We start from the raw sequence: 120,353 nt of genomic DNA on the forward strand, positions 1-120,353 counted from the left end.
TTCAGAACATTATGAAATTGACCTTAGTTTTGAGAGTAATTTATTTTTATTGCCAAATTGAAGTCTAGTGTAGGATAATAGGACTTGCATATAGTAGAGGAGTAATGAAGTTTGATCATGTGATGATTTGACCTGTCTCACATGGCATTCTGATAAGCAATCTGTGAAGTATTGAGTTGGCAAAACCACAGCTAGAAGATCTTCCAAGCATGTTGAGAACAAGATAAATTCATAACAATTGCAACTATTTGATAAAACACACCCAAAGAACAGAGTGCTGTTTAATATGGATGAATACCAAACACCACTATTGGGAATAATCAATTGCTACAATTAAAAAAAAACCCAATCTGCTAATTAGTAGGTTAATAGCAAAGAATTTGAGAATTATAAAGGTTCAGAGCTGAACATCATTTAAAAAACCCATGCAAATGGAGGAGAAAGGAAAGCCCATGCTTGGACGTACAGACAGGAGTGTTGTGTGTTAAGATTCATTCCTCTGTTTTTAGCATGAATCAGACTTTGGTGAGATTGCAGTTTCCAGCTTTCTTTAGGTAACACAGGTAAAGAAAAATGTAGACCAGCTGGGAGAAAAGCCAGAGAAGATTAGTAGGGATGATTTAGAGATATACAAAACATGACTGTTAGGGAGAGAACTAAAATTTTGGGATTATTTATTCTAGAGGAGAAAAAGGACATGATAAATCTTTCAATACATAAAATATTGCTGCAGAGCGGAAAAGGTTATTCATTCAGACTGGTACAAGAAGTTACGGGTTGTGCTAAGCAAGAGAGATTTAGGTAAGATTTTAGAAAAGTACTTCTGAAGACAAGAATATTCATGCACTGGAAAAAAAAAGTGTAGAGTATTGAGGGAGGTTAGACAAAACTCTCTCTTAAATTCTGGAAGTATATCTGATTATGTGTTGTCTGCTCTAACTTGAAATGATGTTTAGTAGCTATGGTATTATAATTTGGAAACTCACTAGAAATAGGATGCTATATGTAAGCAGAGAGACAAAAAAGCACGAAAAGAGAAGTTTCAGGAATATTTGTTTCATATGTAGCTCTATTAGTTGTTGGTGTAGCTTTGGTACTAAACACTCGTGATTAATTCACTGCTGTTAAAGGACTCTAGACTTTTGTTGGGTTGTGTTTGGCATTTGTACAATAGCATACTTTTTTCCCCTTGTTAGCATTGCAGCCTGTATTCTCCCTTCCTAATATTGCCTATATTTCTGTAGTGCAATAATAAGTGTGCAATAGTGCACAGTAATCTGTTCACTAGTTTGTGAATAAATAGCACTTCAGCCTCCAAACTCTCTTTTTAGGTGCATTCATACTGTTTATAAATATGTACTTTAGTTATTCAAGGTAGAAATCATTAGATAACTTGAGGCAGTGAATCTTTCTTTGTGTGAGATATCTTTGGATTTGCCCACTAACCAAGAGTTTAACATATTTTTCTTCTAAAACTATATTTCCACACAGGGTGTCGAGAAGCCAAATGTTGTCTGTCCATAGCTGTGTGATACTGTATTGGCTTACTCAAATGGCTCTGAATGTTTGTGGCTTTCTGAGGTCACAGGGGACCACTACTCCAAAAGCCACATTGTAGAAATAGCAAACACTTTGTCACTGTGGAAGTTCTTTACTTGCTTCTTCCCCTCCTGTCTGGAACCTGAACTAAATCTGTGGTCTGACAACTGAAAGACCAACTTATATTTGTGAAATATAGATCAGACCAAAGGATCAGAATGGCCAGAACAGGAAGAGCAACACTCCACTGTCTGCTGCCAGTCTCAGTAATGTTGCTGCTTTGACCACCAGTCTACAAGAAGTATTCTCAAAATGAAACAACGCAAAAGGTTGCTTACCCTGCTGTAGTTTTTATCATTTGGTAAAGACTCCCAGATCTCTGCATGTTTTTGGTGCTGTCAGAAAACTTAATTTAACAGAGAAAGAATGGCAGCTATTCCACAGGTCTGTAGGGTAAATAAACATTAATTTAGCATACTGAAAGCAGAACTATTACAGAATATTATGCAGTGGCCTGTGTACCATGGTTGCCTGGCTAAGATCCTTACACAGATACAGTACTTTTCCAGCTCCCTCCTCAGCCCTTGGGGTCTCCTATTTTGCTTCTGTTCCTCCAAATCGTAATTACACTTTCCTAATGAGTCTGATATACTGACATTGTTTGGGTGCCAACTGATTTTCACATGCTATTATGCTCTGGTGTATATGGTAGTGCTCGTCTGGTGTAGATTTTTTAATCTTAGCAATTTTCACAATGATTTTAGTCAGCATCAACAACAAGTTTCAGCCCCCAAAGAATTAGAGCTTGCCAGAAAAACTGTTACAAATTGACTAGAAGTAAAGTTGATGGATGAAAATTGTTTTCTAAGAATAGAGTTTGAGAAAAAACATGCTTGTTTTACTCTAATTGCCTTCAGAAACACTTGGTCCTGGTACTAATTACTTTGGCTTTGAAGACTGTATTGTCTTCACCTCAGTACTTTTAAAAAGCTTTTTATTGGAGTTCCTGTCATTATTCTCCTATCCCTGTTCTGAGACTGCAGCTGAGAATGTGCTGTCCTGTCGGCTTGTGAAGTCATATGTCTGTGTTACAAAGTCCCTTTTGAAAAATATATTTTTTGCCTTTTTAATATCCAGGTAGCTACTGAATTCACATCTATTTCTCACTTGTGCATTCATATTTCTGGTTAAGCTCAGGAATTCCAAAAATAATATCAGAGAGGAAAACTCAGAAGCTCATTGCTTTTGTGGCTTTTTTCACTGAGGCCAGTTTTAGCCCATGTTGCCAATGATCAGTCTGTACACTTTAGTTCTATATTGTATACTTAAGCTGTGTGTGCAACAAATGATGTTTTCTTAGCCTCTCCATACAGCCTATTAAACAGTGGTTGGAATACTTCCATCTGTAAAGCAAAACCTTTGGCATAAATAATATTGTCATTTGGATAGGCTAGACATACTTTTGCAAAGTGACCTTGTAAAAATATTGTCTGAGGTATGACTGAGCCTAAATTATATGACAGTGAGGTAGTATATTTTGGTCTCTCTGGTATATGAGGTCTCATCTTGTAGCAGTGAAACCACCTGAAATTAAACAAAAACCAGTAATGTGCATCAGATTTAGAAGCTGAAGAAAGCTGGGCTGAGTCTTTTGGGTTTTTTTTAATCTATTTGAAAACTTTTATGTAAATTCTTTGTTTGGCAAAGGCAAACATTGCTTACTGTGGTTTTCCTGTCTGATGATTTTTGTCTTTGTAAAATAAAATGATATGAAACACTGTGAGGAAAATCTTTTGACTACTGTATAAATTTAAGTAAATATGGAACAGTTGGGTCAGAATTATTTTTTGCTCTCCATTTACAGCTCTTTCAAATGCTTTTTTGTTGTCATTTGGGATAACTTGGTTGTTTGGGTGTCCTTGATGAAAATATCTTGCACAAGATGCATATTTCTGTTTCCCCTCAAGGGTCAATCATCCTAAAAACTGTCTTCCTAATCTGTAGGGCAGGGTTAGGTATTATATTTAATGGCCTCATTTACCAGCTCATGCCCCTGAATCGTTATCCAGATGTTCATACTTATTATACCATCCTGCCAAGTCTACTCGAACACTTAGGACCAACTCATGCCCTGACATTTGAAATAATTTATGTGTTTAATGTGTAAACTCTTTGGTTTGTATATTCTGTAAATGTAAGGGAGAGCATACTGTAGCTGTAATGGAAATATTTTTTAAAATAACTGACCACATACTGACAGTTATTTTCTGCTGTTCCAGTGAAATAACTTTTTAAATGTAAGGATGCAATACCTCATTATAGGTTAGACCATGCTTCCCAAGTCTGTAGAGAGTCTCTTTTCAAGCAGGTAAAGGAAGTAACCTTTGAATGCAATGTCGTATTTAAATCTGTTTGACTCAGAAGTTACTTCTGAAGAAGAACATATGTGATTTTGGAACCAAGTTTCAATAGTGGCTGCAAAAAAGTGATCTTCCAGACTGTGTTCAATATAAAGAGGTTCAGCTTTCAATGCTTCATTGCTGCCAAATAAAGCTGCCAAAACTAAAGGCTATCCTAGGGCCATTCTGTAACTGTGCCCTTTTACTACTACAAACAAATCACAAAGGGCAAATGTGCAGCTTAATAACCTTATGAATATTGGACTGGACATTCAAGTGTGTAATACCCACTGACGTACAAATATGACCATCACATCATGCTTTGTTCCAAAGCCAGTGCATTTCATAAAGTAGAAACAAGAACCATAGTAAAAGTGTATGAACCTGTTCATATCAGGACTTGTTTTATCTTCCATGGGATTTTCTAGGTTAAGAAGGGTAGATTTCCCACCTACCTTCCTTATAATGCCTTTTTTTAAATTTAGATTTGGTGAATTAGTCTTAAAAATGCAATTTTTTTCCTGATGTGTTGATGTTTAGGATTTTCTTTTCCCAGAAGGTGCTGTCCTGTTGTCTGTAGTCCCCTTTCATGTCTGTAAATTTAAAGATGTTAAGGCAGGGTCCTTGTGCTTTTTAAAAACAGTGCTTTAAGAGTAGAAGGTTATTAGTACCAACCAATTTGTGTTTTAAAAAAGACCTTGATTTTTTTTCCCAAAAATAGTAGCTTTCAGGCTTTTGTACTGCTTTGGAGCAGTACCAGACAACAATTGTAGGCTACAATCAGCAGATTCTCATTCTGTGGCCAGAGCGGGTACAATGCTATTTTGGTTTCAGGAATAATAATTTTAAAAAGAAAAGATATAGAGGAAGTGTTAAAAACATAAAAAAAAAGTTTGAGCATAAATTTCAAGCCTACTGTCTGAAACTTTGGCTTCATGTTTTTTGCATTTGTAGTATGTACAGAATCTACACAGGCACATAATAAAATAAAATGCAGCTTCAGCTCTTGTGTGTGACTTATCTGGTGGTTTACAGATTTTTCAGCTCAGCACTGGGAAGCCAGGAGACATAAAGAGAGCTGGAGAAGACAATGGGGCAGAGGCTAGCTATAAATGCAAAAACAAATGAAAGGTTGAGAAGAGGGAGGACATAAATTCTTTGTCTGGACCTTGGTAATAGAGGCTGACAGGGAAGGCATGATGATGAGGGAAGTGGTGATGAAGCCTGTGGAGGCAGAAACCAATTCTTATGTGTCTGTGTGAGATATGTAAGAAAGATGTGCCCAAGTGTGCAGTAGCTTTTTAAACACACTCTTCTAATCTATGACTTATAAATGAAACTTGCGCTGTGTGAGCAGGTTTTTAAAAAACCAAAAGAAGTGAAAAATCAAATGGAAAACCCCATCTGTGATGGATACTGAAGTGGAAGTGAAATCCTGCCAAGAAAAAGTATTGTGAAAATCAATTCAGAGGAATATTTTGTTGTGACAGCAGCTGAGGTGTACAGGGCTCTGACAGGCTGTGTGCCACCTACCCTTCAGAGAACCCCTCTGTGGGTGCAAGGTGTCAGTTTGCATGAGGAATTTGTGATTAGCAAGCTGGAATACGGCACATCTGCCGAGGATAACCAAAGAGAATCACTTTATGGCACTCGACTGGGAAGTAGCCAACTGCTGGTACTGGCTATACCAGTAGGGCAAGAATGTGCTACCAAGGGATCATCAGATGCATTCAAAAACTTTCCAGTTTACATTCTCTGTGCTGTATGTACGTCATCAGGAACTTTATAGCCACTATATGATCAGCTCATTCTATGTTACAGTGAAAAATGTAAGCAAATACCTACATCTTTTACTGAGAGCACACAGGTAAGAAGTCCCCTCTTCTTCTAACAGCCCAAATCTGTCATCATTTAAGTAATGACAGATGCACATGTCTCTGCCAGAATGAGGCAGAGTCTGGAGCTATCCTTTCTGTCTGAAGCTAGTTTTTATGTTGCCAAAACATAATTGTGTCTTTTGCAAACTTGATGTCCTCTAGACGAAAGCAGACAACATTGCTGTGTAGTTATTTTAACCATTATAGTTCAGACACTCTTCTACTGGGGAAAGAAGACAGTATGGGAAAAACCTCTTCCCAAACCTACTCATGCTGGAAGCCAGTAGCTAAGGGAAAGCTACATAATGTAGCATTGTAGATTACACCCCTAGCAGCCTAGGCATAGTGGCTATTTGACAGAAATAAACCAGGCTCTGTTGTACTTCAGGGTTTTTTCAGCTCCAAAGCAAAAAGAGCACATTGTGCTAGTTGTTGGCATCACTGACAGCATTTGAGGCAAGCCTTTATGCTCTTCTTGAGGATCTTGCTATTAGCAGATGTGGCCTAGAAGGATCTTATCTACTCAAAACCCAGTTGGTTTGGAAATGAAAATGTTGACTTTACCAACATAATGGTATCTGCAAGGTTGATAAAACCTTTTCCCCCACCCTTTCCTTCTTTTCAGCTATGAAAGTCACATTTCCTCTTGCAAAATGAAAGGCTCCATTAATGTTTATATTAAAAGAAAGGCAGGTATGACAGGAGGGACTGTCTCACAGAACATTTGCCAACACTGGCCCACTGTGTTGGTAGCAAAGCTGATGTATTGAAATTGCAGGTTAGCTGCCACTAAATACTGGTAGACCTTTGGTAGATCTACCCAAAATTCAGTCATAGCCTGGGCTTATATGATTTTTAGCTTGATGTAATGAGTATTCAAAAATGCAGGTGATGATGGTGGGGAAGTAGAGCATATCCAGCAATTTTAAACCCTGACTTGTCTACAGAAATTACTACATATAAGCACTGTGGTTTTCATCTTCAAGCTGGGCAATCTGTGCTCATAATTAGCATTTTTAGGAAGTAGAGCTTCACAAGCAGCTGTTAACTACTTTTTATTGGTAGTGCATAGACAAGTGTCTAGCTGTATGTTACAACTATGTGAATATTATGTTCATGCTTATACAGACAGGTGAGGTGGTGGTCATAAGGGTGGAACATGGGAGATGCTTAATAAAGATTTAAGGAAATATAATAATTCAAAAATCTGATTACCATAGAACTAATTCCTTCTTCACTGTTCCCTAAGTTTTCAGCCACTAACCTAGCTCAATATGACTCTTTCACAGAGAGGGAGACAACTGCCCACATTGTGTTTCCCACTTGATTTTCAGAATTGACAAATAAAAGGTGTAATTCTGAGCACACACATTTCACAGTCTTTAAAAAGAACACTGCAATGCTGTACCACTTAACATTTTGTGTAATTGCAGCAATGGCAGATGATCAATGAAATAGGTTTGAGTTAAAATGATTCTGCTACCCTGCCAGTATGGGAAACTGGCAGAATAACAGGTGATACTGCAAACTACTTGTTTCAGACAAGTATCATCATTTGAACTTCTTTCTGTGAGGTTCTTACTCCTTGGTGTTGACTTTACCTGACTTTTATGGAAATGTACTTCTTACATAAGCTTTTGTTAACTTTGCTCCAAATGTCTCCTAAATGAAATACAGAACTACTTTTGCTTCAGTGCAGTGAATAAAATTTAGATACCTTAGCCCATTTCTTGTCAACTTCATCAACTCTCAGTTGACTAGCTGTGATAATCTGACTTTCAATGCACACTTAACAAGAAAATGTCAACATTGTCAACATAGTTACTCTCCTGTTCTTGTCAGGTTACCAGTCCTGGGCAAGGTCCAGACTTTTCAAACCTCTTCCAAATGAGCAGGGTCCTAAGCCTCAAGTTAAGTTTCCTTTTTGGGCTTCTCTAGTGCTTAAAACTGGGAATCATCTAATACAGCTTACTCAGAGCTGATGCAGGTAGTTGGCAAAAATATTCAGCTAAGAAGGGTGTTAGTCAACTTGTCCATTTATTGACTCATGCATCCTACTTTAGCTCACAGGAAAAATACATAACTACAACATTTTTTTATTCCAGGGGCAGTAACTGTCCTGGAATTGATTCTCAAGGGTTTTTTTCACATCTACCCATCACTTTTCCCCATGTTCACCACCTTTTCCTCCTTCCCATCTCCACCAGAATGGGAGTTTGATATACTCATTTCCTGTAATGACTGATTTAAAATATTCTCCACAAACAAAGCAATGAATAGAGGAACAGCATGTGACATTAGATGTTCTTCACTTGGCCAGCAGCAGCCCGACAGAAATGACTTAATGATTAAAAACCTTTGACTCCCTAGTTTGTGAATGGCCATGTTAAGGAATGTAACCCCTCTTAACTTCTTTACACCATGGCACAGTATAATTCACTCAGCCTAAGAGGAGGATAATGACAGCTTTATACAGGATCTCACTTCACACCTCCAAGTTTTCTCCTTATCTCAAAGGTTGCACTATGCATTTAAGCAATAGTCTGTATTAATCTAACCTCTGATATTTGGGGCATATTAACCCACCAATGCAGGTTTATGTATCTCACACCTCAAACCCTATCAAGAAATTTGGCAGTGGCAGCTTGATAAGGACACCATACCTTACTGAACTTGTTCTAAAAACAACATCAGAAAAAAAAACTCTGGTGGCACTTTTTAATGACCTTGTTCACTCTTCTTTAGCTATTGGCTATTTGGATAATTCATGTTCCTGTGGCATCAGAATTGCTGTAAAGGAGCAATGAAAATTCCTGTTTATCTGTAAAAATATTAACATCCAGGGTTGTAAAATATGAGGAAAGTCTATAAATTGGAAGCTTGAGCTCAACTGAGTTCAATTTTAGATGACAGAATAATTGTTTAAAGCAGGGTTATGTTTTTAATGAGACTGACCATATTTCCTTTGTTTCTATACTGGACTAATTAACAAACTAATCTTCATTACTACTTTTCATTACTAATCTTCATTACTACTTTACAGTGAAAATTCTACCAAAGGGATCTTTCTGGTATTGCATCAAGTGGTTTAAGCAACCATTACAGCATATTCAGATTCTCTTTTTTTATTCATCTGGTATGGATAGTGAAATAACACATCTAAAATGTATTATCCCAGCTTCCCAAGATGGGATCTGTACTGGAATGTGTATTTCAAAAGAAGGAGACAATAGGCAGATTTTCAAATTAAACTTAGCTTGTTTCAAAAAAGCTGTGACCATTCTGAAAAGTATTGCATCATCTTAATTCTGTGTCAGAGTGGTTTAGGCAGGCAAAGGTTTACCTGTCTTTTAAAGAACAATGGAAATAATGAAAATTGCACTTCCATAAAATCTTAAAAGTCTGCAGATGGGGTTTCCATGTTCTAACCTGACCCTCACTTAGACAAATTCCCATTCATTATGTTGAAAACTTTTTGATTACCATATTTTGATTAAACAAAGATTTTGACTACTGTAATTAAAACACAGACAAAAGTCAAGTCAGTTGTTTTATTAAATACATCATTCTAAAAACCTTTAGAGAGGCTGGATAATGAATGCAGTGAGAGCACTTGACCGTACAACTTAAGAAACAAATGATAGCTCTGCTTCAAAACTGCACAACAGGTTCTTGAGAGATTCCTTTTCACACTTGTCCAGTGGTATTTTTAGGATCAGCTTACAAAAGAGCCAGTGCTTTATTGCAGTCACTTTCCAAGGCAGCTCTGGCTAACTTTACACTTCTTTTATCTCCTTTCCTTTTTTTCTCTCATTATCTTCTTGCTTTCTTCTCTTCTCCTCTTAGTTACGGGATTCCGTGGATCATAGATCTCAAAAGTATCTTCATCCTGCATGCTTGCATCTTTCACCTTTCTGCTTCTGTCTTCAAACTGAAGCACATGTGACATCCTACAAAAAACCAAACTCCAACTCAGTGAAAGAATGGAAGCTATAATTTGTAATTATGACATGCATGATTTATTTTTGGTCATAGCAAAAAAGAACTGACCTGGGTTTCTTTTGTTAGTGGGGTTTTTTTAAAATTTCTTAGAAGACCCTAATATTGTAAGGCGAAAATTTTGTAAAGACTCCTTTTGAAAAATACATCTAAATACAGATAGAGTTTTCTGTGGATTTTATTTCACATACTAAATTCTCTTTTCCTGTATTTTCCTATTTAGCATAACTTCCAAAATATATGGCAAATTTTTCCCAGCAACAGGGAGTGTTCCTCAAGTTTTCCTATTAGTCACTTTAGACACCTTTCACCAGGGTGGAGGGTTTTACAAAGGTGGGAAAGAGTTTACATGGAAAATGCTTGAAGTAGGTACACAGAAGATCAAAAAGGGAATGCTTCATGTCCTGCTGTTTCACATTAACTTGGTTCAGATCATGCTTTTTAATTCTCAATTTAATTTTAATTAAACAAATACCTTATTCAATTCAATGTTTTTCCTAGTGTTCATTAGAAGTTTCACCCCATTAGATATTTCCTAATTTCAGCAAATTTCCAGTAATCTGAAAACATCTCTGTTACATAATGGAAAAATGGCACACGTGAACCTCAGGAGGTTCAACAAGGCCAGGTACTAGATCTTACACCTGGGCAACTACTGATAACAACACATGGTGGAAGAGGAAGGGATTGAAGCAGCTCTGCCAAGAGGAACTTACACGTGCTGGTGGCTGAGAGGCTGGACATGCCCCAGCCATGGGCACTGGCAGCCCAGAGAGCCACACGTGTCCTGGGCTGCATCCAGAGCAGGGTGGGCAGCAGGGCAGGGAGGGGATTCTGCCCCTCTGCTCTGCTCTGCTGAGACCCCACCTGCAGGGCTGCATCAGCTCTGGGGGCACAGCACAGCAAGGACAGGGACCTGCTGGAGGGGACCTCCTGGCATGAGGAGGCCACGAAGATGATCCGAGGAATGGAGCAGCACTCCTGTGATGACAGGCTGAGAGTTGGTACTGTTCAGCCTGGAGAGGAGAAGGCTCTCAGGAGATCTTATTGCAGTACACAACAGGACTTACTAGGACTGATGGTGACAGACCCTTTAGCAGGGCCTGTAGTTACAGGACAAAGGGTAAAGGTTTTAAACCAAAAGAGCCCATATTAAGATGAGATCAGAAAGACATTTTTAAGACAAGGGTGGTGAAACACTAGAACAGGTTGCCCAGAGATGTGGTAAATTATTTTTTCAGGGCAAACTCATATATCTAGGCAAAACCCACATTTAACCTTTGGATTCTGTGTGATCAATTTTCAAAAATGTCTTTGACTTTGATAGGACAACTTAAGAACTATACTGATCTGATCAATTTCTATAGCCTGTCTTTGTCAACAGTCTTAGTGACAGAAAACCCAGGAAAATGAGCAAGTTTCAAAAGGAAAGTTTTGTGGCCAATGAAGCACTGCTTTACTGGTCTCTTGCAACATGTACAACATTCTGAACTAAACAGTTTTCAAAGAGCTTTAGTGCAAATCTCCATACATAAAGGGAGGGAGAACCAGCTCAGTTACTGCAGATGACAATATAGTACTATTAATGAAACCAGAAAAAAAATCAAAACTATAGACCATATGTGATGTGCTTGAATCCTTAGAAAATTCCTAAAAACAAACATTGAGAATTTTCATCACAACTGATTTTTGACATATGTGTTTCATAAATACTTTAAGAGTTGTTTCCAGTGTAAGAAACTTAGGTAGTTTATAACCCTGTCCACACTACTAACACCCAAACTTGTTTCTTTAGTCATCTCTACAGTTCAGAATAACATAATGTACCATCAAAGTGACTCATGGTTGCATATTTGTAGTTTAATTATAAAAACATTGTCTCACAGTGGAGGGACTGAAGTAATTTATTTTAGCTAACATGCTTTCTGCATTTGTCATATTCTTCTCAACTTATTAAAGATGAGTAGACATATCAAATCCCTCTGTCCTAGTATGAATAAAGTACAGGCCTAAGAGATGGAGTCATTCCTCCGTGCATGATTTTAAAGTGTGTTATGGGAGTGTAAGTAGAAGTGTAGTCACACTTAGTCCTTTCATCAACTCAGGTTTTCCAAGAATACTACAGCACAGGACATAACCTGCAGGATACAACTGACAGGAATTAAAATTAAATGTAACTCTAATTCTTAGATCAGGCCATACAGTGCCCCAAGTAGTTTGCAAATTACATGCAGCAGATTCAGACTAAGCAATATTTACTTCTCCCCAAGAGCTGAAAGAAGTCATAGTCTCTGACTCTTATGCGTAACTTTCCACTAAGACACTCCCAGCTGTGATTAAAAATAAGCCAATATTAAGAAACTTTTTGATATTCCCAGAATGAATTGTAGATGCAGCATCTCAGCGGTAAAGCAAAATAAACACAGACTGCAGTGGAGATTTTAAGAAATATTTTCCTTCTGTGGCCTTAAATTTATTTTTGCAAGTCACTCATCTTCCCAGGTAGACCTGTTCTGCACCTATATGAATGGTGAATCACAGTGAATACTTTTCTTCAAAAGCAATTAATTTTTTTTAAAGGAACATAGGAAGGATTTAATAATTATTTCTATATTAAGCATTTGAATTTAAATTAATCTTACTCAAGTTCCTCTAACTGAAGTGTGCCTTTGCATAATTTTCCAAGTGCAGAGTTAGGTCCACAAATACAAGTTTCATAAGACTTTTCCTTGTTCAGTTTATAACTCTCTTCCCTTCTGTATGCTCCTGGGTTCAGTGAGGAGCTCCCCAGTCATGTTTCTGCAGTCACTGTGCTGAAACAGTAACGTTATCTCTGTGTCTCTGGTCTTCAGGAACCCACTAACTTGTGCTTATCACTGATTGTTGACAACTCATTTTATATAAGAGAGATATTCAATTTTAAAGTCCACTTTTCTTCAAAATTTAAAGGATGAGAAGTAGTCAGTTCTAGCAAGCAAAACTCAAAACAAAACAAAACCTTGATTTTGCAGCTTAGTTTTTTGCTAAAAAGTTGTAAAATAAAATAGCTTGCCAAAACTGATTACTCTGTGTTTGAAGTACCTAGTTGTGCAAGTTGTTGTTCTTCCTAAATAGAAGACACAATCACAAGATTTCTGTTAAGATGCTCATCATCTTAACAAAAATGAATAAGGACTCTTTGCAAGGATTTATTGCTGAAGAAGTTGATTTTTACCCTGACCAGATGACAGCGTCCTACAAGTTGACCACAGTCCTATCCCATGTCATGGGGGGGGGGAAGCTTCCCTGCATTTCTTTCCTTTCATATTACTAAAGAACACTAAGTAGCTGGCTCTCTTCTGTAATCCAAAAATGGAATGTCTTGAAACTTTGGACTGAAATACACAAATTAATTTAAGACAGTTTCAGAAACAGCAAAGGATTTCAAAGGTACAATGATACTCCTGTGGCCTAGTGATATTCTCAGGTCAGTGAACAGATCAGGCTCTTTTGAACTACTCTAGTGAGACCGTACTTGTAAGAAAAGATATGATACACTGTAATCCCTCTGCTTTTGAGATGTGTGAGCCATGCACTGTATCTGAACCATATGCCAGCTGCTGACAGCTGGTAGTCATGTTAAGTGTAGCATAAAAAGAAGTCACATGGTCCAAAAGCTTTGGCCTTTCCAGAACTCCTTTTGGGAGAAACTGAAGTGGCAGTCAGTGAATTGAGTAATTTTGAATCTTGGCAAGAGTAAGGAAGCACTATGCTTTTGCTCTATGTATAAAGTTGAAACCTCCAGGTACACTCATGCATCAGTGATTTTTATACTAAGTGAAATTAAAGTGCAAAGCTGTATTGCCTAAGACCACACTTGTTTTTCAAACTGATATAGCTGTTGTTTGCTACCAGCTGCCTACTGCCCCCTTTGACTTTCCTTGCACAAATGGCCCTGCAGAGCAAACTTCCTGGTGCCTTGGTTCTTTTCATCAGGTTGCCTAAAATGAATGCAGAAGAATTAAGTATCTGTGTCAAGAAACTCAGTTGTATTGTATAGGCTGTCTAAAAAAATGGGACCAATATGAACCATAATTACTAGCAGTACCATTTGTTTCTGAGTTGAACATTGATTGCAAGTAACAGGCTTCCTATTTTCTCAATTTCACAACGCATCCCATATTTAAAACAAAAACAATGACACTACTCCTTTCTGTAAATTATATTCTACTTAATTCTAATTTTCCTTCAAGTACAGTAAATATTGAAGTGTAAGCAAAAAATCATTAATCTAGAAAATATTCTAGCACTTTTCTTCCACCATCCTCAAGATACCTAGGCAGTGGACAGAAAAGTAATTCAAGTGAACAGATGAGAAAACAGATGAGAATCCACAGATCAAAGCAAAGGAGATATCTCTCCCAAGGAAAAAAAAATTAGGCTTTTCTGGAAGAATGCACTCACTGGCAGTCTCTCTGCTCCCAGCAGAATAGTGGGTGGCACAGGAAGAAGAGATATTTGAGAAGGACCAAGAGCCAGTTAAGACTACAAAAAAAATTGAGGAAGGGAAAGACTAAAAGAAAGATAAGAATGAGAAACAAAAACAGAGAGAAAGAGACTTATCAAAATGTAAATCAAGTGAAGAAAATTTTCAAATGACAATTAAAAAGAAATATGAATTTTAAATCAAGGCAAGAGAACAAGAGTATGAACAAGGCAAAAAGAATATCAAAGCCATAAAACAAAGGGAATTTTGAACATCTAATCTTCCATTTTTAAAAAAATGTTTTGAATTGAGATGCTACAAGCAAAATAAGCCTCTTGGATCAGGCTGCTGTCATTATTCCTTGCAAAAGTGTGTCCAAGAGCTTTAAAAATAATTTTGTAAACACAATGCAGCAGAAGAGAGGGAGCATTTTTGTGTCTCTAATGAAATCTGCAACTATCACTAAGTGCTCTGTGTCATACAACTCTTGTAAGAAAATTTTGTAGCTTCTGTTTGCTTTATCTCAACATCCAGATTTGTTTTCCTTCCTGTGTAACATAACACATAATCTCTCTTTCCACGCAAAGTAGTTTGGTAATCCAAGTTTCTCTCCTTTATCATTAAAAGAAAATTAAAAGAAAAACTATTTTTTACCAAGTACTTGAAGTAGTTTTTAATTCTTACAGCAATGAGGGTTGATATCCTAAGTATCCTGATAGACCCAGTCTCAAAGATGGATTAATCTCTTTAATTATCACTGTTTCACACAGCCACTTCTGTTTCAAAAAAGATGCTTCAGAAAACAATTTCCTTAAGTATTGTTTGTCTCATTAACTCCTAATACTGGAGCTGTGCTAAATTACCTACAAAAGCTTGTATCCCTTTGTAGCACTTGGTATTTAAGCCTTACACTGCATCACACATTTCCACCACACCTAGTTTGCCAAACCGGATGTGATTTCACTTTAAGCAAGTTAATAATTAGAGAACCATAGATACTGAAGTTGGGAAGGATCTTTTGGATCAAAAAAGTTGACTGTTGATCCAGCACTGCCAAGCCCACTAAACCACGTCCTGAGGTGCCACATCTACATGCCTTTTAAATATCTCCAGGGATGGAGCCACTTCCCTGGGCAGCCTCTTCCTATGCCTGGCAACCTTTGTGGTAAAGAAAACTTTCCCCAATATCCAATCTAAACCTCCCCTGGCACAACTTAAGGCTCTTGCCCTATCACTTGTTAACTGGGAGAAGAGACTGTTTCACACAATGCTTTCTAGGAATAATTTCTGGTCCTAGGTTTCTGCTGTGATTGTTACCACTAAGAGATTTCACTCTTTCTTTTTTAAAGTACTTGTTTTCATCATTCCACATTCCTTGTTTCTTTTTCCTCATCTCCCTTCCTAATGATGGGATATCTTGTCCCTTTTTTTAATACTTTCATAACACCCTGTATTTTTCATGTTTATTGACTTGATGTTTAAAAAGAGAAATATAATTTGCTATTCAGATCTATCAAAATCCAAATAATTAGTTATTCCATGGAAGTTTTAAACACTAAAAAATGCCCAGAAGAGTAGTGAGAAAATAGTTATAAATACAGCTATGTGCCATATTGCAAAGGTTAAGTATTCATATAAAACACTTACTACTTTGTAAGTAGTTACTACTAATCTATGTTAGTGATTATGATACAGATTTTACACAGAAATTTAAAATTTTACTGTTGCTATAAACACCACCCCACCCTGCATCTCCTGAGGTTAACTGCAAGACCCAGAAGAGTCTATTGTAGTTTTCAATATTTTAGTTTTCAGCTGTTTGTGCTGATTTTGACTGGGGTAGAATTAGCTTTCCTCACAGTGGCTGATGTGGGGCTGTGCTTTGGATTTGTGCTGAACAGGGTCGATGATATGGTGATGTTTTTGTTATTGCTGAGCAGGGCACACACAGAGCCAAGGCCTTTTCTACTTCTGCTGCTGCCGTGGTGGTCTGGAGGGGACTGAGGGTGCCTGGGAGGCTGGGAGGAGACACAGCCAGGACAGCTGAGCAAAGGGATATTCCAGACCATATGGCATCAAGCTCAGTATATAAAATGGGGGGAAGAAGAAGGAAAGGGAGATGTTTAGAGTGATGGTGTTTGTCTTCCCTACTGTCATGAAGGATGGGGCCCTGCTGTACTGGAGATAGCTGAACACCTGCCTGACCATGGCAAGTAGGGAATTAATTCCTTGTTTCACTCTGCTTGTGTGTGGGGCTTTTGCTTTCCCTGTTAAACAGTGTGTATCTCAACCCACGAGTTTTCAGGTTTTACCCATCGACTCACCCTGCAGGTGGGGCAGTGAGTGAGCAGCTGCCTGGGGCTTGGCTGATGGCTGCGTTAAGCCATCACTACAATGGAGTGATTACTGCTGCTCTTGCACAAAGCAAAAATGTCCCTAGTGTTAAGCAAGTAAAAGACAAAAATATGCTTTAAAAACATGCTTTAAAAATATTATACAAAGTCAGGCCATACACTTCTGGTAACTTTAACTAGCCCTTTGAATTTGTATATTACAGTTACTGGAGGATTGAAAATTGGCTTAACCTCTTCAGAATAACCAGCAAGTTTTGGATCCTTTGTGTTGGTCTATAGCATAAAATGATGAGAACAGAACTTTTGCAGATATTTCTAATATAATACTTTCTGAGATAGTTTATTTAAACTGTAATATGCTTTGATTATCACAAAACAATCACTGCCAAAATTAGAAAAAGAAACTAATACTTTCACTAACCATGGGACCTCCAGTTTAAAAAGAACCCCTTTGTTGTTTGCAAAGCTAACAACAAAGTAACATAATCTTGGTGAAGACTAATATAGTATTGTATTCTTGGATTGCTCAAGATAGTACTAAAAATCTTTTTCTCTTGAAAGAACATTTAACTGTAAATAACCTTCTAAGAGAAGGAGAATCACCTTAACTATGAAAAAGCTCACCTTATTTGTAATAACTATGATGACTTATTTTTTCAAGCAATAAATATTTTTCTGAATAAAATTCAGTTATCCTATCTTGAGCTATCCTATGCTATCTTGATATTGCTTCTGTTCTATAACAATTCATATGTATAGTATATTTACACTACATCCTTGACCCCTTCACAAAAATGTTAAGTAGTTTGATGTGAGAAGATGGATGCTTTAAATAGACAACTGCTCCTGGTACAGTAGACTGGTATGGAAGACTAAAATGTAAATTCCAGACAGCACACCCGTAAAGAAAAGCTCTACATAGCATTTACTACAGGGATATGTGAGCCACAATGGTGGAACTCACCAGTGATCCATCCATTCTAGCATACTGTCTCTGGCAATAGCTTGTACAACATCTGATACTCGGAAGTCAGTCAGCAAATCACCACCCCAAGTTAACGCAAGCAGATAGGCATTATTTTATCAACACAGCACACAGCTGGAGCGAAAAGAAAGGAGAGGAGAATATTTCTAGCACAAAAATACTCAGATTTTCAAAACATTCGGATTTCTATGGGCACTCTCCCTTTTCATTTGCCCTTCCCTCTCTCATTCTGAATATATCAAAATCCTTACTTCTTAGATTTGTCATTTAATGCGATGAAGTTGGGGTGCTTGGAAAGGTGTGTAAATATACAGGAAGCTTAAGCCAGGCTAATAAAGATTTAGAAGATTATTTTTTCATTCTTCACTAGATTTTCTGGCAATAAAAAAGATCAGCTTTCCAGACAGTAAATCTAACACTAGATATCCCTTAACTGAAAAATGGATCATCTCTGAATTTAAGTCAAACAGTAGTCAATTCAGATGCCTGGTCCAAATAAACCCAGATACAGGGAGTTAGCAAAAAATAAACAAGCAAAAAGCCCCACTTTAAATGCTCTGACTTTCTCAGACATGCTGAACAGCTACAGGCAATCAATATACAATGTCAGCAGAAGAACAATTTGTTAATTTGAATTACTGACTGAAGCAGTGGGGTAGGGGATGGCATTTACAAATCAAGCAAGGTCTGACCATATTCTAGCAGTACAGGGGTAAAGGTGGAGACTAAACTGGAGGGAAAAAAGAAAGATTTACAGCAGAAGTGGTTTTTTTTTCTTCCTTTAAAGGTTAGTGGCAGTACTAAAACCCAAACAAACGCTTATTTTTTTGCCAAACAGAAAAGAAACCTCTCTTTCCAATGTGTTTCTAATACAGACCTCTGGCATTCATTTATCCTTTGTAACAATCAAGTAAGTATTTTGTCAACTTTTAAAAAATGTAGTTGAGTAAATCAATGGCGTTAGCAGGAGAGACCTAATATAGAGCCAGTTTTTCCAGACTAGTGAAGGAACGCTGGCTCAAGTCTGGATGGGAGGAGGGGAGCAAACATGGCTCTAATCCATCTTTGTGCCTCACTGGCATAAATTACAGCAGCACTTTTTCTGTCATTCCCCAAGCTAGCATCAGCATGTAAAACAGACTGCAGCTTAGTTTTCAGGGGTTTTCTGTGTTTGTCAGTTAAGCTTCTGCAACTGAAGCTGCAAAGCCTGGCGCTAATCTTGAGGAAGCTGTATTTCATAACCCTGAATTTGAAGTTTTGTAGGAAAAAAAATCTACATTTTATAAAGTGTATATTAAACAAGGTTTATAAAAGAAATATAACCAATATTTTAGGTGTCTGTCCTGAAGAACTTCACTCTGAAAATTTAAATAGTATATGCTGCAGTACATAGGAAATCCTGGAAATAAAATGAAACACATTATCAAATGTATATGGATTAAATACTGACAGTGTGCATTGTGATTTAGTTCTTATTAGAAATTAAGTCTTGTAATATAAAAACTGTCTGGCTAACTTCAGAATTTACTGATTCTAAAATTACTATTTCAATTAAAAAATACCCCAGTCCAAACCAATTCTAGCCTATACTCTACAAGAGACATTAAAAAATGATGCCTTGATACTGTTTTAAGACCCAAATCGCTCTGTTACAAAACCTTTTACTGTGAGACTACAAGGTAAGTAAAATATTGTCTGTTTCCACTCCTAATTGTCCCATATTTTTCATGAAAGCAATCATAAATCTTCTGAAAGGAAACTTCCATTTATTATGAACAAAAATGTTTCTTAAAGAAGATAGAGGGCACAATTGTTGATGGTGGATAGAGAATACCTTCATTTAATATACAGATTTATTTTCTGTTTGTTCTAGTGTAAAATGAAACTATCTCTACAAACTGGGTAAAAAATTGTACACTCAAATTGCAATTATTGTCCTGGCAAAAAGAACTCAGCATTAGCACCCAATGCTCCCACAATATTTAAGTGGCCCCACTGAGGTTTTCTGAAATTCAGAATTGGGAACAGATTACAGTATTTGATTTATATAAGCCAGGCTGTACTTTAAATGATTAGCACTGAACTTCTTTGAGTTTTTTGTCCACAGAACCAATAAATTAGTAAAACCAGACCTATTCCCTTCAATTTCTGCTAAAATCAGGAGATCTGATCTGCGTAAAGCATCTGATCTATGTGCAGATCAAGATATTTTATGACCAAGAAGAAGGTAGGTTTAAAAGCTTTCTACGACACATGAGATTTTAAACAGCGCCTTTTAAGTATGCACGCCATTACATCCATTTGAATTGGTTTTAATCCTCATTATCTTACATGAGGTTTTTTACAAATAACTTAGAGGACAACACTAGTAATTACACAATATGGACATGAAGCCATCCATTAAGCAAGACATGAAATACCTTTTTGTTTAAAATAGAAGACCTTGACTGTCACACAGTTTTCACAACAACCTTTTGTACAAATTGGAAGGTATTTTCAGGTATTGACTTTTTCATTTTGATTTAAAAAAAAGTCTATTTTCCCTATACCTCAAATTAACCAACAAAGACACAACAAAGGTAAGTAACCAGAAGAATTTTAGACTGAAAAACCATGTGAAAAACTACCACCTCATTCCAAATTCCCATTTTGCTCATTTTTACTTGTCCCACAGTATATCTGAAAACTGAATGGATTTATGTTATTTAAATAAAAAGAAAGACCAAGTTTCAGAGTCTAGACATACTTCCAAAAAAACTTAAGTGACTTATTTACATTTGTTGCTTAGTTACAACTGTGACAGCACTCCACAGGGAAGGAAAAAGCTGATTTCTTCTAAAGATTAAGAAGCTTTATGTTTCACATGTAACACCTTACATTCCACCCAGGAAACACTGCAGTGGTTCAGTTATGAAGCACTGGTATCACGTGCTATTAATTAAATGAACTATGTAGCATGCTGGCAGTCTCAGTCAAATTCTGAAAGGTTGCAGAGTGCATTCTGAGAGCAGATAAAGGCCAGTGATGAGATCTGAATCCTGAAGAAGAAATCCTAAACTTCGAGCCAGGTGCAGAGTGAAGGAAAAATTACTGGGCTTCACTGTAACACAAACTCTAAAATCAACTGGGGGTCTACTTGCAGCCCTGACTTGTGAACTGATGGGATTAATAACAGACCAAATCCTTCTACTGAGGATGATACAGATTTTGGCTGATTCCCTGGTGGCAGCAATTTTAATGCACTTCACATAATCATGTCCATCTGGTAAGGAATAACTTTCACATATTAATATTTCAGTTTCTACACTGAATATTGAAGGTCCAACAGAATGAATCTGGCATCTTCCATGACATCAAAACTGAAGAAGTAACAATTAAAACCGTATTTATCAGAACTCAGATTAACAGCATGGAAATAGTTTTCAAGCAGGAACAGAATATTGCCTCAATGCTCATATTTTGGAATCATAGAATGGTGTGGGTTGAAAGGGATCTTTAAAGGTCACCCAGTCCTACCCCACTGCCACTCCTATGGGCAACCTGCTCTAGTGACTCTACCCTCTGAGTAAAGAATTTCTTCCAAGCATCTAATTTGAATCTCTCAATTTAAAATCATCACCCCTCATCCTGTCCCTACCTGGCCAAGTAAAAAGTCACTCTCCCTCTTTCTTTTAATCACCCTTTAATTACTGAAATATCTACCACAATAAGGTCTCTCCAGAGCCTTCTCTTACCTATCCTGAACAACCCCAGCTTTCTCAGCCTTTTCTCAAAGGAGAGATATCATTTTTGCATTCCTTCTCTGGACCAGCTCATAAGAGTCCCTGTCCTTCCTGTGCTGTGCCCCCAGGGCTGATGCAGCCCTGCAGGTGGGGTCTCAGCAGAGCAGAGCAGAGGGGCAGAATCCCCTCCCTGCCCTGCTGCCCACCCTGCTCTGGATGCAGCCCAGGACACGTGTGGCTGTCTGGGCTGGCAGTGCCCATGGCTGGGGCATGTCCAGCCTCTCAGCCACCAGCACCCCCAAGCCCTTCTGGGCAGGGTTGTCCCCAGTCTCTGACCTTGTCTGGGATTGCCCTGGCCCAGGTGCATCACCTTGGTCTTGTTGAACTTTATGAGGTTCACAAGAACCTACTTCTCAAGGCTGTCCTGGTGCCTCTGGATGTTCATCCCATCTTTCTGCAGTGCCACCTGCACTGCTCAGCCTCCTGTCACTGCAGATGTACTGAGGGTGCACTCTGTCCCACTGCCTCTGTCACTGATGAAGATTCTGAAGAGCATCAGACCCAAGCAGTGAATGAATAGGGATGTGTTTTCAATCAATACAAAAAATTACCCATCATGATTTCCCAACCCATGTGTCTTCCAGGTATTATGAAGTTCTGTAAACTTGACTGGTTTTGTGTGCAATGTGTGGTATTTTAGTGGTATGGAGTGAGGATCATTTTGACTTTTCAGCTACTTGACACAGACAATTACATTTTAAGTTCAAGAATGTTGAGGAATACTAAAGTTGATTCCTGAACATTTTTGTGCATTTTTTCTGTGACAATGTATGGAGATCCTATATAGATATATGCTAAACTGACTTGGCAACCAGCTGAGTTTTCAAAAAGCAGTGTGGTGGCTTCATTACCACAGAAAATTCCACCAACTCAAAAGTTGTCACAGCACTAGATATACTTCAGTATTCCAGTAAATAGTGTAGTTTCAGGAAGCCTCCACTTGTTTTAAAAGATCAGAGGGAGAAGAGTTAAGTCCAGATTTTAGTTAAGGACATGACATGTATTTTTATAGCAGAGAATCTGTTCCTTCCACAAAAACCAATATTCCACACAGGAAAGTTAAGATATATTTCTCACATTTCACAAGCATGTAAGATTCCTAAAAATTCAGCTGGAGAGCCCTGTTTTTAGGAATAAACAGCCATAGTTTAATGTCAAAGTGAAAACCTTAATATGGTAATGGTTGGTTAGTTCATTTCCACTTATGACTATACTGGAGAAGAATATAATTACAAAACATATGTATAATGTGAAGTTTTGAATGTTTATTGGAGTATTCAGAATTCATGTGATTTTGGAAAAAAAGAGTAGCAGTTTGAAAAGTGGGATACAATTTAAAAAGAGCAATGGCTAAATTCCAATAAGAGTGATCAACAGTAGGAGAACAGGACAGAACTAAGTTAGGCAACCATTCAGTAAGAAAGGCTTAGAAAGGAATGAAAACCAGGTATTAAAAAAACAGCAACAAAAAAGTAATCCTTCCACTCAACACAGACAGACTTAGCTGAGTGCTGTATTTAGTCTCAGATTTCACATCTTGAAAGAAGCACTTGGAACTCTCAGAATTACTTGATGGAAGGGTGCTTTACAGTACCAAGTATCACTCTTATCCTATTTGAAAAGGAATATTTTGCACAGATTAAGTAAAACAATTTTTGAATGTACTTGACTGCATCAGAATTTTTTATCCCATTGCTGGATTCTTTCTATGAAAAATATTTTGTCACGTTCACAGGATCTCCATCATTAGTTTCATTATCTGCAATTGCTGTAACATCCTTCTGGAATGAAAGCTGTGTTTGACTACAATTGCAACTATTTGTTATTATCATCAGAACTCTGAAGTGTCACTACTACCTGAATGAGTATCACATGCATGCAACTATATGCGTTACAGTAAGTCCTACACAAGATGAGTAGCAGCAGAGTTCTGAATAAGTGTAGCCTGTGCAGCATTTTCTTACTCAAATTCAGGCCTATCAAGTAATCAAAGTGGCAAGTATCAAGCAGATTCCAGCTGGGTCTTCTGTTGTGACATATTTGGTTTTCATAATATTAGTCTCTAAGCAAGTGACACCTCATTGTCACCGTGATTCACCTCACCTACATTTTTGGGAAAAGTCTTCTTGGTTAAGACTCTAAGCCAAGAATGCAACTGAGTTCTGACAGATAATCTCTACCTACCTCTGCAGCACTTTATACAATGTTTAAGAAATAAGAATATAGTAATGCATCTGAGTCCTTCTTACTTGGATTGTAAGCAAATAATGAACCACTAGTGATCAAATAGTACTGAGAATATCTAACAAATCATTAAGAGAAAAGCACAAGCACTAGTTGTCAACATGAAGCCAGAAGGAAAATAATGGCTGGAAGAACTCAGATCAAGAATGCCTTTCTAAGGTACCCAGATGCTGTAAAATTGTGTCCACTTACTTACTGTCAGACATTTTTATTCTTTGATTCCTTCTTTGAGCAGATACCATGTTTATGATGGTATTTTTGAATTCTGTAAGGGGAATTGGATTTTGATTGCTGCAGACAAATACAAATAATCATTCTCACAGAGCAGTAGAGGTTGCAATAAAAGGTCTCATGCAAGATTCTGATATCCCACATTAAAATTTAGTCCTATGCATTTCTCTTCGGCACTCTTTACATTTCCTCAGATGTGTTCTTAGACAGTAAAGTCTGGTAATAATTATCAAACACCATACACACTGTTTACAATAGAGTCATATTTCTTCTTTTTTTATTGCATAAAAAGTAGAATGCTGCTGAAAAGTGCCCAAATGTCTGCTATGTGCCATGCCAATACAGCAGCTCAGCCAAATATGCAGAGAGAAGTTTGCCAAACAAAAGAAAACATAACAAATTGGTAATGGTTTCTATCTTGACAGAGAATGAAAATTATACCTCAATGTGTGGCCACTCATGGACACATAAAAATGTCTTAGAGGCAATCATTTTACTTCAGATAACATACCCTGACAGTAGAGCAAAGCATACTGGCAGGCTTTCCCTTCCCATAAAAACAGCAACCATGACCTACAAAATGGCCTGGAGGAAGCACGTTGTTTGTGTGTACCATACATGCACAAGCCATACACTAACTGTATTTCATAAAAATCAAATAAAGTGAAGTTACTGTCTTTTGAGAAGTAGATTCAAATTAAAAAAGAATTTTAAAATGTAAAGTCACTATAGTTATCTCAAATATTCCTATAAAACAAAGGTACTGAAAATGTAAACACTTAATCCAAGATATGCAATTTAACTTTCCCAGTGCTTTGCACAATAATTCATAGCTTTCAGAAGATTTCATTGCTTTGTTAATGTTGTCTACAGCCAACGTGTGCAACATACACTTCACAATTTACTTGGCCTCAAAGTAAATTATTTGAAAACAGAGTGCCTCATCTATCTGTAAAGTTAACATGAACACTTACTGCTGAGCTGCAAAATTAATGATATTAATTATTAATCTATTATGTAGTTTCATATTATTTTAAGTTTTAGTTAAATTTCTGAATGTAGTATTGTTTTCTGAACAAAAATAGAACTTCATAACATAATCATAAATTACAGCACTTCTTAATTCAGTAGGACTGATAGTGGATAGCATTGCTGGTGATTAGGTATCAGTAGTTACTCAGAAAGAAATAGGAAAGATATGTTTGAACTCTATAAAGGTATTTAAAAGAATGGTCAAATTACTGTGACAAGAAAATATTTGACATGAAGATCAAGTTCACAAAATGCTCATAAAAAGGCCAGATAAAAGAATCATATAGTGGACATGGGAGGTTTAGACCAGATATTTGGAAGTATTTCTTTACCAAGAGGGCAGTCAAACACTGGACCAGGCTTCCTAGAAAGGAGATCAATGCCCCCAGCCTGTCAGCGTTCAAGAGGCAACTGGACAATGCCCTTAACAACACAGCTTTTGGCCAGCCCTGAAGCTGTCAGGCAGCTGGACAGATGATGATTGTAGGTCCCTTCCAAATGAAATAATTGCTCTATAATTCTTGGAGGACATAAAAGCACTTTGGTAGCTCAGAAGGATCTCAAAATACCAGTGAAATCCAAGGATCTTGAAATTTATATTGTATGTCGTCTCTCATCCTCAAAGAGCCTGAGGTAGGAAAAGACGTAATGAAGGAAGAAAACACTGTTTGAAGAAGCAACAAAGTATTTTTAAATCATCTGATATACAGAAATGCCGGCTGTCTTAAAATATTTGCCAAGAACTTTGTTAAAGTTTCTATTTTATCGTAATTTTGCTGTAGCTCAAATGGCTTATGCACACAACTATGAAAAAAAAACTGTAGGCAGAGACAGCCTATTTTGTTGGACCAGCTGTAGTGTTTGCCTTATAAACGGAGATAGACAGACCCTTACAAAACTTTTTTGCTAGGATTTCTTTTCTTTTTTCCAGGTATTTTATGCATTTTTGCATTATGTCTACTTTTATGAGCATTTAACTGCATGCAGCCTAGAGCTTTAAGATCACACTTCAAATCATTGATTTTTATCCCTTTGAATACCTAAGGTGGGTAGTTTGTATCAAAGATGAATATGAGACAACAGGGTACAAACTGAGTCCTCAACTGGGAGACATTAAGGCAGTAACTTCTGCAGTGCTTTATCTACTTCAGTAATATCCCACTGCCTTAGGGTCACCCTACACTTCAGATGAGTCAGACTATCTCAATCTCATCCATCATTTACAAACACTTACCACGCTCAACACACAGTTTTAGAAAGATTTAAAACTAGAGAATGCTAAATGTCATCAGCTCTCATGACATATTTTTCAGAGTGCTAAACCAGTACCTTTTAGCTGACTCCTAATGGAGCAGCTGCCTTCACATTCAGTGTTTTCTGCTACTCAAATTTATGCAGACCAGTGTCACTATGTTACAGCAGGACTTGTATTGGTAAAAACAGAACCCCAAAGGAAAAAAACTCACCATCCTTCGTCATTATCTCCGTCAGGTTCAGACAGCTCATTTTCAGGAGTTTCTTCAATTGCCTGGGTTAACTTTGTTTTAAATCGGTCTAACAAGGCCAGTGTCTGAAATTAAACACATGGTTTTAGAGAAATTGTATATTTCTACACACCAACAGGCATATACAACATTTTTATTATTTTGAGGAGAAGTACAATGAGAGTGATGTTTCCTATGAATTTGGAAGAAACACTTTAGAGAGGCAAGTGAGAGAGCAAGAGGTGATGGCGGGTGCGAGAGCGGGACTGCAAGGAAAGCACTGATGAGTGAGTGGGCAGGCAATGCTGAGGCAACAAGAGAAGCAGGGAGGTGCCTGTCAGGCGTGAAAAAATACTTCTCTCACCATCTAGTGAAATGAAAAGGAATATTTAAGGAACAAATACTTGTAGCTACCTAGAGAATAAAACAGCTGATTAAATAACACTGCCAACAATGAATTTTACTTTTTGGATATGCTACTGTCCTATTTTAAAGTAATCTACTGTATAAATTACAAACCATTCAGGCCTTGAAGACCCAGTTTAACTGATACTTATATACTTTCTGTTGATGATCTTTTAAATTATGTGTGGACATTGAAAAAACTCAATGTTTTTCTCTAAAAAAATGAACCAGCTTAAATAATTCTGCAGATACAGTTTCTTATGCTGTATATATAAAGCTCATACTCATTTCAGTCTGCTGTTTTATTCTCAAACGGACATTGCCTGATCTTTCAGGGACAATGAAGTCACCAAATCTCAGATGACACCTGAAGGTCATACCATAGTTCTTGTTTCTGATCATCTCAAATGGGAGTTTGATTATACAAGTCATATGTCTGAGCCTTGTGATGGTACGGGGGGGGCTCTTCAAAAAAAGGCAAAGAGCTTATGAATAATTTGCACAGCCCACAGCTTTTTTTTTTTTTTTTTTCTGATATTTGAGACATTCCTGAAAAGGAAAGCATCAGGGAGTAAGTGCCTAACTGAATTTATGTGGCAGGCTACATTTGATTTGTAGGTGATAGGTTGGCAACCTATGTTGTAAAACACCTCTGTATGGCTGTGTAGTTTTGTTTGGTCAAGTTTTTCAAATTTAAAAGAATAAAAACTAAACAAGAATAGAAAACAGAAATAGGAAATACCAGAAGTGTTCACTGGAATCAAATTTCCTTCTGGGAGCAATCTTAACTTGAGGAGTTTCCTGGCTTTTGAATTCTTTCAAAAACATATTTTTGCACTGCCAAGGGCAGATTTTGGAGGACTTTTTTTGCATTTACTTTCTTTATTTTTTTGTCTATTCTTCTGTTTAAGGTGAGAAAGTGGAAAGTTTTGAGGATATTTGGGCCTGCTAGAACTAGAATCATTCTAGTTCTATAGCTTTCCATACTATTGTAAACAAACACTGTACTTGCAACACCTGAGACAGCAAATCTTTGCTGAGGTCATCAGAAAGAAACAAACTTAAACTGACCCTTTTAATATGAAACTGTGACCAAAAAAAAAGCCACATTCCTTGTGTCTTGTCTAATTTTCTCTGGTGACAGCATTCCTGTGAATAGACCTGATGACAGGAATAATTTTGAAATATCTTAGTAGGCATGTTTTGCAATGAGTCACTAGATGCTATACTGTGCTTTGAATAACTTTATAATTTGACCCTGGCTGAATAGGAGGGCTATTATCTAGTATTTTAGAGAAAGATACCTTTTCTCCCTCTTCCTTAATTATTGCACTGAGGATGGAAAATGCTATTGTACTGTAGGATAAGTTACAACTGGGTGTGAGACAAGAAGAGGTTCTCCACAAGTGAAATGGATTACAAAGAACTTGATTAATTATTGTTGAATTGTTGCCAGCAGAGTTACATAAATAAAAATTAAGATCTCTTAGAATACATATCCCTATAATCTCATCTTGTTTTCCAGTGATGTCCAGGACAGGGCTGATATAAATTCATTAGACATGGTTTTAAGTCCCTTGATCTACACTGCCAACAGAGCTTTAGTACTCTTTGATTCAAAGATAATGGGATTTTGAATATACAAAGTTTCCATAAACTTTTTAGTTTAGGGCTATATCAGCTTGCTGCATATATAAAGGTTTGCCAAATGCTGCTTTGAACTTACTAAGCCTCAAGTTTCCAATCTCTTCTAGATTCAACACGTGAACAGGAACATCTTTGTAGCTGAACTGACATGCACTTACAAACCTTGTGTTTGATGTACAGCACAGATTTTATGTTGATGGTATCTCCATTTCATAGGCAGTTTCATATATTTAGCCATTTCAGACTTTCCTATTTTAGTAAAAACAAATGCCTTTATAAAGCAAACCTTACTTTGCTCATATTTGCTTACTAGAGCCTACAGACATGCTAACTGATTTTGAATAATAATTGTATTTAAAACAGCATCTGTTTTTACAGTGCTTATAAACCATTTCGTTCATTTCACAACAAGAAGTATTGATGAATTTAATATTTTTAAACTGTAATTTAAAATGTTAAAAACCAAATGCCAAATATGTAAACTTCTGTCCCAGTGTTATCTTATAGCAAGGAAAGCAAAAGGTGAAGAAATGAGAATTCTTAAAAATGTAATCAAGGACACCTCTTCATGACTAGCATTTCCTTTCAGAAGATTTTAGCAACTAAACTGGGAGCCCTTTCAAACACACAGTGAAAATTCATTTGCCTGTCTACCTGGGTAATAAAAATACCTATTTTTATAAATAATAACTCTCTTCTAATAGAAAATGAAATGACAGATTTTTAAACTCTGCTTTTATACAAATGAAGAGATAAACATATTAAAAAATGAACATAAGTAATTTTCTGGATTTTTGTTGCCCAGGCTATCATTACCTGATCTTCACGGGAAACTCCTTTCTTTGGCTGCTGCTTTCGCTTGTCTTCATATTTTCTCTTCTCTTGAAGGTATTCTTCAACAACACTGTTTGGAGCAGGTTCCTCCTCTGAATAAGGAAACATATTTGGTTAAACAAATTTAGGTTGGTTCTATGATTTAGTGTCTTTTTGGAGATAAAATACCAAGCAAAACACTCCCATAAAACATTTCAGTTGTACTGCTTTTTCAGCAGTAGAATGATTTGCTACTTGCTGAAATGAAAAACACAACACTGCACTGGGCAGAGAATGAGTCAAAAGATTTTTGTTTCAATTATATTTTACTATGGAGCCAGAGAAAGCAGGATAACAGACGTAAAACCACTGATGAAAACTGTTGAAATTCCTTTAACCAGATGACCTTAATTTCTGAAGATCTTGTAGCAGTTGAAATGCTATGTGTATTAATATTCTGTGACTATTTGTTCAAAAGTAAACAAATACAATTTATAAAAAATGTCATAGTTTTCCTCTTTTGTAGGCTGAAGTAGACACAAATCAAGTCCTTGATTTTGCAATACGGAAAAAACTCAGTAACATTTAAATTCTTAACAGAGTCCATGTTGTTAATAAGGAATAAGCTCTTTTTTATATAACTCTTCAGGAATAAAAGTATTTCTTATAAAGTGATATATGGATGAGTCAAGAGCTACTTTTATCTTTTTAACAGTGTCTGCACTGCAGAGGATGCACTGTCCCATTAAATTATTAATTAATAAATTATTCATTAGTAGTTTAATGGGACAAAATCTGAACTGGAAAATTGATCAATATCATACTTTCACCCTAATTTCTTCTTGAACAGCATTAAGACATTGTACATGCTGATTTAGTATACTTAAAATTTATGAACTCATATTTACAGAATTGCTATTCCTGGTAACAAACAGAAGATTAAACCTCCTGGAAGTTCATTGCAAATGATGAACATCTGCAAATGAAAACATTTTTGGAGAAAACTGTTTCAAGAAATTTCAGGATTTATGGCCTGGTGAACTGCAAATCTAAATGAATTTGTTGCTATCAGGTTGACTACCTGGAAACAACATAATATCTTCTTTTACTAACATTTAGCGCCTAAATAAATAAATTGAAGTAAAAATCCATCAGCTTCTGTATAAAAAACAACCTTTCAGGTGACATTGAGCTAACTGAGTGCTTTGAAGGGAAGCACATTTACCCCATGATGAATATAATTGCCCATCTATGATAAGCAAAAGAACTGAGAAGAGCGTTCTTGAGCATGTTTGAAAATGCCAGCCACAAACTGGCCACAAACATTTAGACCTTAAATCCACACATACATATTCTGAATTTAAAGGTGTGGTCCTTAGTCATATAGATCTTTTGACTAAAATTTAACTTAATGTAGTGCAGCTCAAATACAATTCTTATACAAAATGGGTGAAATTCCCCTGAAGCTGGGTGTTTGTGTGTTTTTATCACACTCCTATGTGTGCCACTTACTGTTAATACAAGTAATTTAAATTTCAGTTAAAGCCTTCTTTTGGTATTATTGTTTCTTGGGTCTTTGCCTGTCAGAGGCTTTCTAATCCTCAACTTCATGCTCTCTGCCTCCTAGGAAAGCCTTTTCATAACTCAGACAAAAGATAATCAGATCTACTTGAACTAACTTCAGAGTGACTCAACCAAAAGAGCTGTGCCCTTGTACACATCATAGTTTTCCAACTTTCATTAAAATTACTTCAAAATATGCTTGTATTTCTTCATTAAGTCCTACAACCTATCACACACCATTTAAAGCAAGCAACAAAACAGGAAGAACTTTCAAGAGCCTCTAAGCCAATCAGTTATTAATATTTTAAAACTTGAAAACTCCAATGATTATAAAACTACAGAGTGCTTTTTAACAGAAATTATATATTCAGCTTTTGATAAGCAGGAATTATTTGACAAACTTTGTGTCTGACTGGTAACTAGCAACCAAGGAAAAAAGTCCAGAAGAGAGCGACGTGGTAAGAAGAAACCTTTTTAAATGTAAGAGTAGATTGCTGTCTACTACTTCATATCTCCCAGTTTGCAACCTAGACTCCCTACAAGTGTTTTGCAGCTGAATTGAAAATAAGAGGAACAACAGCACTGTATGATGGACTTGACATTCATATCAAGCTTGACAAATTTACGTCCAGCTTGCTCATTCAGCAAAAATACAAGGATCGTGACTTTGATATTAATCTCCCTAATCTAAGAGGATTTATTTAGACAAAAATTAATGAAAAATGGCATGGATACACAAAAGTAAAAGAACAATTAAATTCAATTTAGGTACCACAAGGTGCAGAAGATAATTTAAGTTACAGGAATCTTGTTCCCTAGTGGGATCTCACCACAAAGTGTAAATAGCACGAATAAAATAATTTCTTCTTTAGTTTGAACAAGCTGTTGTACATATTTCCTCAGGAAGGAAGGTGAGGGAAAAAAAAAGAAAACAGATCATGTTCCTTATTGAAAATACATTTCATCCTACATTCAAAAGAATTTATAAGTAATTAGCTATTTATGTAAGCTAGCTTGTTACCACCAAGAAAGTCTTCATCTTACTGTCTCAAAATAATTTCTTTCAGACAGATTCTTCTATCCAGAAATTATGGCCAGTACATGCCAACATAATGATGTAATCTAACTTAAACTTTGGGTTTGGGACATGGTTTACAGTGATAGTCTGAAACTAAGAGGGAAACTCAAAAGTCTTTAAAGCAGAAAGGAAGATACTGATTAAAAAAAAAATGAAATACCTTATTTTGCTCACACTTAAAACAAGAACAGTTCAAATGATGTCCATTTTTAACTAACAAATGGAGGAAGTACAACAAAGGCAAAACTTGATCCAATGGCATTGAACTGAAGTGAGTGGATAGTTTAGGAATGATCAGTTCCTAATAAGAAGTGAAGCAGAAAAAAAGAAAGCTTGGTAATTTTAAGCTTAATTCCTAAAGCATCTGCTACATTTAACAGCATAACAAACACTCAACAAAAAATGTATCAGAAGTATTGCATTTTCAAAACAGCAATTTTATCCTCCACTAAATGAAACCAAGAAATATGAATCCTAATTCAGCTGCCTGTGGTAGATCAGAACAGCATGATCACTGCTTATGCTCACATTGGTATTGCTCGTGAAGACTGGGCTCCATTCCTAGCACTGCAGGTAGTGTAACTTTGCCATAACAAGTCCACCAATTGTGGCACAGATAGGGTACAATTTGACACAAATGCAGATCTGAGAGTATGTATGCAATTTTCCACAGTACAAACTCTATTAAGCAAACCACCTTGTAGTAATTACTGTTCTTGTACTTAGAATCTGTATGAAACTGTACAGATTTTATTTCCTTTTAAGAAAGAGAAAATGAAGCTGTGCATAAAACACTTGTTAGAAAATGAAGCAAACTTGATTTGGTGAAAGTATTACCAGAAACACACATGAAGGGTAGAAAAAAAATACATATTGTGACAGACAAAAACATCCTGATTCTGAAGATTTAATGTAACCATAAAAAACCAAGAGCCTATAGAATTGAAAAGGATCAATGGAAGACTTATGATTTTTCTTTGATGAGATACAGCCAGCATGAAGATATTTACACACACTTATGTATTTAACATTACAAAACATTCTGGATATGCTAAAGCATTCCCATTAACTATTGTAATGAAATTTTCATATGTAATCATGACTTTATGCAGAACTGAGGTAAGATAACAAGAAAAATGTACGAAGATGTGCATATAAAAATGCATCCCAGTTTATTTAGCAGGGTTTGTGTATATTTGAAATGTAATAGGCCCATAAATTTTCCTCAGTATCCAAAATGTACTCTTTAGCAACTCAGATGACACATTTCATATGATAAAATACCTGCTGGACAGAAATTCCAAAAAATGCATGGCATAGCTAGACTAAATACCAAAGGATCAAAAAATCCTCAAAAACTTTTTGTTTGAAGAGAAAGTAATTATGATTGAATGTTTTGGTGAATTAAAATAAGAGACCTAAAACACTTTCCTGTATTACTTCAGTATATTCCGCTTTCAGCTCATCAATATCCAGTTTATATTGCATTCTTTTGGAATTGTAAGGGTATGCTGTAGTCATTTAAAAATCTTACTGAGACTGAGATCTTAAAAAAAGAAGTTGTTTTTCCTCCAAACCAAATAAAATCCTCACAAATTATAAAAGAAATTCCAATATGCCATAATATTTCAGGAATTAAAATAGAATTCCTATCAGAAGTTACAAATACAGAACTTAGAGACACTTTGGATTATTAATAACCGAAACAAATAACTCACTTCTTCCAGAATTAGGAAAAAAAATTATTACAGCTTTAAATATTACGTATCTGAAACTTAAAATACAGTTCAGTGTAAAGTAGTGTAAAAATAAATATACCAGAAGAACAATATGAAATAATTTTATGCTTGAGAGAATTGGTAACATACTCTCCTGTATTTAGGACCAGCTCTACTTGTTTTCTACTTAGGTTTTCTTTGCCTCTTCAAGAACTGTTTAGTTAATGTCGCTATAGCTCTGGCCTGCCTAAGATTCTAAAGAGCCACTGTTTGCCAGAAGTTAGGTAAGAGTCAGGAAATATTTAGCAACTGTGAACAATTGAATAGATTTGCTTACAGAATGAGCTTCCATGGTTGGGCTGATTACTAGATTTTCAGTTTGCTACAGTGAACAAAGCAACAGTTCTAGAACAAAGTTACTAGTTCATCAGTGAACTCAAACACTAAAATCTTACAAGTAATTCCTAGAGGTTCAAAACACTTATCTGAAAGACCAGAGCAGATTTGCAAAACAGTGTGAACTACCAGTTTCTAGTAAATGCTTTCTGAACCTTGGCAGGCACACGGTCCTAGTCTAAAATACAGTTAATTTTCAAATGTTGGTGGATTTTGAGTACTTGCTCAAGATTATTACTAAAATCAAAGCTGGTATACAGCGAGGTTTTGGCCTCTTTTCTTCTGCAGACAGAGAGACAAACAGAAAAAAGTAGCAGGAAGGGGACTGCACAGGGATTCTGTGTATTAGGAGATTAAATGTAATAACAAATGTGAACAGTGGGAGAAAACAAAGTTTTGCAAAAATGACAGATGAATACTTTGATACAATGCAGCTCTACTGTATATACTGAAAAAAAACCCTCCAGACTTAATGCATTTATGCCGCAAAGTTCCCAAACCATCAAAATTCGGATTTTGTTATTTTCAAAATCCTGTTAAAGTCCCAGACTTCAAGAAAGTATCTTTCCATGTAAGAAAGGGTTTAATTCTTTGAGTGCCCCTGACATTATCCAGACTTTAAAATAAAACATAAATAAAACATAATGTTACACTGGAGCACTTGATTTTGAGAATTTTCTAAACATTTTAATAATTTGATTACCGTATCACAATAAAAAACAAACAGAAAATGCCTCAACACTAGATGCCTCAGTAGAACTCTTATCCTTGAATGTTGGTTTTCACATTAGTTTTAAGGTTTCCCTACTCAGACAGTATTTTATAGCATTTCTGTTTTCTCATGTATGACAATTAAATTTCATAGTCAACAGATTATTTGTCCATTTACAAAAATGTCCTAACAAGAAAAACTATAATATTACTTTCTAAATACTTCTACTGTTTAAAACCAACATATAATTAACTGGACAGATGCTGTTTGTCTGAAGCAGATTTCACTGAAGTACATTCCCAGGTTTACTCTACAGAACTTTGAAAATTCAAAAAGATCTTTTTTGAATATTTGACCAAGTTCTTCAAAATGTTGAACTAATTCAGCTCTCAAATGATAGTGTTTGATGTAATTTCTGGCATCACTACAACAAACGTCACATAAAAGAAAAACATCTTATCTAAAGTAAGGTCTTGACAGCAGTCTGGCATAGTCAACAATACTATTCACCAATTGGAAGACTGGTTATAATCAAACATGTACAGAGGGAATTATTTTTTTTCTCTGACCTCTTGAAACAATGTAAACACTTAAATTTTCACTCTCCAGTCCTTCTTAATTAATCTAATTTCCAAATAAAGAAAAATATTAGGTAAATATAATATGAACAATTTGAAGAAGTGATACTAAAAATGATGCCAATATTAATAAAGATCTGTGCAGTAAACTTGAAATAGATGTTTCATGCTGCTGACCCTTCCTTAGCATCCTCTCAGAACAAAACTCAATCTTGTCCAGTATGACCTAAGCCTTATTCTCACTGTTCTGTGATCTTCAGTGAAATTCTCCCACTATGGCTGCAAGTTCTGGCTGTGATGTAATGTTTATTAATCAAGCACAGAATCACACTAATGTGGTTACACAGCCTGTGAACTAACATTTCTTCCTAATGCAGCCAGCTTAAAGCATAGGCAGACGCAATGCAAGTGTCTGCACCATCTGCACAGGCACACCTGATACAGCGTTCCCGAATTCCCCAATAGGATAGGCAGAGAACAATGGAGAAATCGGCTGCTACCTAAACATCAACTTCCTGATAGAAGTACTTTTAAAACATGTATAATTTCTCATATGTAAACTAATGTAGAACAGGTAAACTATTGTATGTTTAGCAAACTGTCTTCCATGTTGATATCTCTACTGTACTGATGAAAATTCAGGCCAATAAATATAAAATGACTAAGTGCTTTTAACTTTGGGGCAAAATTTGGTACAACACTTCTGTCAGAGTTCATTATATTAAAGATAAAGTTTTTCTAAAGTCTATTCTGTTATTCCTCAGTTGTAAATTCTGTTTCACAATAATGGTATGCTTCATTCCTTTGACTTGAGATTTCACCCTTCTATCTCCCTCCCTACATAAATTACACATATCTTCAAGTACCTTCTAATAAATTTGTCCAAATAGTGTTCTGCTAGTTTTGTGTGGTCTTTTCCATTTTAATTGACTTGTTCATTATCCTTTTTGGTGGTACAATACTCGGAACTGAGTGCAATAGTACAACCACCCTTTCACAGGTACTGCACTTGTAGCAAAAACCACACAGTGACAACCACATCAGAGTGTAAATTCATGTTCAGTTCATTTTCTAGTACAAACCTGAAATCTTTCACTACATTTTCATTAATAATTTTATCCTTTACTGCTTGCCTCTCATTTAACATCCTTTTAATTTTGCCTTAAATTTTAGAACATGTTTATTTTAAAGATTTTTTAGTTAGGTACTCCACTGACTAGGTCAATAGGTTTTTTCCTGCCATCCATCTTTCTCAACTGGATGTACTGGTACAGACCCCTTCCTATCACAAAAAGGAAAGCCAAGATTATTCAAGATTATTTGTACCATTAGCTGTAACCTGCAGATTTTCAACTGATTTATGTCCTGCCTGCTATTTATTTCAAAGAAAATAGAAGCCTCCCCACCAACCCTGGTATATAAGCTCCCTTTGCTTGAATAGAAGGTATCCTTCCAAACTGTACCATAGTAGTAACTATCGTCCAAGTACTACTTTATTCTGTCACTGTAAAGGTGAATTTCATCAAATAACAAAGCCCACCGACTGGCACCAGAACAGGGAGAAGTTAAAGCAATAGTGTAAGAACTGCCATACATGGCACTATTCAAGATAATTTATCATATATGTTCAAAAGGACTACACTTTACCTTTGCTATAACCCTACTCACAGTTCTTTTTTTACAAGGCTAGTGACAGCACTCATTATTTTGCCAGTGAGAGCTTATATTCCAGTGATTACTAGAACATTTTCAGAGTCAGCAATTCTTAACATTTGGTGCCAGATTTCATATACAAATTCATGATAATGTTTTTTTTTACTTTGTCAAAATGCTGACCAAGCTCACCTGTTATTGAAGAGAGTGCAAAAATTTTTCTAAAAATTATGTTATATTTTATACCACTCTTGCAAATTGTGTGTTATCTGAATTTTGAAAAAAACTATTTTAATATTTTCTTTCATATTTCTATGGTATTGAGAACTGAACTAAGAATCCACTCTACAAGTGTGTCTTGCAACCCCACAGTGTTTAAAGACACTTATTTGTTTCTTCAGTTTGGCTAATTAAGGGTGTTTCATCCTCCTGGACTAAAATGTGAACTTTACATGCTATTATAAACATAGCAATTTATTCACGTTTAAAAAGAAACAGAATATAAAAATGGTCTGACAAAGAGGAGGGCAGTTGAAGATGCCATTTTATCAAGGAAAATAAATATGGTAGTAACTTTGTGAATTTGAGTTCTATCAGTATCTTATAACACATGAAATTTGAAGTCAGTAGCTTTGAGTTCAAAGTTAGCCATGTGCATTTAAGAACCTTTCCAAGTCAGAAAGTCAAAAAGACCCTGCAAGTCAAGAGGCCACAGTATGGATGTAACTAATGAACACTTAGAAGGAGAAATACTACATGATTTGAGAAAAAATGCTATCTATACAACTTCCTTACATACTGGCATCATTACATTACTACCATCCCTAAGGAAAGAAAAATATCTACATTTCAACAATATTCCACATTTATATACATTTATAAAACACAAAACCAAAAAAACCCTTTCAAACCAGAATGTTAACTGGAGATGTACACAAAACCTCTTACCTTCTTTCTCTTTAGGTCTTAAAGCTCTTTCTTCTTTTTTGTGCTTTGCTTCCAGCAGTTCTCGTTTCAGCTGTCGGGCTTCCTTCCGTAGCTCCTCACTGCAAAGAGAAACATTTATAGGAATATAATCTTCTAAGATATACAACTACTCAGAAGAAACAGAGTCAAAGTTAATGGGCAGTAGATTTTTGATACAAACAAAGGGAAAGTACGGACTCACTGATGCTAAGAACATGGCTTAAAAATCACTTAGGACCTCAGAAAGTCCATGTTTTCATTAGCAGTGATAACAAAAGAACATTAACAGACATCTTACGTTAAGACCCCACTAGAAATATGTTAAGGAAATGAATACTAGAACAAAAAATCCCTACTTGAATTTTAACATTCTATTTAGCCATGGGAAGCACATGAAATCTGAAACAGAGGTACTGCCAAATAAATATTGCATGTGTTATAAAATTTAGTTCGCTCAAGTAATAAATCCTGGTATTTTTCCTGGATTTTTTGGCTGGACAAGCAATGCAAGTTGCAAGCAAGTTGTTCAGTGACAAAGACATGAAATGTATATAAGCATATATTATTAGATATGAACATTAATTTCATTCTACAAATACCTACTGGGATAACACTAGAAAAAAGAAACTAAAATTTTCAAATCATTGTGCCAATATCAAATGAAATATTTTTCTTCATAGAATGACAATTTTTAAAGGACCTCTGAAGATCAGACAGTCCGGGTTCTTTGTTCCGTTGAGGGCCCAATACAGGAGGATGCTGAGAGCACTATCCAGTCAGGTTTTGAATACCCAAAAATGGAGACTTCAAAAAGTCTCTGGGCAACTACTTCTTAATCTCCCTCAATGCAAAAAAAGCTGTTCTGTAAATTGAATTTAAATTTTATTTCAGCTCATGCCAATTTGCAACCATCTAATGGTTACCTGTGCAAAAGAACTGATAATTAATTCAAATTATTGTGATGTTAGAATTTGTATTTTTCACTTTAAAATTTTTTATCTTTAAATTAGGTTCTTGATTTAAATTTCATCACAATCAATGAACTGCAGAAATTATTACAATGCAGGAATGTGACATGCAAGCATTTTCCCCCTGCACTTGTTTTATGCACCTTAATTTTCATCTGTACTACCACTACGGACGGACTACAACCTTTTCTAAGCAAAAGACTCGAAATTGTTGAGTGATGACTACTTTTGATTTTCACTGTCATTTGTATATATGCACAAATACAGAAAAGCACATGCAAAAAGCACTTGCAAAAAACACTAGCAAGGAAGACAGACTATCACTGTAAAGACAGACTATCACTGTATTCGGCCAACCACATCAGGAGGTCTTTATTTTCAAGAGCATGGCAGAAGCTGCAGTAAGCAAGATCAACAGCTTTTACAAAAAACTGCAGTTCTACTTTTCTACCTGTAAAGAAAATCATAGGGAAAAAAAGGGATAAAGAGAGATTTTTGATCCAAGTATCTCCATTGCTTTTCTATAAATTGAGGGTAAAACTGTAAAAAGCTGCATTAAAATACTATTACAGTATACTGCAACATTTTCTTATTGAAGTTGCACAGTAGGAACAACACACATCAATAAAAGGTTATATGTTTAAAATATTTAGAGTGACAGACAGTGACAGCAACACAGAGAGAGTGGGTTATAAATGGCACTTGGGAATGACAGAGTCTAGCTCATCAAAAGTTTTCTGTAAGCGGGACACACTCTTTCTCCTTGTTAGCTAAACACTACTGCAGCATGAACAACGAACTAGCTAGTGACTATTATTCAGCCCCCCATGTCCTCTTTTTCCCCAGCAGAAAGAGGTTTTTGTACTGAACACAGAAAGTCTAACTAAAATATTTATTCAAGACCTTTCTATGATCAGTACTAGGTCAATAAACAACTTTGATACTTGGCTCTTTACAGACTCCACACTAAGCATATTTTTTTATTTCTAGGTGACTTTGCCAAATCAGGTTGGTGAGAATTGCAATAATTTCATCTTTGATGCCTAGGTCTTTGCACGCAGTAAATTTGCATTCAGGTTTCATATAACATAGCTCTTACTTTGTAATCAATTATGTAAGTACCTGCTATCCCTGGAAGTTTCTCTTGCTATAAAAGCACACCTCTCTGCTCTGTCCTTGTCTCATTGCTCCCTTGATTCCACAGCTACAGCAGGCTCTCCCCTTCCTCTTGCTTCCTGCTTCTTCCTCTTTTTCCAAGTTTCTGCAGCCTGGAAACTTCTACTCTCTACATGCAGAAATAGTGCCAGAGCAGATGAAATCTTCCTCTGCAGAAGATTTAGGATCTAGTCAACTGGTTCGTAACACCAGAATTTTCAGATTCTACTCAGAACAATAAAATGATTTTATCTTCAAAATTTATAGTGATATTCCAATTGAATTTCTGGTTCAGCTGTGCCTTGGTTTGATAGGACTGTGAAGGGTGAACTGATAGGAACTCCATATGTTAAGAACTACGAGTACTTAGGTGAAATCTAGTTGCATCCTGAAGACACCATGTATGGCGATGGCATCAGCTTTCCTAGTAAACTATTCTGAATGCACAATCAAGAAACAAAAACTCTACATTGTTAATTATGGTCACCACTCTGGCATCTCTTTAGCAGATAAATTCATACTCTTTTTAAAGAGCTCTTTTTAAAAGAATGTTCTCCTAATATTCACTTTAATCACATCTGTCTAATCCAGAACTCTCAGCAGTATTTCCTTAGTCCTTCTCAAGATGCAATTCGGAATCAGATATACCGAGGGGTTTCAGCTTTCTTGCAACTCTCTGCTGGTGGTGCACTCTGTTCCTAACTCAAATAGCAGCATAAGGCCAACACTGCACCGAGCATTCATTTTCTACAATGACTCTCAATTCACCTCTTCTTGGTAATTGCTTTCCAAAATGTCATTCAGCTGTTGTACTGTCCTGCAGCTACAATCTGCATTTTTGATTTTCAGCTATAAAACATAGCATTTAGTTATATTACAAGGATATTTTTATTGTATTGTGCCAACTTAGGTATTAAATTCGAATTATTCGTAATATTCTGTTGACATGTACTCTATTAATTTCTCATGAGGATTTCTGAAAAATAAAAATAAGAATGTCACTGGCTTTCAAATAAATGATTGATACAAAACTACCTGTGCTATAAACATTGCAGAAGTTCAGTTATTTCTCTAAACCAACACTTTCTGAACTTGTATCATGCACTTTCCTGCCTCCAGTTATCTGCTACCTACAAAATCACACTAACTTGCATTAATTTTAACTTTGGTAATTTCTTTTTCTTCTGAAGAATTTACAAAACCATTCTCTTACACCTGGTTAGGAGAGAAGGAAGGCTAACTTTCCTTCATTTCTCTGTATCATACCTATCACGATGAAACAATAGTTCAGTTCTTTGAATTCTTCTAGCTTTCTAACTTTTATTAAAATTAACACTAATAAACCAGAAAGCATTATATTCTCACCAAAGTTCTTACACTTAAGTTAGCAAACCCTGTTATCTGAAAATGATTAATCTTAAAAGACAAGGGAGGAAATGTTTGAGAACAGCCCTACTGAGAAGGACTGGGAGGTGCTCATGGATGAGAACATGAATATGACCCATCAGTGTGCACTCTAAGCCCAGAAAGCCAGCTGTGTCCTGGGTTGCATCAAAGCAGTGTGGCCTCCAGAGACATGGAGGTTATTTTCTGCTGTTACCATCTTAATAACATATATTCCACGCTTCAACTTTCTAATATATATATATAGAGAGAGAGAAAATTTTTCTTTTGTCTTTTAGATCAAAATAATACTCAGTTAATAAGAAATAAAATCAGCTGGAAATTTAGCCAAATATTTTAGGTTAAATGGATAAAATTGTTTTTGAGTGCCATGTACTGAAGGTGTTTTTCTGAAAGTAATTAAGGGCCTTCTGAATTTACAAACTAAATTTATTCAAAACAGAGAGGTTCTGTATTTCACTTCACTTTGGCAAAAGAAAAGAGAACTGATGACAGAAATAAACAGTAATTGTGACTTTGGTGTAAGTGACCATATGACCATACTTGCTATGCACAAGTCCAAAACCATTCCTCCTTCTCTACATACAGATATAAGCCTCTCTGTACTTCTAGGCTTCTGCACGCAAGTATATAAACCACAGATGCCTGTATTTATTTAAGCATACCAAGTCTCTAAAAATAAAAAATATATTATATATAGACAAATAAGACCTAGAAAGGCATAGTATGTTATTCCACTGTGATTTAGGGAAAAAAAAAAGGCTGCATATATTTAAAACAAATTCAGCTATTTTCATCCGATGATGACAAATCTCAGAAGATGCTAAGATTCATTTGATGCTGTATTTCAATCACGAAGTGCTGGAAAACTTTGCATTCTATGCATTTCCAAATTTACCCCTACTCCAGTCTAAACTCTAAATTCCCTACAATTTGGAGTATTCACTCCTCCATCTCTAAACTCCATGTAAGACCTTAGAGAGGCTCAAACTCCTTGAGGTAACCCTAGAACACAGTCATTCACTGATGCTGGTACAACAAATATGAAACAAGACCACAGTCTTTCAAAACTGAAATATTTGGGTGGTGGCAAAACAATACAGATCACCTCACAGCTAGAGCATTTACTGAAATACATGTAAATTTATAATGGAGGAACTATTCAGAGACTAAACAACAGAAAAATCATGGCATCTTCATCACTGGGCCTGACATTTTTCTAGAATGCAAGTCACGGTTGAAACAAGAATTAATTCAGGGAAGTGCTGTAGTAATGATTAAATTATTATTTTTGATGGTAGAGTACGTTATTTTCCCTTTTTCTTTTTCAGTATTATAATTACATTGCTTATATTTTTTTAAGACAATTTCCGTCCATTTGCTTTTACTGTCTTCTCATTCAGTAACATCAAAAGAAAATTATTAACTGGTTATCCTTAGACAGTAATATTATTTAGGAAGTGTTGTTCCAAGTAATCATATCAGAACAAGAAGGGTTCAAGAAAACAACCTAAAATGCTCTTATTAATTTTAAAAGATATTCTAGAATGTTATAAATAATAAAAGTATGTACATAATTTTAATTTTTACATGAGTAGAATCCTGTAATATCTTAATAAAATAAAATTATGACTGAAGTACTTCAACATTGCTCATGTTAATTTCATAGCCGAAGAGATGGATTTTAATTCATTTTAGATAAACCAAATAAAAACCAAGCTATAGTACAATATTATCCTTTCATCATGTAAACTAATAGCCTGGAAGGAAGTCCTGGATTCAATCCCCTCCTATTACAGGCAGCCACATCTTTCCCCAAACATATTAATTCCATTAAAAGCACATTTTGTGTTCTCATTCTTGTATTTATCGATGATAATTTTCAGCACTCATGATTTATATGGAAAGGTTATTCTAGAACTGACAAGCAGGCACCTTAATAATACCAGAGACAATGAGAAAGAAAACAGAAATCTCTGTTCAGATAATAGTTTTGTTTTCTGCTAGGCGCTCTTGAAAAACTGCATGATATTCTGTTTGAGAGTTCCAATTCTAAGTTAAAACACAAACAGTATTTTCAAATAGAGAATCTCAATGATAAAACTAAACAATATAAAATGTCATATTTGCACAACTTTCAGAATGTGTGAAAGAATCAAGGTGAATGTTCTGCTCTACACTGTCAATTTTGAAGCCTTTTCTGATATTCCCCCTTCTGCTCCTTGGGGTATCTGTGAACATGCAATTCTTGGAATGGATAGCAAATTCCCCATTTGGCATGTACATCTAAGACTTTTATAGGGTTCAAGAATCTTATTTTTGTCTGGATTGCATTACTGTTCATCTCTGGTACTGCAAGAATTTTATAACTGTAAATATTAGAATAAAAAATATGGATTTGGAATATGCACTTTGTCTCTTTGCCAGCCTGGTTTTGCTGTAGAAGTCAGACATATATCTGTCTGTTTTCTGCAAATGGTGTATTGCAACTGTATCTCAAATAAGATGATGATATAAAAATGGTAGCAGACATATTCAGCAGTCTTAATGTTGGAAAACTATAGATGAAACATCTTAATACAGCTGCTGAGTCCTGTATGGCAACCTGTGTTAACAGTAAGGCTGACAGTTAATGTTGCATTTGACTTTAGCAGTAGCTGTTGCAGTTTGCAAGCAGTACTGCAATTCTGTGTTTTAGAAAGAAAATGTTAAAAACTTCTGCACTGAATTAATTTATGCATGAATCACCAGTATTTATATATTTTACCTAGGAAAGATTTCAATGATGAAATCTAAAAGGACTGGCATGTTTATTAAAGACTATATGGCCAACTGTTACTATCTTTTCACTACCATCAACCTGAGTGTAAATAGGTGCATCACATCACAACACTTCAGAAAACTGGCACTCTGTATTAATTATACATACTGAACTGTAAGCTATGTGGTATGTCAACAGTCCTAACACTGTGCAGTGAATTCTCACAACTGAAACTGATGAAGAATGTTACCACTTGACTCTACTGGGAGAAACTCAGCAAACAACAGGGCCCATAAGCTGAACATGCAGTACAAACCTGCACCAAAAAGATACCAAAGCAGAGGCACTATATTTTATTATGGTTACTAACAGATGTAGAAGGAAAAACCCCCACAGGTTTCAGGGCACACAAGCTCTTCTTCAGCTAGTTTATTTTTCTTCCACAGTTTGCTTAATAAAAGGTATTAGCTTTCACTATAAACTTTCTTTGCTTACATTGTTCAGTCACCAGTTACACTGTCAGAAAATGCAGATGTATGCATTAGGGTATGTATAGAAACATATATACCACATATCATATATTAAGGCTGATTTTATGCACTATCTGGACCTTCTATGTTCACAGCAGATCCTGGAACAGATAGGAGACTGGGTTTTCTCAGTTTAAGACAGAAACCTAACTTTGCTTACTGCAAGATAGTTAACAACTGTTAAACAAAACAAGAAAAAGTGGAGACCAACAGCATCTCTCATCCAGACCAATGCTATGTCTATCTGGATTGCAAATGCCTAGCTTAATGCTTGATAGAAATAAGTTTGCGCTTTGGTTTTTTTTTTCAATAACACACCTCATTGCAACCCAACAGACCTGCTGCAATTAGGTTTTCCTCTTACTCTGTCACTTCTGAATGATGGGCCGCAGGAGGAACTTTTGGTTTTGTTCCTTATTACGATTCTATAACTCTTAAATTTCACCCTATTTCTATCATTCAAGCTTTTGAGATCATATGATTTTGCATTTGTCTTATTAGCATTACCTTTCAGCTTTATAGTATTTACAAGCTTCTGATAACAAACTGTGGTGGGTTTTTTTTTTTAGTATTTAAAGTATTACTGAAAAACCTGGAAATAGAACTAGCCTTAAATTTGAAACAAAACAATCGCTTTCAACATAGTTTACATTCTCTTTTGACCAGCTTCTTGCTTATTTTGCAGTTCTTGTTCTTCTTCTGTATTTCCCTCTCTTTAGTTTTAACCATCTCCTCCAGATTAATCTCAAATAAATTTTATCATTAATATTTGGCCTAGAGAAAAGCCTACCATGGCTCAGGAAATACCTATAGGCTGGTCAATTTATAAGAATCTTTTTTAGTAAATCAATTCAACATGTTTTTTCTATTAGTCACTAATAAGAATCTTTAATATTCTTGTTTTCATATCTAGATCATTGTCTTATATTGTTCTACTATCTTAGGGAAGCAAACCAAATTTGTAACTCGATATGAAATCTTAGAAATGTGGTTTCACCAGAAAAGTCAAGCAGGTTCTAATAACTTAGAAAAGGTAATAAACCCTTTAGAAGTAGCAAGGGTGTACACAAAAAAAATCCCAAAAGTATTACTTGCAATGCAAAACTCACAAAAAAATGGACCAGAAAGATGAGCAATTAATTAGTGTGACTAGCAAGCAGTAAAATAATTTTTGGAAGAATTTTGTCTCTCTATGCCTAAAGTTAGAGCTGTCAGGATAGACTGTAAAAGGTTTTATGTTAGAAAGTGTACTGAAGGGGCAAAGATGAGTTTTAAAGAGGAAACAGCTGAAAGTTTAATGCTAAAATGATTGAATTAATTAAAACAAGAAAAGTAAAAGAAGCCAGAGGTCACCAGGTCACATAGGATTAAAGGGAAGAATAAAGTAAAATAAAATCACTGCTGATTGGATAAATGATTGATTTGTGTCAGCTTTCTCAAAAGAAGATTCTAGGAAGTAACTCTCCAAGAACTTGATCTGATTTGGACATAAAGATGAAACAAAAACAGAGAGAGAGAAGCATCAGAAGGGTAAATTTCAACCAACTTTAAGTGTGATAAAGTTCCAGAGTACATCCTCAGAAATGAACTCAGAAATTACTGTTTCACTAACTCACCTTAAAACCAATGTTGTACCAGATGAACAGATAGTAACAAGCACTGCATCTCTAGAACAAAAGGGATGACCAAGGACAGCACAGTGGACATCATGACAGCTTCTGTTTGAAGTAACTAATCAAGTACTTGACTTCACTCACGTAAAAATCAGCTTGAACAGTGAGTCTCTAAATTTTCTTGCTAATCCAGTAATTTCATTCAAACATACTGGTAGAGGTGTGGATGAATAAAGTCATGGACAATAAGATGAACAGCTTTATACATTCAAAATGCCTATACAATGTGCCTTTTAAAGAGAGAGAAAAGGATGAAAAGTGGATTGAAAATAGAGCACAGAGTGAAAAAAATTAGCTAGACTAAGACAAGAATAAGCAGTTATATTGTTTATTTCAGTTTAACTAAATTGATACTTCAGGTTAAATACTCTGAATAAATGGAGTGAAATACATTTATATAAGATCCAAAATCAGGAATTCAGCCAATTCCAGACAAAATATGATGATTTCTCATGGTTTTACCTCAGGAACATGGAAAACCAGGTTCTCACAAATTCTAATAAAATTATCTTATAAAACTGAAGAAGGTCCTGCAGAGTGAAGTCCTTCTACTCTTTACAAGGACTGTTACTCTAAAGTAACAGAAGAAGTTCATGAAAAAAGCATATGAACTTAACTAGTAACAGAACAACAAAGAACTCTACCAATCTGTTGTGGAAAACGGTAACAGAAAATGCACACTTATTAAGGAGAATAAACCAAAGATTATTATAGTGGCTCTACAACAGATAGCCAGTATTACTCCATTTGGAATACTATAAATGAAACAGAATATCCTAGGTGAAAATTGCCAATACATTAGTACAGGAAACTCCAGAAAAGATGACCAAGATTATTCCCATCATGAAAAATCACCCCTGACCTGAAGATGAAGAAAAAAGTAATTACTAATTGCAGAAGAAGATGAGATAGAAGAAACATGAAAAGTGTAGTAAAACCACAACTTACTGCAAACTTTTAATATCTAGGCAAGGAGACACTCAGTAATATCTCCGTAATTCAGAAAAGATAAAATATTTTTCATTTTTCACACGAGAGTATAGTTCCTTAGGGGTAAAAAGTCTCCACATTATTAAAAGTATGTCTGACATTTACATGAAAACCAGGAACATCTATTTAGAACAGCTAGGGCTAAAAATTTCAAAATAAATAGAATACTCTGTGCTTTAGGATCACCTAATTACAAATCACCTTACAGGTATTGCTGGTGGATTCCTTTCACAATTCTTTGAGGCCAATGGTACTGGCTGGCCACTGGCCAGACAATTCTACTAGCAGATTCCTACATGATCAATGGAGGCAAAGACACTTCAGATCACAGCATATGCCAAATGGAAATTTTTCTTTACAAGTGTCACTCTGACTCTCCGTTTCATGCAAAATGTCATCAGTGCTCATGATTACTAAGCACCAAGATATTTGTATCAGCACCAGAGTCTTCAAAAGAATTTAATGTGAGAGATGATGGAAATAGCTTTCTATATATTCTACTACTACTGGTATACCATAGGTTATTTAAAACATCTAACTGGACAGATTAAACTAAGAACATAATATATGCCAATTATATATCACGATTTCTTGGAAATTGGATAAAACACTTGCTCTGAGTTTTGCCTGCTGTTTCCCAACATCTGATAAAAATTTTTAACAGATGGAAATGATTGCAAAGTGAACAGCACTTCCTTCATGTTCTCCATTCTGCTGATTTAATCACAAATCCACAGAATCTGATAGTAATGAAACAATAGACTTGTTGTTGATGAGATCACCAAATGGCTTCCATAAAAACCTGTCAGACACTGTAAAATATAGCCACTACACATATAGTTATTTTCTGATCCACCATATTATCTGACAATACAAAATAGTAAATTCTATTATAGAAGCAATGTTAAATAAACAAATTTTATTTGTAATTACATTGAAGAACCATATTAAAAAAAGAATTTCGCCAAAAATTTTTCATAGAGCTAGCTGGCCTAGACATTTATAGATTTTAACATTCTTCCCTATTACAAAATGTCAACATTATTTCTGAGTGAGTCTGCTCTGCAGTCTCTATATAACTGGTATTTTAAAAACCCAAACCATGTTAAAATGATTTGCTACTGCAGACTACAACTGGGAACTCTGAGTACACAGTAGCTAGTAGTTCTAATAATGTCAAAAAGGCTTGAAATTAAGTTTGTCTTGAGGCGCTCTCAGGATCAATGCTGAAATGTCTGAAAGATCAGCTAAACATCCTACAGAATCTACCTAATGTATTCCTCCACAAGCAACTACAAATTTTTTTTACTAAGGCTTGAAATTAGTAGATATCTGAAGAGAAAATAATTTAATTTTTCCCAAATGTCAACTCTACATAAAATTGCTTTTTTGTCCATAAAAATGTCATCAACTTAATGCCAGTTTAAAGACTGTCTGCAGAATGTTTCAAGTCTAGAAACAAACACCGAGTCTCACTCAAAACAAAACCCCCCTCCTTCTTCCAATAGTACTATTTGAGCCTCAAAGGATCCAACAGGGTGATTCATCCAGCCTGGGGATCCTCCCTGGCTGCCCCCTCTTCTAGGGGCTCCTCTGATCCAGACACGAGAGAGCCCCTGGAAAGAATTTTTCTGGCAGCAAGAAAAGAACCTAGCTGCAGCAACTGCTTTTCCCAAGCCCTCTTTTGTCACATGAAGGAACCACATGTACATGATGTGACAGGGTAGAGATGTAGGACACTATGGGAAAGTCAAAAGCCAGGATTTCCACTGTCAAAACAATTTACAGCATACTTCTTCTGAGGAACTCCTGAGGACAGAGATTGCTAGGTACAGGCTGGACAAGATGGTCTGGTAGCAGCATCCTGCTCCTTGTTTCCCTTCTCCTATTTAAGGCAGAAAACAGAGACATACCCAGTAAACACAGCGCTTCAGGGAATTACCTCCTGAGCTGCACAACGGAATGCAATCAAAATAAACCAAGTAATATATTGTGAATTCTCTATCTCTGGAAAAATTATGTAGCTCATTCATTAGTCAAGCACTGTTAGCTCAGGCTACCCCTGCTTCTGTATCAGAACACAAGCTGGATAAGAGGACCTTTTAAAACTCCCCTTCCTTGATTTTGTGACCTCCTCTACCTAAATAAGCTGACAGAAGGAGCAGATCAGTTTCAACTGGGATTTTGGTGAGAATCGGCCATCAAGACCTTCTGGCTGTTCCGTAAAAGAAGAGATCCTCATGTCTAAGTTTGTTCATAAATCAGATTTCAGACATCAGAGGCAGGATGTGATTAGCTATTCTGGCTACAGATATTTTGTGTAGAAGGTGAATTACAATATAAATGGAGATCTGAATGAGCCTAAAAAATACATCCAAACAAACAGAAGACAAAAATATCTTCAAAGAATGTAAGCTATGTGTGTTATTTGCTATTTTTCATATGACAAGGACTTGTGGGTATAAAATGAAACTGCAAAACAGCATATTTAAAAGAAATAAATATTGTCCACACTGCTAACAATTAAATTGAGGAATGTATTACCACAAGACACTAAACAGATCAAAACCATGAACAGGTTCAAAGCAGCTAGGTCTAGTCACAGAAGAAAAATATACCACAGAAGATTAAACAGAAAAGGCCAAATTAACTTCTTGACTAAATAAGCCTTGAACTTCACATTGCTGGGAAAAGGAAAAGTTGCTCAGTAGTATTGTAGCATTACGCTGCTTCTGTCCACCATGAGAGACAGGACATTTGGCTAAACAGATCTTTGATCTAATTTGGCATAATTTATTCTTAAATCAGTTATGGTTTCTAAAACCTGACACTTACTATCTTAGTAACACACAAGCATGGAATGATATCTGCCATATTGGAGAGCTCCGTGTTTGAAAGTTCATAAATGTATTTTTTTAAAAATGGATTTTAGGAATTAAATACTGCTCATGTAAAAATATTCCTTACAGAAAATGGTTTGTCATTTTCTGTTAATGAATGGAGGGAAACTATGTTTTTTTGCAGCTTCATGAAAGATCATCCTCCTACTTTATGCAACAACTGTGAGATATGCAGTGGTAAAACAAAAAGCAAAAGCTGTCTAATTTTATGTAATGCATCAGTGGTCAAATGAGAAAGTAGATCAATTTTGAAATACAACCAAAGCCTGACTCAGTATTTATGACCTGTGGAAACTTCCTCCATATTGAATACTTACTGCTCAACCATCATGCCACATCTGATATAAGAGTTATCTGAAGAATGCCTAAAGACTATTGAATTAATTACACCAATGTATACACAATCAGAAAAACTATCCCAGTTTCCCCACAGTGTTATCAAAGCATGTATTTCAGTGCATAGTATGTTCTGTACATTACTTTTTTAATTTGAACTATATGAGTCACAAAAACCAGTGAAAAAAAAGCATTATAGTAAGACTACTACAACAAAAAAAAATAAAATTAAAGTGACCATTTCTATAACAATTATTATAAACGGTGAAATTTCTGAATAACCAAAAGTAGGGTCCATTATTTCAGAGTCCTACAAGCACCATCTCAGCTCTAGGTTATTTTACAGAGGAATATTTGAGCTAATCTGCTTCCTACTCCAGGTGGATTTCACATTCTTATGAAGTAGTTCAATTTCTAATCTCTTCCCATTACCCATTCTCTGCTCATGTGAAAAAAGAATGGCTCCAAAATGCCTCTTACATTATTATCCCAAACCTGTACAACAATTAAGCATGGACTATACGTGAGCCAGAAAAAACATTTTGATAGCTCTTTAGGCTGAATGAAAAGAATTTCTAAATTGAGCTAAAGCACATCTCAAAAATTAATTCAAGTAGCGAAGACATTTTATTTTTTCAATAGATCTGAAACTGGACCTGAATCATTACGTTGCAATAGAAGTCTGCTTCACATGATCACCCCACACTCAGGTGTGATTGAAAAGATTTTTAATTGACTAATAATGAACATTATCTGTATCAAGCCAATTTAAGAATGTTCAACAGGATGCTTTATTCTAGTAGCCACAGCAATTTAGAGATAACTAAATAACTAGAGATAATTGGCATATACCACCATGTCAATTATTTGTATTGCAAGTGCAGTCTCCAATCCTTTGGTTTTATACACTGCTTGATATATAAATAATTCTACTGAGTTATTATAGGTACGGGTTAATGTATTACATCTCAAAATGAAATAAAATGGAAAAAAACACCCAAACTAAAAATAACAACCAAACAAACAAACAAATTGACATATTTATTAATTGAATAGGCTTAAAATGTTGAGGCTGAAACATTTCCAAACAACTAGCTGTAAGTATACAAGTAAACTAACCTTATATTGGAACATTTCTAAGACAGGTGCTACCTAGAATGCATTTTATACCATATGTAGCTGCTTCAATTAGGAAATATCCTGCAAGTTTCATCTTATTAGGCTTTGGTAAATTAAGTTTTTGTCCTTACTAGTTGAATTTATTATAAAACAGTTGACCAAATTTTATATTTAAGCTGACATAGGTAACATTTTCACAGCTCATATCACAAGAACAGTTTGATTCTCCTATTAATGCCACCACTGACATTAATTTGATCAGTAGAGGGCTATAGAGAGCATTTATCTGTCACATATAAACATGTTGTCACGTAAGTAATATTTTAAAATTGTGAATATAGTACTTGATTTAATAAACATGCAACTGCTTTACTATTGTTTAAATAATATACTACATAGTATAACTCATACACTTTAACCATACAGTGTTTTACACTCTATGAGGTAAGGTAAATTATTCTTGGTATAGACAAGTTCCATTAAACAGACAAGAAAACCAGCTGTAACACACAGAAATATTTCTATCACCTGCTGAAGGCGGTGCTCATTTGGATTAAGGAACAAAAAGCTAGTAACTGGTTCATCTCTACTTTGGAAACAAAACAGGCTTGCGGCATCATAACAAAGCTTGCAACACGGGTTTTAATTAAGTACAGAAACATTAAGGGCAAACTCTTTTCCATGAAAAAGTCTTAGAATTTCCAGGAGTCTATTTGTCCCAACTTCCTAGCACTAAATAGTGTGTTACCTCTAAGCTGCTTGGTATTTAGAATCAGAATGCACCTAAAAATACTTAAGAGTACTGATAAACCAACAAAAATCAGTGCTTAAGTTAGGTGTACAGTTAAAATAATAATGATATCTGCACTTAGAAATCAAAGGATGCCCCTTTCTTTGAAATTTTCTAACTAAAATTACTGGTAAGGAACATTTATTGACAATAAAGAAAAAGATAAAAAGATTATACCAAGAAGTAGTCTTTCCACAACAACATAAGGTAAAAAAGTTACCAATATTCTTTTTACTTTTCATCTCATGTTTAATTTCTTCACCGCACCTGTTAGTCAGTGCTAAAGTAATTAGGGATCACTGGACACAGATAACGGGTCTCATGATCCTCAATGTTACTTTTTCCTTACATTAAAAAAATTCCTTTCTAGCATGAAGTCCATGCATAACAACATAAAAAATAATCATATTTAGGGGTTTTTACTTCAAAATGTAATGTATGGTATTATAATACATAGAGTATATATAGTACAGTATACTATATAGTATTAAAATATAGTATTAGAGTATTAGTTATTTCTCTTTTATCATTATTAGCATTTTGGGAACTGGTTTTCATTTGCTGATTAGTCAGTAAAATCCTGTTCCCGTTTTTACTGAACTATTAAAGATTATAACTAAATATTATCAAGTGAGGAATGTCAATTGAAATGCTTCATATAAAACATTCATGTCACCTAAGTTACCATATTTCAAATTTTTTGTGAGAGTTCATCTGATTTTTATAATTTAAATCTAGAAATACTTGGGAAAATGCTTGCAAACTAAAATCAGCCATCAATCCTCATTCAAGCCAGCTGTACCACACTTTATTCTAAAAGTATTTTATATCTGTAATATCCTTATAAATAGAAGATTACAGCTGTATGCTCATATTCTAAAAGTTCATATTCTAAAGGGTTAAATGCAGAAAAAAGAAAGTGAGACTAAATTGAGGGATGACAGACATGTCACTTGTAGAAAACAAAATAATGGATTTACGAACTTCTTCAGTGTTAACAGATTGTTGAGATAAGTTTTGTTATTGAGGTCAACAAGTAAGTATTAGATGATATTTAAGCACTGAGTGTGTTGATGCTTTTTTTAGAAAAAGAAAAGCTTGAGACACATGTGGCACACAGCCTCAGTTAGGAGGCTGCAAAAGGAGAGCAGGGGATTCAGCACATATTTTATTAACTCGATTTTCTTTTCAGCTTTGCAGTTCACCTTTAAAATAAAAGCTTAGATTCTGCTGAAAACAGCAAAATTTGTGGAAAATCCACAGGGAGGCTCCAAATCCTTGGGATTTGTGGATTTTCTGTTTGAACAGATTTTTATTGTTCCTGTTGATTGCCCCAACACTCACTTTCAGGCACCAGGCAGCTTGAGTTATGTTATCTGTGGGCATTTAAACAGTACCAGCAGGTAGCTTAACTTTCCAAACTCATTTTTCCTAGAAGGTAGAATGCCAAATAACTGTTTGGAGAGACATGAAAATGTAAAAAGAATGATCTGATCAGTTTTGTTAATTTAACTTGGTTTAATAATTGCCACTGACTTGTTAGATATATTAAGTTATAAAAATATTTTTATATGGACTGACACCTCTATTTTCATTCTTTTTGTTATTGCCTGATCACATACTATAGGAAAAATGGCTCTGTCTGGGCTAAATGCCCAGAACATTTGAAGCATCTCATACTGAAACAATAGTACTCTTTGTTGAACACCATCTGCTAGCAGATTTTTTTTTTTTAATCACTGTGTGTCTGCTAATACAGATGCACTGCACTTCCACAAATGTGAAATTACATTTAAGCTCAGACTAAATACTATTCATGTAAAAAGTGTTTCATTTCACATACTGATTGAGCTGCAGTTATATTGATGCAACACACACAAGATAACCATGTTATATGTAACCAGATTATTCAGAAATATTTGCTCTTGCTCTTTTGATTTTTACAGTCATCATTCATTCAGTGCCATAAATCTTATCTTTCAGTGATCATTTGTGTTGTGAATTTGTTGGTAGTTTTCATAACTCTGTATTTCTTCACTAGCTATTTTGTGTAAACTGACTTGGCTAAATTACAAATCAGACACTAAACAGTATATTAATAAAAATCCGCAGACACTCAATAATTCTTATCTGCAGTAAGAAACCAGAAATGCATTAACAGGCTTAAAAATAAAAATAAGGGCAGAAATGAACACTGTTTTGAAAAGTGCGAGAAAAAATCTAGGGAAGATAGTTAAAAGTGCAGTTAAGTCAATAGGAAGAACCATATAGTAGCATGAAACTCACAGACAATGCAAACAAAATTAAAGACAGCATTGTGGCTATATTCACAATTCTCTTAAAAAAATTTGTGGAATTAATATTCTGATCGTACCAGTCCTGGCTGAAGTTCCACTGCAAAAATGACATGACAAATGTTAAAATGATTCTTGGAACAGCTAAAAAGGGATAGTTCAAAATTTGTAGCAAATTAATTTTGAAGCTGCATGAAGAAAATGCAGAAGGTCTACTAGGTTACTTAGTTTATCTGCTTCCTCTTTCCTATGAGACACGCACCACTTTTTGGTACTCTTAGTATAAATATCTCAAACAATCATTTCCTTATGTTTCATAATTTGGAAAATATTTCTGATATCCAGTTCAAATATTCTGATTCTCCCTTCCTTTCAGCATCTTGGAACTTTTCTGTTTTGTTCTTTGAAAACTCCCATAAAAGATATGCTATTGTATATGAGTAGACACAAAAGGTTTAGAGATGACCTTGTGTGCACTGACCAGTTATAACTGTATATACACTCAGGCAGTCTCAAATACAAAATAAAGCATATTAGCTTAACATTAAATTAAAATGCCAATTACAGCTTCTCAAGGCAATTGGTCTTGCAGCACCATGTCAATTCAACTATAAGTTTTTTGGTAGGCCAAACCAGAAGGCACTTGGTTAAGACTATATCCAGTTGTATTTTTAAACTGAATGGAATTAAAGAAATAATGAAAGTAGCATGGATACTTCAGAAACAGATTTTCTGTTTAGAATTCAATATGCATTAAAAAATTAAAATGGATAACTGGCTTCTTTAAAGTTTCCTCATCCTTTGGTAGGTACAGTAAAAAAAAAAGTAATTTATAAAGAAAAAGCTAGACAGCTATTTACATGATCCTAATCAATTAATATTTCTAGTGAACAAAATCAGAAATTTCATAATCCACAATTCTACAATTTTTGGGGGTTGTGGCCATTGGAAGACAAATCCAGTACCAAAGCGGAATTATGTATCTTGTAAGTCTCGTACTTTGTGAGTAGCTGATTAATATTTTATATAAATGCCTTCCAATACATACTCCCAAGTGAATTTAGTATTTACACCATCACATCCTTAAAATTCTGACTTGCAAGACAAGGCTGCTGTTCATATTTCACATAATTTAGCTGAGGAAAACAGTAAGTGTTCATTGTATTATGAAGTAGTAATGTATTAATAAATGGACTACTGGCCAATACATGTTTTTCCTGCAAAGTATTATAAATAATTTTTAAGTTCTCTGTATAAAATGATCTCCCTTGTATATCTAGTCTCAGAAATGATCAAGCAGTGATGAACCATTGCACATTTTGTTTAAAATATTCTTACAAAAACAAAACATAGAAAGAAAAGATAAATAATGACTTCTAGAACTGACATATATTGCAGAACATTTCACAATTAGTAAAATCAAACTCAGTTAAACAAAGCTTTAATAGCAAAGCAAGTAATACATCAAGAAACTTTCTTATAACTCATTACTTTCCAAAGAATTTCCCTACTTCGGAATCTTTCTCAACACAGGATTTCAGTAACAGCCAATACCTTTTTAAAGTTATCCACTGAAGCAATTACTATACAACAAAACATTAATAGGAAGTCAACAAGTTAAAACCTGGCAAGTAGTTTTTTTTTTAAACTGTAGTATATAACACAAGCCCTTAAAAACCAGTGACAGTTTATTGGATTTTTGTAGGCATAACATGATCAAAGTGTTCTCTAAACCATGAAAACATGGAACTATTAATTACATGTTCAGAACATTTTTAAAGTACATTCCATTTAAAAATTGCACATTGCAAATAAAGAAAAACTGAACTCCATATTTATATGGAAGCTGCTGCGCTCATGTGTTTATGTCTCACAGCTACATAAATACATCATTTGTGCACGTTGCCTCCACCTACTCTCAAGGCATTTTTTTAAAGCTTGTTCACAGCTTCTTTTGCAGACTAATCTATTTTTTCCTGATAATGAAACCTCCACTAGGCTGGCAGCTAGTCAGCTCTTTCAGCCACTTTTTTCACTTTCAAGTACTTAACATAACTTTGTGTAGTTTGGATATAGGGAATGAACTACCCTTTTCCCTTCACAAGATTACCATTGATTTGTCTTGTCCTTAAACAGCTTCTCTTCTGTGTCACTGCAACTACAAGAATCCACCACACTCTTCTGTTTCACTGTGTTAGCAGATAAGAAAAAAACCAACAAGATGATGTCTGACTTGAAAACTTAATACTCAAAAATACGTGAAAAATTAAATATCCAGTAAATCCAGTGCCAGCATTTATTTCAGGTACAAAAGTCCTTGATACTTGGTTATTCATTATAAGGAGACATTAATGTGTTTGACATAAGTTTTGGCTCAAGGCTCATGAGTTTTCTAGTAGATACTCTCGCAACAGTTTCCCCTGCCTTTCTACCAGTTACTTTTCTTTTCAGACTGTTCTACCATCTTCTTTAGCCCTTTAACAGTTCATCCTTATCTAAACTATTGCCAAATACTGTCTTTTGTATATTATCATTCTTGCAAAAGGTTAGGCACTTGTTACAAAGAATGCAGCAACCTTCAAATGATACATTATTGCACAATTTTTGATCTGGTATAAAACAGAAGAAAAAAAAGAGAATGGATTCATTTAACATTTCTGACTGGTATATGACATACTGAAAAACCATACTATGTATACTTTTATCAATACCTTTGTTAAAACTACTTTGAAAGTCAAAGAGAAGGGTTAATTCATTAAGAACAAGTTTTTCCACAACTAGTTCAAAGTATGCCAAAGAGTGAAACCAGCAGCATAAGAAGTGAGTCTTAGGAAAGTACAGCCATGTCCTTCACCTTCCAGGCTTCATATCTGCCCTTCCTAACCAACCCTGACACTAAGCAGATATGTAAGAACCCTATGACAAATGAAAGCAATTCCTTTAACATTCATAAGAAAGCAGTAAAATTGCTCAAGTAGATAGGGCAAAATTAATAAATATTTCTTATAGAGGAATATTTAACTTCTTAGCTACATTTCACAAAGTACAGTGTTAGAAAAAGAAGTAGTCTTTTAATCACAATTTTCCTCATGATATTCAGCATTTTCTACACAGGGAATTTCATACTAACAGAGAATAAACGCTGCTGTAAAAATTGTGGTTTTAAGTTTCTCTAGAAAGCAAAGCAAGGTAGTGAGGGCTTAGCCAGTAACAGATGTCATATAAATACCACTAATATACAGCATCAGATCCATGAAAAAACACAACAAACTAGAAAATTAATTCATTTGGAAAGAGGTGTAAGTAGAACTGCATCTACACCCCTGGCAGTATATAGTGAGGCATTACCTCCAGGCTAAGTAGACTGCAGAAATACAGCCATTCACAACTCTCCAGAAGTACATTCTAGAGCATTTAGGAAAGAAGAGACAAGTGAATATGTAGTTTTTAAACCGAAGTTTCCTTAAAACAGAAAATTACAATTGTATTTTTAAAGGAATGGAATTTGCTGCTTCTGGAGAGGACTGATACCTTGAAATTACAGAAGTACAAGAGAAATGTATTAAATTTGAGAGAAGAAAAAGAAGCGCAAAATGAAATTGACCCTAAGTGATGATTTAAATCTTGTCTACCTTTGCATTAGAAAAGGCAACACAGGAAAGAAGAAAAATAATGCCAGTTTTTGCTATTTTTAGCAAAATTAGCATAAGAGTGTGCTAATTGGTATTACTGAAACAGAGTCTGCCTTAGGTACAGCAATAGAAACAACTAGCTCAAAATGCTACCCTGGCATTCAGTAAATTGAATTTGCCAACACCACATGTCCACTGTTGATTACATTTGTCCAACAGGAAATCAATCTCACACAATTGTGTAAGATTGTGTGTTTTGACTCCAATCAGACTCTATGGGCACAAGGAACACCAAAATATGCATTTGTTACAGACAAGTAAAAAGAGCTCAGGCAACTGCCTTTCATGCATCTGCTGTGGTGTAAAAAGGTAAGCTGCTGTATTCCCATAACAGCCTAGCTTTCTACATAAATGCTTCTCAGCTCCTTCCCCATAAACTCTTTTGCTTTCTGTTTTCCTGTCCCTTTTGTCTAGAAATTCTGTGATAAAATCCAGATAGAAACTAAAACTTCATCCTCAAAAGCCTCCTGTGTTACTCATCCTCCACCATAATATCCACAAGCCCCCAACTGATACCACGTGTAAGCAGATGTCAGCCGATAGTCCCTTCTGTCCGCTTATTTTTCCCCACTTTCTTTCCCTACTCCCACTTACCAAAACAGTTAACAAGAAGAACAGAACTACATTAATTTCTAGACACAACCTTGTGATTTTGGACTCTGTATTTGCATGTTGCATCAATGCCCCAACCCCAAATCTCTGCCTACAGCTTGGAAATACACTGGCAAAGACTGTATCCTTTCCTATGCTAACACAGGATCCAGCTTGAAATGGCATAAAATACAGTCACATACCCTCACTGAGGGTATTGATACCCTCACTGTCAATAATCCTCAAGGCTATCAACAGAGAATAAATTAATTTTCTTTTTAAAAAACAACTTTGCTGAGTGCTTCAAAATGAGCAGGAATATTAAGCATAATTTTAAAAATCATTATCAAGAGTCCATCTTCCAAACAGGCAACACCATCAACTGGCAGCAAAGAAAGAAGAGCAATTTACAATACAACTCTAAAAAAAAGCATAATCTATCATCAGGTTGGACTTATTTATACACACATACAAAAAGTAACTTTTCCTCTCCAGTTTTAATTGCCAAATGCCTTTAAAGATGAATACAATAACTAAATGAATAAAAAGACTTATTTATAGAAAGTGGATAATGTAAATGGAAAAAACCCCAATCCTGCAGTTCAAATGCACATCATGAAAGAATATTTCAGGGACCAAATTCAGGGTCTACATCATATTTTAAAAAGTTAATGTTGGAACAATAACTGAATACAGCTCATGGTGTTAGTCTGGATGAAGTTACTTCTGGGACAACCAGCAATCTTGCATTCCATGCCAGTACAAACCAAATTGGCTTATGCAGGTAAGGAATGGCTTTAGGAGCTCTTTAGGAGAAAAAATTAATCTGCTTGAGGGGGAAAACCCCATTATTTTTGAAAAAAAACTGCACAGTGGACTACTAAACCTTATTTTTAAGAATGAAGACACTATATTTTAGAGATTGGTAAATACATGCAGAATATGTCTAAGTTGCAGTAGGAGTAGAGACCCACTTGCTCTGTTGGGAAATGCAGTAATGATTTTGTTTGTGAAACTATCAGTTGCAACAGTTAGCTAACAGCTTGATATCTCATCAGACAGGTGAGTAGCCAGGAGAATAAAAAGAGCATATACAATCTCTCATATATAGCCAAAACCTGCAAAGATGCACATATTAAGTGATAGGCCCAGGGAAATAAAGGACAAAAGTAACAATTCATTAAACTACTTCTTAACTGAATAGTTTTTAATATTGAAGATGCACAGATTACATAAAGTATTTTGAGATTATCACTACACATGCATTTTTACCCATGTTTCAGGCCTTTGTTTGGGTGGGTTTTGTATTGTTTTAATTTTGGGTGGGTATAGGTATCCTGTATTTGCTCCTGAAAAATTCCCAATTCATGATACCACTTGAAGATGAGTTTTACTACTTTGTGTCTTATCTGTTTTGAACTCAAAAACTAAAACCTAGACTAAACTGAACTGGTATTACATATTTAATATTTTCAAGAATAGAAACAGTGAAAGAAATAACTTGCTCTTATGTTTTTGCTGTAATTGGAAACTTCTGGCTTGCCCATGTTCCTTTTCATGACTGTTAGATTAACTTAATATCATGCAGCTTTCTCATGCTATTTTTCAATATAGATGAGCAGGAATTACATGCAAAGAGCTTCAAGTCAATAACCTAAAACATAGCAAGCTAAGCTTTATAAAAATGCTGGTCTGTAAATGAGTGCAAAAACATGTGACAAAACAGCAAATGTGAAATGCCCCAAGACATTGCTCACTCAGACTCTTCAGACAGTGTTAGCAGTCTTTTTCTGACCACACCTGTCCCACAGGAGTCTCCAGCGGAGTAGTGATGTTATGTTTTAGTCTCAATTCATGAAAAGAAAAAAGCACCCTTTCATCTGCTTGGGGGGCATATAAAAGACATTTCCAGCACACATAGTGAGTTTTCATTAAAATGCATCCTTTTCCCCTAACTTCATTTCCTTAAGATACCTCCAAACTCCTCTCACCTCCATTCTGTGCTATGTGTTTATGTATTTCGTAAGAAGTTCTAAGACCTGGACAGTGTTTTGTCTGTCTCCAGTTTCAGTCTTAACAAGCCTCTCCTCTTACCACACAACCCAGTGCGTAGCCTTTTGAATTTAATGAGTCAGCAGCTTTTACCTTCCACTGAAAAGCCTGCAGAGCATGCTATGTCTCCACCAAAAGGTGAACTGTATGCACTGCATGTAGAAACAACTATCAACATTTACAAAAAAAGGAAAATAGAGCCATTACCTACTTCCACTTAAGCTCACTAAATATTTAAACCAATTGTGAATCTTGTTCTAAGTTTTAGAACTCACACTACTACGGTTGTACTGTCGCGATTTTTTACTTGCTGTCAGTGTATAAGGCAGTGATAGACAATGAACAGAAACTGCCAACTTTAAGCAGTGAACAGCTAGCACCAAAGCAGAGAAACAGATACTGGCCAACTATGTAACTTCTCATAACATGATGTCAAGTGTCCACACTGAACCATTCATGATTAATCCACAATAATTTTTAATAAAAACAAAAGAAGTAATTAATGTATATGAAAACATTTGGATCAACAATTAAATGAAGGAATAATTACTTGACTTCAGGGAGAAGGGTGAGGAAAAACATTACAAAGATGGCTATATCAAACAACTTCTATCCACATACACGGAAGGATTTAAAAAATACTAAACAGAGCCATAATCCATTAAGATCCCAACTTTTTAATGAAATGGTTTTTCAGATGACCCTGTTCCACTTTTCCAAGATCATGATTACAATATTAATGTAAAAAGTCACCACCCTATGAAGAACAGTGGATGAACAGTGAATGAGACAATGAAATGAGAATGGTTTGACATTCCAGAGGAAAATATAGAGGGCTAGGACACATGAACTCACTTACTGGAGCAGTCCTTATAAAAATAGAAAAAGATATCAGAATTGCACAAAAGATCCCTGTTAAGCATCCATAAAAGCTGGATTTTAGGAAAAGGCACTGCCATTTTTAAGAACAGGACACAAAACTAGCAAAACCAGAAATACATTGCTGAAACAGTTCTGTTTTACCAAGACAATTGCTAGTACCTTAAAGTTCACTTACTTAGTAATTCAGTAGGAAAAACACACAGACACAAACACACAAAGGTATTTTGCTGCTGGAAAACATGTTTGTATGAGGAATAATTAAGAGATATGATGGAAGTACCATTACTTGGAACATTTTGTTGTCAACAAGATTTTAGAGAACATGAAAGGGTGTAATCCCCCTCTCATGAGATGACAGAATAGGTGATCTCATACATCCCTTCTGCATTTACATTACATGAATTTACTGCAACATCCTCATTTCTAGTAGGAATGATCCCATATTCCACGTATTACGTGATATGAAACTAATTGGTACAACTGGCTAACAGAATAATTGACATTACTGAAATCTACAGGATCAATACACACAGAGTGTTGAGAACTCTAGGAAGAAATCAGTGACTAGAATTCTTGTTAAAAATTATAGTGTAGAGTCAAGAAGTTGGAATTATTTAAACATACTTTTGAAGCTGAAGAGTTTTCCAAGCCTGCAGACCAGCCTGATAACTAAAAAACCTGAACACCCTGAAAACAGCATATTTAGCGATGTTGTCTAAAAAACAAAACCTCGAAAGAAAAAATAGAATACTCTAGAACTATCTGTTAATAAGGCACTGAGACAAAAATTGGAAATTATAGTGGAAGTTCTGATGAAAATAGCTTCAGGAGTACTACATGACCTTTTAACCACTGATATTGCATCCAACACAAAGTATTTCAGACTTCATTATGAGATGAAAGTTAGTCAGTTTTGAATTGAGAACGACTGCCAAGAGACCACTGAAACTAAAATAAAAGAAAATAAGAGCAAACTGGCTCACAAGCATATGAAAACAGTGTGGTATGTGAGCTGGTTCTCCAACACAGATAAAAATTATCGAAAGATTTTTTTTGTAGAATTATTACCAAATTGAGAATACTAGAATGCAAAGCGATTGTGATTGCATTTGAAAATCCTTAAAGACATAAATTAGTTGGCCCCAAATCACAATTCTGCAACATATAAAAAGGACAACATTGGTAGGAACCCCAGACTGGTTCACTGGGAAACTGAATGCAGCAACTTGAATTGAAAAACACTATGTATAATAAGGGATACAAAACATACAAATAAAAAAATACTTCTCTGTGTTTGGCAAAAACCAGAATCATGCTACACAAAAATCATGCTACCAGAATCATGCACAATTTCTCAGTCCATCTGTTGTAAAGGAAGTTGCTATAACTCAATTAATGGAATCATAAATACATTTTAATCAGTCAACTTCTATTTAAATTTCCAAAAGGATTAGTTGAGAGACACTCTGTCTCCTCATCTTTTGATTTATCATATGAATATTAGAAGACTAAGAATATGTCAATCTTTGCAAAGTGATTTAGAATTACCCAGCAATTCTATTGGCCAATTGCCTTGGCATCAATAAACTACTAAATACGAGAAAAAAATGAGAAGGGAAGAAAGGATATTTTCTAAAAATAAGTGAGAGATTTTCAATTATAAAATATTTGTATGGCAAATAATTAGTTAAGAAGTGCAACTTCATAGGCAGCACAGAAGAGAGCCAACAAATTACTCAGCTACTGAAGAAAATACTTGGTATAAAGAATCAACGAAACATGAAGTGCTAAGGGGTTGAAATGAACTTTCCTGCCATGGAAAGGGACAACTCTCACTAGACTGGGTTGCTCAAGGCCTTGGCCAGCCTGGCCTTGAGCAGTGTTGGGGCAAACAAAATCTCCCCTGGCAACCTGTTTCACCACTTTGCAGCCTCTTTCAACTGGAAGGTTGCTATGAGGTCCCCACACAACATTCTCTTCTCTAAGCTCAACAACCACAACTTTCTCAGTCCATCTTCACAGGGAAGGTGTTTCAGTCCTCTTATCAGCTTCATAGCCTTCTCTGGACTTGCTCCAGCAGTTCCTTGTCCTTATTTTGGGGGCACCAGAGCTGAATGCAGCACGTCAGCTGGGGTCTCATCAGAGCAGAGGGGCAGAATCACCGCCCTTGCCTGCTGGCCATGCTCCTTTTGATGCAGTCCAGGATTTCCTTGGCTTTCTGAACTGGTTAATATTGAGTTTCTCATCTACCATCACCCCTAATCTTTCACTGCAGGCCTGCTCTCCATCGCTTCTCTGCCCAAGCTGTTGGTGTGTCTGGGATTGCTGTGACCCAGCTGTAGGACCTTGCACTTCGCTTTGTTGGTCCCCATGAGGTTTGCACTGGCCCAGCTCTCAAGCCTGTCCAGGTCCCTCTGGATGCCATCGCTTCCCTCTGGCTGTGTCGGCTGCCCCACACAGGCTGGTGCTGTCAGTGACCTCGCTGAGGGTGCCCTTGATCCCCCTGTCCGTGTCCCTGACAAAGATGTTGAGCAGTATCGGCCCCAGCGCTGACCCCTGAGGGACACCACTCCTCACTGGTCTCCACACGGACCATGAACCCTTGACCACAACTCCTTGTGACTGGCCATCCAGCCAGTTCTTTATCCACCCAGTGGGCCATCCCTCAAATCTATGTCAGTCCAATTTATAGACAAGGATGTTGTGTGGGACAGTGTCAAACACTTTGTGTAAGTCCAGGAGCGGATGTCAGTAGCTCTGCCCCATCCCCCTATGCGGTCGTCCCAGACAGAAGGTCACCAGGTCTGTCAGGCACAATTTGCCTTTAGTGAAGCCATGTTGGCTATTATTAATCACCCCTTTGTTTCCATGTGCCTTAGCAGAGTTTCCAAGAGAATCTGCTCCATGATCTTGCCTGGCACAAGGGTGAAACTGGCTGCTCTGTACTTCCTTGGGGCTTCCAGTTCCCCTTTTTAAAGAAACCTTTTTCCAGTTATCTGGAACTTCCAAGAGTACAACACTGTCTATTCTGTCTTTCCAAGAAAAAATAATTAAGAAGACAGACAGTATAAATGTACAAATGAAATAAGAGGAAATAATACTGAGACATGAGGACTAACATAGCAGAGAAAAGCAAAAAGATGTAGCTGCAGATTGGGCACAAATGTTTCACAGAAGGTACAGCCACTCACTACCAGAAACCGCTGAAAGAAGTGCATTCTCCACATTTTCTTGTCTTCATATCGTGATACCCACTTCTTCAAAATACATTCTGAACATGTTCTGAAGGCACAACCTCTGCCTTCCAAAAACATGGATTACTGGGCTTATGAAAAGGGTAAGTGGGACAAACTGCGGTATAATGAAGGTCAGACTAGATGATCTAATAGGTCCAAAATCCATGCCTTTTTCCATTACTAGTTTACATGATGGGAAAAAGGAAATATTCACGTTTCCATATCTTTAGCCAAAATAAACATACCTCCTTGCCAAGCATTCAAAAATCTATAGTGCCCAAAGTTAACTAAGATTTATAAAACAGAACATAGGCTTTTATATAAAAAGAAATGAGCAAATCATAGATATCTGATCAAAGTTTCCATCACATACTATCTCTTCAGACAATCATTAGTATGTAGGTAAATCAAGCAGGACTTACTAACTCACATAGAGAGAGCATGGTTTGCGCTAACACTGTAATTTTGGATATTTATCTACAAAAAATTCAAAAGGAAAATATGGTGAAAATTCTTTGAATATGCTCTAGTTTCCAAAGCTTGAATACTATTAGACTATTTAAGCTCAAGAATTCAGACAAATTTAATAAACACTATGGTTACTTGAGTTTATGTCAGAAACATGCAGACCTCAGGGAAATACTCTCCTCCCAGTCTCTTCCAGGCTCTGCATAATCTATGAAGGATCAAGTGGTTACATCTTATTCGTGACCTACGCATTTTATAAATGCATAATAAACTTTTTTTAGAAAACCCATACAATCTTTTTAATAAACAGATAAAACTCTTTCTGTATTCTTCTGCACAAATCTGATGTACTTGATGGAAGAAATATTCCTGTACTCATACCTCTGAGACAAAGAGGACTGCTGGACATCTCTGAAAGTACATGATGCCTTAATACATCGAGTCTAGTAAGTAGGAGCTTGCCTCACCTAAGGTCCCTGTACTCTGCTGTAAAACTGCAAAACTCAATTTACCTAGACAGACAAAAACCCCAAAACAGACCCTTTCATTGAGAGAAAGTATGCATGGGCTGAAATACTTGATTAAGCATAACTGGTTTTGCACCTCTTTTCAATCATAAGCTTAGATCAATTGAGACAGATTATGAAGTACCACAGGTTATCATAAGTAAACAGCATTTAACATGAGTATTTCATACATGGATGTCAAATACTTCTCTTGATACAAAACCAATCTCTAGTACAAAACTCAGCTGCCTGCTATTTTTTGCTTCCTTTTGAAAGCTGATCTGTCATCCAAATATTTGCTAGGTACCAAATTATGAAGCACTGTAACATGTATACAGGCAAGTGGAAAATACAGAGGCATTTAAGGTAAAAATAGATTGAATTTCTAAACTCTTATTTAATCCAATGCAGTTTTAATTTATGTCCCTGAAGTTATTTGTGAACCCTAGTCTCAGCCAAATTCAGGAACCAGTAAATGCACAAACTGAATTATTTTGCTATTCTAATTTATTGTATTTTCAAAGCAAAACATAAAACAGCATTTATTGAAATCGATTCAATTGTCTATAATCAACAACCATGTGTGGAGTTCTTCCTTGGATATTTTTTAAAAGATAAGAGCATGAGATAAAGTTAAAGACTACGGCAGTGAAGGGCAAATTGTCAAAAGCCATGTTTTTTTACACCAAGATGCTCAAGTACTCTACTACACCAAAAAAGGCAAAACCCCCTCAAAAAGCAGAGTGGAGTCTGCTCTGACAACCACAGCAAGATCTCAAATAGCAATCACTGTATAAGTATAGTTATTGACCTTTCTAAGCAACAAAAATCCCCATCCTCCTGAGGAAGCGGATGCCTATCTATGTCTGGAAGAAGCAGAAGTTCACATGCCTAATCCTGTGTGTCACTGCAGAACTGCTGCTGAGCTCCTGTTCTCCACTGGCTTCCCATGGAGCTCAAAGCTTAACTTGGCAGCTTGGAAAGTTCTCACTGTAAATGGTTCAAGCTATTTACCATCACATCCTCCCACACACATGCAAAAACCCACAATGTCAAAAGTCATAGATATTTAAAAAAAAAAAACCAAAATCATGGAATCCGTCACTCTTATGACAGCCATGACAAAAATGCAGTTTTAGTGATGGGTTGGCAAAAAGTTTATGTAACCCTAGACTCTTCCACGGAGTGTGAGTTAGAGTGCATTGTATGGTTTATTTCACACTATGGAATTTTTTTCCTGTTTTATAAAGTTAGAATCACTTAAAGCCTGAAAAGAGCATCGGGTGCATATGAATTCCATTTTGGTATATTTTGCAAGGAATCAGTATGAAACAAATGAGGTTTTAAAATTCCTTCTACTAAAAAAATAAAGCTTGCAAATCAAAACACTAGAAATATTTTGAATTTATGGTAGCATACATTAAAAACTCAAATCAGTCTAAGCAATGGGTAACAACTCATCACCAACTGGAGAGGACACAAGAAAGAAAAAAATCCAAACTAAATTCAGAAAGAAAATAAATCCAACCTAATTTGGGACAATGCTCAACATGACATCAAAGTAGATCAGGCAGAAAAAATAAATAAGAAAGAGAAAAACTAGGAGAGAAATAAACCATGCAGATTTGAAAAACAGAATAACAAGATCTCACAGTGGCAAATTGCTACAGCAGTACATATGCCACAGAAAAGAAAACACAACCTTGAAGTAATCAGTAATTTCTCCTAGCTTTCCTTCTAAAACTTTCAGGAAGAGAGGCAAATCAACTTAAGAAAAGTTGCCCTTTTTCAATTTATGCTGATTCTACCTCAACATAACAATGTAAGCAGAAATAATACCATCTAAGCCCTTGAAAAGACATTTGAAGAAGAGAAAAAGTCTGATCATGTATTTGAATTCATCATGTAAGTTACCAAGGAAATAGTAGGAAGAAATGTGCTGTTCTGCACTAGGCTGTTCTCTTCATTATTAAGAGAATGGTACTAGTGGAAGAAGTGGTAAAGCATTGACTGTACAAGTGTGACTGATGCACTCTGTCATTCATACTGGGATGGAAAACTGTTATTGACAACATGTTGGAAAAGAATATAAGAAGCCAGATTCTTACAAGTATGCACCTCAAATTCTAAAGGCAATAAGGACATAATTTTTAAAATAAGGAGATGTATTATTCACACATATACTTTCCTTCCATTGAGGCACTGAGGTCTCTTGCCTTTCTCAGGAAACACTATTGTATCTTACTACTACAGGACTGGCTGACATAAAGGGAGTGAAAGCTGTACATATGATCTTAAGTTTGGGGTTCCTATGTTCCTATGCACTTGGATTTTCTTTTCCAGGGTGAGTGCTGCAATAGTACCAATTCTACATAAATCATATGATTTCATATTTTTGCAAAGAATATTTTCTACCACAACAACAGTCCACATTTATCATTCACAATTAAGTAACAACTCTACCGGTAACTAACAAATGAAATAATTTAATGGAAAGGAAAAGATCAAAATATAGGAAAATACTGAATGTGTAATAATACATTTGGACAGCTGGAAAATAACACTGATATTCTACAGAAAGTATTTGAGATTTAGCAGCATGCATAGATAAAGTTCTCATTAACAGTCCAGCTGTTTTAATAGTCAGTGGACACTGAAAACAAAAGGTATTGCACTACTGTCCCCTCCTAAACTGCTTTTTCTTCATCTACCATGGAACCTAGTTTAGGCAGCCATACTTCTAATGGCTTTTACTAAGTTAACTTTCTTACAGGCAAGTGAAGTAAGTCAGTGCTACTCTGATGAGTGCATGGTAAGCAGTAAAATGCAAAAGCAGGGTTATAGGGGTAAGAGAATGATTGAAAAGAGATTGGTAAATTAATCCTGCAGACCTGATGATTATTATTTGGAATACCAATTAAATTTTAATTTTTGCTAAGAAATTTGGTGACCTCTCTATTTTCCAGGTTTTTAGGTCATGCTTTAAATACTCATAATCACTAAGCTAGTTTATGGCATTTTCTGGGTTTATCTGTTCTGCTTCTGTCTACCCACATTGAGAGAACATACTGTTTAGCATACAGCCACAATATTGACAGAAAAAAACAACCATGTGATTATTACTTAATGTTAATGACCCTGTGGTACTAGGAAGTCTCTGTCATTGGCCATCTTTTACATCTTCATTTTAATAGTGAAAAAGGTTTCTTTAAAAAAAAAATCCTCTGTTTTCCAATTCATTAAATATAGATTCCTGTCAACTGTATCAGAGAATCATAGAGTATCCTGAGCTGGAAGGAATCCACAAGGATTATCAAAGTCCCAACTCCTGGCCTTGCATGGGACAACCCCAAAAATTACAGTATGTGCCAAAGAGTGTTGTCCAAGCACTTCTTGAACAACAGAACACCCATTTCCTTTAATTGCAGATTCCTAAGAATGCAATAATAAGATCTTTTTTGCTCTTTACATCAATGCTACCACAAAATATTTATTTCTGGGCTAATCTATAGGAAAAAGAACAGACTATAGAAAAAGACTTAAGATATGAAATAAATTGTTGCACTGGGAAATATGAACACCAGAAGCTAAAACTTCTACTTAGGAGAGTTCCCTAACATATACTTGGAACAACGGTCCTTCAAAATTCCATTTAAGTACCCATTTTAAATACAAGTTTTTTCTTTTCCTGGCCAATATAAGGCTTCAAACAGTAAACTAGTATCACCATGACTGAAATTAAACATGAAAAGAAAGTACAAAGGAGCGTATTTAGAAAAGGGAGAAAAGGACTTGGAAACAATGGGACCAAATCTCTTGTCTAGTACAGAATGGTATGACACCATATCTTTTGTCCTAGAGAGGAATGGAGCCTTTCTATGACAAAAAAAAATTTGATTCGTGGACAGCATTTGTTATTTAGCAAAGCTTAAAATGACAGACCCAGCCCTTTGCAGATTATATGAAGAATCTCAGCTGATTTGCAAAGGTTTTCTTAACTCTATGCCTTGTCATCTGTCTATATAAGAACATACAGATTTGTGGAAAACAGGTTAGAACACCCATAATTGCAGTTTTTGAGAGATTCTCTGAGCAGATAATAAAATTCTAGAATTTTTTAGGTTACAGTAGACCTTTAAGATCATTGAGTTCAACTGTTAACCCAGCAAATGTCAAGCTCAGCACTAAACCATGTATCCAAGCCCCACATCACACATATCTTAAAAATATCTTCAGGGACAATGACTCTACCCGGGCAGCTTGATCCAGTGCTTGACAACTGTATAGGAGAAGGAATTTTTTCTAGTAACTAGTCTACACCACTCCTGGTGCAACCTGAGGCCATCTGTTCTTGTTCTGTTCTGGTTATGTGGGATAAAAGACTGCTACCCACCTCACTACAACCTCCTTTCAGGTGGTTTTAGAGAGCAATAAAGTTCCCCCTAAGCCTCCTTTCCTAGCAGGCTAAAACACCCCAGTTCACTAAGCTGCTACTTATAGGACTTATGCTCCTTTACACTGGGGGTAGATGCGTGTCCCACACTTAGGAACATGGCTTAGTGGTGGATGTAGCAATGTTAACTTTACAGCTTGATCCAAGGATCTTAAAAGTCTTTCCCAACCAAAACAACTCTCTGATTCTATCCAGTGCACCCTCAGAAAGTTCACTGACCACACCAAGCTGGGTGGGAGTGCTGACCTGCTGGAGGGCAGGGAGGCTCTGCAGAGGGATCTGGGCAGGCTGGATCATGGCTGAGGCCAATGGTGTGAGGTTCAACAAGGCCCAGTGCTGGGTCCTGCCCTTGGGTCACAACCCCAGGCAGCTCCACAGGCTGGGGCAGAGTGGCTGGAAAGGAGCTGGGGGTGCTGGTGACAGCAGCTGAACATGAGCCAGGCTGTGCCCAGGTGGCCAAGAAGGCCAATGGCATCCTGGCCTGGATCAGCAATGGTGTGGCCAGCAGGGCCAGGGCAGGGATTGTCCCCCTGTGCTGGGCCCTGCTGAGGCCACACCTCAAATTCTGTGTTCCACTTTGGCCCATAGGATAGCCCCTCTTTGGGCAAAGAAGGAATGGGTGATGACATTTTGGTAACATAAATGAGAGAACAGTATTTCAAATAGTATTTCAGATTAGTCTTAAAAATCAAAGCAAGAGTGCATCAAAAGCTTCCTTCTGCACAGCTAAAGGGAATTAAAAGATTATGCATGGAACAGAGACTTAGCCTGCAATCGACCACTATTATAACAATATGTTCCCCGAGAGGATGCGCCAAATTTTCAGAAAATGAAATAGTAAAAAAAAATTGATAAGGCTCAAGTAAGTTTCAAGGAACTTAAGACAGAAAAAAATATTTTACTAGAGTAAGAGTAACCACAAAAAGTTACTTGAACCTTCAGGTACAAGTCTGAACAATTCTTATTATTTAATAAAATAAATGCATGCAATCCTACTTTGAAAATGAGTTGTGATATTCTGGTAATACTGTAAGTTATCCAGAATATTTGGAACCATGGAAGCTCTAAAACACATTCATCTGCAACTGCTCTAAAACAGATAATTTCATTCCACTTACACAGATAACAACTTGCATTATCTGGATCTGATAGTAAAGGATAGCCTTATACACTTGATATAAATCATCACTGGAGACAAGAAAAAGGAAGAAATAAAATTACATTTCTCATAATATCTTCAAATTCATATGAATGTCTTCAAATTCATATGAATCATAGAGATATCTCTTTAAAAATTGCATTAAAATATTACTTCCTAAGAATTTCACTATTTACACTGTGCTGTTGCACATCACTGTATTTATGGACAAGACAGGTATGTAGAACTGGTACTTAGGGACATGGTTTAGTTGAGGACTTGGGAGTGTCAGGCTTATGTTTGGACGTACTAATATTAATGGTTTTACCAACCTCAGTAATTCTGTAATTCTAAATTAACAGTTTCAACATTTGTTATAAAATTTCCTAAAGTACACATTGCTGTGAAGATGAAATACTGTGAAGATGAATTTAGCATTCTCTTTGAGAATTCCAAACTTCTGTACACATTAAAATATTTCAAGAATGACAGAATATTTTAAATCTAAGGTATTTTGGAGCATGCGTTTGTATAGCATTATATGAATCACAAATGCATTTAAATAAAATTGAGTATCTTTTGGAGTAGGCTAGCAGAGCCTGATCAAACAATTATGGCAAACTGCTTATCTACAGTTAGCCTGAATGTAAGAAACACTCAAAGATATGCAGGTGTGAAGTATGAACATATGAATTAGCCCCTTAGGATACAAATTTCAGTAAGAGCACTGGAAATACATTTAAATAAATGTAATAGACATTATATAACTCCTTCTAAGGACCAGATAATGCCTTGGATGTTCTACTATCAAAAAAGTAACATGAAACTAGAGAGAAATAGAACCTCATGAATTGTAATTGTTTCAAGAATTATCAAAACAGTACAAACAAGTAAGGTTTATTCCTACTTCCCAACAGATACTAGTGGATAAAGTGGCTAGCTAAGTGAGAATTCTGCTGAGCAATACATGAAGTTTAATACAGCTTTTCCCACCCCAAGTCCTTAGGGCTTTTTGTACTGTCATAGTTTATCACCAAGTTATTTCCATGAACAGGAGACAACATTGTCACTTAATCTTAGCAGGCATTCTTGCTGATCCTCTAGCCAGAGGGTCTGATGTTAACAGAACAATAGCCACCATTCAAAACCATCCTTTTTCCGCCAACAGCCTCCAACTATCATTTCATCAGTCAACGAAAAAAAACCAACAATGAGCCTAAAGGTTACTGGGCAGTAAATTTGTGGAGGAAATGCTTGAATTAAAACAGACACCCATGAATGCATTTTTCCTTCACCAATATTCTACCACCTTACTGATGACACAGTTTTGAAAGGATCTGCTTAATCCTTGAACTTACCATCAGAAAATGGCTACAACTACAACTCTAAAGCCTTGCAATAAACTTATAATAATATGTCTGCCATGGACAGACTGCAGATAAAATTCTACAGATGCAAAATAGAAGTATTTTTATGCCTTTGAACAAGTTAAGCTATTTATTTTTGTCTGTCCACTGGAAGTTTCACAGGAGAAACTTCTAACCATACAAATTACAGACAGGATTTGAGGGACAGCCCCTGTAACTCACCTGGAGAGGAATATAGATTATGAGATTAAAAAATTGTCTCTGATTAAGGACGGTCATATTATTCAGATAATTTTGTTAAAGATTTGCCAAATAAAAATCAGTTTATAACAGATAATAACTCTTTTAACTGAATTTTGATTAATACAAAAAGCAATGTAAATACTGTTTTCTTTGTAGGCATAAGTATTTTTTTCAAAGAGGCTTACATTCAGTTACATAGGAAGGATATACGACAGTGCTTTAATAATGTCCTAAAATCTGTTAACATTCCACTAGCTAACAGCTCTTTTTTCTGGGCAGAGTTGTTATTAAAAAATCCAACAGCTTCAATTAAAAGGATTGATTTCACTGAATCAAAACAAGTGTTTTTAAAAATAAAAATCAGTTTTTAAGTCAATTTTTATGCTTTTAAACAAATTAAAAATTATTGTCAAATTTAATTCAATTACTTTTTCCACTAAAAATAATTATTGTGAAGATACTGTCTTCACTATGAAATAGAAGGGATATCATGACATAAGAAATACAGCTATTTTAAGTAGACTAAAAGTTTTATTTTTCATTTAAGCACTTATTTTTTAGATGAGAAGAAACCACTTATTTGATGAAACCTATAATGCTGATAAACAATTTCACATTTTAGATGGCTGAAGTGATCTATTTTTCTATGGATATTTTAACAAAATGGCAAGTTTCAGATACTTTATTTTGTAATCAAAGTAGCTAACAGCATGAACTTACCTAAGAAATAATTTGGTAACTTTTTGTCTTAGGCTACTGTGTATGAGCACTAAATTGCCCTATGTTGAATTGTAAGAAAAAAATGAGTGCATAAATTATCTGTGAAACAATCTGAAGTCTCCATAACATGTTCATTATAAAAATAGCACATTTTGACAGAATACTCCAAAGTATATTGTAATTAATATCTCAAGTTAGTCTTGAAGAAGCTGTCAGTTTGAGTGTTTCACAGATAATAAGTATTAAAAACAAAAAAATAAAAAATAAAAATACAAAATTGCAGTTCAGAATAAGCTGAACATAGTAAGTCCATCCTCTTTTCCTGGTGGTGACTTCGCAAGTGCTGACCTCAATTCACAATAAGAGTTTTTTCCATTTTGCGTTCTAGTCACTGAAACAGTCATACAACCTACTTGTTTGAGAATGCGGTCTTATAGGGGGAAAATATATTCATAAAATTAGCTTGGACCGTATCTCCTACCACAGCAGAAGTGGCATAAATACTTAATCTACAGTGAATTACAGTACACATGTACTTAAAATGAGCGTACTACCATAATGCCATTTCTGTGACAATGACATGCTATACATAAAGTCATACACTATTTCTTGAGGAATTATTTGGGAAATAATGAAATATAAACACTGTACTAGGTTAGGATATAATCTACATGCATTCAGAAATACTCTCCAACCCATATACAACTCACAATTCCAAACTAGATGTTGTGATCTCATAATCAATATTCAAATGTTAATTCAATCATGAAAATCCCACCAACTTATATCTTCTCTAAAAAAAGCCCTACATGATTCCTGTGCTGCAAGGTGTCATAAGAACAGCCCCAGTAAGAACAACTTGGAAATGTCCTGGATAAAATGATGGGTCTGACCCAGCAACGTGCAATTGCATCCCAAACAATCAGCCGTGTCCTGGGCTACATCCAGAGCAGGGTGGGCAGCAGGGCAGGGAGGGGATTCTGCCCCTCTGCTCTGCTCTGCTGAGACCCCACCTGCAGGGCTGCATCAGCTCTGGGGGCACAGCACAGCAAGGACAGGGACCTGCAGGAGCAGATCCAGAAGAGACCCATGAAAATGATCAGAGGAATTGGAACATCTATCCAATGAAAAAATGCTTAAAGAGTTGAGGTTATTCAGCCTAGAGAGGAGAAGAGAAGGCTCTGGGGTAACCTTCAGTATCTAAAGGGTTCTATGAAAAAGATGGAGATAGTCTTTTTACAGCAGGACCTTTGGGATAGAGATAATAGATTTAAGCTAAAACAGTGCAGCTTCAGACTAGATGTAAGGAAGACATTTTTTACAATAGGTGCAGTGAAACACTGAAACAGATTGCCCAGAAAAGTGGACAATCCCATCCCTAGGGTTCTTTCAAGGTCAAGCTGGTCAGGGCTCTGAGTAAAATATGGTGGAAGATATCCCTGTTAACTGCAAGAGTGTCAGATTAGGTGATCTTTTTACGTCTTTTCCAACCTACCCTACAATTTTATGATTCACTGGTATCATAACTTTTAGCAAGATTATTTCTATTTAATAAAGAATGTTACAAGAGATGTTTCAGTTAGATAAACTTATTCAAATAAGAACAAAGTTGTAAATAATTTTTCATTACAAAAGAGAAACCTACAAATTAATACAATCTTAAAAAATCCTTGTGTTCTTAACTAAGCATTGCCTCACAGGAAAAGAACAACAGACTTCATTTTCCAGTTCTCTGCACCATTCTCATTTTGAGAAGCTCACATCATAGCTGAAAAGTGACAATCTGGACTTAACAGGCATGACAAGTTGCCAAACCAAGATTACCTCTAACAATGCTTCACAGTGCACCAGACTCTCTCCTGCTGACCTTTCCACACGTGGTTCAGAGACCACTGGATTAGAGTTGTTAACAAATCACAGGTGCAGCCAATTAACAAAGAAATGACGTAACAATGACTTCCAGTCTTAAGCATGAGGCTCGTTCAGCAAATAATGCTTTTCCATCAATGAGCTCAGTATGGATGCTTATCAGCCAAACTTAAGAACTTCAAAAGGCCTGTACTGCTGATACACTTCTCATTAAAAAGTGATTTTATTATGAAATTATCCAACTGTGACTATGGTATGCTTTGCTGTTCCCTAGCTTGGGAAGTTGTCAAACAATGTGCATTAACCTTTTTACTAAGAGGATCACAAATTTTCAGGCGCACAATGAGCCAAAATGCGAACTAATGGAAATGGTGGTAAGAATTACATTGTTGTGTTTATTGTAGGTTTTTGCTTGGTTGCCTTTTTTTTTTAATAATGCGTTCATTTTGTTGGTTGGTTGGTTTTGTTAATTACCTTTCCACCCCACTTCTCCCAAGTGAGTATATCTCAGTACATTCCACATTCTGCAGGTTTAAATACACTATGGAGAGAGATATAGCTGGGTGCAGCCTAGATTTTGCAGGACTCCATAAGCCACACTGACTCCACACACCATCATGTACTCCAAAAGAGTCAACCCCACTCTAAGAATGCGTGCAAGAAAACACAGCATGTCTCCCCATGTTATCTGATAGGCTGGGTATGATTTTAAGACTTCCATTCTACACTGAAGTAACGTGGCTTATACAACTTTTAAAGCTGAGTTCTTTTTGCAGACAGTTAAGACCCATTTCTTTAGTAATGCAGAAAATCCACTAAAAGTCAGACTGACTTCTCATTAGCTTGTGCAGCAATATGTCCTTCCTTTGTAGTATCCCTTGGCTAGAAATGAGTGGACAAGAGCATAACAGAATTCTACATTATTCTCTCCTGCTCACTTTTATGGTCCTTATCTGTCTGATGCCTTAAAGCATTCCCTAATTCACTGGAAAGTGAAGGGGCAGTGCCACTAATCTCAGAGCTCTGACACCCGGGAGACCTAGAAAACATGTCACAGTGAAAGGAGCAAACTGCAAAATGAAAATTCACATGCTATAGCCAGCTCCATGAAATTGTGTATTTTGAACTGCTAGTCCCACTGCCATTAACAGTGCTACTTGTATTACCAGAGTTATTTCCTCATGCCAGATGCTATAATATCCTAATAACCCCTCAGAGTAACAGCCATTCTGTAGTGTTAGTTCAAACCTCTTAGACCTTCTTGGTAGAAAAGGCAGACTCTACAAAATGCTATGCTCTACAGAAACTAGTAATACCTGGCCCAACTATTAGTAAAGGTATTTTGAGTTTAAGACAACAGTAATCTCCAGCAGAATAAGGAGAAGCTACATGAATTTACCAAATAATTTTTCTGTTGGATGTTCATTCACAGACACACATATTTACAGCTTTTAACATACCTAAAAACAATCTCCCCCACACATTACTTTATAATAAAAATTTTACTTAAAAAGATGCCACGAACACATGATATTTGGCTTTATACTTTGATTTTACCAGTGTCATGAATTTTATACTTAAGGTCCAGGAAAACACAAAGAATAAACAACTGTACGGAATAAAGTATAAAGATGGGTATTCGTAATTTGCTGCGAAAGGCCTGAATCAAAAAACGGGACCATATAGGAAAAAAAAAGTTTTAACTTAGCCTCAGATTTTATTTCACAAGTTAAAAATATTTTTACATAGAAAACTGATGGTTTAGCAATCATTGTCCATTTATTTACAACAACAGACACAGCTGAAGATATACAGACATTCATCTCTGAGCACATACAGAAACCCCACTACATTATTGTTGTCGTTTTATGTTAGGGATTAAAACTCCCCCAAAAAAAGAAAAGGACTTAAAATGTAGAGAAGAAAAAAAGAGATTCAATAGCTCTTTCTGTTCATATATCAGAGAAAGGCCGATATGATATCTGAGAATGACATATTTTTCTGTTTTCTTGAATTATCCCTAAACAGAAAGAAAGGCAAGTAAAAATAAGCATCAGAGGAAAAAACGAAGCAACATGGTCATGCAGTTTGCTTCCAAGTGTTTTTTAGAGGCTTTTTTCTTTGAGCCATGAGGAACACTGGTTGTGAATAAAATGGGAGGAAAAATTTAGAGAACCAGGGGGTGAAAGAAGAAGGGAAAACAGTAGTGTTGTTCTTTACAATAAGAAAATACAACTCTGATAATTATATGCCTCAGAGTGACAAAGTGTTCTTCAGCAAAAATAATAGAACTGTAACTTAGATTAATAAAAAAAAATATTTCTACTACTTGCAGACACAAAGAAAAGATAACTATCAAACTGTCTTGTGTGAAGAAAAAAACCACAACATAGTATTTGATGAAGCTGACACATAACGAAAGCTGGGGAAAACTGTAAAATGCCACAAAAGAAGGTTAATGCTCAATCTTCCTGACGCACCAAAGTCCAAGAGAAATTTGGTAGAATTTGCAAATAAAGATATGCTAATAGAAGGCTAGCACATGAGTGAAAAAGGGTCCAAGAGGAGCAAAAAAGACTGAAAAGCAGTAGCATTTTAAGTAAGGTAATTGTCTTACTTAATAAGAAGGGCAATTACAAAAAAAAATTTTTGTGGGGTATATTCTTTACATTAAAAGAGGATTTTTTTTCTACCAAAAGATAAGAATGAGATAAAAGAATTTAGGGGGCTTGTGTGCTCTATTAGGTAAATCACAGGATGAAATGATCATAGCAGTCTTTTCTGCCTTATCCTCTCAAGGTTCAGGCCTTCTGGATGTTTTCCACTTTTATAAGATAAACAGCTTCTTCTCATTAGAAGCAGATATACCCTTATAAGGATTCAAGTTGGGTTTCCTTTATTCATGTTGATTCAGATTTTATTCAACCCCTCCAAACTTACCCATTCTGTGATTCAGATCAGAAAGTTTTGTAATTTATTTTGTTTCACTATTATCAAATTAGAATACTCTATTACCTACTAATTATCAGAAATGTAACACAACTTTTTAGGTAATAATTTAATTCCTTTCTTTTTATTTATAAACCATTACTCATTATAAACATTCCGTAACCAGAATCTGGTAACCAACATCACTTCTTCTACACTATATTAAAAATACTTATTACATGCTTGGCTCTGTAGAAAGGCATGTACAAATAATAAAAATATTGAATTGTAATATAGATTGAATGTCTACAGTTAAACAGCAGATGTGATGTTTAAAGAAACTGTTTGAGCATACTCCAGTCATCCTTCACTTCAGTGCCACTTTAAGATATACCACTCATATTTACAAAAAATATATTATATCATAGAAAGAAAACCCTCAAAAAGTCTCTTCCCATGCTACTCAGCTCTGTTGAAACAAAGAAAGGAAATGGAGCATGAACATTTAGCAATTAAAAAGTACATGGCTATACCACTGCTAAATCCATCTTGTTATGTTACAAGAATAAAACAATCACATGTGCAGCTAAACAACTGAGAACTCTCCAACTCTTTGAAATGGTATCTTGCCCACTATATAGTGCTACCAATTCACTGTATAATAAGGATTACACGTTCTCACCTCCCGTTATGCTAACTGCATTTTCACGGGTCATATACGCATCCTTTTTTCCAGGTGACTAGACAAATGCACACACCAACTTCACCTAAAAATACACTGATTCTTGCCAAGTAGCAGCAGGATGAAATATACCACAGTAACAATCCCGTCTTTGTCCTAGCCTAACACTCTACCTATTAACACGCTTTGATGCTTAGCCAAGAAAAATCTCAGTGCTGGGATTCTGGTTTTTGTGCCCAAACAATCTGGGCTTGTGTTTAATATAGTATAGTCTGCTTTTAAGTTACTGCCAATCATTAACTCTACAAAGAGTGTGTCTGGGATTATTTTGTCTTTACAATGAATATTATTAACGTAAAGAAGGGAGAAAAATTTACATTATTTTGAAAAGAGTAAGTGAATCGTGCAATCCTTAGCACTAAGAAAACAGGCTTATTCAGAATATAAATGTATTGCTGAAAGCAATTCTGGAGCAATCGGGTTTTTTTCTGTCAGTAATATGTGTCCAAAATACTGAATTTCTTGAATAAAATATAAAAATGCAGATTGAAAGAAACACTAGATTCTTAAACTTGCAGAAAACTTCAAAACTCATTTTTACTAAAGGAAAAGTAGGTAATTGTTTACAGTTTCTTAAACAATTACAGAGACACTACCATCAGTTGAAAAATTACTTAGGAATATATTAAAGAAAAATATGAAACATTACACTTTGATAAACCAAATATTATTGCTATCCTTGCAAAAAAATAGACTGAAGTGAGTGATCCCTCATGCACTGAGGAAAAGAAATATGTAAAGCAAAAGAAAATATAAATTAAATATATTTTAAAGCATTCATGCTATGAGATTAGTGAAGAAGATGAGAAAAAAACTAAGTGACTTGATAAAATATATAAAGATTAAAACAAGAGTAAATGTCATTCAAGGCTCTAGTCCCAGCAAGAGGCTGCTCCCATTCCACTGTAAGACTGATATCTTTTATACAGTACACTGTGGACAGAAGGTCATGCCCACCTTCTATACCACTAAAACTTGCTTAGAAGTCTCTTGTCTATGACAGCTTACTTCTGGCCTTGGTTTTTGTAGCTGACTTTTTAGAATTTGACGTATTGAGATTGTGTAAGCATTTGTAGCTGACTTTTTAGAATTTGATACATTGAGATTGTGTAAGCAATCTATTCTACAGAGAACGCCACAAGCAAGTAGAATATTCTAGTTGTACAAAAATTGGCAAGAAAACCAGGCCAAGTGGACAGGAAAAGATGATCTCTTAAGACAGTCTTAAAAAGAAAAAGTCGCTCAATCCCAAGGGTAAGAATGTTTTCTGTCGTTTTCACCAAAATATTCTTTTCTCTCCTTCATCCTCATACCATAAAATTATTATCAAATTCCAGTCCAAATCAAATTCTTTTCAAATCCTTATTGAATTTATATACTACGACAAGTCACTCAAAGCATACAAAATACACATGAATTAATGTAGAATCCTATCAAAATAAACATCTGACATGTAGGTAAGTATGACTGTAAGAATGCATGACCTGTGGGTGACTGTATACAATATAATTACAAAATTAGGGTATCAGTAACAAACCAAAATACTCTGAAAACATTTCCCTTCTTTCAGACACTTGGAATATATAAAACTAAGTCTCTTCCTTTTTTCTCTTTACTGATGTAGTGAATTTGTGTGTGTGTGTGATTTTCTAGTTTAACATTTGCCATAGTCAGTATCAAGTGAAGCACCATAAAAGTGTCTAACATTCTTTTCCTGGGGCTCTGGTGTATAAAGACACCTTCATAGATGCCAAAGAACTCCCGAACAGATGCAAAGAGAAAGTTCAGTTTATAAATTACAAATATGTGAAAGTATTTATACCTTCTGAAAGGCAGAAACTTAGAACTGCTATTGTATTAACACATTCAAAACTGGGTTTTAAAAGAATACATAAGAAATAAGTTCCTTTTTCAGGTTACTTTCCATTCCCACTGTTTTAGATACCTAGCCAATGAATTTCTACTAGTTAGTGTCTGTGCTTCTTCTTAGCACCACAGGAGAAAAAAAAAAGTTTTCAGTTGGCTTCAGCTTATGCATATCTGCATATCATTGCTGTGGCTATAAAACACAAGGTAGCGTTAACACAAGTTACACTCTTTGGTAAAACAATGTTAAATGTATTTAGAATTCAGGAGAGTCCCAACTGCAAACCACTGGAGGCATGTGACATTTTGTCTACTTTATTTCTGACATAATCTCCAGAACTCCTCAAAGGTAGAGCCCCACTTGTGCTCTGAGTACAAGCTGAGTTTGGCATGTGAGGCAAGGATTGTGTGTTGGAGCACCTTTAACTACAGCGTAATGCCTGAAAAATGTGTTGATCTTGACAACTGGCAGGTGCTTTCCCTGTCCTTATGCTGTAAAGTCAATTTATAAATAATGGAATTACTTTCAATAACAATCCAAATTCTACCCCTTCACTGAGGCTGAGTCCTGCTCAGATTTCCATAAAGCGCTTCTCTAGTGAAAGGGCACTGTCCTGGTACACACTGAAAATATGTAGGGGTAAGGTACTACTTGCATTATCTCCTACAACGTTGTCAGGTCTTCACAGCCAAGTTTGCATGCTTGAACTAATACCTTCTCAAGAATTTATAAGATGAACAAGAAGAACTGTCTAATATGAAGAACTAAGAAAAAGCTAGTGTTCTTGACATACTGTATCTAATGCAAGTAACTAACCTTATAAAATTCTGCTTGGAAACAGTTCAATCAAGACACAGAACAAAAAGACTAAAATACTGCCATGTTGTTCTCTATATGTATCAGCACATTTCAATGCCTAGTACTTCTCCAAGAAGCTTTTCAAATAACAATTCAAACCAAGAGTGATAGAACAGAAATGGAAATATATTAACCACTGAAGAACAACAAGTAGAACACTTAGAACAGTCCTAAATATGTTTAGTGCAATAAAGGCCACTGAAAGTTATGATTTTAAGAGAAACATTTCAATACTCTGAATTGAAATAGGACTTGCTTATTTGCTCTCTTGAAGTTCATCATTATAGGAGCTTTTGCACTCTTACAGAAATACTGGTAAAATTTTACTCAATATTATTTAAAGTTATTTCAGTATGTGATTAAATAGCTACTTTTGCATAAAGCTGTAATTTATCCATTTGAATATAAATTGTTTAAAGCGTTGGACACTTAGTGTCAAAATGGCCCGCTTCAAATTAAGTTAAAATTGAACAAAACAAGTTGTTTTGCCAGTTTATTACTAATGATGGCTCCTAGTTTTAAAAGAACATCCAAACAAATGCAGCGTATTAAACACAGAGTGAACAAGCCTTTTTTGATATACAGAATTAATGATTTTTAATAAAATAAAAGTATTCACAATTTCCCCATGAAACACAAGAGATACAGAACCATGGAATGGTTTGGGTTGGAAGGAGATTCAAGAGGAAGAATCTTAGAATGGTTTGGGTTGGAAAGGATGGTTAACAGTTATTGTCTCCAAGCCTCTACAATGGGCAGGGACATCTGCAACTAGATCAGGTTGCTCAGAGCTCTGTTCTGCCAGACCTTGAAAAAACTGCATGGTGGAGCATCCATCACCTCTCTGGACAACCAGTTCAGCATTTCACTACCCTCATTGTAAAAAACATCTTTGCTAAATCTAACCTAAATCAACCCTTTCTTTTCTGAAAAAAAAAGAAACAAAACCATTGCCTCTTATTCTTATTGCAAAAGACTCTGCTAAAAAGTTTATTGCCTTCTTCCATACAGGTCTTACCTCCCTTGCTTGGCTGGCCATATTTTTGAAGCAGCCCAGTTGGCTTTCTGGGCAGCAAATGCATGTCTCCTGCTCATGTAAAATTTCTTGCCAACCAACATCCCCCGGTTTTCTCCTCAGGGTGGCCCTCAATCCATTTTATGCTCACCCTGTGTTTGTGCTTAAGATTGCTCTGACCAAGGTGCAGCCCCTTGCACTTGCCATTGTTAAACTTCAGAGTACAATGAGTTTCATTTTGCGAAAAAATTGAGAGGGGAAATTTAGGTTTCAGAGTAGCATATAAATTTTGACACAATGCTATCAGGGAGTTTCTTAATAGAACTAAGCATAAGTTCCTGACTGGCTACTAACTTGGCTAATTTTAGAGTCAATCCAAAAAAGCTGAAAATGTGCTTCCAGTACGTACATGTAAGGAAGTCTTAAAAAAAACAGCAACACAAAACAGGCCAAAAGACCATCTTCAAGAATTAGATTACAAAGTTATTGCTTAAAGTAGTTGCCAGAGGCACATAACCCACTGAGTAGATATATACCTATTCACTCCAGGGAACTCTACTAAATCCATTAGTAGTGAATTACACTAACTGTCACAGTAGCAAAATGTCATATCAGAACTGCTAGGCAACCTGGGCTTGCTGAATAAAACAAAACCTGAATATCTAATTGCCAAAATCTAGGAACTAAAAAACAGAGAAAATGACAAACTAATTCTCAGAGAGCAATGACTGAAAAGAAACTGAAAAGCCCAAGCAACCTAAGTGACATCAGTTGAATACTTGTAAGAAGGGCTGACGTGGTCAACCTGTGAATGAACAGTGAAAGGGAAGTAAAAAAAAAAAACGTTGCTGCTCTCTGCATACAGCATTATTAAAGCTAGTAAGAGATTAATGATGAAAGAGATTTAAAGAATGTTGGAAAATTGGAGATGGAAAAGAACCCAAACCATAAAGTAATTTGAAGACTAGAAAAAAATTTCTTACTGTGAAGGCCAGAAAAAACTCAATGTCTACAGCTTACTGAAAGGACTCAATTGGAATTTAAGTGGTAGAAGTAAGAGAAAATACAGCCTGCTGAAGTGAACTTCAGAAAAAGGCACAGCAAAAAGTAATTCAGTGGCTACAAGCTGAACCCAGACAAGTTAAAATGTAAAACTGTAAGAGGTACCATTAGGAATCATTTATCTAAATACTGGAAGAGAATACACTCACTGATTAAATATGGAGCAAACTACGCTCTCTTGATATCTAAAAAAAATTATGTTTGAATGCCTTTCCAGTTCAGCTGTAGCCAAACAGTGAGTTCAATACAAGGGTAACTGGCAGTAAATTATGGCATGAGATACACAGTTTATCTAATTGTCTCATATGGCTTAAAACACTTAAAAGAATACCTGAATTTGCTGTATGAAAACAGCAGCAGTTCTCTAGGTACAGTGAAGTTTGAAGCCAGTTGCAAAAAGAGTTTCTATTCAGAACCTCAAAAGCCAATTTGACTAACATATAATGTCTGTTTTCTGGTGCTAAACTGGAAAACCAGGAGATAAACTCTATTGTTGGACAAAGCCTGATAGGACGTTACCCTTAGTTTAAGAAAATGCTGGTAGGATTAGAAGTACAGTTATTAAATTTAAAATAGTAGTTTTGTGAAGAAATATATCTGTTAATATAGAAACAGATAAAACTTAACATTCCAAAGTAAATAAGTAGCTCTAAATATATGGTATTTGCATCACATTATTATATTTATTAACAGCCAACATTGACAGAAAAGTAGTTGCTTAACACAAGATGAGACACTACATTAAGTTTAAATAAGTAGAAACATATAAATAAACATTTTTACTACTTTTCACTGTGTAATGCTTGCATTATAAGCACAAGGTAACAATCACACAATAAATACATTTAAAACAACATATTTCAGCATAAATTATTAATTTATAAAGTACATAGCTCATAATTTATAACAACTGCAGATTTATAAAGAGAAAAAAATTGATTTCAATATCTTTTAAAAAAGATTTCCATGTGATCATGTAAAATCACCTTTGGCTTTTCCACACCACAGTACTATATGAGCACCTTAGAAAACCAAACTCGCATGCTCAGTGTGGCAATGTTTATTCATGTTGATGCCAAGAAAATGTTGAGGTGTCTTGACAATATTCAATTTTTACTGTATGGTCTAAACTGGATTTAGCATGAACTTGAAACCCTGCCTGGCACTATTAACTATTTTTATTATGATTGTGTCTAGGTGACAGGGCTGTGGGGGTGTAAGCTTTTGTCCAAGTTATTTTATGTTGTCTTTCAATAAAAAACTAAGCCTTAGGAAGCACATCTTAAAAACTGTAATACATTTCTGCTTTAAGGATGAAGGAACTAATTGCTTATCTATGCACAGAAAATATGTAAAGCTTCACATAGGATTTATTTTACCCATGACAAGCAAATGGATATAAGAAAATAACAGGAATGCAAAGGAGTGCTAATAGAGCTACTATTAAATACTTTAATAATTATTAAAATAGTTAATAGTAGTAGTATTTACTACTATTCATCTCCTTGGGATGGTAATAGTTTTCAAAACAAATTAAATGTGATTACTTAGTTCAACAGCAAATTATAGGATTATTAAGAGAAAATATACAAGAGGAAATGCCAAATTAAATTCAAACGATATTAACTACTCAAAAAGTCAGCTTCTCTTCCTCAATTGTTCAGCTATTATAAGCACTTATTTCATATTGCCATTTAATATCACATCCATGAAAAGATGTGTGAAATCAAAGGTGTGATCACATGTGTTAATATCACACCCATGGAAAGGTGTGTGTAAAATCAAGTGAACTTGATTATACAGTGAAAAACTGTACAGTCCACTGTATTTCACCCCACATTGCATGTCTTGCAAATAATAAGCACTGAAAATTTTTAAAGCTAGTAAGCAGAAATGTGTAGCATCTGAGCTCCACCTACAGGATGAAAAGAAATGTAGAAGAAATATTTTTAATTACCGGACTACAAGAGGGCTATTTACTCTGAAGTCTTCAGATGGTCATCTCAAGCCACTGCCATTTTACAAACCCAATGCAATGCTGAGAAATTTTATTACTTATGCAATGATGGCAAACACTTCTTCTATCTCTAAACATTCCTATATGTAAGTAGCTGTTTTACAGTGTGAAGTTTAGGTTAAAGCTTTCTAAAAAACCTCAGACCAACAGAACTTCTCTAACAACTTGCCAGAATGACTGGGAGGCTCTTTTTCACAAGTTTCCTTATCTAATACAAAGTTGTCAAAAAAAAAGCTATTTTAAAAATATACACAAGAGGTTAAAATGCATACTGAAATGACCAAAATTAACTTTACCATTCAAGCACTTCAAGTATGGCTGCATTTAGAAGTGGTATTGGATCTCAGCACCATGAATTTGAGAAAGTATCTATTATTTCCATACTGCTTCTCTTAAACAGACCTCACAAATGCATTTGGATTAAAAGAAACTGATACAAATGAATACAGTTTTGCAGAAAACATCACACATGTTAAAAACGGTACTCTGAAACAAATGTTGTTAGAAGTTCAATTATTCTACCAGCACATTTAAGTATCTGATTAGAAGAAATTTTGATAGATATCAGAAGTTTCTTCACCCTATGATGTCAGTAGACATTACCCTCAAACTGTGGATAGTCCGTCCAACTTTTTGTTTGATATTTACACCTCGCACATCTCTGCCTCTGATCAACACAGGCTTTGAGTACGGTAGGTGGTGAACATCCATGTGTATATTATTGAACGTTGCCAGTACACTGAGAAAATAGTCACTATTTCAGACAATGAAACTTGATATTGTTTATCTTACTTTATCTAAACAGACCTCAAATGTAAAACCACATTATTTATAACAAACAATATCGTGCCTTTGATTTTCAGGCCAGAGGACTGCAGACAATTATGTGGAAAACAGTAAGTCTAGAAATTTATGTTACTTGTGATACTAAGCAGTATTTCCTAAGGCTATGGCTCCCAACTGCTAAAAATGCAACCAATAAAACCCTCTTCTGAGTTAAGATAACCCATTTGGCTTTAATACTATTACTAGTGCTTCCCTGAAAGAACAGAATAACCACAAAAAGAGCACATTGACCTACCACATGTAGAGCCAGCAGCTTACAGACTGACTACACAAATGTCTCTTAAAATTAGCTATAACATGATGCTAGCTTGGGCTTTTTGTACCTCATTCCTATGGGTATCCTCATCCCTTGTATTCTCTTCATGCTACAGACTTGCTATTACACCTTAGTCAATTTTGTTCCCAGCAGCCATTCTAATAAAACCCCAGGGACAATTGAACAGATTGGTGCACAGGTAGTTGAACAAATAAGTAGGCAGTAAACACGTACAGATTCCAAAGCCCTTTGCTGCTGTAAAGAAGTTATTTGGCTGCCATATAGTTCAAGGTTCTTTTTCAGAGAGAGCTTTTCTTAGAGACCTTCAAATTTCTAAGCCTGCCCTACTGAATAAGGCTATCTAATGGTGAACGGTAATTGTTTATTCTCCCCAACCAAGAACAATTCACTGAGTCTCAGAAGCTTAACATTGCATCAATCTCAACCACAAGACAAGTAACCGGATTTTGGGATTGAAGTTATTCATCATCCTCATTGATCTCTACTTCCTGGGGACCACCTGTCTACAGCAGCAATACTACAGCCACCAATTCCCAAAGCAACACACATCACAACTTCAAAGACAACAGAAAGAAAAGTCAGGAAGTCTGTTTTACAAGATGTTTTGTACATGTTCTTTAAAAAAATACCTAGTTATATCTAACATAGCCATAAAATCATGATACTCTATTTTATGTACTGCAATTTATGCTATATGTACTGCTGTATTTACTAATATGTACTGCTCTTACTGAGAGAAAGGAAAACTGAAAAATAGAAATCTAGTGCTCCAGAATCAGAGTTTCATGCTGGTTTCAGCTGAGGTAGAGTCAATTTTTTCTGCAGTAGCCAGCATGAGGACATGCTTTGGACTCGTGTTGAACACAGAGCTGTTTTACAAAGAGCCAAAGACTTTTTTGCTTTTTGTATTGAAAGCAGGAGAACTGGAATGCCTGGGAGGTATGAGAAGGCAAAACCAGGACAGGTGGCTCCAATTGACAAAAGAAGTATTTCAGGCCCTGTGACATCATGATCAGTATGAAAAGTGGTGAGAAGAAGGATCATATGAGTTGGAAGGGATGTTCACAAACGCTGGCATAACTAAATTACATGACAGGAATCCATGCTGTTATGTCTGCAGAGAAAAACGGATGTGACTGCTGCAGCACTGGAAAGCTGGTACACTGCAGGGTGAGTACTGTGATATACTAGACTTCACTGGATGACCCTCCTTTCTGTGAGTCTCAGTGGTGGGCAGCTACTATGTGCTACTACTATGTGTTAACACAGGTAAAGAACTGCTGAATTCAATCTTACAACTGAGAAGAAAGACAAAGTAAAGACTGACAAATACACATAAAGACACTTTATTTCTAACTCACAGGGAAAAATAAAACTCCCATACAAGGAATCAATAAATTATGAAAATCCTAAAACTGTAAGCAGTCTAAAGAAAAACATCTACCAAACAACACAATCCTTACCTGCGACTAGTTGTTTTCCTTTCTGTCTTGGTTACTTCCTCTTGAAGTTGCTGTTTAGTATTTTCACTTGTATCAATTTTGAGTTTCTTGGCAATGCGTTCCTTTATTTGAAATCTCTCATTACTAGCAGCTTCATCTTCAATGCTATCAGCATCTTCATCATGTTCCTCTTCATCCTTTATTGATTTAAAATGATAAAACTACTTCAGATACTTTTCAGTACAGAATGACAAATATGGAAATCTTTTTCTTACAAATATAATCTCTTCCAAGAAAAAAGCAAACTTCAAACAATATATCCTTATTTGCTACAGAGGTAACAAAAATTTACAAACATGACAGTTTCTTTTCCATACACAAATTACTTCTTATCTGTAAGGGTTAAAAAACTTAAACCAGTCTATTCTAGACTATTAACTTTTACAGCTCTGTAGATGACATCACAGCAGTGTGATATTACCCATACCACTGTTCATGAATCGAAAATTTGATTGACACAATACCACTGTCTCAATGGTATTGAGACATGATGGTACCATCCTTCATTTTCCACTGAAAGAAAAACTTAACTCCCTACCACATGGGTATACTACAGTCATGATGGGATAGAAGAGGTTAGTCCATCTGCTCCCATTAGGGAATTTACAAATACTAAATTGATCATAACTGTGAAATTGTTATAAGCTTAATGAATTGATCACAATTGATCATAAGCTGTGAAAACCTGTGGAATTGATCATTGCAGCTTGCTACAGAGGTCAAAGGAGAGGCCTCAGGCCTCCATACCTAGCACAGGTAGGCAAAAGGGATAAAGCACCTTGGATCAAAGACATTTGAAGGGAGAAATAGCTGGAGAACGAACAAGTAGCCTGACTAGACCAAGGGATCTAAGTTTGACTATCTCCTTCATGGAAGAAGGAAGTCTGTATGAACCTTAACTGAAGAATGACAGTTTGAAGATGACATGGTATATCTTTTCACGTTTACTTTGGTGTGATGCTCATCAGCAAAAGGAAAGTGTAAGATGCCACATGATTCTAATTTTAGCCAAAGACAGAAAGGACAGTTAGAAATAGCAAGCCAGAGGGCTTAACTGTATCCAGAGACTGACAGAATGTAAGCACTTGGGAAGGAAGAACATGTACGTGTCCTGGGTGTGAGATACAGGTAGGAGGAAGAGTAGCATGAAGATCATGTCCATAAACATGAAAGAGGAAAGAATAAAAAAAGTAAAAGCAGCAAGAGGCAAAATTTGGGAACAGAAGAGAAAAATCAACAATTGGATTTCAGAAGTTGTAGTGGAGTCACTGTTTAGGAATCTTTAGACTACTATGCTTAGATTCAAGATTTAGACAAGACAAGACCAGTCAGAAATAAGACAGAAATTTCTGAATATTTAGCACAGTAAAACAGCTGAATATTTTGCCAATGAAAAGACAGAAAAATTGTTGGTGGAGTTTTGTCTGTTCCTTTTTAATAGGGAAGAGAAAACTGGAACAGGATCAGCATTTCCCTTAATTTACCAGAAAGATATTGTTTGACAGAGGAGATAATGAAACTTTGTAGAAGATTTGCTTACATGATAAATTGTCAGAGAGATGGGTGACTACAGACCTCAATAGCAGGGGGAGGTCCAAAAAAAAAATAAGTGACAGGACTGTGTTCGAAGTCTTTAACAGTCAAGGATAAAGACAGGCTCCTGGGGGAGATTTGACTAAGGCTTAGGTAAAAGCATTTCACTGACACACAATTAATTGGACAAAACTTCTGGAATAAAAATGCACAACTCTAGACAAATAGCATTTGCTAAGTAGTAAGCTAGTTAAAATTTGCAGACATCTGAGTAACAGGAAGAAGGTTAAAATTGGGGAGACAAAATGTTTTAACTTGTCCCACTTGGCTAAAACCTCTATTTCTCAAACCACCCATCAGCCTCAGTTTGCAAAGTATTTCACCATTTTTCTTCAAGAAAAACACTGAGAAAATAGGATATGCCCTTCCTCCTCAACTGCGTTCCCTCCTGCAGCTCTACTCTTTTCTCCTACCTGGTCTCTTCCTTCAGTCCTTCTCTCTCTCATTAAGTCCATCTGATACCAACAAACATTTAACAACAGAATAAACAATCCAGACTGAACTGCATGGCACCTCAAAAGGGAAGTGGCTGTTCTGTTGCCTGACAGTTGCTCTCCATGTGACACAGAAATGCAAAAGTGCTTGCCTGAAAGTTGTACTACTTCTAACTGCTGTTATTAGCTGGGTGGAGTTGTCCTATTCTCCTCCTTAATATGAAAATAAAAATGGTAATGAGACATTTTGTGACAGAATGACTGGCTACTATACGTAATATGATTTTCCCGTTTAAGGAGATTATTGAACTGAGGGGTGGATAATTCATTTTATCTACACATAGTACTGCATGAAACTTACTGTTCAGCAACTGACAGACAAATAGGGAGAGGAAAAGAAATTGTGCACAAAAGAAATGTCACTGGTGAGAAAAAAAAATTGTTAATACATTTCATATAATGTTTTCATTAATGACTTGAGCACAAAAAGAATCCTAACAAATAGCTATGAGGTACTGCTAATACAAAGGCTCTCTCAAAGAATTAAATGTACAAATTTGAGGACCGCAGTAAGAGAAACAGGATGGTATTTAATAGCATGAACAGCAAGGCCAGGTGCTTAAAGAACAAGAGTTTCTCTTACATGCTATGGGCTGGTAGGCTGCAGGAAGTGGGAAGATCTGGAAGAATTATTTGCTCCCAGGTTTGGCAATAAAACTACCAACATGTTGCAGCTGTGTAAATGCAGAAGTGATCCTGTGATGTGTTAACTAAAAGAACTCTAAGAGATCATAAAATAATAGTACTACTTTCACAAGACCCAGGTAACTGCCTGAAGTGCTAGATCTTAGCTAAAATCTTAAATGTAATGAAATCTAAAGAGAACACCTCCCCAGGAAAAAATGAGAAAAAGCCTTCATATTTCCAACTTTGGCTATATTATTATATTTATTTAAATTTTTATTCTTCAACCTAATAAATCCATGTTCTACACTCCCCAAATCCAGTTTGTTTTAGAAAGAGATATTTGAATATCTGAAGAATTACTAATAAAATAGCATTCTCCAAACCCTTCCAAGACTAAAATGCTCCTGCATACAGTAGGAATTACAAAGGAGAAGAATGGAAAAGCCTGAATTCATACTATGCCTTATGAAAAAAGGAAAAGCATGCAAGCAGATTGTTTTTTTAGGCACGTGAATGAGACAGACTGTGCTCATCCTTTACTTCCACTACGTCAACACACAGTATAGTTAATACTTGTGCATGATGGACAGATACAGAAAACAATACTTTCCATGATTCAATTAGATCAACGGGAGATTACAGTCCCAGTCATATATTCCAACCTTATCTCAACAGCAATATAAAGAGGTACTCCCATGATCTATGGTTGGAGACAGAGACATATTTCAGGTAACAAGCTTATGCTTACCTGCACCATGTACAACAATTTTCTTGTACTTAAACTGCCTCTGTATTTAGTTCAATGTTACTGCATGACTATTCAAATCTCATGTCTTTCAGAGGTGACAGTCTCCAACAATACAATTTCACTGCTACAATTTAATAATTCACTGCGTTTGTGTTCTCTTGAAGAAATCTTTCAAACAGGACTCTGACTCACATGCAATTGACATTGCATGTGAGTCAGAGTCCTGTTTGAAAGATTTCAAACATTGCAATTGACAAACTTGATTTTAACTATTTTTTAAGAAGCAGTTTCAGGGTTTTTATCACTCTGGTGGTTTGTCACCCTGTAGTACACAACCCATATAATATATTCCTATATAACTAATCTACTAACTGAAATACAATACCATCAGTTTCTATAAAAGTAGCAGGTAGTATGCTAATTCTACCCTGATGTGAATAGCCAAACCCAAGAGCCTTCACACTTTTGCCAGAAATCTGACTTGTGCTAGTTCTTAAAGATCTCTACAGTAACATTTGTTCCCCAAAGGAAATCTTATCTGCCCACAGTAAAAAACAAAGAATTAGTAGTAAAAAAAAATAATACTTGCCTCACTCAAATCCTCTTCTTCATTTGCCACTTCACTAAAAGAAAAAGAAAAGGAACTACTTTGAAGTGCTAGAGGAGATTCAAAGTATTATTTAAAACCCAACATTTCTTAAATAAAAAATATGTTAGCCACCTGAAATTTTAGTAAACTTACTACTTTGTATCATCCTTGCATTTATCTTAAAAGTATCAATATTATTTTCAATCATTTGACTATCACAATCTTTTCTAATTAAAAAAGCTTAAAAACCAGAGCATTCATACAATGGAGAAATCCTAACCATATCTTGAGCTATTCAAGCAAAACACTAATTTGTACAGTTAAAACCAACAAAACTCAGTTGAGATGTTTTTGATCTCATTTATCAAACAATTAGTAGCATTTCATTGCAACAAGTTTATATTTTGGAAGATGCATTTTACTGATACTGAAGCTTAACATCAAGTTAAATAAATTCATTATACAGCTACAGCTTGGTGAATTAAAAAAGAACTCTATCTGAACACACTAAGGCTAACACACCCACTGTTAATTATCACAAACTAATAATAAGGGCCCCTGAACCATTTTAGCCCACATTAAAAAAAAAGAAGTTTTGCTACAGAAAAACCAAGGACTATTAAATAAGTCTCAGAAGTCAAGTCTTTGAAGTGTGCTCAAAGCAATCAATAAGTAATCAAGATCACTAAAGAAACTCCAGATGTGTTGCAACCAGTGTTGCAACCAGTGTTGCAATCAATGACATTAACTTATAAAGTGCTGCAGCTGGGTCAGGGCAATTGCTGATATCAATACAGACAGGTGATGAACGGACTCAGAGCAGCCCAGTAAGGAGGACGTGGGGGTGCTGGTGGATGAAAAGCTGGACATGAGCCGATGATGTACACCTGAAGTCCAGAAAGCCAACTGTGTCCTGGGCTGTATCCAGAGCAGGGTGGGCAGCAGGGCAGGGAGGGGATTCTGCCCCTCTGCTCTGCTGAGACCCCACCTGCAGGGCTGCATCAGCTCTGGGGGCACAGCACAGCAAGGACAGGGACCTGCTGGAGGGACTCTGGAGGAGAGCCATGAAGATGATCACCTCTCCAACGGGGAAAGGCACGATTGTTCAGCCTGGAGAAGGGAAGACTCCAGGGACACCTTATAGCATGCAGCCTTTTCATACTTAACATGGGTCTGTAAGATGGGGACAGACTTTTTAGCAGGGCCCGTTGTGAAAGAACAAGGGGTAGTGGTTTTAAACCAGAAAGGAGTAAATTCAGACTAAACATAAGGAAGATGTTTTTTATGATATAGATGGTGAGACACTGGTGAGCTGGCTGCCCAGAGAGGAGGTAAATGCTCCACTCCTGGAAACATTCAAGGCCAGGCTGAATGGGGTGCTGCACAACCTGATCTAGCTGGAGATGTCCCTGCTCACTAAAAGGGGGGTTAGATGTGATAAATTTTAATGGTTCCTTCCAAACCAGCTAGTCTAGGATTCTAAGATAAGCAAATTCTCGGAGTTAACATATTTTCATGGAATTTTCTCCCTTTATAATTCAACTGTGGTTAAAAATCAGAATTTATAAAGTACTAAAACTAGATAAGAAAACCGAGTTTATTAAATCATGCAGATTTATGATTAACCTGATATTTTGCTTGTTCTTTAGATTTGGAAAAAAAAAAGATATTTTCAAGCATAAGCAGGGTTAGAAGGTTGGGAAAAGCAATCCTCTAGAATAAACACAGCAAAGAACATCTTCAACATGAAGAAAATTTAAGTATCTTTAAAAGTTTAGGCTATGAAAGAGATAGTAGGAGTAAGAAAGGACTGTGGTAAAGAGAGGTATAAAAGGGGCTGTCAGCTCACTGTCTCTTCCAGAATGTGAGTTAGAACTTACGAAATGCCACTAGTAGCATTCAGGTTCAGAACAAAAAGGGGAGATACTTCCTCTGGTAGTGAAGAGGACGTTGTGAACTGAAACAATGTTACAAAAGACTTAATATACACTTTGAGAAGAGCTCTATTAAAGGTTACTAAATAGAGGAACCACATCAAAACCTGACAGTTCTCTGAGGTGAAACCTGAGAGGAAGCTGAGCAACTACTCAGATAAACTTTACATTTACACGGCTTTCACTCTTTACTGGGCATCCACTGAGGGCCAGTGGTGGTGACAGCTTAGTCAGTTAGAGAAATATTTGATCCGATCTTGCACTGGCACTCTTAATTTTTTAAATAGTAACGTGAATTGACATTTCTCCTGAGTATACAAGTGCATAATTGGGTATAACATATTGAAAGTAGATCTGTTCTAGAAATTGGAAATCACATACTAACCTTTTGACAGCAGGAACTGAGCTAAGATGTGGATCATCCTTCAGGAGATCATGACTACTTTTACTTTTTCCCTTCATGCTCTGTTAAAAGAAAAAAGTTATTATTCATTTCAGTTTAAGAGGTTAGATAGTGAAAAAGGATTATGGTAAGAAAAACATAACTTGTTTCGTTTTAGCTTTAGTCTATCCAGTAAGCATAAACACTTTTAAGAACAGAAGAAAGAGAAACATCAAACTGACTCCACAGATTTATTTTTGCAATAGCAGTGCACTTAGTTTTAAAGACAGAGAGAGAGGAAAAAAAAGATATTGTTTAGTCATGTACAATCATTACACATCATAAAGATGGTAGGTCTAGCACATATACACTTAAGTGAATAAAGGGGTAAGAACTTAACTTCCCAATAATGACACATGACAATTGAAAGAACCACCATGTATAAAACAGTACTTATTAATTACACTAATTAGATCCCTAAGAAAAAAAAAAGAAATTAACTAACTGCTATACATCAGTCTGGAACACATAATTTAAGAATCATTTACTGACATAAGGAGTCAAATAAATCTAACACATAAGGTCTTCAGGCAGAAAGACTGCAGCTAGAAAGCATTCTACATGCTAATCTGAAAAAAATATTCTTAATTTTCAGAGAAAAATCAGACTGAAAATCTCTGTTAAAGGAACAGTCTGTATTGTGACCTGTACTGTGAATGTCTCCATTGCAGATGCATTGTTTAATGCTTTTGGGAACACATTAGACATGTGGACAAAATCTTAGCCATTTAAATGCAACTGCAGTTTTTTATTATGTAGAAAACAAAGACTAACACATTCAGCAACATGAAAAGATAATTCCTTCATTAAGGAAGGGGTGGTGTGTTTGGAGTGGTGGTGGGGCTGTGCTCCAAACAGGTACAGACAATGAGCAGCTTGGGCACCGAAGGCTACACTGATCAACAGCCAAATCCCCGACTGCACTAACAGCCTTGATCTGGTTCATAGCTTGAGGGGTTTCACCCAGAACTTCTCTGCCCTTCTTAAACAAGCAAGACTTACTGCATCTAGCACCCACAAAAAGCTCATAGGATTTTGTGGATTCAAGGATCTCAATAACAACTTTGACCCTCCATTTTTCTTATCAAAAACAGAGAATGCAAGTTAGTGCTGATATTCATGTACTTCAACTTAAACAGATTAAGATAATGACCAGAACTAGACACACTGATCTAGGCCTATTATGAACAAACAATGAGGTATCAAAAAGAAGGCTTTATTCTGGTACAAAGAATGAAGATAAACTCTTCATAAAGAGTTGTTATGGTTAATTATCTAGCCACAACCAATGCAGAATTTAGTCAGCACAAATAGGCAGATGAGACTTTGAGGCTGAGTTGAAAGAGAGCCTTAAAACACTGGAACTCGGCTTATAATGAAAGAAGCATTCTATTTAGACAATTTTAAGCTGAAACCAAGTATTTGGCATGAAAAGAAAGGAAGTCCAGGCAACTGAATCAAACCCAGTATTATAAGCCAGATAAACAGAAAGAGCAAAACAGTAGATGAACATATTAAGCTAAACAAGTAAACTTTGTTTGACCGGTAAGTTGAAAAAAAAAAAAGAAAAGTAGTTAAAGCTGCTGTTGTAATAAATCTCTACTATCATTCTGACTGATAACACATTACTATAATATTGTCCATCATTATTCACTGTTTTCCTTTTGTATTTTAGCTAACTTCTGAGGACTAACAACTGTTTTTTCACTAATGTGCTACAGGATGCAGGACCATGTAGTCTGATCACTAACTGAAGTGGTGAGGTACTGTAGAAAGCCTAGAAATCTAGGAAAGAGCTTGGTCAGCAGTAGAAATGAAATCAGAAATTTATTTAAGAAAATTTTAAACTAGCCTTATTTAAATGCCAAATCAGGGAAGGAAATGTTAGACCAAAGATTACACATGCAATCCTGGAATGTGAACATTTCACTATGGTGCACTATTAAATTATGACAATGCACTATTTTCTCCACAATAACCACACTTCACTTTGCTCACAGATGGATGAATATATGTAAGAAAATGGAGCTAAGCGTGTGCTGGAAATTTTTAAAATGATCCTCAGTATTCAAGTATTTTACCATGTAACTGCAATCATAAATAAAGGACTTGAAAAAGATAACGTACTTATTGCTTCCATGACTTTTAAACAGCAGAAATAGATTTATACTATGAAACTTTTTGTTCACGGAAATGTAAAAATTCCATGCAGTAATTGAAGGTACCCTCAAAATCAAGAAAACTAAAAACTTCTGTTTTTGCAAAATGCTGTAACAGCAGAATCCTAAAAACTGAAGGAACTGCTATTATTATTGTTCAAGATATAAACATAAGAAGAAGACTCAAAACTTTAAAACTTTCCATAAACATGCAGAAAAGGTTAAAAAGACAAATAATGATAATTTGGTACAATACCTGACTAACTCTACTGACTTCTTCCTCTTCTTCTTCAGCTTCTTCCCCAAACGAAAGCAGATTAAAATTTCTTTAAGAGAAAAAAGAAAATTCCTAGTAAAATTTTAAATACTGTCTTACTAACATTCCATTAACTTTAAATACATTACAGTTGTGCTGTACATGACCTTTTAAAAAAGCCTTTTATCCTGCTAAATGTACCAATTCCAAGAAACTATTGCATTTTGCTTTGCAAAAAATCATAAATATTCAGAAAAGCATGTTGTATTATACTCCTGAGATAAAACAAGGATAGCAAAGCATCAGTTAAGACACAAATTAAGAAATCCTGTCTTGACTTGCTTTCCCAGCTGACAGTTCTGTTGTATTTCTTTTCTCAACAGAGGAGCATTGAAGACACAAGATTTTCAAGATATGACAGCTCAGAAACATATCAAATGTGTATTCATTCACAGAATGCAATTAAAAAAACTATGAGCTATAACTTATATTTCAAGAGTTAATTGTTCACACTGTTGGAACCAGTCAGTTGCAACATGTTCTATTTTTATGCAGCAGAACTGACAGCATGCCCACTTCAGAGTTTCTACTACTTTCTATTGCATGTTTGTGAATTTTCATTCAGAGAAACTATGATTTCCCATGTCAAAATGTCTGCCTCTTGCTAAGGTCTTCAGTGGGGAGAAATGGTATCTGATAAAATAAGTTCAAAAAATCCCAAACAATTGAGCTGTGACCCAGTTACTCCTACCAGCAGGTTTCACCTGCAGCATTGTCTCAGTCAGATGACTGTACTTTGTGGGACATGGGAAAGACAAACTACCTTCTAGTATTTTCAACAAACTATCACCATGTATGCAACAGTTACAGCTCAGCAGATGCAAAGTAACATTTCAGTCAGAGAAACTAGATTTGCAAGACCTCACCCGCCAGAAACAACGAAGTGCTTCAAAGGCAGAAATGGAAGTAAAAACCTGCCAAACTATAAAAAATTAAAGATGAAAGAAAATGAACCACCACTTCTGTTGCATATATTTACTTTGTGCCTTTTACTTTGGACTTTTTAGTTTCTTCCTCTGGTTTGTCTTTCTTCAGTTTTCTGTTTGGTCGTGGGATAATGTCATCAAACGGATTAAACAAAACCTGTTTAAAAAACCAGTATTTTAAACACACCTTTAGTAAATATTTTGTCATTAAGTAGCTCAATATTTTAAAACAATATGCGAAAGGACAAGCCAAATTTTCTGAACACAATGCACAAAAGAATTTCAGAATGTCCCATTTCAAAACAGAACATACTCACCTCACTGCTTCTTATTTTGTGTGGACTGAGAGGTCTCTCTTCTTTGTCAACTTCTACTTCAGCCAGGCGCAACATGTTATATATTGTATCCCCTGTAACCTGGCAAATTTACAAAGAAAGGCTTGAAAGTTCATGACTGTAATTTGTGTTATTTATTCTGCAAAATACAAGGCAATTACTATGTAAAAAATTTTGTAAGTACAACTGCTATAGGAAATATCGTAAGCATGTAAGACTTCTAAAAGACAGCAAGTACAATGTACAAAAGTTTGGGTTTTTGAATTTAATGGGAAAAGTTAAAGGAATACAGGTAGTTTTGAGAATTTAGGCAGATGAAGATGTTGAAGTGTTACTGTGAGCTATAAAACAGGAAAACGAAAACCACTGAAATAAAAAAAGATTTGCTTTATTTTCTTTTAAGTAAATCATGAAAGTGGCAAATTCATCTCATGTTTTTCATCATCCTGACTTTTCTTGGGTAATTAGAATCAAATTAATTCCAAACGGAATTTTCTAACATGTCATTAGTATTAGATGAACCGATTAATAACAGAGGCATAATAATACAAATAAGATTATTTAAAGGCAGCACAAGATGAAAATACAATCTAGAAGAATAACAACAGCAAAACAGATAATAACAGGAACAATCCACAGATTTCTGCCAGATATAGGAAACAAAGAGAATGGAGAGAGCATAGAAGCACTAAAATAAATTTCAAATGCACATAGCAGCAAACAATACCAAACTGGCCTTCAGAGAAACTTGTAGCAGCTTCTGTCAGACTTAAACTGGGACTCCAATACATGTAACAGACCTTTCCAAAGATTGTGTGCTTGTTGTTAAGCTCATCTGCGCGACCCAATGTAAAGAAAAACTGACTCCCGTTATCATGGGGCCCAGCATTGGCCATAGCAACAAGTCCTCTTCGATTAAATCGCAATCGTGAGTGGAACTCATCCTGGTAAAGGCAGGACAGAAAAGAGAACAACTTCAGTATAAAACTATCTTTTCACTCCTTTAGCTGCAGCGTGATAGGAGATAGGAGTGAGATCACTTACATCAGCAGGCACACACAGAAAAAAAATGCTACTAGTTTTCTTTTGAGTTCAGGCAGTAATAAATCCCAAGTATTTTGGAACTCAGTACCAGAATTATATTTAAAAGTTCCTACTATGAGTGGCAAAAATTATTTTTAGTCAGTATTTCTAATCCCTAGTGCCTATAATAATGCAAACAAATGAACAATCTTCAAAAGAAACCATAAACACACCACAAACAAAATTAAAAACTAAATATCAGTAACAGAAAGACACATTACTAATTAAAAAAATTCTAAGTTCTGTCTTGTTAATTTTATCTTTTTTCACTCATTGCCTAAAAATCAATTGTTATTCATTGTTTTTATTTGCATTTGTTATCCCCCTAATATTAAGAAAATAAAAAACATTTCAAAAAGTAACTGCATTTCATACATTTCTTGCAAAAATACTATTCTTGACAACAATTACTGTATTTATGTGAAAAATGAATTTAAATCCTAATTCATGTAAGGTTACTAATGGTGCAATAACAGGTTGTAATAGTAGAGTAATGCAGAAATCCATAGGAAGAACATTTTCTGGAATTAAGAAGACAAAATAGGACTCCTTTCAAAGCAAGGAGAACATGAAGAATACCACTGTAATATCACAATGCTAAACACTGCAATACTGAGATAACACTACTTTGAAGCAGCAATGCTACTACAATATTGGTAATTTTTGCTTTGTTCTCTGCTCAGGTACCATTCCCTCCCACAAACCTCAGGTTCATGCTAGATGTAAAAGTCTAGCAGCAAGAAGGTGGAAGGGCCAGAAATAGGCTTTGCAACTTCAGTCACAAATTAAAGGTGCCTGCCCACCTGAAATAAAACAGGCAGAACAGAACACAGCTGTTGAGCCCCCAGGTTTATCATTATACCAGCATAGCTGGGTCTAAGAACTCTCAATTTAGAAGAGCATATTCAAACACACTGAAGCAGCACATGAAGGCAACTACTGCACATGTATGCTTTCATATAAGATTTGATTTTTCAGAACTTGATAGGAAGAACAATGGGTAGAGGATACCAAACAAATTAATGTGTAAGTTATAGATACACACCTTGAAAGGAGCTCCATAGACCGACTCTCCTCCTGATCCAGTACCAGTAGGGTCACCCCCTTGCACAATAAAGCCAGGCACTACTCTGTGAAATATTGTGTTATTGTAATACTCTAAAAAAATGAAAAAAGAATAAGATATTAAACTTTGATATAGATCATGCAGAGATGTCCAGAGACTGAAGTTCCAGAAAGCAAATACTGAAACTAGATTCCACTGTTGGCTTCTATTTGGTTCCCTTCTGTTCTCCACAGACTTACGAGATCGCATCCTGTGGTGTCACATGTTTCTTTTGCAAAAAATCCTGCCCATCACTGACAAGACGACTTTGAGGAATTACAGTATTTTCAGCTTTGAAGTTTTTATTACTGTAATGACACTATCAAAATACACCAATTTAAAAGGAGAACTAGAAATACTGCGCTCTATCCTGGACGAGATCTCACATGCAACATTAGCAATACCCATATACAGATGATTTACACTTTCACTCACCAGCATAGAACACTTTTCATCACCTATACTACTATACTGTACCTAAACCAATATTTCTGCAGAATGAAATATGTGGTACATTTTACTAAGTTATCTTCTTTTATCTATCTATTTATCTGACAGAGGTTACAAGATCATAAGAAAACAAAAGGAATGAAAAGAAAAAATTACCTGAACCAAAACCCTGGTTGATATAACAATAATAAAAAATAAATCTGCAGCATGCTGCAAAACAAAGTAGGGTGTGCAAATGTTGCAGCATAACTAGACACAGTCGTGGATGGTTATATGCTGGGATATTAATGAGAAATACTTAAATGTATTACCAAGCACAAGATGCTACGCAGCAATTAAAAAAAAAATCAGAAAGCAAATAAAGCCCACTGAGTATACATGAACCTTTATCATGGGCTAAGGAATTCTTTTACCATTGCAAAAAGTCTCAAAATTAGGGAAAAGAGACTGGACAAAACAGACTGGATCTGTGCTGGAGGCACAAAGCCTAGACTGCTATTTTTGTTTAACAGATGAAGGCTAAAGGAACTCTTCATAATTCTACAAATGCGTAAATGGGAAAATAACGCAAGTTAGAAAACATATAATGGTATTAAGTTTTCACAGATTTTTGTTCCAGTTTTCTCAGTAGGGAGCTTATCATTCTGGTACTCACCATTTCAGTGAAAAGTTTTACAGAGCTTTTAGCAACAAAAAAAATACAGTAACTGAAACATTAGGAGCACTCACAGAAAAAAAAAAGGTAGTGTAAATTGTGATGCAGAAATGAGAATTTTGGAGAATGTTCAATATTGCATCACTGTCATTTCATTCACACACTGAAGTTGCTATACTTTGTCGATATTTGCTGGAAGTAGGCCTCTCAGGACTCTGAAAGACAATGTTTCAATACCATGTTGTCAGCTTAATTTGAGAAAACCATCCAAAATTTTTACTTTTTTTTCTCCACCAGCTTCATTGGCAACCTTGAAGAACATTGTCTGACTGTTAATTAGTAATTCCTAAACAGAAATAAACTTATTAACATATTAAAGCCAAAACATAATTACAACTTTCATTTTACAGAAAGGGACCAAAGATGGCACAGAAATTAATTTCAACAACTCTCATCCCATTCATTCATTACCTTCCATACACAGCTGGATGAAATTTCTGCATGCTTTTGGAGCTTCTTTTGACCATAATTCTATATCTATCTCTCCTGCTGTAGTTCTCAGCAAAACCTACAAACATACAGATAAATGCAGCCTCAGTTTTATTGTAACTTAGTGACTGATCAAAAAGTATATCTGCCTGAAAAAATAAATCTGAATTTGTTATATTTGTAAGACTGACATATATTTAAGTGCATCAGGTAGCTACTGTTAGTTCTAACTAGCATTTCCAGAACTTGAGATACAGCTCTGAATCAATATTATAAATATAAAGTATAACAAAGATGTATAATATAGCTGTAATAATATACATAACATTCATAACATAACATGGCTGATGCTTTATAGAAACTTAAGATACCCTTTATCATTTTTAAAACGAAACAACATGGGAAAAAACCAAAACCCATAAATACCCAAAGGTATAACTCTTACAAGGAACATCATTACATTCAGTGAGAGTTCATAACAAAATTAACGAGGTAAGATACAATAGGGAATAGAGGACTCCTCTATTTTACGTCTCCGAGGACTGCTCTGTTGTATGTCTCCAGACATCATGCATCACGCCTCATGCTTTGACTCCAGCAGCATCAAAGAAGTAACTTTAACCAAACCAATCCGCCACAGAAACAACGACCTCGCCACCCCCAATCACCATGTGTTCATCTCGCTGTCCCCCCATAACCCAGCAACATACAACTTCTTCAGGATTTCAACCCGCAAGCCTCACCTTCCCGTTGGTGGGCGGCTCCTGGATGTAGATGTTGCTCATGGTGAGGAAAAGACCGGCCCGGCCGGTGAGCCCTCCCCAGCGACCGACGCGGGACCCCCTTCGCCTCCGACACTTCCTACCGCCCCGAGCCGCCCGACATCCTGGGCGCCCGTACGCAGTTCGGAGAAGAGGGGGATGAAGTTGCACAAGCCGGAAGAAAGGACGAAGGAATGAGTCCTCGGCCGGAGCCTCTCCGAGATTCACTGAGAAAGAATGTGTCGTGGGAAAGACCCGAAGGTTTCTCCACACATCTGTGGTCCCCCACCGTGGCTCGCGCCCTAGAGGTGCTGAGGCCCCCTGCCTTCCCTGGGAGTGGTACGGTCCGGGAGTGCGCCGGGAAAGCCTTCCGGCGGGGAGAGGCGTCGCTGTGCGTGCGGGCCGGTGCAGTCGGGAGAGAGCGGCGCGATGGCGCTGCCGGGTGAGGGGCGCCTGCCCTGGGCAGGGGCAGTGCCGGCCGGTTCCGCCCGGCAGCTTGGGGACGGGAACGGGAACGGGAACGAGCGGTGGGGCGGTGGACAAGTGGGACAATTGCGCGGGGACGGCGCGCAGCTGTGCGCAGCACAGGGAAGCGTGCGGGGGGCGGCGGGCACTGCTCCAGTCCGCTCTGCCGGGGGCAGCGGCTGGGAGATGGAGATGGGGATGGAGATGGAGATGGGAATGGGGATGGGAATGGGGCCGTGGCCGCGTTGGGCAGGGGCAGCGCTGCGGGCGAGTCCTCTTGTGGCTGCGGGGCCCCTCCCCGAGCTCCTGTGTGACCCAGCGCTGCGTTCTCATGGCCTCCTCTGAGGTTAGCTGGTTGTCAGACTGGGCTTTTCTCCTCCGCTGCCGTTCTGGGTTAGTGCTTGTGTCCCAGTAGGTTGTGCCTGTGAGTCAGGGCAGGCAGAAACACCTGCGCGATTTGAACGCGATTGCCATTGCTCCGTAGGGTTTTCTTGCCCTGAAAAACCGGGAGTGAGTGGTTCGGGAGCAGGTGAGCAGGCCTGAGCTTTGGTGGTCTGCTTCTCTGATGAGACGAAGGTCTTCAGAAGCTTGTTCCCATTCTAGAAGGAAGTTTTGAGGAAGACGTGTTTGCATTCAAAGGTTTCCAAAGGTTTTCTTTTCAGTCTTATGCTCCACTGAACAAATGAAGTCCTTAGTTTTGTGCCATTTATTGTCTTGAGAATTAAGATGAGGGAAGAAGAAGGAGTGAGAAAGGAAGCTTCTTGCAATGAGTTTGCTCTTAGTCGGCTAAAGTTTCATCTAGTCTAAACCCTTGCTTCTAACATTATTATTTAAAGCCTAAAACAATAACAAAATGTCAGTCCTAGGAATTTCATAGGAATATTTGGTGACAATATTTGCATTCTTGTTATCTGCTGGGTGTCTCTTTTGGAGATCCTGACTTACACTGCAGATTTCTCTAGGGTGCACATGGGTGTACTGACCTCCCTTGGCTGGAATACCAAATCTTTTTTTACCTATGGGTCAGCTATGCAGTGGGGTTGGAGTTAACTCAGAAATACTTCAGAAAATTAGGACAAAGTAGGTGGCTTGGATGATCTTGTTTTCTTGTCCCAAGGAGTGGTGAACAAGTAAATGCTGGCTTGATTGTTTTTCTGATGTGACATGGCATTGGTATGCTTTTGATTTTTATTTTGTGACTCTTCTTCTGTGTTCCCTACCTCCTTATCTCACTTGTGGGTGTCCTTCTAACAAAGGGACTGTCACAAAACAAGGACCTGAACACTGCTGACCTTGAAGGGGATGTGTAATATTAAGGGTTTGGGATCTGCAGGAAATAATCCATTATAATGGAATGTATGGATCTTTGTTGCTTGGCTTTCCAACACTCTTTTAAGGCATACACCTGAGCTGTCCAAGTTTCCAAGGTAGTTTTTTCAGCTTGCGGTTTGAAGGTTTCTGTTATTTTGAGCAGAATTTTTTAAAGACAGTGCTTGTTTCAGTAAGTCATAGTTTAAATTAATGGGACTGATGTACTCAGTTTCTGCTAGTATATGACTGCTTAAGGTGCTGGGGTGTTTCTGCTGTGTTCAGTTGGGAGATAGAATGGCATCCTTTGATTTTGGGAATTCAGTTGTCACTTTTATTACCAATGGCTTAAATGATTACAATTAAGATTGACCTGTTGGGGGGTGGGGTAAATCCCTGGTGCTTCTCCTGCATTGTGTCCTACTGTGTCTATTTAACTTAACTGTTGTCTCACACGGCAGAATCACACACTTTCAATACCTATAATTTGCATTATTCAGATCCTTCTCTCTGTTTAGAATCCAAACTTTACTGTTACTGTCTTCACTTTCTTACACATTTGCTTTCTTGCGTTTTTTGTGTTTGGTCATGTTGTCTGAATTCAGAATAATTTAACAATTTGTTGACTTTTTAATTTCCTTCTTTGTTTTCAAGGATTGATTTTTGATTTGGTTTGGTCTTTTTAATTGCCTTGTTAAGTCAATTCTTGTTATTTAAATATAAATCACTTCAGAGTTTCCAGTGAATACCTGTCAACATCCTTGCACTACTAGAATTTATATTGTGTACTACAGATCACTGGAATGTTAGATGTCTATTACTGTAACTAAACAAGTGGAAAGGTCACAATAAATCAAATTAGGATTTGGCAATAAATATTGCAAGACCAAATGATCTTTAGCAGTTTAAATTAGTTAAGTGTGTTCTGGTAGATTACTGCACAGAAAAGTAGCCTTAGAAATGCAGTTTTTTAAAGAGATCTTGGTGTACTTAATACTCGTGAGGGGTGATCACTTCTGGCTGTGTATTGACATTATCAAGCCACATTTGAAAGAAACTTGAAGGTTCTCCTCAGCAGCACCTAATTGGTGAAATTTTCTCTTTCAGGAGGAAATAAGGATAATATCAGAGCTGGATGCAAGAAGTGTGGCTACCGTAAGTCTGTAATAAGCAATATAAAGTTACAGTGTTTTCTTCAGCTTACGATGTTGGTTGGAACTGCCTTTTGAGGAGAGGGGGAAAAAAGCAAAGAAGTATTCTTCTCCCTTGTTGCCCAGGCATTTGTCAGTTTAAATTACTATGTTATCATTCTTCTGTTTATTTCATGTTTGTTCTCTGGTTTCTCACAGTTATCAATGCTCTTTGAGTGTCTCAGCAAAAAAATTATGCTATTATATTCATATGTGCAACATTTCAATGCAATTACTTGAGAAACTTTGAAATGAAAGCATCTTTTTTGATATGTACTGAGATGTGCACTTGTGCTTCTTCTGAATCTGACTGCAAAGAGGCAGGCATTTCAGTTGAAGTTAAGTACAATCTAATTCACCAGAAAAAATAGTTTAAAATCTGTATAAACTTTTATTCTAAGAGAATACTATCGTGTGCATTTTATATTTCAAGAAACAGCTACCTTTATTGCTTACAGTTTCTGCAGTTGGCATTTAGCTCATGCTTTGGATTATGCACTGATTGTACATGTCTGTGGCTACTTTCCTGATTAATGGAGACAGGTCTTAGTGAAGATTTCAAATTTTTAATCACTGACTCTTATTTTTAGAATTTTGGATGAACAGACACTGTTTTGTACTGAATTGTCTTGAACTTTTAGCACAGTGAGTTAAGCTGTTTGGGTTTTTTATATGAGTGTTACATTGGGAAAAAAAATTTCTTCATTCTTTCTCTTCAGGCTTTTGCAACAAATTTTGTCAATTACTTGCTTTGTGTATCTGTTCTTTCAAAGAAAGTGGATATAAATACAGATTTAGTGCTTTCTTTCTACATGCAGCAAGTATCAGAAGCTTTCTGAAAGAGAAGAAAATTTGTAGTCATATCATATGATCCATGTTTATATGTTTCTAAAATCTCTGTCTTGAAGGTGTAGGTAGTTTGTCATCATCCTTACTAAGAACATGAGCTTATTTCAATTACTACTTGAATTAATGTGTCTCCCAAACCATATCTTCCTTTTTTTTAAATTTCACTTTTTAAAATTATTTCAATGGGTGTATTCAGCACAAGGCTTCTAGCTGGTCATGATTATAAAGATGCAACTTAGAAAACTAAAAATACTGGTCAGGCAGTAGTTTAGTCAGTATTAAGTACTGGCTGTTAAAGATTATGTCTCATGGGCAAATATGATTCTGCAATTTCACTAGAGGGAGTTAAGCAATGCAACACTGACTTAGTTTTTGAAATATTTCATGCTGTATTTTTAGGTAATTTCTTAAGAAATACCTAAGATTATTAAAAAATTGAACCTAAAGTTAGAAAAAATCTTCAAATTAGCAGAATAGGAGAGAGGCCGTAAAGCACTATTGAATAGTGCTTTGTACAACCTGTCAAATTCTTGGAGAGTTTTTCAAAGTGAGCTTTCTCCTGCCCCTTTCACAGATCACAGCCTGCCTTTTTTCCTTTCACTTCTCAAAACTGAATAATACAAAAATCAACGTTTTTGACGTTTTTTTGATAAAGTGTAATTTTTCTTTCTGTATATTTATTTTGTTCAGCTGGTCATCTGACGTTTGAATGTCGAAACTTCCTCCGAGTAGATCCTCAAAGAGATATTGTTTTAGACGTTAGCAGCACTAGCAGTGAGGACAGCGAGGAAGAGGAACTGCAGAGATTACAAGCCATGCGTGAAAAAAAGAGTAAGGTGTTTTTTTTGGGTTTTGGATAGTAGTCTTCTGATGTGCAGGGACTCTCATTTTATCCTTTTTGATAACTACTTTTAGTTCTTTTAGCCTGTGATTTAAAAATATAGGTCTTTTACTTTATGTGTTTAGACTTCAGAGGTTTGATACACACACACTCTTGTAGTATTATGATTAATTCCGTCTAGAGTTATTAATGTACCTGTTTGGAATATCTCAAAAGGGGCTCCTAAATACAAGAGATTAATTAATCTTTTACAAAGAAGCTACTTAGAAGAAAATAACATGAGTGTTCTGAGTTAATCTTTTGATTATGACATGTAGTTTAAACATCTTCTAACGACTGAGAAATATGACACTTGAATTTCTCTCCAGTTTCTAAGTAGGATTTTGACTGAAACAGCTAGTAGACTGGAATTCAGTCATTCATATTTTGAGAAGTACTGTTCTATATCTGGAAGCTCTTAAGTATCAACTCCTTGTCAGAATAAGAATAGATGAATTGTTTATCAGATATTGAGTTAATTTGAATTTGGACTCAAAAGAGATTGTGCACCTAAGAAAGAAGGGGAGTTTCACCTAAGCGTGTTTTAAATGAATGAACATTCTTCTCCTCAGCCCTTCTGTTTTTCATTATGTTTTGTTCTTTTGCTCTTGTATGCGCTGACGTTTAGTTCCTACTGAAGATGCTATTTAGAAAGGAAAAGGGGCAGATAGAACCCTATAGTTAGTTGTACACTTCAAAAGAAATGGATGGGCTGTTTATCAAGATTGTTGAATTGGTACTGCAATGGTACATTCTTGGAAAAAGTCTCTTTGGAAAAAATACTTACCACTTACTATGTACTTTTGAATGCAAAGGTTGGGTTTTTTTCAGTACTAAGCTTATTGAAGATGGATATCTCCAGGAAAAAACAGCTGTTTACTTGATCTTCTAATCTTCCTGTTTTTATTATATGTTCTTTTGCAAATTGTGGTTGCTGTGTATATTGTAAGGAGATGTGTATCTGTCAGTTATCCAGGTGGAATTTTGCCATTTTCTCATCTCAAGATTTTGCACTATTTTCTTTAAAAAATACTGCTTGTTCACTCATTATCATTCATGTTTTTTCATTGCTCCAAAGGTAGTTTGCTCTTTTATTAATACTAAATTATTTCAAGTTCCATTCCATAACATACAGACCAATAATTTGTGTTTATTGTAGCAAAGGAATAACCACACCAGCATTCAGACTTTATGGAAAGGGTCATAGGAATAAAATGAAATACTCAAAATTGGCTATCTTTTTTAAGGATAAATTGTAAAGGCAATATTTTCCTGTTAGTTGAATGTGTATTTATGTGGTAGATTTGCCTTTTGGAGAGTTCAAAAGTACTTTTTGAACTGGTATATAAAAATCTAAGGTCAGAAATTTCATCAATGTCATAAAAACATTGCTTGTAAGTGAAATGTGAAATCATGATATCACACTGCAGAGCATTAGGACAGGGGGCAGACACAACCAGATGAGGGGAGAGTCTTTTGCTGGTTTCTGTAGGCAGTACATTGACAATTAACTCAAATGTGTCTCACTTATGGCATTGCTGTTTGTGAAGCATGAAGTAGGGATGTGTGGAAGTAACTCAGGGATGCCTGACAGAATATTATTTTATTTGTTCTAGTTTTCAGACTTGGACATGTATGTTAAATGTCAAAACTGTTAAAATACAGAAGAATCACAGAATGACTAGGTTGGAAGAGACCTTCAAGATCAATGAGTCCAACCCATGCCCTAATACCTCAACTAAACCATGACACTGAGAGCCACATCCAATCTTCAGCACATCCAGGGATGGTGACTGCACCACCTCCCTGGACAGACCATTCCAGTACTTTATCACCCTTTCTGTGATAAAGAACAGATATGAAAACCTGAATCTGGTATAAATGTATAGAAAAAGGTCTTTTTGCTACATTTTACAGGCCTTCCTTCATTCTTAGTGCATAGATCAATGTCAATACAATGTAAGTTGTGTATAAAAGTCCTGCTGCTACTGCAATATATTTCTGAAATTGCTATACAAACCAAAATTTGGGGAAAGGAAAAGAAAGCCTTTTAACAAGAATTTTTTAGTAACTTGACATTGCCATTGAAGCTACTTTTTAATGCTGATCTTAATTCAGACAAGTGTTTTCTAAACTTTAACTTTCTACCTATAGATCTAAATGAAGAGGAAGAAAAAAAGAAACAAAAAAGAAAAAGCAAAGAGAAAACAAAATTAAAAAGATCAAGGAAAAGGTAACCTTCACACACCTTTTTAATTTCAAAACACAGCTTTAGAAATATTTTTGATACTTGTGTTTTGTCAGGAAATATTGCTTCTATTGATGCAACATTATTTGCAAGTACTTCTTCCATTTGAAAAGTTTTCTGTTTTCCAGTGAGAACTGACTAATGGTAAGGTAATGGTAAGGTAATGGTAAGGTAAATGTTCTTAGATTAGTGGTGGAGTTACAGGCTTTCTGCTGTGCAGTCAGGATCATAGGAGTCTTGAAAGCTCTAGCAAGCTGCAGATCTGCAGATCAGAGAAAGCAGAACTGCCCCTGACCGTCCAACTCTAGGCAAGCTGTGATGAGAAAAGAACAAGTCAGGAGGATTGTGCGGTTGGTCCCCAGCCTAGCCAGCGCGGAGAAGGCTCTCTGAAATTCAGGGACTGTAGGGTTCTTTGTGTGCAGACATGCAGGTGTAAGCACACCTGCAGGCATACACATGTGCTCTGAGTAACTCGCTGTTATCAAAAGGGAAACTTCTCTAGTACTGAACAGGTGTTGAGTGTTAGTGTACCTGTTAACATAGAAGCCTAAAAACAGTATTACTCCAGTTTCAGAGGAAAATGTCATAATACCCCAATGTATTGTGGATCTGAGTTCTGGCCTGTGGACTGACTTGGTTTTTTGAGGTTTTTTTCCATTTTTAAAGTGAGACTATAGATGAAATTAATGTTTCGTCGTTAAGATAATTGATAAGACAATATGCCAGGAATTGCACTGGAAGGTATAAACTGTAAAATGTATATGAAGACCACAAGAAGATGTCCCTCCAAAACAAAGAAAAAGGATTTAATACTTGTTGTATTTGCATTTTTTTTTCCTTATTTACATTGTGTAGCTTAAACTTCCACTTTTGAAGACAGCCCTTACAGTTGTGAAGAAGTAGAAGAGAAAAGAGTCAATCTGGTTGTCAGTTTTGTGATAAACAAGTCTTACTCTTTAAATTTTTTTAAAGTTTAATAAGGGATAAAGCAAAAGTAACAGCGCTGGGTGCACAGCCATAGCCAGATGCATGTGGTTAACTATAACAACTTCTGTTACATATTTTTTCATTGCATTGGTCAAAGGCATATTCATGAAGATTAAACGTTCCTTTGAGTTTACATGCTCCAGGAATTATTTAGCTTAGTTCTACTCCTGGCCACATCTTCTTAGAGTATGTGCCACAATGCAGATGTGACTTAGAGAGTCTTGTATTTTATTTTCTCACAAGGCCCCTTGGTCTGTGGTTTGACAGCTACTAATAGTCAAAGGGTCGGTGGTAGATTTCTCCTTGCTCTTCCAGTGTTATTTGCCTGGTTCTTTTCAATGTTATCTTATCATACAGATGTTTTGGCCATTTTTACAAGTATTTTCAATTAATATTAGCTATTTCACCATTGTCAATTAGTTAAAATAATAAAGGCATTAATTACTATTTCACAACTACAATTACTTCTGCAAAAGTCAAGGTTATAATATACAGCACAAGCACATAGCCTCTATTTTAATATTTTGTGAAAGCTTAAACTATAATATATATCTGTCACACTAAAATATACAATGTACACAGGGATTAGGGTATTACCCATAAAAGGTTACACAAATTATACTATATAAAAAGCAGTTAAAAAGAGATTACAAACTGTACTATATCAAAGTAATTTGCAAAAGCCCATATATAATAGCAAAAGCCAACAACTACATAGTTATCTATAACAGTTTTCTTTACATTCAAGTAATAGTTAATCAAGTAAACAATAGCATAAAACTCCCCTCTTTAGCATTCATGAATATTTAATGACTTATTGTCCTCATAGTTTATTTTTGTATGTAATCACTCATCATTGCTGGTTAGAGACCCATAGTATGAGCTGCAAGTACATAAAAATTTTTCATAACAATTTCTCTCAGATTCTTGCATCATCAGAGACATATCTGAAGGCATTAATTAGCATTGTTACTGATCATGTGATATTTAAAAAACAGAAGCTCTACCTTGTTGTCATACTTTATTTTTTGATGGACTGTACTCTTGGTCTTTTCTTTTCTCAAAAACTAAAAGCCCACACAACTTGCCTATTCCATTATTTTTTATCTGTATTATCAACATACTGCTTTTGTGGCATGAAAGTTGTATTAGAAAAGTAATCATTTAAGTTAAACATGCAGACTCAGATATCATAAGCTTTCCAGTGGATGCTACTGTACAAATTCTACACCAAATTCAATTTGTGACATTACAAACATTCTGACACCTTAAATTATTATGTGTAATTTTCCTTCTTTAATTACATATTGATCTGCATTTTTTTTACTAGATCTTCCTCATCAAGTTCAGCAGAAGAGGATGAGCCGAAGTCAAAAAAACAAAAATCACACAAAAAAGAAAAGGAAAAGGGGAAAAAGCATAAATCAAAGAAAGGAAAGCATCATAAAAAGGAGAAAAAGAAGAGACGAAAGGAAAAAAGTTCATCTTCTAACAGTTCAGACAGTTCGAGTAGTGACTGACATTTCTATTTTTGCTTTTGCTTCTGCAGAGAAGATGATTTTCCTTTCATAGCACATTTATTTAAGCTTTGCAATGCTGTTTAAAAATAGGATATTTTTTTTTTTGAGAAATCTATTAGAATACATTAGTGCATCAGATCATTAGATGGACCATTATATGAAAAAAACCTGCTTTTCTATTTCAGGTTTATTAATACTAAACCATGTGACTACTTCTTCACCTTATTCTTAATTCAGTTGTGATTGTGTTTGAAATCCTTTACAGTAGGATGTGGTAAATTTCAGTTCACAAGCTTTTGTTTAGAAAGATATTAACTGAAATACGCTTAATGTCAGAATGGTTACATCAAATTTGTAAATTCAAGTAAGATTTTCTATTACCCTTTAAATAAATGTATGTTTTACACAACAGTCTGTTTATATACATTAATCAGTAAGTGCAAATATGAATCAGTGTTCAGGTCCTGAGAGGAGAAGAATAAGCAATGAGAAGCTAAAAAAGATTAATCCTTCAAAATTATCTTCTAAAATTGATCTAGTCACAGACTGTGAAACATAATTACACATTATTTTGGCAGGATCACTATAACCAAGCTGAAAATAAACAGAAGCAAGCAAAAGCTATCAATTTTTAAAGTCCTTTTTCCTTGGGTTTTGTTCTTTTACAAAATGTTATGGCCATTTCATCTTCAACATAGATGTAAAGGTTCGGATGTCACAACAAGACTTCTGGTGATAAACTATTTCTTCCTTCATGTCAGTTGTTATTAGCTTCACTTTGCATGAATCAGACTTTTGAAAGCTAACCCTGGCATAACTCCTGCTGTTCTACAGGCCCCAAGTAGTAGTGACTGCATCCCTGCTACTCTGCAGCCTCCAAAGCTCTTGCAATACAAAGGTGATGCCAGTATAAAGAGTGCCATTCCCTGTCAGCTTATCTCAGATACAGAATGGAATGCCTATTTCCAGAAAGAAGGACAAGAATAAAGCATGTTAGTATGTGGCGTGGGCATGGCAAATGCATAGAGTAGTGAAGAGTCAACAACCTGCCTTACAATAGACTCTGAAAAATGCAAATCAGTCTTTGGCAATAGGCACAGGAAACAAAAGCAGATACTTGGTGTTTCCTTCAGTCATCTTTCCCAGGTAGTGGAAGAAAAATGTGCACCCTGGCAAATGAGCTGCTAAACTGGGAAACAAACTGTGCTGTAAAATGCACCGAGGCCTGGAACAGCTGAATTGAAACTGAAGGAAGCTCTTGTTTTGCAAATAGCCAAAGGGAAATACCATTCACAGCACAAAAGCTACAGCTTCACCATTCTCTGCAACTTGTGAGACTCCAAGGAAAACAAGGCCTTCACTCTCTTTCACAGTTTAGAGCACTTACATTTCTTCAATGTACCTAGAATAATTGAAAGCTCCTTTGAACACAAATAATTTTGTTGAACAGGTATTACCCTATTTTTAATACATATCAGATGAGCACCATTGAACAACAATTCAAGAATATTTTTCTCTTTAAATTCTGCCAAAACTATGCTTCCACGCTTAGTAGTTTTCATGGTCTTTAGAGGCATTTTAACAATATACTTGCCATCTTCATAAACTTCTGAAAACTTTTACCTGCTACTAGCATAATTTTGCGGTGTGAGGACAGCGGTGTGCACATCGCTGATTGTAATTTAATATTCATTTCCTGTGTTCATGCCATTTGGGTTTTGCCTTTTTTTTTCCCTTTTATATGTTCTCTGTATTCTTTACACATATATTTGTAACATTGTCACCTATTGTGTTAGTAGTTAGTTTTCCCAGCAGTTCTCCATGGCCTTTCCCTAAGCAGAAAGATAAATTCCAGAGCTCCAAGCCCCAACAGGTACAGGGTACTATGTTGGTTCTTCCTGTGAACCAAGGCTGAGAACAACTCATTGAAATATTCTCATGGAAAAGGTAAAACTAATGCTGAAGGAGGGCTCAAGAGAAGGGGCTTGACCTGGGGGCAATTGTGTCACCACTTGTCCTAATTAGTGCTTTTTATCAGTTATGCTAATTTCCTAAAACCTATAAAAATGTACTCACCCCTGTGGGGTGGGGTGGGCTTTTGTGGGTATCTTTTCATAACTGCTCCTGAAGGCCTTCAAATAAAGGTCCCCTTTTATTTTACCTCCTTACTAAAATGATCTTAAGTTTAATTTCCAGGTTGGGCAAAAAGGCAATAGTGTTACCACTACAAGCTCTACTTCTATTGAAATTTGTAGGAATATTACTTTAAAAATTCAGTCATTTGGTAACGTCAACTTGTGTTGTTTTCAGGACTCCTTCCTGAATATTTCCTGCAGTTCCTCTGTTGTATTCTTTTCAATGGTATGTGTTGGTTCTTGTGCACTCTGCAAGGGAGCATAAATGACGGACAAACAAAAATCTTAGCCATAGGTACTTAAGTCGTAGAACAAAAAGAAAAATAAATTCTTTGTGATGCAGTATTATTATGCAGCTTTATAATGGTAAGGTTTTGGCTTCTTTTTCCTTTCAAAAATAAGTCATACTGAAGAATCATAGCTCAGAATTGCAATAATGCAATTATGGATAGAAAAAATTGCAGCATCTAGCTGTGAACTTGGAATGGACTAATAACATTTACAGTCATGTTCTTTTAGCTGCTGAGATAATGCATATTGAACTCTGTATTTACTCAGTGCTTTTGTAGTTGACAGCAGGAAAGAATGTCATAGCTGCAGGCCCTTCTGAAAAGTATCATGAGTAATGAATCTGACATGGTGCATGTTATCTGTTTCATGTAACAATCAGTTCTAGGAACTCCTGGGATGTATTTTTAGAAGATCATCTTTTGCAACTCCTCACGTCATCTCTCCCCAGTCAAAAAAGGACACAGCCTCTGTGTATGCAAAACAGAATGGCACACATGCCAAACTTTTTCACTGAACTGATGATTCAGTTGTGCTCTGAAGTCTCCACAGTAGAGCCAGTGTTGAAGATGCTAAAAGGTTTTACTGGCATTGCCATGTCTTAGGCAGCCAACTTATCTTACCTTGTGAAAATTACCACACATCACAGACTCTCTTGGGCAAAGACACGCTTGGTGCCTCTTACTACAATGCCTCTGCCCCATGGCAATAGTACCTGAGAAAGGCATTAACAGAAATTCTAAGATGCAAATCACAATAAGTAATGATAAGGGTAAATAGAGAAAAATACGTCAAAAATGCTTCTGTAGTAAAAATGCCAGTACCTTTATACTACTCACAAGAAATTCTAGTATAACAGTCTATGAAGATGAATTTAGGTAAAAACACGAAATGAGGTGGTGGTAGCAGAAAACAAGAGGTACAAGAATAAAGAAACCAAAGAGATTAGGAGGGGGAAAAAGGAAAAATTATTTGAGAAAGAAGACCAGAAGAACAGGTTTATCTAGAAAAGCAACATTGTAGTTCAAATACTAGCAATAAAGGAGAGAAATCTGAAAAAGACTGTTTGTAGTGTTCATTTAAACTTCAGCAAGATGTACTCAAGATATGGTTTAGTTTTATGTGTAAGCTAAATATTGGTCCCACTGAGAAAGTGTACTGTGAAGGAATGATTAATCCTTATTTGTCTGTACTGTGTATTTTCCTGAGGCTTTAATCTAGCATAATAGTTTATAAAATATCATGGCAGAATTTTGACCATCAGAGAATTTTAACAAAGAATAAAGTTGACCTGGGAGAAACACATTGTATATGTTATTAATTGTCCAGGAGTAGATTTAGGCTGAAAATTGGTAGAAACTTTGTTTTCATCAAAGAACTGCAGTCCCAGAAGAGCTAGAAATAACTTCTGGAAGAGGGACCTGAGTACATATAATGGGTCAAATGACTCATTGCATTAGACAGCAATGGACTGGCCAAATAGAAACAGGGGCTTTCTTGGACACTAGAATTCCCATTACTACTGATACTTAATACATTTTTAAAAAATGGAAGTGAGAGAAATACCACTCCAAGAAATTTTACAGATGACACAAGATAAGGTAAAGGCTCAAAGTACTAGTGAGATGGAGACTGGAAGTTCAAAGCCAAGTGAGTTCAGGGTGGAAAATGTCTAAAACTGGCAACATGACGCTAGATCTGGACAGCAGATTATGCATACGCTGGGAACAGCATAAGTTGAAAAAAACCAAACACTACATTAGAGGGTACAACCACCAATTAAAGAATAAAGGCATACCTCTTCAAACATGGCTGGGGCTACTTTTGTAAAACTGCTACAAGAAAACAGAATCTAAGGGAAAACAGCTTTGGATTTGAGATGAATTATTTAGCTGTAGAACAGTTAAAAGTCATTATTACAGCTTTTGCCACACCATGATCCCTAGAAAATATGTCCTGCCAACCTATATTTAGCCCAGCTCAGTTCTTTTTGGAGTAGAAAAGGTTGATTGTGCTGAAAGTTGATTGTGCCTTTGGTAAAGGCTAACTTTTCCTGCAAGTCAGTCAGTGCCTTCAAGGTCCTAGAATTAAACAGGACCACAAACTTCCCAAAATACTGCTACAAGTCTCCTCATTGACTGGAGTAACTTACGACTAAGTACAAGCAGAAGATGTATCTTTAGCTTGTCTTGCCTCTTGTCCATGAAGCTGGACAATAGGTATGGTATCTCTTATAGAAATAATAAGGAATTTCACCATTACACGGATATGAGACCAATAGGCATTTAATGCACCACTGCATATATTCATTCCTCAGATGGGATAGAAGTTGGTTATTGTATTTCTCCCATTCTCTGACACAGATTTTCTGAGTTGTATTGGATATACGTGGACCTAGTATGTAAATTAAAATGCTGATTTTGCAAGGCAAGTTCTCATTTTGGTTAAATTAACATGCAACCTGCCGCATGTGTTAGTGTGCTGTCTACTGCTGTAAGCTTGTAGTTTGATTTTGCTCTGAAAAATGTAGACCTTACAGTGTACACAGATATTTGATTTCTTAGACTGGTAATTTATGACACATGAAATATTTTTTTTCACATTAAAAAAATGGTATCTTTTTCACATGAAATATCTGTGAAAATAATGTGCTACCAGTGGAAGCTGGCTATAAAGAATTTGAAAAGCTGGAGCTGCACAAAGTTTTAGTTAAAAAAAAAAAAAAAAGAATTGGTGAAATGACATATTTGGTGGGAAGAGGAATTTTTACTTGCTTCCTACCCTGCAAAGTAATTATGGTGCCTTTAACTCACAACACTTTCAACTAAAATGTTCAAACTCCAAGAAGGATTTAGAAAGCATTCTCCCTCAGTATTGTCCCTGAATTGCTTGTTTGCACACATTTAGGAGTTTAAAGTGAAGTATTTCAAAGTACTTGGAAAGTAAATAATAGTTCTAAATAATCTCAAAATAATTTGTATATCATTTTGTTGAGGGAGCTTTTGAACTTTGATCCTACATTGCTGTATTCCATTAAACTAAAATGTAGTAATATCATTAACTTTTATCTTTTACTGACATCATGTTCTGGGGCTTAAAAACTTTTATTTCCTTTTGAAGTAGTAAAAGATAATCCACTACATTCCTAAGTAAACCAATTTTTATCCCTTGACACCAATTCAGATACTTACCAGGACTTGGTTCATGTCACTGTCTGTTAGGAGAACTTCCGTTCACCCTCGAGCACCAATATTCCTTAAGTGGCCATAGAGCTTGGGAATTACAGCATGTCTCTAATTAGGATTAGTAGCAATACAAAAGGCTTCAGGTAAGATGCTAGATTGCTTAGAATTATAGAAAGGCTTCAAAACGAACAAAGATTTTAGCAGTCTTAGCTGAGGAAGAAGAAACACTGCCAAAATTTCCAGAACAACAAAAGGTACAGGGATGCATATCATTGTACATTTTAATACACTGCAGTCTCAAAGGGCTTTGAAGACAACATGTTCAAGTCTATCACAGAATGTGATACTTACCACTGAAGGTAGGGAACTCACTGTGACATGACTGATGTCAAGAGTTTGGTAATATTAAGATGTTTATGCATTTGTCTCAGTAATATTCCATTGCAATACATGTGGTTAAAACACAGAGATATGAGCTGTCATGTCACTTGGCATATGAAATTCCTTGTGATGATATATGGGCAGGTAATGAATTAGACAAGGTCACTGCTTTATCTGCCCATCTGATTCTCTGTGTGTACCAAAAAACAGGACTTCTAAAGAAATCTTGTATGAAATTTTCTTTCCCCCTTTCTTATAGCATCACTGTACATTCAGTCTTCAATTCATACTTTTTTTGGCATTAATGTCTTTCTTTTTTACTTATGCTGAAAAAAATTAATTGGTTAATTGTAACTACTGATCAGTTTTGCAGACAGTATTTTCGATAGTTATTAGACACCAGGAGCTGTTTTTCCAAAGTTCTAGCAGTTGCAAAATCTAGCGTATCTGTGGGGATGGAATCAGAGAGTGACTCTATTGCTTTGAGACTTCTCATGAAGACATGCCAATGCTGAATGTAAAGGACAAGAGCTCTGATTAGTGAGTGCAAGGTCCATGAGAAATGGGCAGAAAACTTTAAGGAATTAACTCAGAAAAACATTGTGCTGCGGACTTCGATTCCATTCTTCTTAAAAATGTTGTTTGCTCTCACAAAATTTGCGTGTGTAGGAATCTCTCAATTTCAGATGCTTTGGAATATATATGCCTAAGAATAGTTCATGACCTGAAATCTTCAAACACATTGAAGTTACCTTTCTTGGTGCTATTTAAAGAATTTAGTCATGCATATTTTTTTAATCTCTCTTTGTAAATATTCCTGTTGAAATGGAAATATTGTAACAAATTTTTGTAGTACTCTGACAACAAAATTAGAAAAAAATACATAGTGTGGCAATACAACTAGAAACAAGACAACATTTAATTTAAATAAAAAACTTTATTAACAATGTAAAACGTTTAGTATCTTACAGTCTGAGATAATTTTGGCATGCCTTACAAGATCAATAAGATCAATACTTGATATGCAGACATCATGCTTT

General features: G+C 35.9%; 2 protein-coding genes across 2 annotated transcripts; one reads left to right on the forward strand and one right to left on the reverse strand.

Moving 5' to 3' along the window:
* Positions 1 to 9,352: 9,352 nt before the first annotated feature.
* On the reverse strand, positions 9,353 to 103,982 carry CWC27 (CWC27 spliceosome associated cyclophilin). The gene is made up of 14 exons (XM_054282193.1): positions 103,860 to 103,982; positions 103,099 to 103,195; positions 101,463 to 101,575; positions 100,135 to 100,278; positions 99,317 to 99,415; positions 99,053 to 99,156; positions 98,014 to 98,083; positions 95,542 to 95,621; positions 93,223 to 93,256; positions 89,133 to 89,308; positions 37,903 to 38,000; positions 29,260 to 29,369; positions 26,374 to 26,477; positions 9,353 to 9,765 (listed from the first exon to the last, which is right to left on the reverse strand). Exons 1-14 carry the CDS (start codon positions 103,899 to 103,901, stop codon positions 9,603 to 9,605), a joined length of 1,434 nt encoding a protein of 477 aa, XP_054138168.1. The 5' UTR covers positions 103,902 to 103,982; the 3' UTR covers positions 9,353 to 9,602.
* Positions 103,983 to 104,066: 84 nt separating this feature from the next.
* On the forward strand, positions 104,067 to 113,435 carry SREK1IP1 (SREK1 interacting protein 1). Its single transcript, XM_054282205.1, is given in 7 exon segments — positions 104,067 to 104,192; positions 104,195 to 104,236; positions 104,239 to 104,319; positions 106,758 to 106,805; positions 108,380 to 108,520; positions 110,724 to 110,802; positions 113,135 to 113,435. Coding segments are annotated over 7 exon segments (702 nt in total). The 5' UTR covers positions 104,067 to 104,071; the 3' UTR covers positions 113,325 to 113,435.
* Positions 113,436 to 120,353: the final 6,918 nt, after the last annotated feature.

Source organism: Melozone crissalis, unplaced genomic scaffold, assembly GCF_028551555.1.
Source record: "Melozone crissalis strain CALT ecotype California unplaced genomic scaffold, PUWL_Pcris_2 ptg000005l_1, whole genome shotgun sequence".
Classification (NCBI taxonomy): Eukaryota; Metazoa; Chordata; class Aves; order Passeriformes; family Passerellidae; genus Melozone; species Melozone crissalis.

What these genes read in the sequence shown, in the direction of transcription:
- CWC27 (XM_054282193.1), bottom strand. Translation starts at nt 103,901, where the DNA reads ATGAGCAACATCTACATCCAGGAGCCGCCCACCAACGGGAAG. An exon ending in AGCACACAATCTTTGGAAAG is followed by an intron (nt 99,416 to 100,134) that starts GTCTGTTACATG and finishes TAAATTTGCCAG; the next exon opens with GTTACAGGGGATACAATATA. An exon ending in GAGTTTCCCGTGAAGATCAG is followed by an intron (nt 26,478 to 29,259) that starts GTAATGATAGCC and finishes GTTTAATTTCAG; the next exon opens with ACACTGGCCTTGTTAGACCG.